General features: G+C 44.2%; 6 protein-coding genes and 1 non-coding gene across 20 annotated transcripts in view; 5 read left to right on the forward strand and 2 right to left on the reverse strand.

The window, feature by feature from the left end:
• Positions 1-24,665: 24,665 nt before the first annotated feature.
• Positions 24,666-26,035, reverse strand: ACTRT3 (actin related protein T3). 4 transcript variants are annotated; one of them, XM_075569428.1, is made up of 2 exons: positions 25,778-26,035; positions 24,666-25,654 (listed from the first exon to the last, which is right to left on the reverse strand). In XM_075569428.1, exons 1-2 carry the CDS (start codon positions 25,901-25,903, stop codon positions 24,782-24,784), a joined length of 999 nt encoding a protein of 332 aa, XP_075425543.1. In that variant the 5' UTR covers positions 25,904-26,035; the 3' UTR covers positions 24,666-24,781. The 4 variants fall into 4 exon arrangements, with proteins under 4 accessions (XP_075425543.1, XP_075425542.1, XP_075425544.1 ...); XM_075569427.1 differs by having other exon boundaries at positions 24,666-25,540; positions 25,640-26,035; XM_075569429.1 differs by having other exon boundaries at positions 24,666-25,134; positions 25,300-26,035.
• Positions 26,036-27,936: 1,901 nt separating this feature from the next.
• TRNAV-AAC (transfer RNA valine (anticodon AAC)) lies at positions 27,937-28,009 on the forward strand. The gene has a single exon. It is a non-coding gene; the product is annotated as a tRNA-Val (tRNA).
• A 223-nt stretch (positions 28,010-28,232) lies between these two features.
• MYNN (myoneurin) lies at positions 28,233-39,315 on the forward strand. 3 transcript variants are annotated; one of them, XM_075570638.1, is made up of 8 exons: positions 28,233-28,347; positions 29,926-30,216; positions 31,310-32,103; positions 33,039-33,198; positions 33,461-33,639; positions 34,653-34,736; positions 35,739-35,825; positions 36,972-39,315. In XM_075570638.1, exons 2-8 carry the CDS (start codon positions 29,951-29,953, stop codon positions 37,232-37,234), a joined length of 1,833 nt encoding a protein of 610 aa, XP_075426753.1. In that variant the 5' UTR covers positions 28,233-28,347; positions 29,926-29,950; the 3' UTR covers positions 37,235-39,315. The 3 variants fall into 3 exon arrangements, with proteins under 3 accessions (XP_075426753.1, XP_075426755.1, XP_075426754.1); XM_075570640.1 differs by lacking the exon at positions 28,233-28,347 and adding an exon at positions 28,359-28,495; XM_075570639.1 differs by lacking the exon at positions 28,233-28,347 and adding an exon at positions 28,366-28,561.
• An 872-nt stretch (positions 39,316-40,187) lies between these two features.
• On the reverse strand, positions 40,188-65,107 carry LRRC34 (leucine rich repeat containing 34). Of its 6 annotated transcripts, none has more exons than XM_075570644.1 (13): positions 65,009-65,107; positions 61,441-61,490; positions 61,013-61,141; positions 54,203-54,305; positions 53,448-53,566; positions 50,716-50,780; positions 50,525-50,608; positions 48,827-48,955; positions 47,624-47,719; positions 44,434-44,588; positions 43,168-43,323; positions 41,643-41,769; positions 40,188-40,932 (listed from the first exon to the last, which is right to left on the reverse strand). In XM_075570644.1, the coding sequence occupies exons 1-13, from the start codon at positions 65,026-65,028 to the stop codon at positions 40,744-40,746; spliced, it is 1,422 nt and encodes a 473-aa protein (XP_075426759.1). In that variant the 5' UTR covers positions 65,029-65,107; the 3' UTR covers positions 40,188-40,743. The 6 variants fall into 6 exon arrangements, with proteins under 6 accessions (XP_075426759.1, XP_075426758.1, XP_075426763.1 ...); XM_075570643.1 differs by having other exon boundaries at positions 64,880-65,086; XM_075570648.1 differs by lacking the exon at positions 61,013-61,141 and having other exon boundaries at positions 65,009-65,105.
• A 7-nt stretch (positions 65,108-65,114) lies between these two features.
• On the forward strand, positions 65,115-76,895 carry LRRIQ4 (leucine rich repeats and IQ motif containing 4). 2 transcript variants are annotated; one of them, XM_075570641.1, is made up of 6 exons: positions 65,115-65,315; positions 67,780-68,920; positions 69,481-69,654; positions 70,519-70,657; positions 71,278-71,474; positions 74,023-76,895. In XM_075570641.1, the coding sequence occupies exons 2-6, from the start codon at positions 67,811-67,813 to the stop codon at positions 74,167-74,169; spliced, it is 1,767 nt and encodes a 588-aa protein (XP_075426756.1). In that variant the 5' UTR covers positions 65,115-65,315; positions 67,780-67,810; the 3' UTR covers positions 74,170-76,895. The 2 variants fall into 2 exon arrangements, with proteins under 2 accessions (XP_075426756.1, XP_075426757.1); XM_075570642.1 differs by lacking the exon at positions 65,115-65,315 and adding an exon at positions 65,361-67,244.
• A 4,178-nt stretch (positions 76,896-81,073) lies between these two features.
• LOC142466035 (T-kininogen 2-like) lies at positions 81,074-97,825 on the forward strand. The gene is made up of 10 exons (XM_075570660.1): positions 81,074-81,397; positions 85,529-85,642; positions 85,927-86,014; positions 86,388-86,560; positions 86,970-87,077; positions 91,273-91,357; positions 92,156-92,301; positions 94,459-94,566; positions 96,086-96,169; positions 96,866-97,825. The coding sequence occupies exons 1-10, from the start codon at positions 81,203-81,205 to the stop codon at positions 97,406-97,408; spliced, it is 1,644 nt and encodes a 547-aa protein (XP_075426775.1). The 5' UTR covers positions 81,074-81,202; the 3' UTR covers positions 97,409-97,825.
• Positions 97,826-134,237: 36,412 nt separating this feature from the next.
• LOC142466036 (kininogen-1-like) overlaps positions 134,238-137,500 on the forward strand; it is an 18,808-nt gene continuing 15,545 nt past the window's right edge. For all 3 annotated transcript variants that reach the window (XM_075570661.1, XM_075570662.1, XM_075570663.1), the window contains exon 1: positions 134,238-134,507. In XM_075570661.1, coding sequence (XP_075426776.1) covers positions 134,313-134,507 — 195 coding nt within the window. In that variant the 5' untranslated portion in view covers positions 134,238-134,312. The remainder of the gene's footprint in view (positions 134,508-137,500) is intronic.

Raw genomic sequence — 137,500 nt, forward strand, 5'->3', positions numbered from 1 at the left:
CATGAGTAACTTAAATCAATCTTCAACGTGTGCCTGGAACTGGAACCAGCTGAAATCAGCTTTATCTCTGAAAATTAGGGCAGCTCTGTAATTGAGCGGTATTATGTGGCATGCATCTGTCCAGTCACATTAACCTCTTACTAGCTGAACAATGTGCAGATCTGAAACAAACCACAAACTGCAGATTCCTGGGGTCAATTGCAGAAGGGTCACTAGTAGCAGAGGTAATGCAGATGCACAGCCCTTGATATTCTGCGTGCTACTTTGACAAATAGTATTTTGAACATGTTTCACTTGCTGCTGCATGGTCTGTGCTGGGTACCTCTTACCTGTGTGTAAGGCAGGGGTGGGCAACTCCAGTCCTCAAAGGCCACCAACAGGTCAGGTTTTCAGGATATCCCTGCTTCTGCACAGGTGGGCTCAGTCTTCAATTGAGCCACTGATTGAGCCCCCTTTGCTGAAGCAGGGATATCCTGAAAACCTGACCTGTTGGTGGCCTTTGAGGACTGGAGTTGCCCACCCCTGGTGTAAGGGATAAGACATATAGGAATGGTGTATGTAGCTCTGGAGACCTCCACCCCGAATCACAGCCTTAGAAAGGAAATCACAGTAAATAAAGAAGATTGTATTAAACATATTTTGATAGCAATCTGCCTGCTAACTATTGTGATGTGGCAGCTGGGAGTAAGTACAGGGTGAACTACTCCTATTCTGAATCAAATTACATAGTTACATAGTAGATGAGGTTAAAAAAAGACATAGGTCCATCAAGTTCAACCTATGCTAAATTTAGACAACTGATACTTTATCCTATATCTATACTTACTTATTGATCCAGAGGAAGGCAAAAAAAAACCCCATTGAGGGGAAAAATTAATTCTTTCCTGACTCCAAGAATTGGCAATCGGATTAATCCCTGGATCAACATCCTTCCCATGTATTACTTAACATGGTTAATAAAAAAAAGTTACCCCATGTGTTCTTGCTAACAATAGTCGGTATTTATTATAATTAGGATTTCCGGTATTTATTTTTTCGAAAAATCTGTGGGGTTTTTTTTGTTTTTTTTAAACCAATTGTTTGTTTGTTTTCATTTTATAAAAAAATTAGAGTTTATCAATGAAAGAAATTGACACACATTTGAATTTTATGTTTACTGGTGCACTTTTGTTTAGTTTCCATACTCCCAAGTGATGCCTTTGTCATTTTTTTCCTCTGCAATATAACAAAGATACGCCCTTTCCTCTGTTGCTCGACTGCTAAAACTCTGACTCCGGCCCTCATTCTCTCCCGTCTCGATTACTGTAACCTCCTGCTGTCCGGCTTTCCTGCCTCTCACCTGTCTCCCCTACAATCTATCCTAAATGCTGCTGCCAGAATCACTCTCTCTTTCTTAAATCTGTCTCAGCATCCGACCGGCTGAAATCCCTCTCCTGGCTTCCTATCAAATCCCACATCTCACACTCAATTCTCCTCCTCACTTTTAAAGCTTTACACTTTTCTGCCCCTCCTTACATCTCAATCCTAATTTCTCATTATGCACCACCCCGACTGTTGTGTTCTGCTCAAGGATGTCTTCTCTCTACCCCATTTGTATCTAAAGCCCTCTCACGCCTTAAACCTTTCTCACTGACTGCCCCCCACCTCTGGAATGCCCTTCCCCTCAATACCAGACTAGCACCCTCTCTATCCACCTTTAAGACCCACCTTAAAACACACTTGCTTAAGGAAGCATATGAGTAGCTCCATGGCTGATAATTTACCCTCATACATAAAGCTTGGCCCCTTGCAGACGCACTTAACAGAACGCCTCCCTACTGTCTCTGTACGTTCTTCCTACAATTCGATTGTAAGCTCTTTGGAGCAGGGACTCCTTTTTCCTAAATGTTACTTTTATGTCTGAAGCACTTCTTCCCTTTCCTTTATTTGTATTATTGGTTATTTATATGATTACCACGTGTATTACTACTGTGAAGCGCTATGTACATTAATGGCGCTATATAAATAAAGACATACAGGCATGCATACATTATCTGTGGATGAGCTGCCACAAGGGGGGAAATTTAATAGGAAAAGATGCTTCATTTCCAGTGCATATCGGTTTTAACCAAAAGTGCCAGATGGTCAGTCAGCGGTGTTTATTTTGGTTAAAACCGTAAACCCTAATTATAATCTTCCTGCAACAAAAATGAGATGAAAAGGTGCCCCAGATAACAATAGGATTCAATTTGTTTGATAAATCCTATGCTGTTTTTGTGCTGCGGTTTTGAAGCTGGGACACTGGGATAATTAGACCCCCATGGTTTTTAGGATATTAGACATACAAGGCCATGTGCAGATGCTGAAAAGTGGCCCAAATGCCCAAACTGCCTGGGATTTTCCCTGCTGTTCATCCCCTCACCCTGTACCAAATGTTCATCCATTATTTTTCCGTCACGTTTTACTTGTTCTGTATCCAACTCAATGTAGCCGAAACTCCTTAATTATATGTGAATGACCATGAGATGGGCCTCACTGCATATTTGGAGATCCATTTAAGAAACAACCATCAAGGGCAATTTATAGTAAAGTGGGGCAGTCTTTATTGTTAAGATAGGTGTTTGGATGTTTTTTTGTTTTTTTTAAATTGCCAACATCTGTTAGCGGCGCTTAAAACCAGTGCAAAGTTCTCAAGTCGATTCATGATAAATCAACATCAGGGCAAACTTGAAAAAATCCCTTTAAAAAATGGCTGTGTGAAAGGCAGGAATGGTCAACTCCAGCCCTCAAGGGGCAGCAACAGGTCAGGTTTTCACAATATCCCTGCTTCAGCACAGGTGGCTCAATCAGTGGCCTCAGTCCCACCTATAATGTTGGAGCGTGACTCCAGTAAAAAGAAAATTTGATGATACTTGCACAACCGCCAAGAAATGTTTTGGGAAAATATACGTGCTTTAACTAATACCTGTATTTTTAAGTACATATTCCATTAGCATTATTTCCCATGACAGACTATATTTACACTTTCAGAATTACAGTGAGCGGTAATGACCCTTCCCCTGCCAGAGGATAATACACGGGGTTAAAATGTTCCATCCATTTTTTTTAGCCCTGATTGTGTATTGGACTATAAGCAAAGGTGCTTCCAATGGGCCGGTATCACACCTACCTAAGACTCTGGGCTGAAATGAATCCCATTTTGGAATATCCTAAATATGTGGATTATCTTATAGGTCTTATTTTGGTTTTACAGATATTTATTGTTTTGGGGATTGGTATGAAGTGCTCAGATCTGCATGGACTCTGTCCTCTTTACTCCTGAGATTTGCATGGACTCTGTCCTCCTTACTCCTGAGATTTGCATCCTCCTGAGATTTGCATGGACTCTGTCCTCTTTACTGTTGAGATTTGCATGGACTCTGTCATCCTTATTCCTGAGATTTGCATGGACTCTGTCATCCTTCTTCCTGAGATTTGCATGGACTTTGTCCTCCTTCCTCCTGAGATTTGCATGGACTATGTCCTCCTTACTGTTGAGATTTGCATGGACTCTGTCCTCCTTACTCCTGAGATTTGCATGGACTCTGTCCTTCTTCCTCCTGAGATTTGCATGGACCCTGTCCTCCTTACTCCTGAGATTTGCATGGACTCTGTCCTACTTCCTCCTGAGATTTGCATGGACCCTGTCCTCCTTACACCTGAGATTTGCATGGACTCTGTCCTCCTTACTCCTCCTGAGGTTTGCATGGACTCTGTCCTCCTTCCTCCTGAGATTTGCATGGACTCTGTCCTCCTTACTGTTGAGATTTGAATGGACTCTGTCCTCCTTACTCCTTAGATTTGCATGGACTCTGTCCTCCTTACTCTTCCTGAGATTTGCATGGACTCTGTCCTCCTTACTCCTGAGACTTGCATGGACTATGTCCTCCTTACTCTTGAGATTTGCATGGAATCTGTCCTCCTTCCTCCTGAGATTTGCATGGACTATGTCCTCCTTACTGTTGAGATTTGCATGGACTCTGTCCTCCTTACTCCTGAGATTTGCATGGACTCTGTCCTTCTTCCTCCTGAGATTTGCATGGACCCTGTCCTCCTTACTCCTTAGATTTGCATGGACTCTGTCCTCCTTACTCTTCCTGAGATTTGCATGGACTCTGTCCTCCTTACTCCTGAGATTTGCATGGACTCTGTCCTTCTTCCTCCTGAGATTTGCATGGACCCTGTCCTCCTTACTCCTTAGATTTGCATGGACTCTGTCCTCCTTACTCTTCCTGAGATTTGCATGGAATCTGTCCTCCTTTCTCCTGACATTTGCATGGACACTGTCCCCCTTACGCCTGAGATTTGCATGGACTCTGTCCTCCTTACTGTTGAGATTTGCATGGACTCTGTCCTCCTTACTCCTTAGATTTGCATGGACTCTGTCCTCCTTACTCTTCCTGAGATTTGCATGGACTCTGTCCTACTTACTCCTGAGACTTGCATGGACTCTGTCATCCTTCTTCCTGAGATTTGCATGGACTTTGTCCTCCTTCCTCCTGAGATTTGCATGGACTATGTCCTCCTTACTGTTGAGATTTGCATGGACTCTGTCCTCCTTACTCCTGAGATTTGCATGGACTCTGTCCTTCTTCCTCCTGAGATTTGCATGGACCCTGTCCTCCTTACTCCTTAGATTTGCATGGACTCTGTCCTCCTTACTCTTCCTGAGATTTGCATGGACTCTGTCCTCCTTACTCTTCCTGAGATTTGCATGGACCCTGTCCTCCTTACTCCTGAGACTTGCATGGACTATGTCCTCCTTACTCTTGAGATTTGCATGGAATCTGTCCTCCTTACTCCTGAGATTTGCATGAACTCTGTCCTCCTTCTTCCTAAGGTTTGCATGGACTCTGTCCCCCTTACGCCTGAGATTTGCATGGACTCTGTCCTCATTACTCCTGAGATTTGCATGAACTCTGTCCTCCTAACGCCTGAGATTTGCATGGACTCTGTCCTCCTTACTCCTGAGATTTGCATGGACTCTGTCCTCCTTACTCCTGACGTTTGCATGGACTCTGTCCTCCTTACTCCTGACGTTTGCATGGACTCTGTCCTCCTTACTCCTGACGTTTGCATGGACACTGTCCTCCTTACTCCTGACGTTTGCATGGACTCTGTCCTCCTTACTCCTGACGTTTGCATGGACTCTGTCCTCCTTACTCCTGACGTTTGCATGGACTCTGTCCTCCTTACTCCTGACGTTTGCATGGACTCTGTCCTCCTTACTCCTGACGTTTGCATGGACTCTGTCCTCCTTACTCCTGACGTTTGCATGGACTCTGTCCTCCTTACTGTTGTGGCTGCCTGACTTTGTACCAATTCCTGCCCAGACTCTCATTCACACAATTTTACAGACTTCAGCGGTCTGCAGCGCTACCTTGTGGACGCTGCTATCACTGCACTAACATAGCTGAATTTCTGCCATGTGGATGAACACATTTCTAGACCATATCATTGAGTCGCATAAAAACTGGAGAAAAAAAAATGACTTTAATAGTTACCAAAACCATGAAATAGCTTTATAGATTCCCATATGACACAGCTAACTCCCAGGAACACTGAAGAAAGCATTGACATTTTTAATATAACCAAGTAGCATTTCAATTAGGATTATTTTATGGAATAGAATTGTTTTCCCCAGCAGAACTGGAGCAGCTGGAGTTGCAAAGCTATTCTTTAGCACCCAACACATTTTTTTTCACACCTAAAATGGTAAAACACATTTTGCCTGAAAACCATGAAATAAAGAAATGTTAACAATGATTTTACATATAGCTGTGAAGGGTCGTGTATTTCCTGAGTGAGGTTTGGGGATTAGGATACAGGAGGACGGGGAGAAATAATAATTTTATTCAGAATATTCTGAAGTGTTCAAGTCAGACTTGAAGTATTTTTGCTGTCATATTGGCCTGAGGAATATGATATAGTATATAACATATTGCTGCCCAATCTGTTGCTGACCACTCTGGCACAAGGTCACGACTGACACCCAGTGGATTCGAGGATACACAATAGCATAGGTTGAACTCGATGGACATATGTCTTTATTCAACCTCATTGTCAAGCGCCAACAGTGTGCGCCGAGCTTTACAACGTTACAATACAAGGTAAATACCTTATTAACATGAGGTAAATGACAATATAAGGCAAAAGGAGACCCTGTCCAAAGAGCTTACAATCTAAGGGCCTCATGCAGAGAGCAGCGAATTTGAGAATTGGAGAGGGGGAAAAATTTTAGCTTTTTTGGAGAGTTTTTTTCTCCATATGCAGAAAGGGCAGAAAACTGCATTTACAAGCCTTTCTGCATATGGAGAGTTTCAACCAGCGCTATTAGCGCTATAAGCGCTGTTGAAACTAGTGGGGGAAAAATCGCGTTTTTTTTTTTTTCCCTCTCCACCGGCCGCGGAGCACCAGCTGCTTGGTGGAGAGGAAAAATGTTGAAAATCGCGCCATTTTTTTGGCGCGAACAGCCACTAGATGGCGATCGCGGCTCTCTGCATACGGCAGAAAAAAAAACTGGAGAGATTAGAAACTCTCCAGCCGCGCGGCAAATTTCAAGGGAAAAAAAAATGGCGCTTTTTTCAAATCTCGCCATTTTCGGCTGTTTTTAGCGCGATTTTCGCCGGAAAATGGCGAGATTGCTATTAGCGCTGTTCTCTGCATGAGGCCCTAAGTGTTATGTTGGGACTCTTACAGACACATTCGGAGTGAAAACTGCATTATTAGAAGTGCAGTCAGGGGAGTGCATCTGGGGTTCGTGGTAGAGGTGTAGAAAGTTTAATGAGACGCTTCTTTAAAGAGATGGGTTTTCATCGGGCTTCAAATGTGGAAAGTGAAGGTGCTTGATAAATAATGAGTGGAAGAGCCTTCCATGGGTAGGGAGAAATTATTGAAAAAGGTTTAAGATGGGAGAGGGCTGCAGACGTCAAAGATGAGACAACCTTGGGTTGAGCGTAAGAGACGACTAGGTGTGTAACGAGAGATTAAAGTTGGGCTATATGGAGGTGTAGAGGAGTGGAGAGCCTTAAAAGTAAGGAGGAGAATTTTGTAGTTTATATGGAAATTATTAGGAATCCAGCAGAGAGTTCAGGAGGTAGGAAGTATATACACGTCTAGAAGATCAAAAGATGGTTCAGGGCAGCAGCATTTTGAATGGTATAAAGAGAGAGATAGGTGAGGCTGGGAGGCCAGATAAAAGAATGACACCGTAATAAATAGGAAGAGGACTAGGGCATGTATTCGTGTTTGACTGGTAGTGGAACATAGGAAGGGATATATCTCATGTAGCCTCCTCTTGGGAGGTGGTTAGGTGGTTAACGGCCTTAATGGGTTAACTGCGTGGGGTCACTCAGGTTACTCCCCTCCCCATCATGGGATGTAGGATGACTTAGCAGAAGGGGTGCCACTCCCTTGTATGTCTTGTGACTCGTGATGTCGCTATAACGAGTATAGAGGGTATATTTAGCTCCACCCAATGTTCTAGAAACAGGTTCTTCAGAGTAAGGGCTGGGGTCCTTACTGTGAGTCCTGTAACTAGGTTTATATGTACAGCTAAGTATATTAAGATGTTCCTGTCACCAGGATTGGTGCCTTCTACTGAAGGCCAACCTGGAGAAAAATGTAAAAAAAAAATATTCTCTTACTTGGTGCGGCGGTGTCGTCATAGCAACGCGATGAGACGTAGCGTCATGACATCACGTAGCATCCCGTTGGCATTGCAATGCGGCGTCATTTGATGCCGCACAACCATGTTCACTGAAGTTGGAGGGGGAGTTGCAGGAGAAGCCCGGAGGTAAGTGCCCAAAACCCGGAGTCTCCAGGTCAAACCCGGAGAGGTGGCAACCCTGCCTGTCACCGTTTTCTGTTTTCAGTTAGAAACGTACCCAGGAAGCGAGCCGGTAATAAGTGTCCAAGGTCGTTCTCACTATAGAGAAGGATGCAGCATGCTCTTGATAGGAATTCTCGGCATAGCAGGTTTGGACCGGCCCAAACGGAAGATTCCTAGTGCAATCCTGATCACATGGGTATAGAAGTATGCAGTACATTGTAGCGTGTTACTGATCCAGGAGCCCGAAGTATATTGTATGTATGTATACAGTAGGGCCCCGCTTTACAGCGCTGCGCTTTACGGCGTTCCGCTCATACAGCGTTTCCCAGTGTATACCCATATTCATTGGGTTCGGCGCTTGTTCAGTTTTTCCGGCGATTTTCAGCATGACGCGCTCAGCAGCTGAGTATCCGGCTGTCACTAAGCAATAGTTATAGCGCGTGCGCAACTCCTTGTCAGATGCCATTTGTCAGGGAAACAGTCAGTTTACAGCCCTGCATCTCTGTTTACAAAGATAAAGCACAGTACAGTAGGACCCCACTTTACGGCGATTTCTGCTTTACTGCGGCGGCCTGGAACGGAACCCACCGTATAAGCGTGGCCCTACTGTATCTTTATTTATATAGCACCAAAAGTGTACTTAGCGCTTCACAAAGAATACAGTACAGGGAATTATAATAATACAATAAGCGCAGCAAAATCAGACAAAAGGAAAGGAAATCCCTGCCCCGAAGAGCTTACAATCTAAGTGGTATGATGGAAAATTTACAGAGACAGCAGGTGAGTGCAGTAGATGGCAGTGCTTGGCCACAATAGGTGGTAGGAGTGACTGGGGGTGTGGGACAGTAGCCATGAGTGCAGGCTATTGGGATGCTTGATTTGTGAGGTGAGTTTTAAAGGTTAGTCAGTATTAGCACAATTAGCAGGGGAAGAGTTGGCAAGGAGGCGTGGATGAGAGCAGGTGTGTATATGGCTGGGTCCAGGATTAGGAGAGATGTCCCCAGCAGCAGGAAGGAGTAGATAGCCAGAGGGTTTGAATAGAGGATTTGAGGGGGTGCTTTTTATTGAGGGGTAAAGAAGTTGTTGGGAGAGAGGTGTATAAATAATGGTGCAGTGTGTGGGCACAGGCATAGGTGGAGGGGAGGAGAGATGAAGAAATGTGGGGAGTGGGGAAGTTGGAGAGAACAGAAACATTTACAAAGGAGTGGGGAAACAGCAAACGGAAAAGGCAATAGGGAGGATATAGTGAGATGCAGGAAGAGAGACTTCCCAGTTATTGGAGGATAGGAAGAGTACAAATTATCAGAGCATTTAGTTCTCATAGTTGCAGAGTTGTTGTAGTTGTTGAAGTGCAGAGTCCAGATCATCCTGTATTGTTCACCTCCAATTCTAACTCCAAAATTAACTCAACAGACACTTTATATGTGACGCTTTGGGTGGGACACAGCCATATTCCATAGTGGCCCATTCGTTATGAGTTATTACTGACTCAAGAGACACTTTATCCCTTACTATGGGTAACAAGTACAAATACCTCCCCAGCTTAGAAGTGGGAGCTACCAGGGCATGAAGTCCAGAATGATATTGTTTGTCACAAATTTCTGTCAAGTAACCAGTATTTCAGTGCCTGTGACGTATTAATGACGCCTGTCCAATAAAGCACCTTCCATCCTTCCTATATTCAAGCACCCACGCCCAGCCTGCACTTACCCAGCACCCTGCAAAGGCCTGAGAGACTGAGCACTGCCAATGTACATACATAGTAATGTATATACATATTTACACCCACGCCCAGGCAGCACCCTGCAAAAGAGACTGAGCAATGTACAGTATGTAACACCCTTTCCCTATCCCTATGTGAAATAGTAGTAATTATGGTCACTGGCAGGGCCGCCAACAGCGGGGGACAAAGGGCATTGGCGTCCCGGGCCCCGTGTGTCAGGGGGGCCCGTCCGCCGGGCGCCAGTTATTTAAATAAATTGAAAAAAAAAAGTAAAAAAAATGGCGGCAATTCTCCCGCGGCCCCGGCGCGCATGCGCAGGGCAAGCAGGGCCCGCTCACACACCCCCCCCCCACTCCCAACGCGCATGCGCAGGGCAAGCAGGGCCTGCTCCCCCCCCCCCGCTCCCAACGCGCATGCGCAGGGCCCGCTCCCCCCCCCCATCCAACGTGGGACGGAGGGGGAAGTACCTGCTTCCCCCCCCCCCCCCGCGGCCAGCTTCCCGCGCGCCCCCCGAGTCCACCTCTCGCGTGCCCTCCGAGTCCACCTCCCACCCACCTCCCGTGCCCGCCCCCCCAAGCCCACCTCCCGTCCCGGGCAGCTGCCACGGGGATATCGGGGGCAGGAGGGGGAAGCGTCCGGCGGCAAGCTGCACCCACCTGGTCAAGGTAAGTCACTGTCACCCACTGTCACTGTCACTGACAGTCACCCACCCAGTCACTGACAGTCACCCACCCAGTCACTGACAGTCACCCACCCAGTCACTGTCACCCACCCAGTCACTGTCTCCCACCTACCCAGTCACTGTTATCCACCCACCGCCATTCACCCACCCACCGCCATTCACCCACCCACCCACTGTCATTCACCCACCCACCTACGGTCATTCATTCACCCACCCACGGTCATTCATTCATTCACCCATCCACCCATTGTCATTCATTCATTCACCCACCGTCATTCATTCATTCAAACACCCACCCACCCACTGTCATTCATTCACCCACCCACTGTCATTCATCCATCCACCCACCCACCCACTGTCATTCATTCACTCACCCACCGTCATTCATCCAACCATTCATCCACCCACTGTCATTCATCCATCCACCCACCGTCATTCATTCACCCACCCATCGTCATTCATCCATCCACCCACCCATTGTCATTCATTCATTCACCCACCCACCCACTGTCATTCATTCACCCACCCACTGTCCTTCACCCAACTGTCATTCTACTGTCATTCATCCACCCAGTCACTGCCATTCACCCACCCAGTCACTGTCATTGACCCACCCAGTCATCCACCCACCCACTCACACACCCAGGCACGCAGTCACATGAATTTTGTTGAAAATATAAAAATAAACAGGTTGCATTGTAATATTTCTTTCTGTATCACAATAAGAAAACAGTTAAGTAAAAGTTGGGCGCTAAAAGATATTTTTTCGTGGTAGTTGCGCTATGGGTTCAGGGGGGGGGTGCGCTATGGTTAAGGGGGGGGCCTGCTCCTTTCATTTGTCCCAGGCCCCATGATTTCTGTTGGCGGCCCTGGTCACTGGTGCTACCTGTTAGACTTAACAGGCCTGAGCCTCCGCTCATGGGGAGCCTGGGGTGACAGTGTGTTCTCTCTCTCTCTGGTGCAGCACCCCCACCTACGAAGATCCTCTTAGGAACTCGTATACCTGTAGGGTATACCCCAATAACACACTCAACACTGGGTAGAAGAAGTGTCAATCAGACACGAAACGCGTAGCAGTGATGTCAACGCAGCGACGCGACATCCGGTAGCTGCAGCCTCAACACATCAAGAGGATATTAACAGGAGAGAGTGTGAGTTTCAACTTTAAGAACTGGTTCTGGACGCCCTCTCTTACAACAACAGGGAACTCTCCTGTCTTTTAGTTTCTGGAAACGGAACTTAAATCCCAGAGTGTGGATCAATTAGATCCAACCTACTCAGTGTTATTTGTTCCCCATTTTTAATATATAAAGTATATTGTGTATAAACCCGGGCTTTTGTTTCTTTCCATGCGCCCCATATTTTTCTGTCTATAGGGCAGCTACCTGGATAAGGTTAAGTGCTCAAGGTTAACTATTATTATGTATGAGGATACTGAATGTACAGGATGTATATAACTAAATGTACTGTATATACTGTACGTGTATTCCAACCCAATTAGATTGTAAGCTCTTCGGAGCAGGGACACCTCTTCCACAATGTTACTTTTATGTCTGAAGCACTTATTCCCATGATTTGTTATTTGTTATTTATATGATTGTCACGTGTATTACCGCTGTGAAGCGCTATGTACATTAATGGCGCTATATAAATAAAGACATACAATACAGACCATGTTAATGAGTACATATGCAATGTTAGGGGGCAACATGGGGTTGAGTTAGGGGAGTGTAACCCCCCTCCTAAAGGGTTCTATCATGACTGTTGTATGTTGAGCCCCCACCGGGTTGCTATGGGGATCCAGATGTCATGCAGGAGTATTTAATGAAGAAATACTTATTCTAGGTTAGGTTCCAGGAGGACATGAGGAGAGGAGCCTCAGGGAGAGTAGATCCGTAATGTTTCTAAAGTACTAGTATAGACCAGGCCCCCTGTTTATTATGTTGTAGATAGGGACAGTATACATCAATTTAGGATCCCTGAAAGAAGGAACCGAGTCCTGAATATGTAATGAAAAGGAATATGGCCATAGAGGGCCGCAAGAAAGAGGGCTACCAGGTACCGGCGGATCAGTTCTAACCGCGGATCGGCGCTAATATTCCTCATCAGTCTGTATGGAAGAGGCAGTTCCCAAACAGGCAAAAGATATTGGTCAAGTAAGAAAAGACCCAGTAGTATTCCCGTAATGGCTTAGAGTAATCGGATTAATAGAAGAAACAAGGGGGGGCCGGGTCCCACACTTACTCAGAGCAACTAAGTAAAATACCTTAATTTCAGTGTTAAGTGGGCACTCATGAAGAACTTTATTCATGCATGTCTATTATAAAACCCAATACAACATTGTTAACATGTGTGAGTGGTCCCTGTCCACAGGGACACGAATAAATGACAGTACTACAAACGTTCCTGGCACCCATTATTCTACAACCTCATTCTGCTACCTCATCGCCCAGCTACCTGAATCCAGCCGGAGTCAGGGTAACCCATGAGGAGTAGCCATATACAACACACCAACCTAATCTCCCAAGAAGCCAGACAGCAAGGGTTACACTAGCATCCCCACCTCTCGGGGTTCCCAGGAGCGTTTGCTTGAGCGTCCCCACCCCTCAGGGTTCCTGTAGCGTTTGGCTGTGCGTCCCCACCCTTTGGGGTTCCTAGTAGCCTTTGGCTGTGCGTCCCCACCTCTCGGGGTTCCCAGTAGCGTTTGGCTGTGCTTCGCCACCTCTCGGGGTTCCCAGTAGCGTTTGGCTGTGCGTCCCCACACCTCAGGTCTTCCCAGTAGCGTTTGGCTGTGCGTATCAACGTGTGCCTCAGTCTACACGTTACACCCAGGTGTGCTTACGTCAATCTACCAGTTGGTCCATACGTCCTGCCATTCTGACCCTACACAAAACAATGATATAATAGAGGACTAGCTGACTACTTGTTTGGTTAATATTTGCCTATATCTAAGTTATGCTTGTTGTGTTTTATTTGAAGGCATTTATTTGCAATGCATTGGTAGCCGCAGGCACCAACGGGGTTAATAATTTTCGTTTGGTAACAGATAGACAGACGGGTAACTCCAGTCCTCAAAGGCTACCAACAGGTCAGATTTCAGGATATCCCTGCTTCAGCACTGATTGAGCCCCCTCTGCTGAAGCTGGGATATCCTTACAACCTGACCTTTTGGTGGCCCTTGGGGACTGAAGTTGTCCGCCCCTGAGACAGAGGACGGTACCGTGTTAACCTCTAGAGTAGACAGAAAAAGATTTTGTGAGAAATATTATTACATTCCACTTGTGAGATCATAACTCAATATTAACTCGTGTTCAATGCCTTATTTGCTGCAATGTGTAACGTCAATTGATATGGAAATTATTATTATTACTGTGCAGACTTTATGAATATATTGTTAGTGAATAAAGTGATATTTGTGGTTGAAAACCTTATTTATTTTTTTTTGACCGGGCAGGATACTAACGAAAGTTGCAGTTTAGTAAATCTAGGCCCAAATACTAAATTGTCACATTTGAGAGAACACCCGCCAGCTGTGCATCATCACTAACATGCTCGGCCTGAATTTGGCCTCAAAGATTCCAAGTGCCATGGATATTTGTATAAAAGCTAAGTGACAACTAATTGGAATACTACAAATAAGTCTTCTCGAGCTTCAATCACGTAAAACGAATCTCCGATTACACTTAACAAGGTTAGTACACAAAAATAAAGAGGAGCTCTGTGAGGCTAAAATAACACTCTGCTGGCCTCCGGAGAGGCTATTAAAATATGTATGTGTTTCAGAACAGCAGAGAAGACCTATGGCGGTAATGCAATAAAAATGTTTTCTATAATCCACTTTCTAATGATCTGCCAGACTCCGGTTCACCTTCTGGGAACAATGTTGTTTTCATTTAAAAGCCTGTGAACATTGCTTGTCAATATTAGTAGATCTCAAAAGAGAGAACGGCCTTTATTTAAGAACTTTTTTTTACATTCCTACCAATACACACACACATTATATGTATGTATCATATGTATATATACTAATTTCCGAAGGATTGTACATAACTGCGCTAATTTAAAGCAGAACTCATGAAATAAACTATTACATGTATTTAAGACTAACAAAGAATGGTTTAACAAATGTTTTAGTTCATTGCTACCAAAAGAGACATGTGGGTTGAAATAGTAGCAATGTTTAATGTCAGATCAAAATACGTAACACAGGAGATCATAAGGATGATTAAAGGGAATTCTTTAACCTTGTGGGCATGGCAGGAAAAACACAGATCCTCCAAGTTTTGGGGAGAGAAACCGGGGCAGTTAATTGTACTTCTCCATTCCAGTCTTTTCAGCATGGAGACTTTAAAATGATGATAGCTTTTCATGCATGTATGATGACATTCAGAAAAATAAATTAAAGCTAACCTGCGGTAGAAAAAAAAGTTTAAAAAAATACAAAAAGTAGTCCCACTATAACAAGGTGGGTAACCAGGAAATTGGGCTGTATAGAGGGGAAGTATTTTCAGCAATAAGCTGCTGATGCCACACTAAGGCCTTGACCCCGCTGCCTACTACAGCGTCCGCTGTGGCGGACGCTGAATGGACGAGAGCCCTCCCCTCAATGGCGCCAGGCCCGCTGTGAGGGGGGGGCGCAGCGCTGGGGCGAGAGCTGCTCCTGCTCTCAATAGAATTGAGAGCAGGACTCGCGTCGAGCGATACGGCACGCCCCCCGGCGGTTCAGCCAATGAGGGCGAACCCTCGGGGTGACATCATGGCCGTGCCCCGTCACTCCCCCGCCACGCCACGCCCCCCCCCCCCCCCCCGGTCTCTCTTCCTGCAGTGAGCTGCAGACCAGGTAATCGGCTGCACGCGCCGCCAATCTCGTGGGCGCACGTTGCAGCGGAGATACCGGGGCCTTAGCCTAACACTTTCGTTGCCAAACTCGCTGAAGGATTCTGGGCTTTTGATTTTGCGTGAAAAATAAAGTTATTTTCTACTGCTAATTAAAGAGTATAATACTCTGCTGCCTACAAAGGCCTATTCTTCCTCAGAGTGGGGCATACGAGTCCTTGTATCTGTACCTCTTCTGAATCAGACTTTCTGTCCTGCTCTGACAGGGACAATACCCATAGGTCAGTCCTGTCATAATACACTCAAGAAAACTTGTTAATATCCAGACAATGAGGACATATAACACACTCTAACGCCCCACTGCAATCTGTAATAATTTCCTGGGGGCGCTTTCTGAGGCTGACAGCGTAAGAAAGAAAGTGCTCGAATAAATAAAAATAAATAAAACTGCTTTTATAGCAGTCTGCAAGGAAGGAAGAGTTGGAATAGCACATACAAAGATTGTATCGGGCAAAATATCTGCATGCTAGTAATTGTAGCAAGCCTTCTTGGAAAGTTGAAGATAATGGTATCTACCCCTGAGAATGTGATAAGAAGGAAAGGTGACAAAAATTAGCACAATCCATCACTACACTCCATTGTTGAACCAGGGTCAGACCCTGGTTATGTTTTTAACATACTTGTCTTCAAGTATGAAAGGGGCAATAAGACTTTCCGGACAGCCAAAAGCTGTTATAAGACAGGAGAATGTACACTGTGTGTGTTACAGAGCAATTCAAGCTGTTTCCTGTGATGAAAAACGTAATGGTTGTAGAGTGGACATAGTGTAGCAGCACTAAGTACATCAGATGCCATGGTGCAGTTGTTTAAAAGAACATTCATGTGATGAAAGAAATGATGGAATTCAGCTCTTGAGAGAGTTCTTAGCCTGGAGGAAACTTTAAGTGGAGATATCAAAGCCTCTCCAATTTCTAGAAAAGTCTTGCGCATGAAACACTATCAACCTTATGCAAACAGGGCTTGCACAAACCACTCTCCTAATATAGTCATGTTAACAAAAGAATACTTTAGAAGTGTGTAAAATTGCTGTTCCCAAGACGTCAATAGCATGGCCGATTCCAAGCATTCCACCCAGCAGAAAACAATGAGGAATTAAGCTGGACTCAACAGCGTGGCAGCATTTAATGATTACTGGGCAATTGACTTTATGAAACAAAAACGTCATACTAAGAAAGTGACAATTACAACCACCGCCCCAATCATTTCTATCTGGTATTTTGTTCTCCAAGATTAAACTTATTCATTGCCAGAGGCCCAGATAATCATTCCAAAGCAATACGTTGGGTGCTTCCATTGGTAAGAACAGCAATTGCTTCCTAAGTGTCAAAACAATGGACGTGTTAGGGACAACATGATACTGTGGTGGCCATGCCAACCATATAGCTATGTACCCCAACAGAAAAACCGCTCTCGATAGGGAACTTTATAGACAATCGATGTGCAGGCGTCACCCACTGTATAATGCACTTGGATGAGCATGGGGTATGTGACAGCTTTGGGCTTTACAGTAAAAACAAAACTCAGCAAGACTACTGAGAAACTTCAATACATTGTACTCTTGATACTTTGAGCGTCAAAAATGTAAAAAAAAAATGTACTACTGTAGCTACTTCTTGGTATATACAGTACAAGGAAATTGCAATTAGATTTTTTTTTTTAGCCCAAGTGTATACAGTATATCAATATAACTTACATGTGAGATCATCTGTACTTTTTGTTCTGGCCATTCTTTTACCATAATAATGAATGTTTAGTCTCATTGATGTCATTCTCTTTGATTAAAAAGGAACAAATTTCCAATTTTTAGAACACCGCTTATTATTTCTGCTACAATTTATATTGCAACCATTGCTTTAAATTGTGTGCAGTCTACAGTATAAGCGACATGCTTTAAAATGAATAAACATTGCCATCTACTGGAAAAAAGGGTTAATAACATATCTATATAAATATATATGGGCCAAACTATATTTTCGTCAGGATCCCAAATTGACGGGTATTTTGTCACTTCTAGTAATACGGTGAGTATTCCAGTTTTGAAATTACATGATGACAAGTTACCACCATTCTTGATTAAAATGCTTCATTGTATTTGTTTGTGCTCATTTGCATGCATTTCCCAGAATCCCTGGCTGCAGTGGAAGCATTGTATGCTTAGAGATAATAGTGAAAAGCAGGGTTGCAGACCTGTCTGAGACATGTGAATGTGCTCACGTGGTATTTTTAGTTGCTGTATTTTAATTAATGTAACAGAGGAGCTAAACTTGCATATATTCACAAATTGAGAACATTGGACATTTGTTGCCTGCAAAAAAATGTGTTGCAATTGCAAATATCTGCCTTGTACTATTAGCTTAAAAATCGACCAAAATGATACCATTCACTCAAAATACTGCATTTTTCAGATGCTATAAAAAAATAAAATTAAAAAAAAAGGTAAAGTTGGCACAAATTTGGAATTTAAGTGATTTTTTCCCCCCACAATGTTTGCGGAATCTGAAGGGGGAAAAACATGTATAAAACCTTGGAATGTGAACAATTGCAAACATTCAATGCGTTAGTGAGAATATAAATGTCACTTCTTGTTCATCTTGAAGTTATTCTAATATATGGCAAATAAAAATAGCACTTGTGAGCACATTCAGGTGTCTCAGACAGGTCTGCAGCCTGCCTTTCCCCATTATCTCTTAGGCCGCGATTATAGTGGCGGCGCGCACAAACTAATGGAGACCAATGAAGGCACACAGTGCGCAGTCACTACGGAGTGACAGATTACAGAGGAGACAACTGAAATTGTTTTTGCAGCGCGATGTTCGTGTTACGTATGCAGTTCAGCCAATGAGGGTGAACCGCTCACGGAACATCGCAGCCACGCCTCTGTCGCCTTCAGCTGTTTATCTTTTGCATGTGCGTCATGCACGGGCACTACAGTTGCAGCCTTAGCATAAAGTGCTTACACTGCAGCCAGGGATTCTGGGAAATTACATGCAAATGTGCAGTCACCTAATATATGTAGTAACACAGGTGGGAGAGGGAGTAGGGGGTATGATACATTTTATTGGACCAACAAGTAGTTGAAATGTTACAAGCTTTCCAACCTCTCTTCATTGTGTACAGCAGGGCCCCGCTTCTCGGCGATCCGCTGACACGGCGGCACCGAGAAGGGGGCCGCCATGTTGAATTTAAAATCACACATGCGCAGAACGGGCGGGTGCGCCCGGCGCGCATGCGCAGACCACAGGTCGCACATGCGGTTTGCGCATGCGCAGCACTGAAAATCTCCGCATTCGCTTTCAGGCGATTTTCACTATACGGCGGACCTCTGGAACGGAACCCGCCGTATACCCGGGGCCCTGCTGTATGTCAGAAATACAGAAACACTATATTATATAGTGTAGGAGATGTTATGGATGTAGACAGGAAGTGTGAAATAAGATAAGGTAGAAACAGGTAGCCTGGTGTGAAAATGAACAGTAGAGACACACTGTCGAAGACAGAATGAATGGTCAAGATATAGTCTTTATTTAATGGTCTGTATAGCACATTGTATTTACACGTTTGGGCCCTCATGTTTCCGTTACGACGCATTTAAATTTAATGAAGAAACTGGAACACCACTGTTGATCTTGGAAGATCCACAAGTTTATTTAAAAAGATATTTGGGCACACTGTATGGCAGCCGTTAGCTCTCCTCTTCTTCCCCCCTCCCCGTTTCACAGGCTGCCCCACCACTGCGGCTCAGTGGGGGGGGCTCCTCCCCCCCAAATCACCACCAGCCGTCCCACCACCTACCCCCCCCGCAAAGTGCCACCAGCCCACACACATCACCGCAGCCCATCTAACCAGCTCCCTCCCCCCGCAATACTGCCGGGTCCCCGCATTGCCACCAAACATCCTTATGCTGGCAATCACAGGTAACCAACCCTTTGAGCCACCAGCACCCCCCCTCAACCACCTGAAACCCCCCCTCCGCTGCCAACCATCCCACACCCTCACCTTGAAAATATAAAAATAAACAGGTTGCATTGTAATGTTTTTTTTCGGTAGGACAATAAGAAAACAGTTACGTTCAAGTTGCGCGCTAAAACATTTTTTCGTGGTAGGTGCGCTATGGGTTGGGGGGGAGCCACCCTACTCTTCATTTGTCCTCGGCCCCATGATTTCTGTTGGCAACCCTGCTCCCGCCCGCCACCGCAGTGGACAAGCCGCCCCACACTATGTCAGCTGTCGCCAACATGAGCTACCGCCACCGAGCTCTGAAGGGAGGTGGGGGGGGGGGGGGGAAGAAGAGAGTCCCTACCCAAAGGTGAGCCACCGCCACCAACCTCTGTAGGAGGGGTGGGGGGCGATTACACCCCCCCAGGGTGCCACCGCCTAGCTGTGAAGGGGGGGTGGGGAGAAATTGGAAATGCGAAGGGGGGGGGGGGGGGGTGGAGCTGTCAAAGGGGGGAGGGAAGCAGAGATAGGGGTTGAGCAGAGAGTGGGAAAATTACATTCCGGGCAACGCCGGGTATATCAGCTAGTAAAAAATAAAATTAAAAAGTGATGTTAACACTTAGTCCTGAACAATATGACCACTGCAGTATATATACCGAGGTTATTTCTTTAACTATTCCAGTGTAATATGTGTCAGCGAGCAGAGAAGAAACAGACCAGATTTATCCAGGGCTGAAACAGAGGGAGAAAGGGGGTTACAGGCCAGATAGGTCTAGAACACATTACAAAGTAAAAACAGCTGCAGGATTTTCTGGCACCAACAGAAAAGAAACAACTAATTTACGGAGCATGCACCACTAACCTCCCCGGCACTGTGCAGGTTAAAGCAACCTCATACATCCCACAATAGCCCAGAAACTGTCATGCATCCTCTTCACATAACCCTCCCCCATCGCTCTGCCCGTCCCCCAGCTAATCACATGGCAGAAGTAGACTTAACCCTTTCACTGTCATTGCCAGGAAAGCATTGATCTGCAATGCATATGCAAAGTTAACCCTTCCGTTGCCATACACAGCCAGCCCCCAGGCACTGCACAGCCCTGCAGGATTCATCCCATTGCTTACAGATGCTCCATGTCACTCCCATTGTACTTAGCTCACAACCATGCGACCCTAGAAAGGGGGGGGTCCCCAAACTCTACAGGAAACACACCCTACCCCGGTACAGGGTGTCGGAGCCCCGCTCCCCTCCTGTATTCCCGGTACAGGGTGTCGGAGCCCCCCTCCCCTCCCGTATTCCCGGTACAGGGTGTCGGAGCCCCCCTCCCCTCCCGTATTCCCGGTACAGGGTGCAGGAGCCCCCCTCCCCTCCTGTATTGCCGGTACCGGGTGTCGGAGCCCCCCTCCCCTCCTGTAAACCCGGTACCGGGTGTCGGAGACCCCCCTCCCCTCCTGTATTCCCGGTACAGGGAGCAGGAGCCCCCCTCCCCTCCTGAATTCCCGGTACAGGGTGTCGGAGCCCCCCTCCACTCCTGAATTCCCGGTACTGGGTGTCGGAGCCCCCCATCCCCTCCAGTATTCCCGGTACAGGTTGCAGGAGCCCCCCTCCCCTCCGGAATTCCCGGTACAGGGTGTCGGAGCCCCCCTCCCCTCCTGTATTCCCGGTACAGGGTGCAGGAGCCCCTCTCCCCTCCTGTATTCCCGGTACAGGGTGCAGGAGCCCCCCTAAACCCGGTACAGGGTGCAGGAGCCCCCCTCCCCTCCTGTAAACCCGGTACAGGGTGCAGGAGCCCCCCTCCCCTCCTGTAAACCCGGTACAGGGTGCAGGAGCCCCCCTCCCCTCCTGTATTCCCGGTACCGGGTGTCGGAGCCCCCCCTCCCCTCCTGTAAACCCGGTACAGGGTGCAGGAGCCCCCCTCCCCTCCTGAATTCCCGGTACAGGGTGTCGGAGCCCCCCCTCCCCTCCTGTAAACCCGGTACAGGGTGCAGGAGCCCCCCTCCCCTCCTGAATTCCCGGTACAGGGTGTCGGAGCTGCGCTGCGCCCGCACATCCCACAGCTCAGGGACAGCAGGCCCGTGCAGCGCACCTCGCGTTAATCTCCCTGCCCGCGGTGTTACTGCCCGGGCTCTCCCTCCTCCGCCCCGCGGGCCCTTCTAGGCTGACAGAGACGAACTCTTCGCGGCAGCACAGGGGGGGAAGCTGACCGCGGCCTCTCATGGGGACAGGGCCGGGACAGGGAGGCCCGGGACTGGAGCAGGGTGAGGGGACACGGAGGGCCCCGGCTGACGTTTTTTGGTTCCCGCCTCTCTCTCTGCTCTCCGTGCTCGCTGAAAGTCAGCCACTAAAACAACGAGCAAACCGTGAAGAGCCGCGCTCCGAGCCCCGCGTATTAGGGTTAGTGTATAACGGGCCCTCCAAGTCCCACTGTGCGCGTCACAAGCGCTGCACCGGTATTTATACTCTTTGTGACGTCACAGCTGCCCCCTCATTTCATTCGCCGGTTGGCATTCCAATGCCCGGCCGGCGGGAACGTTTGAACCAATCAAGTGAATGAGTTTGTGCTTGCTGAGTGTTGCCACAATGTATTTATTTCATGCGATGATTACCAGCTGTAATATATATATATATATATATATATATATATATATATATATATATATATATATATATATATATATATATATATATATATATATATATATATATATATATATATATATATATATATATATATATATATATATATATATATATATATATATATATATATATATATATATATATATATATATATATATATATATATATATTATATTATATAAAGGGGAGGTAGGTGTTACATTTTATATATTTTTTTAATCATTTTTAATAATTACAATAATGTGTATATGTTTATTTAATATATTATAATGTATATATCATAATAATAATAATAATAACTTTATTTATATAGCTTATTTTCCCCCAATGGGACTCAAAGCGCTTCACAGTTACACAAAGGAAAAAAAGAAAAATACATTTCATTGTGGTACATTAATTAAATCCCCGGGTAAACAGGTCTTGAGAGCCTGTTTTTATAGATTGCCAGAGAGGGGCCTCTCGACCTGTACGAGGCAGACTGTTCCAGCGTGTTTTAGCGTGGCTAAAAGCTCGGGCGCCAAAGGAAGTGAAGGAGATTCTGGGAACTGTTGGAGTCCTTCACCTGCAGATGGAAGTGAGCGAATGGGAGATTAAGGAAACTGAAGCTCTCTCAGATAGCTGCGACCCTGGGCATGTAGAGCCTTGATTGTCAACAAGCCAATGTTGAAATAAATTTGCCATTTTACAGGCAGCCAGTGCAGACAACAGAGAACAGGTGTCATATGGTAAGAACTGGTCTGGTTAGCAGGGCCGCTTTAAACATTAGGCCGACTAGGCACAGTGCCTGGGGCCTACGAACCTTTTAGGGCCTACAATGTTTCACTTGAAAAAATACCTAAACAAAAAAAATCACAAAATAAGAGAAAACAGCCAATTTTAATTTAAAATGCATTCGAAGTATCAATACCTTTAAATATCGAAACAAAAGTATCGATGCCAAATATCGCTAGTATCAAAAGAAACAAGCAAACGATGAAATTAGCATAAACATCAGTAAGAATATCGGACACACAGGCCTCTAGAAATAAAAGTGCCTAGGGCCTACAAAGGTCTTAAAACGGCCCTGCTGGTTAGTTAACAACTTGGCCACAGCATTCTGCACTGAAGATAGCACGATGTCAAGCCTGAATAATAAAGATGCTATATTGTCTATATACATATATATTCAGAATATAACTAGTTAATATAGTATTAAGTTAGAAATTATATTGGAAAATGATTAGCTGCTTCTGCAAAGATAAGAAGCCATAAATCAGATTGAAGACAGGCAGGTGTAGAAATGTTTTATGTGACTCAAGAATCCATCTTGTTTTATTAATTTCCATTTTGTATAAAACTTGGTATGTTTAATGTCTGCTGAGTTGAATAGTATAGGATCATGCGTTTGGAATGAAAGGGTAGTTAGAAACAGTTAGGCAAAGGCAACAGTGGGCGTACGCGTGACGGGGTGCATGGCGGCGCGTGTGCCCTTCGCCAGAGCGATCTGTGGACTTCAGATTGCTCGCGACAGGGGGACACGGCCGTGACATAACACAGCTGGTCCTCCCTCATTGGCTGAACTGCCACCGTGACGTGGCCACCGTTCGGCCGCCGTGCGAAAAGACAAATTTCTTGTGCTTTGAAAATGTGGTCGCACCATTGCGCTTGATCATGCAGGCGCACGCGTGGACTATGGCCGGCCCCATAGAAGGCTGTATCTCGCGTGCGTTCACGATCACTGTGGACGAGGCCTAAGGCTAGGTTCCCGCTGCCTGCTGCAGCACCCGCAGGCAACAGAACCGCCCTTCAATGGGGCCGGGCCCACTAACTACCTTGCCCGCCACGTTGTTCAAACAGATTTCCCTGAAGACAGGAAATCTGTGCTTATAACTCGCGACGGAGCGCTGGCCACGCCCCCCCCCCCCCCCCCCAGCGATTCAGCCAATGATGGCGAACCTGTCGGGTGACGTAGTGGCCGTGCCCCCCCCGACACGCTCCCCCTGTCTTTCCTTCTGCAGCTTATCCGCAGAACGGGGATCTCAGCTGCACGCGCTGCCAGCCTGGCAGGCGCCCGTGCAGCGCCGACACCGGGGCCTGCCTTAGTTAGTAAAACAATACAATAGAGATTGGTTTTAAAGATTAGGAATACAGTTAATCCTACAGTTACTTAGTAACAGAACACGGGAGTTTTGTAAATCCAAGTAAATATTGCTTAATGAAGAAACATTGTTCTAACGTTGAAGATTGACTAAGGACATTTGGCTGAGAGCGAGAAAAACAAGTGACTGCTATGTTAAGACTGGTTAAGAAAAGTGTATAAAGATTGTGCCTGCATGTATGGGATTCAGAATCATTAACATCAACCAAGCTGAGGATTCTCCACTCTATAACCGCATTCTATATGTTTGCCTGGAAACCTGACTGAAATGATGCTGTAAAACATATTTGTTTCTGAATAAATTGAGGAAATAACCAGACCGTGGACTATTTGATAGATCACTAAAAGGTGTGACATTTATTTGCACCCATCTAAGAAGTGAATCTTCATGTACCATATTTTATATTTAATATGTATATATAATACATTGTCAATATGCCCTATGAAGATGGGAGTATTGATTTCACAACATTTTTCAATCACTTTTAAGTATGTCCACTACAATATAACATATCACAGCCTGCAAACAAACATATAATAATAATTTATTAAATTATACTTTTTTAGTTTAATACAATGACCATAATGAATCCTTACATGCAAGTTTTGCATGCTATGACTTACTCATGTAAATTGCATATCATTTTAGCAATAGATCTCTGGTAATCGTTTAATTAATTGCTGTGTTTTCCCCTTCCATTGCTTTTTATTTTGGGGGGGAAAGCTCATTCACCAGGTTTTATACATTTATAGAAATATCTAGGCATTCATAAGTAGTTTACTAAAAGCACTATTGTCAAGTCTCAAGAGGTTTCAGCTCAATAAAAATAACATTTGCAGCATAAACAGCACAATGTAGATTTTGGCAGAGCATCGTTTATTTCCACAGGACTCAATAGAGCAGTTCAAAACCATCCTTAGAAACACTTTCTGTGGACAATATTACCTCCTACTTCATTAAACTCTTCTGTTGTGACCCACATTTGCTGAAAGGCAGAAAGAGAAGAAAGTATGGAGCCTCCCATCCATACAGACAACTTCCTCTCAGGTGGAGCATATACTTTCACAGGAGTGTCGGGGGGAACCATTTTGATCATTTCCTTGGTCATACGCTCTTCAATTCCCGCAAACATGCTGGATCCACCTGACATTATCACGTTGGAATAAAAGGAGGTTCTAAGATCAATGTCACACTTCATGATGGTATTGAAGCATAGCTTGTCGATGCCTGGCGCTTCCATGCCAATGTTGGCGGGTGCAAAGAGAGTTTCTGGGCACCTAAACCTCTGGTTATGAACCTTAACAACTCTTCCATCGGGAAGTTTGTACTCTTTCTCCACATCGGCTGGCTTTTTGGCCATCTCTGCTTCTATATCTACCGCCACATAGCAGATTTTCTCTTTAATATCTCTGACAATTTCTCTTTCTGCTGTACTAACCAAAGAAATTCCGCTTTCATTCAAAATCCGCATAAGGTAATCGGTTAAGTCCCTTCCTGCCAGGTCAAGCCTGAGCACAGCATGGGGAAGGCAGTATCCCTCGAAGATGGGGACAGTGTGAGTTACACCATCCCCACTGTCCACCACACAACCTGTTGTTCTACCAGAGGAATATAGAGCCAGCACAGCTTGAATCGCAATATATATCGCGGGAACTTTGAAATTCTCGAAAAGTATCTGTGCCATCTTTTCTCTGTTAGTAAGCGGATTGAGAGGAGCCTCAGTAAGAAGTGCGGGTCTTTCAGATGCCTGCATCTTTAAGTCATTGTCATACACATTCTTCCATATCAGCTCCATGTCATCCCACGATGTGACCACACCATGTTCCACGGGATACTTGATTGAGAGGACACCCCTCTTTGCCTGTGCTTCATCTCCAATATAGAAATCTTTTTGGCCCGCACCAAGCATGACAGACTTGGCTTTCGCTCGACCGATTACGTTGGTGTAGATAAAGCGTGGCTCTTTGTCTCCTGACATTCCTATTTTAATCAGGCCCGAGCCATTGTCTAAAACCACAGCAGGTTGGAGTTCACCCATGTTGGCTGCCGAAAAACTGGTGACTTCTTAAAATTGATGGCAGCCCCTACAGCTGCTCCAATTTATTGAGCCACATCTGAAGCTACTGTAAGTAATGTCTGTGCCTGATGGTTGGCATTACATTGAGCAAACTCTGAGGTAATAATGGCATGTGTCACAAAAAGCTCTCCTGGTATGACCCTTATTTTATTACAGTCATGTTTATATGTCTCCTGTGGGAAATCAGAGACAAGATTGGTTAGTACAAACTGCTTGTAATGTGTTGTGAATTCTTTATTTTCTTCTATTTTACTTACCCCAACAATACTATTTCTTACACTCTAATTATTAAATAAAACCGTTACCGACTGTGAAAAAACACATGAAATGTGTATAGAATTGAAAAAAAATGCAACTTTTACAAAAGGTGGTATTACTGTATTGCTAAAATATGGCTGCCTCTAGAATAACAATTATGGAATCAGAATTGAAAGTAGAGAAAGGAAGACGAGAAAGAGGGAACAACTCACTATTTGTGTGCGTTTTGATGAAAGCCTATGCCACATCTATAAATTAACTGTATACACACAACAGAGCTGCTAATTTATGAGAATTAATTATCCACCATTTCCACTGCATACACGAGGAATATGTAATGTTACATAATGCCATAAACCACTCAACTGGCAACCCACTGGCCTAATGCAACCCGCAAAGGACCCTACTGTGATCCTTGGATTTAATTACTTAAAGGAGCAGTCCAAACGTCTATTTTTTTTATACATTTAATTGTATATTTTTTTTTACACAGGATTGAAGGAGGGGGTCTCTGAAGTTGAACCCCATTAATTTCAGTTCCGAGGACACCCTGCTCCTGAAGATACTCTGTAGTAGGTGCCGGTAGCCGTTCTGGCTGAGCTAGCAAGACTTTAAAGCTCCCGCATCACTTGGACCAATAGGAAGCCGAACCTGATGACATCATGGCTTCCTATTGGCCCGCAGGGCACGGAAGCTTTGAAAAGCGGCCAGTACCTGATCTCTGCTAGCCGAGCAGAGCAGCTACTGGCTGCTACTACAGAGGTAAGTATCACCGGAAGCAGGGGATCCCCCGAGCTGAAATGAATGGGGTTCAGCGACGTAGACCCCCTGCGTCAATCCTATGTAAAAAATGAAAAACAAATTAAAAAAAGCTTGGCTTGGCACTTGGAGCAACTAGTATGACTCAAGTGCAATTTGTCACACTGAAACTCACTTGTAAGTTAAGGTAATGTACATATACAGGCAGTCCTCGTTATCCGACGTTCCGCGTACTGACAAACGCGTTATCCGACGCCGCACAATGTAGTCCCCGGATGCATTGTCCGACACAGAGTTCACGTATCCGACGGTCACCACCGCCGATTAACATTTGACCCACTTTCCGACGGTCCGTTAACCGACGGCGGTTTGCGGGACGCATTCCGTCGGATAACTGAGGACCCACTGTGTAGGGTACACACTTATAAATGCTTGCAACATGTTGAAATATTATCATTTTCAAATCTTTACATGTTTCGTAAATTACTTTGCAATAAGCTTATGGCCCTTCTACGCCTACATCTTTTGGGATCTGGCTGCGTTAGAGAATGGGGTTGAAGAGTGTCTAGCAGCTAAAGTCCTTAATGGGCAGCACACCTGTGAAAACATATTTGACATATAGTAAGTGCACTATGGTTTCTAATTCCTCAGGGCACGTATGAGGAAACTGTTCAATAAGTATGTGGTAAGCAACCAAAGTCTGGCTTGGACATGCACATAATAAATAAGACATATTTACTCGCAGTCACATGTGAGAGCACGGTTTCTATATGAGGTCTATCGTGGTAATCATGGAATCTCTCCTACAATTATCATTTCATCAGTCATCAGGTTTTCAGGTTTAATAAAAAAGGTACAATAAATCCACCCCCCAAGAAATGAATTTTTTTTTTCCAATGAGAAGGTGGATCATAAAAAGCCCTACACCTCATTCATGTATTCCGTATAATAGATAGAGTACTGCGGGCCACATAACAGTTTCCGTAGTGTAGTGGTTATCACGTTCGCCTAACACGCGAAAGGTCCCCGGTTCGAAACCGGGCGGAAACACTTAATTTTATTTCTTTATTTGTGTGTGTGGTGGAGGGGAGGAGGCAGGTTGTTCAAATCTCATGAACATTTTCACTTCAATCGGGTAGGTTTGTAATTTTACAACATGTCCGTGATGATTGAGATGTGCTGTTCGGAAGGTAGGGGGGGGGAGGGGAGTCTGTGCCTTGCACACCTTTGGGAAAGCTCCCGATGCCCTCTCAAAGTCACACACTGCCTCCTCCGCTGCAGGATGTGAAGGGTTAAATCCGTCCAGTGACGTCATCCCCCCCGTAGGAGCGTGCCGTGCGTCTGACGTCACGGATAACATGGCTGGATGAAGCGGTGGGGAGCTGCAGGTCAGTGTGGGGTCTCTGGGCGTGGGGTGTGTGCGCGCGTGCAGCCGCACGGGCCTCCAGCCCCAGTCACCCGCCTTGCTGCCCCAGTCCAGGGGAGGGTCTCTGTCCGCCCAGGTGCTGCTGGGTCAGTCGGATTTTAACCCCCTAGGTACCAGAGAAACATGCTAAGTAAAAACTCACTCTCACTGTGTCTCTCTCAGCATGTGCACTAAAGGTACCTCTATATATAATCCAAACGTGTGCCCTATAGGTACCTCTGTGTATATATAATCTAAGTGTGTGTCATATAGGTACCTCTGTGTATATATAATCCAAGTGTGTATCATATAGGTACCTCTGTGTATATATAATCCAAGTGTGTGCCCTATAGGTACCTCTGTGTATATAATACAAACGTGTGCACTATAGTTTTCTTCATCGCTCCTCTTCTGGGCACTCGGGTGTTAAAATTGCTGCAGAACTGGTCCAGGTGCAGGGCTCTGTAGTTTTAGCTATTCCTTTTTCTGTAAGTATGTTTTGATCTCATGTAATTCGTGTACGAGTTCAGGAGGGACTTCAACTTCTTTTCACTGTGGAGTTTAAATCACTTGTATAAAATGAAGACCCTGATTGAAAGAATTAAAATCCAGCATCTCTATATTAGCCGCTGTATAACAGTAGCTTCTACCAGTGCTTTATGAGTAAAGCTAGACTTGGAGTGGTCATTACCAAATGATTCCTGGATGCTAGAAAAGCTCTTCTTTCATGTGAGACCCTTGTTTCATTGGGTCACATTAATGAGTCATATCTCAAATACAGGCACCGGCAAGAATGACGTTTAACAAAAAAAGTGGCTTTAATAATTCCATAGAACACCAAAGTATCCCTTTTGGAGACTGGACAGGAAAGGACAGGTAACTGTCCAGCTCCCTTGGTGATGTAGATGACTGAATATGGTCATAGAGCCTCCCCCTCATGATGTAGAGACACATCTAAGTCATCCAGGTGCGTAGGAAATACAGCCTTGCATCTCTTACCTTCAGCTAAATATTGGCCATTGTGCCTGGGAACTGCAAGCTGCTGGGCCAGCAATCTGCAGATGGCTCTTCCTCATATTGGTCCTAGTGAAGGACAGGCACAACCTATGAAGCGTGTGCCTCCCATTAGAGTGAAAACATGTTCCCTTATTCCCAGAGCCCTGGTACATGCCCTGCTGAATATTCACAAAGGCAGGACCGCATACCTGACATCATTTATCACACAAGATCAAGGAGGTGGCACACCTACTTTGAGTGAAAAAGATAAGTGGCACTCCAGTTGACTTATGCTAATTAAAGAATATTTAATTAAATAGGATCCACGTTTCGGTCCCAGCATGGGCCTTTCTTAAGTGACTGAAATGTAGATCCTGTTTAAATTATCTTTATTTAGCACAAGTCCACTGTAATGTCACTTATGTGAAAAAGATATTTCTCCAGACAGCTACTTTCAGAACGTTGTTGACATGTCATTATTCTGTATCTTGTTATACATTACATTGTAATTTTCTGTCTTTTTTTTTTAACTAGGCGTGTCTATTTTTTTGTTTTGTTATACTAGGTGTGGGATTACACTTCCTGCCATCATGCCGTATTCAAATCACTGTAAACAGCTCTTAGACAAGCTAAACAAACAGCGAGAGGCTGGCTTCCTGTGCGACTGCACCATTTTTATTGGCGAGTTCCAGTTCAAGGCTCACAGAAATGTGCTGGCTTCCTTCAGTGAATATTTCAGAGCGTTTTTCAAGGACACACTGGATAGCATTGTTCTTCTGGATCAGAATCAAGTGTCGCCCATTGGATGCCAAACACTTCTGGACTTTATTTACAGTGGAGATCTAAATTTTGATAGGTGAAGTACATATTTTGTATCTGTTTTACTGTGGAGTGTAACATTAGAAGAACATTAGGGTATCACTGTGTAGTCAGAGGACTGAAGCTTAGAAAAAGATCAGTTATGAACCAGTGACATTGATGGTTAAAGCAATTACAGAAACGTATCTTTTGATTAAAAAAAGATTTGAATGAAATGTTGGTGAATAGTAGTAAGTTTGGTAGGTTCAGTTATTTCTTCTCTTCCAAATAAATGTAAGTATGTTTTCCATTTCTCTAGATATTTAGTCGCCCTGGCTTTTTTGTCTAATCTTTTTGAATCGTGCGATCAGAGTATGTCAGATGAAATATCTGTTAGTTTAGATCAGGGGTGGCCAGTCCTCAAGGGCCACCAACAGGTCAGGTTTTCAGGCTATCCCATCTTCAGCACAGGTGGCTCAATCAGAGGCTCCGTCTAACTGAGCCTCTGATTGAGCCACCTGTGCTGAAGCAAGGATTGATTGAGCCACCTGTGCTGAAGCAGGGATATCCTGAAAACCTGACCGGTTGGTACTCCTTGAGGACTGGAGTTTGCTACCCCTGGTTTAGATAGTCGGGGGCTAAATTTAATTAGTGGTTGAATGTGAAATAAAATGTTTTAAGACAATTACTCGGTTTATGTCGACATTGTAGAACCTGTTAAGATTTGGATTAGAGGTTTTGTATTTGGCACAATTGTTTAGGAGCTGCTGGGGAAAAAATATATAGCGTATATGGTGTTAAATATTCTTTTTTTAAATAGTGTATATTTTCTTTTTCAAGACTTGTATCAAATGTCTATTTAGACAAGTCTGAGAATAACTAAACGTCTGTCATTTATTTCAAGACATGTTTGATCATACCATAAAAGTATCGATTCTCCTTTGGCTATCAAATGGCTCCATATAAGTTTTACATTTTGGTTGTGACAACGTATATTTGTATATTACAGCATCCCCATGTATTGTATACGTGTTAAAAAAAAAGAAGCCTTAATTAACATCAATCCAATACTAATGTCTTGTGTTGTTTTCTTTTTGTTTGTTTTTTTTTTTTTAATACTATTTTTTTATTTTTGTGTTATTTCCATGCAGTTGCAATATCGAAGAAATCCAGCTGGCTGCAGAGCATCTCAAACTAGAGGAAGTCGTCTCAAAATGCAAAGTAACAATGGAATCCGTTGTGGTCCTGGCCAAACCTTGTGTTACAGAGATGCCTCAGACAGAGACTTCCCTGGACCCACCTGAACCGTATTCTCTCCTCAGTCCAGCAGACGAAAGTAACCTGGAAAAAACAGAAGCTGTGTGCGCACAGGTAGAAGCAAAGAAAAAGATCTCAGTAAAAAAGACCCCTAGAAGCAAAAGATGGAAGAAAGTAATGCGTTCTCATCATAAAGCTCAGAAAAATGCTCTGCCGTATCAGAAATCTGTTCCAATAAACTCATCTGATCTCACCTTGGATGCAAATAAACTGGCGACGTGTTTAACAGAGCAGGCCGCTCTAGATAACGATAGCTGTGTGTTGCAGTTTACATCTGCGCTAGACTGTGAAACGTTCCTAACGGAAGACATTATTGTACAAACTGCAAATGTGAAGCAGAAGCAGGCAAAATCCCAGCAGAACTGTGCTCTGAAAGAACACTGCATGTCTAATATTGTGAGTGTAACTAATATGTGTAAGATGGAGAGCTCCGAGAAAGAACTGGATGATCAAAAATACTCCAAGAATAAGCCCGTGTGCAACACCTGTGGCAAGGTATTCTCAGAAGCCAGCAGTCTCAGGCGGCACATGAGGATCCACAAAGGGGTAAAACCGTATGTGTGTCATCTATGTGGAAAAGCCTTTACTCAGTGTAACCAACTGAAAACACATGTAAGAACCCATACAGGTAAGGGACATTATATATCTATGTCTATTGCAACAGTCTTGGGAATCATGTCTTTATGGCTGTGTGTGGTCTGTTAAATGTGAGCTATAACTTGGTTGATTACACCTTGATTTGGGTCTTTGCCTTCTTTACTGTTTCTAACAGCTCTTTAAGCCCTTATTCAATACGCTATGAAGCGATCTTACCTGTACTGGGTAAGATTGTAGTCCTGTTCATTTGAATGGAGCTGATCTCTTCTCGGTAGCTTCACACCATATTGAATAAGGGCTTTAGAGCAGGGGTGCTCAACTCCAGTCATCAAGCCCCCCCAACAGGTCAGGTTTGCAGGATATCCCAGCTTCAGCACAGGGGACTCAATCAGAGGCTCAGTCAAAGACTGAGCCACTTGGGCTGAAGCAGGGACTGAATGAGCTAATTGGGTTAAAGCAGGGACTGAATGAGCCACCTGGGTTGAAGCAGGGACTGATTGAGCTGCCTGTGCTGAAGCAGAGACTTAGACATCTGTGCTGAAGCTGGGATATCCTTAAAATCTTAACTGTTGGTGGTCTTGAGGACTGGAGTTGAACCCCTGCTTTAGAGATTTATTCTATATCCATCAAAATGGCCGATATATTTTCAGCCACCATTTCCCATTGACTTCAATAGTGAATTTCATCCAAATACGATCCAATCGTTCCCTTAGTGTGTCTGTATTATTATTGTTGTAGATTTGATGCAGGTTGTGATACATTTTAATGGACCAACATCATGCAATGATGGTGTATAAAACGTGTGAAACGCAACCAATTCCGAAACGGTGTATAGTTAAAAATATTCCAGCATATAACCCATGGAAAACGGTGACAAGTATACTCCAGGTATTATATTGTAACACATATTAAATTGTAGGTCCTTCTTTCCTGTCAATTGAAAAGTGCTGTTATTTTACTCCTCAGGTGAGAAGCCATATCAGTGCAAGATGTGTGAAAAAGGCTTTGCCCAGAAATGCCAGTTAGTTTTCCATAGCCGTATGCATCACGGCGAGGAGAAGCCGTATTCATGCGACGTGTGCAATATCAAGTTTGCAACATCCAGCAACCTGAAGATTCATGCAAGGTCAGTAAGGTGTCCCCAAAAGGTTTGCGAAAGTTAGTCACCTTGTGGGTTTCCTTTGTTAATAAATCCACAACCTGTCCCACATTTAATACTTCTCTTTCCTTTCTGTATTGTTTATCGTATATTTTTATCTTGTTTGGTTTCTTTTATAGCTTTATTTTACTGTACTTGTGAAGCGCTAAGAGTCCCTTTGGGAGAAAAGCGCTGTGCGAATGAATTGTATGTGAATGAATATGTTTGGTTTTACTTGCTTTCCTACCAGAAAACACAGCGGAGAAAAGCCATATGTCTGTGATAGGTGTGGGCAACGATTTGCTCAGGCCAGCACGCTGACGTACCATGTCCGTCGGCATACAGGAGAGAAACCCTATGTTTGTGATACCTGTGGGAAGGCATTTGCTGTCTCAAGTTCACTAATAACTCATGCCCGAAAGCATACAGGTAAGGTATAGTACCAGTAAGAGAGACAGCACATACTGGAAAAAAAAAAACAGGTGTGGTAAACGGTAAATAGCTACCTACAGTCTGTGAGGATCCCTAGAGATCCAATATACCGGCACAGCACAAGAGATCATCACAAAAAGTGATTTATTGGGTCAAAAATGCACACATATGCCCGATGTTTCGGTCCCCAGGGGGACTTTCAGGGGAGAGGAAGAAGGTCCCCCTGGGGACCAAAACGTCAGGCATATGTGTGCATTTTGGACCCAATAACCCACTTTTTGTGATTTTCTCTTGTGCTGTGCCGGTATATTAAATTATTAGATCTCTAGGGATCCTTACAGACTATATATAGCACAAAAAAAGAAACCACAAGAAGTCTCACTGATGAGGGGGGGGGGTGTGTGTGTGTATACATATAGAGACAGACAAAACTGTGACACACTGCGAGTGCTCATTTGCATGTCATTACCCAGAATCTCTTGCTGCATTGGAAGCATTGTCAGGGAAGAGATAATGGGGAAGGTTTGCAGACCTGTCTGAGACATGCAAATGTGATCACAAGTGGGGAATTTGCTGTACAAAACAGCGAAAATGTATAATTATAGTTTATTTTAGTTAGTGTTAGTTTAATCAGTAGCAAAGATGTATACATTATATAAAGATGTTTTATTTTAGCTTTTGTCATCATCCCAGGTGTTTTGGGATAATGTGCATATCAGGACATGCTATGTGACATCTGCATAGTATGCTACAGGTCTAGTTTGAGTTAAAACAAATATATATATTGCAGCCGGCATAGAATTCACTTTGAGTAGACCTTATGATATAAAGGTTAATTTAGACCTCTATTTTATTAGTAAATCATGAGTGGTGAACCATTTTTGAGTATTTTGTGCAGCCTTTTGTTTCATAATAAGCCTTACATTAATTCCCAGTGAGATGATTGTGGATAAGGAGATAAGCTTGCACGTGCATTGTATTACAGCTCTAATGTGTTATACTGTATGTAGGCGAGAAACCATACATTTGTGGCGTTTGTGGCAAGAGTTTCATTTCTTCCGGAGAACTTAACAAACACTTCCGGTCTCACACAGGTCAGTGTACAAAAAAGGTCAATTTTTATTCTGAACCTGTTTTTACCCACTTCATTTCAAAACCGTGCTTAGACAAAACTGTGGGACTAAGTGGATTAATAAATGATTACCGTACAATTCTTTCTTTTTTGCTTTTCCAATGAGGTTACTCCTTCACTGCAAGATTGACTTGCAATGCATCGTGTTATTATACGGTGAGGGATTATCTTGATAGAAAGGAATTCATTTATTTAATCTAGTTTTTAGTCCTTAATTAGCATCCCAAAGCAATATTGCAGATTTATGTAAGCAGGCATAACATTCTGTACTTTCTGCAATACATCAAGAATTTGAAGGATTTACATTCCTAATATATTTGAAAAGTTAGAACAGCAAAGAAGCAAGAACCCAACTAAAGCACTCACTACCCTAAATGCTGCTTTGCTGTTCTACCTATTTAACCACCTACAGCACCTCACCCTATCAACATATCCAGATACATTAAGCTGCAGCGGGGTTTCTTCATTATTATTGAACTATATTTGAAAAGTGACAGAATATTTCAGTGGTTTCCAACCTTTTTTTTTGGTTAAGGAACCCTACGTGAAACTTTGAGAAACCCTAGCCCTCTCTAATAACGCATCTCAGATCAGATGTATCGTAAGGAACCCCAGCCCTCTCTAATAGCGCGCCTGAGATCAGATACATTGTAAGGAACCCCAACCCTCTCTAATAGCGTATCTGAGATCAGATGCATTGTAAGGAACCCCAACCCTCTCTAATAGCGTATCTGAGATCAGATGCATTGTAAGGAACCCCAACCCTCTCTAATAGCGTATCTGAGATCAGATGCATTGTAAATTCTTCTGTATTTGGTACAATTTTCTAATTAACTGAAAATTGTAGAGACCCCTTTAGAGATACCCGGGGAACCCAAGGGTTCCTGGGAACTCTGGTTGAAAAACACTAGAATATTTCTAAACTAATATTGACTTCACTCGTTTTGTTTTGTTATGGTTTCAGGAGAAAGGCCATTTGTCTGTGAATTATGTGGAAATTCCTACACAGATGTAAAAAATTTGAAGAAACACAAGTCAAAAGTGCACATTGGTGAGCATACTTAATCTTTCATCTGGTATAAACTGCATGGACTAATTGGTTTAACCTATTATCATGTTATGCAAATAAAAAAAAAACCCCAGATATAATCCACACACACACACACACACACACGTGTATACACACACACACGTGTATACACACACACACGTGTATACACACACACGTATACACACACACACACGTACACATACACAATGTATACAAACAAACATGTATACACACATGTATACACACACGTGTGTATATATACACACACACGTATACACACACATACACTATCCCCAGCACCACCACATCAGCACACCGGTATCCAATGCCCCCCCCCCCCCCCCAGCACACTGGCATTCTCGGCTCCCCACCATTCCCAGCCCCCATCAACACCATCAGCACCCACACATTGGCACCTTCGCACCTCCCCATCCGCACCCCCACATCAGCAACAAACCCTCCCAAATCAGCACACCGATACAATCACCATCAGTACAGCCACAGCAGCAGTACCACCGCACACCGCCATGGGCCGCGTGGACCACTCCCCACCCAAATGCCACCCCCACACCACAAACATCCCGGGCAACGCCGGGGCTCTCAGCTAGTACTTAATAAAATCTTAGTAGCTACATAAATTAATATACCAGACTATATTTTATTGGTTCTGTGACTCTTTCTCTGTTGAACACTGTCTGTATGATGTATGCTCAGGACACAAACCTATTTAGTGTATAGAGAGCAGTGATGTTTTATACCAGGGGTGGCCAACTCCAGTCCTCAGGGGCCACCAGGTCAGGTTTTAAAGATATCCCTGCTTTAGTACTGATTAAGCCACCTGTGCTTAAGCAAGGATATCCTTAACACCTATCCTGTTGATGGCCCTGTTTTATACAATTTTATTTATATATATATATATATATATATACACAACTGTCACTGATTATATCAATTACAAGTGTAGTATCTATCACTCACATTAGTATATTATAATTTTATTTAACACTACTGTATAGTCAGTCTATTCACAATATTTTGCACATTTCACTTATATCACTTACTAGCGCTACTGTTGGTTTCTGTGTGTGTGTGTATATATAGATATAGATATATAGATATCATTTTTTTTTATATTTTTTTTTGTAGGAAGAGAGGGAACCGCAGAAATTGAAGCAATTGATAACCCTTTTAATGGCCAAGAGTCTACACAGAAAAGTCAACTGCAAGACAACCTTGATCTGAAACCATCTGAGTTGTCCTTACCGCTAACTCTTCCTATTGACCCTGAGGACCACCAAATGTTGCTGCCGCTGACCGATAACCAGTGTCTTTCTTCAGAGACTCTGTTGAGGACATCTGTGACCAGCTATTCAGAACCACAATTTATTTTTTTACAGCAGCTGTACTGACTAAGAGCTTTTGATGTGCACATAAGGAAATCCCTTACACAAAGGATGGCCAACTCCAGTCCTCAAGGGCCACCAACAGGTCAGGTTTTCAGGATATCCCTGCTTCAGCACAGGTGGGCTCAATCAGTGGCTCAGTCGTTGACTAATATCCCAAGGGATATCCTGAAAACCTGACCTGGCCCTTGATGACTGGAATTGGCCACCCCTGCCATAAATGATTCGTTCTGTGTTAAAGTGAAAAGAAACGGCGCTAACACTAATAATAATCACTAAAATGTGCAGTGAATAAACTTAATAATCAAATGATTAAAAAACGGTGATATATAAATGTGACAATAATAAAATGAATTGAATTAAGACCCCCTGCTCAAACCCTATGCATAGGAGCCAAGATATATTACAGAGTGAATTCACAATTGCTTTATTGTCTACACTTAGATTGTGTTTTGTTTCCCTTTCATGCTCCTCCTGGATTGCGAACAGAACATACATGATTCGTTGGCATATAGGCCAAACATAATTACAGGTAGTCCTCGCTATCCAATTTTCACTTTACAACGAATGGCATATCCAACGCAACCCTAAGGGCCGTTTTTCGACGCCGGAATACATTATCCAACGCTCACTGCCACTGATAACATGGGACTCACTTTACAGCGGGTTCACTATCCAACGCTACTTCCAGAAAGGGTTCTGTTGGATAACCGAGGACCGCCTGTACATGAAGATATCCCAAATTGAGTTACAATTGTGTTCAATATTGTTCAAGCTTTGTAGCTGCTCCCCCTCACCCATCAAAATAGGATTTTTGTGGGGGGAGGGGGGTGGAGAGCGGGGCAGTTATTTTAGCAAAGCTGGAGCAAAGTATACAATTGACCCAAATGTTTCACTCACGTTTTTACCATTGTATTCGTTGTTTGCCAAGAGTGCTTACATTAGGCCTTGGTGAAAGGTTAATCGGTAGCAGTGATGTGTTAGGATGAACTTGTACCCATATAACCCCTTGAGTGCAATGCTTTTATTTGGAATGTATTCCAGGCTTCACCAAAAGTGAAACGGTTTATTCCTCTGCCAGAAGGAGCCAATGCATAGCACGTCCCTTTGGCAGCCATAGTATCTTATACGCACACAGCCATTTTGCTGCTATTCAATATATACATATGTTCCACAAATAAAAGTTACGTGGTTTTTAGCCATAGGGTTGAAGTGAAGAAACCCTAATGGTTCAGCGTATCACACCAAAGGGCCATTTTTTTTACCATAACTTATTCTTTATATAGGATCTATAACAGTAGACAACGTAAAATATTTAAATGACCATAAGCACAGCCTTCCAATACCTTGATACACTAAACACAAGTCATAAGTTACAATTGAAATAAAAGGGACATAGATCACAGTTGTTATGCAAAACACTAATTTGTTTTATTAGGGCTCCATTTTAAAAGTAATTTGTATAGAGTAATGATCATGTAATTAACAAATGGTTATGTGTACATCTAAGAATTCGCTATGGCTGGGAATTTTTACATGACCTGTGCCATCTATCCAACACCCCCCCCCCCCCCCCCGTCTCATCGGCAACTTTATTTTTCATCCACCCCCATAAGCAAATATGACATGGTTTTACTTCTTTTTCAGAAGTAGCCATGTTCATGGTCACTCATGAGTTGTTGCAGTGGATTATTCTAGGTGCCTTATTGCTTTTAATTCAGGTTTAGAAAGGTTGAGGTGGTTGTTTTCTTGGTCTGGCCTAGCATAGAGACTTGCAAGTGTTACAAGTGCTTCACAGAGCTTAGTTAAATAGAAGTGAACAGTAGCCACACAAAAAAAAAATGTTCATGTTTTACGTTGGATTTTTCACCTTTCAAAAGGTTGTGCAATAAATACATTTCTGTGTTTGTTTTCAGAACACGTGTTTTACAGGTATGAAGAATTAGTTTCTCCCCCCCCCTATGTATCATGAACAAAGTGAGAAACTATAGCAAAATGCAAGTATTGGTTTTTTTTCATGTGTATTCTGTCGCCTTGTAGAATTGTGTGCATTTTTATTGTTTTAAATAAAAGTGCTTTTAATTCTCCGTGTGTGTATCACCTTCGTTTGTTTCCTGTTAATGGAATTCAACAAGCACGGGCTCAGCCCATACGCGCTTTGTGCGCCTGCCCTCCGCAAAATAATGATGGGTTTGACTTTTTTTTAAATTCCTTTTTCCAGGTTCTCTCCTCCCTCCTCTCTCCCGTTTCTCCCGCATCTCTTTAATACCTTATGATCTCATCAATTCTTTCTGCCTCTCCAGCTTTCTTGCTTTCTCCTCAACTGACACTCTCTTTGTCTGCTTGCTGTCTAAACTTTATACTGTATAACTTTATATCTGACGCTCCATATCTGCCACCAGGCTATGTGCATTATGATGTCATTGATCCACTATATCTCACAGGGGGGGGGACGAGGACAAAACTTTTATAATATAGTAAGGCCATATACTAAATATGTCTTTATTGTGGCAGTTGAATAATTGCACTTTTAAAAAGGCAATCCATGCATCTTTAAAAAAATATATATAGATTTTTGTTTTAACATAGGCAGCCTTTATTGAAAACTAATTACCTAAGCAGCCAATCGATTCGTTCTCATGTAATCGATTGGCAAAATCCTGCTTCCCAGGGTTCACTAAATGGCTGCCTGTCGATTTCAAATCAATCCTTCATCAGTCTAACTCAGCAGCTACAATGTATCCTTATATTACCAAGTTAACATCTATTGTTACAGTTTATAGCTCAAACTGCTGGGAATATTGGCCAAATTATCCCAAACAGGAAAGTGTTACAAATATTTTGCACTGCTAGGGAGGTGGGCTAAAACCTGCTATAGACATCAAAAGACGCGCAGTATATTAAAACTCATTAAAAATGGCATTGAGTTGAATTTTAAAAAAAACACGTAGAATATTGCTTGGATTTGTTCCAAATTTGTGTTTATTTGTAGACAAAACAACCTTTCCATCTCAGTACTTATGTCAGAAAATAAATAAAAACAATGCTTAAATACCGAGTAGCATGTTTATTGGTAAGAGTTAAGTAGATAAGTTAAATTAAAAGAAACTTTAGTAGTAAAGATGTTATTTGTAGTTGAAAATGAGATGTTCTAACATGTAAAAATATAATTTTCTTTAGCCTTTAAAAATTATTTCAAGTCAGAGGAGCAAACTGACACGTAAAATGTACTGATGTTCTTAAAACATGAAATATAACGACGGTTCGAGTTTAGTGATACATTTTTCTTTTTACTGTAGATGGCCATAAGCCGTGCACTCCCAGAAATGTGTTTATTTTATAATAACATTTACCATAAGTTCCTATATCCATATAAAATGCAGCATATATTCATTTATGAACACACTTTCTAACGCTTTAAATAAAAGTTATCTTGCAAAATAATGACCCGATCATAATATGTGGAATCCATACCCACCTAAACTAATTGTTGACCTTTTTAGGAACAGTATTTTTTAATTAATTATTGCGAGGGCGGAATTACAGACCGGATCATCAGCCTTTCCGTAGCTTGGAGTCCAGTAATAATGCTTCTGGAGCCCATGAAAGAGCTCTGCAAGATAGATACGCCCATCTACAACATAAGGTCGTACGTCTGTGGAGCTGCAGCTTAGGCGACCAGTCTGAAGCAAATCTGAAAATGCCTATGGTGTAAAACATAGTTAATTAAGCCAAACAAGCACTGTATTTCCCATTGATACAGGTTTAAGAAAAAAAAAAAAAAAAAAAAAAAAGGCTCTAAATGTTAATAAATCCAACACGTTTACATTAGTACGGCACAATTTAACAGGGAACAAATAACCAACCCAGCAATAACACCTTATGCTTAAACATTAAAATAAAAGATTGATAATGCATTGTTTAATCATGGATGCTCTTACACCCCCCCCCCCCCCTCCCAATCCCAATGGGTCAGGTTTTCAAGATATGCCTGCTTCAGCACAGGTGGCTCAATCAGAGGATCAGTCAAAGACAGAGCCTCTGATTGAGCCACCTGGTCTGAAGCAGGGATATCCTGAAAACCTGTTGGTGGGTGCTTGAGGACTGGAGTTGAGCACCCCTGGGCTAATGGGCCAGCAACACATTGACTTTGCATCAGACAAAACTGATTTACAAATGATTTGTGATACCTTAAAAAGACATGACACTATGGGCGCTATAAGTTAAAGTCTTTCGGCGACAAAAGGTGGAGCAAATATAGCATAACATTTATCAATGAAACCCACTGGCAGAGGAATGATATTTCTTTGATAATTCCGTTATTACTAACATGACTTTAGATAATAAAAGGTCCTATTTAGAAAGAACTGATTTTTGTCTAAGTGAAATATGCCAGATGAATACAAGTACATACCTCACAAGCATCTTCATCAAGTGTGTTCCCCCAAATGTAGATGTACGATATACAATGGTTTGCTTTAATTGAAGCTGCCAGAGCCTTGAGTCCTTTTCCAGTGATGTTGTTAGACACAACTGATAATCTAATAAAGATAATAAGGCAGTTAACATGGTAAACACTCTTTACATAGATATCATGTATCAGCACTGTATGATCTGTCAATTCTGTACTTACTGGGTCTTCTACAATTAGACCATAAGAGGCAAAGAAAACAAGGGTCCTGTTTCAAAATCCTATCACTATTTAGACTGCTACCAAGCAGGGATATCCTGAAAACCTGACCTGTTGGTAGCTCTTGAGGACTGGAGTTGACCATCCCTGTTGTAAACCTTTGCTAATGTCCATCAATATTTAGTCAATAACTACCAAAGTGTCTATCTCTGGACAGAAATGCCGGCATGTTTAGTGTGACGTTATCAAATATAAAACATCTAAAGGCTTGAAGGTTTTTTGCACGTCTACTTTTGTGATGCATAGAGAAGTTTTTGTGCTACAGTATAATGCACATTGCTAACCAATCCCTTAAATGCAACCGTGTACATTTTGTACTGCCGAGAGGACTACAAGTGTATTTAGGAACTGTCCAGATAATGTAACAGCACATGTAAGATTCATATGCCCTTATTCTGTACGTTTATTTAAGTTAATGGGGTTTTCCGTGCGATTACTATTGAAATCACTGTGTGGCAGCAGATCAGTTACACAACAGTGCGTCTCAACGCCAGCTCTGAAGCCCACCCCCAACAGGTCAGGTTTTCATAGGTTTGCCACATGTACAATTTTTATAATACAGGACGCTGAAATCCAATATGAAAGTGTGACATTATGAGTGATTAATGGTTTGCAGATGCGTCAAGCTGAAGGGTATCTCCCACTTGACCGCTATATTCTTTGGTTTTATCACCTCTGCTCTTGGCCGGGCGGGGGAAAGAGGCGCGGTGACCTAACACGTGGTGGGAGAAAGAGTAACGCCTATAGGGGTGGGAGTCATGCTATTATGAGATGAAGAGGCAGTGCCCCAACTATTATTTTAATAATTTAGTAAGGCGACATCTATCGGAAAAAGTAATTATTACACTCAAGTAGAAATCTATTACTGATATCAGTACAGTAATTGTAAGGTCAGTCATCTCACGTCAAGGCGATGAAATACCGGATAATTATGTGCCCCAACGGTCCTTTCCGGGGAAAATGGGACAAGTCAATGAAATAAGGGACAATTCCATATATACGGGACGTCTGACGTCAGGTTTTCAGGATATCCCTGCTTCAGTACAGGTGGCTCAATCAGTGGCCTAGTCAAAGACTGAGCCACTGATTGAGCCACCTGTGCTGAAGCTGGGATATCCTGTAAACCTGACTTGTTGGGAGGGGATCTTGTGGACTGGAGTTTGAGCACCACTGAGTTACAGCCTGTCAGTCAGATATGTCACTTGAAACTAAAAACCTGCTGTAAGTTATGATAAATAGGAATACTGACGCTTTCAGGCTGCTGTTATAGAAATCAATGGTTTCACTAAGATAGATTGCTCCATCATCTTCCATCCTGTTTGATGCAAGATCTAAGATTTCCAGGGTTGTGTTTGTTTCCAGCAGTTTTGCCAAACACTTGACACCATCACGAGTTATTTTATTGCTGAAAAAAATACAACATAGACATTTTAGATACAATTGCATTTGTTGGTGTCAAATACATTTTATTGGACTGTATGGTAAACACAAACATATTTCATAACAACTTCATTATGTTATTTTATGGGCCTGCTATGGCTTTTCATACCATTTGCAAATAATGGCAGCGAGAGCCACAGTGAAAGGTAATGACTGTTCTATAAATTGGTTGTATATGCTTAACCTTGGACTCTAACATGTATTTTGTTAAGGTATAGTAGGAAACAACTGAGGACCTTATTCTATAAACCTCAAAGCAGACATTTAGGCCATTTTTGACCTAAAATCCCCATTAAAGTCTGTGGTGATTTTCGCCTAAAAACAGCCCAAACGGCCCGCCTCATTCTATAAAGAATTACCCCCTAAAAGGTGCCATTGTACTGAGCCAAGCGGCTACAGAGGCCACCGCGCTCTTCCCAACAACACTAAAGCTGATTGCTGGGGGAGAGCGCGGGGCATCTGTAACTGTCTCTTATCGATCCGGCGTCCTCCATCAGCATCCCATTATCATGGCGCCGCAATGTCAAATGGCGTTGTGTTACCAAGTTGCATGGCGTCACGTTGCCATGGTGTGATGCTGCATGGCGCTGTGACATCATGACGCCACGTCATCTGAGGAGATGCGATGCCAGACCAGGTGAGAGGCCCAACAAAAGCCACTGCACCAAGCCCCCCAAAAGAACAAGTCGGCCCAGCTAAATAATACATAGTTTGCAAACTCCACATTTGGTTAGCCTTAATATAGCATTGTCCAATGACCACAACACATTGAATCATATAGAGCAGTGGTCTCAAACTCAGTTCTCAACGGCTCAATCAGGAACTACCTCTGCTGAAGCAGGGATATCCATAAAAGCTAGCCTGTTGGTGGCCCTTGAGGACTGAGTTTGAGACCCCTCATATAGAGCTTTGAAAAACCGCATAGCTTTTCTACTTCAAGTACACTGTGACTGTGGTTTTGAAAACTCTGTAAACTATACTTTCTACTATGAAAAAATCCTTATGCTGGGATCACCAACAACAATAAATCTACATTTGCATCTGTAAACTTTCAGTGAGGCAGAAGACATATTACCAGCTGAGGTTGAGATACTTCAGAGTGAAGTTTTCCTGCAAAGCTTTGCACAAATGTTCCACACCAGAATCTGTCATTTGATGTTTAGACAGATGCAGTTCCCGGAGAGAGCGGTTTACTTTCAGCATTTGAGATATATGAATGGTAGTGTCTTCCTTAAATACAAAATATAGATGGTTCTATTAATATTATAATGTGAGTTCTGCTCGGCATCATACTATTTCCCATAATTTATATGCGACAATTGTTATAGAGGCAATCATTTATTGACATAGTTACATAGTAGATGAGGTTGAAAAAAGACATACGTCCATCATGTTCAACCTATGCTAAATTTAGACGTTCAACCTATGCTAAAATTTAGACAACAGACACTTATCCTATATTTGTACTTACAATATTTTGATCCAGAGGAAGGCAAACAAAAACCCCAGTGACACATCATCCAATGCTGTCTTAAAAGGGAAAATGTAATTTCTTCCTGACTTCAAATAATGGCAATCAGATTTCTCCCTGGATCAACATCTTTCCCATGTTTACGTATTTAGAATATCCCTGTATACCTTTTCTTTCTAGTAGATGTCCAACCTTTTTTGAAGATATTTATTGTATCTGCCATCACAGTCTCCATGGGTAAATTATTTTTTTTCAATATAAACAGTGAGCACTGGACTTGGTTTTCAGATCATGTTTTCCGGTACTATACAGATTTTTATTTTTTACAATCACAACTACAGATCGTATTGTAGGCAAATATGTATTTATTACGTGACAATTAATGGTATGGTGAAGAATTACAGCTGTGTGAAATACTTTTGACAATGACGAGTGTTCTATTAATGTATATACAGCATTCAGTTTAATAGGATGTGAGCTCTGGGACAAAAAGATTACTGCTCAGATAGGATCATATTTACAAAAAGGGGGCAAGCCATTATACACCTTACAGCCTGTTCACTTCAATAGTGTCATTCCTCGGCTTTTTCTGTTGCTCACTGAGGTAAAAAAAATCATGTTAGGCAGTGACGTCATAACGTCAAGGGGGCGGGACCAACGCTCGTGATCGGAGCGCGTCCAGTCCCACTAGCTCCTCTACACGGAGCTAGATACAAGCATTAAGCTTATAACGTGTTATTTGAGCAGCAACCGTGGTTATCCTTGACACACCAAGCATTAGAAATTGGGTGTACAGCTACTCAGCACTACTACGGTTCCTGTGATTTTTATGCTACCAGTCTCTCATGCTGTTTTTTATTTTTTCATGTGTAAGTAGACACTACTTGCGTACTACTGTTCTATCTCTATTCACTGTGGCAGCAGTCACCCGTTTTTGTGCTACTAGTAGTTACACCTTTCAAGGATTTCTACTATATATTTATAACATACTAGTGTGTGTAAATAGGTCACTGCCAAGACTATGTCCCTTGATACCAGCATTTATTAGGGACACTAGCAGTGCTCTATCGATCTGGATTGCCTTATTGTTGGCTATATATAGCAGTCACTTGTATTCCGTGACTGTTCACTACTGTGGATACTTACCGGTTCCACCTACCCTATGCTACCACATTAGTAGACAAGTTACACTACTCATACTTATCTGTATGAGAGACACTTTATATTAGCCTAGTGGCTGTACCTGTGTCTCCAATTAGCAGACACAGACCCCAGTGGGTGGAGCACTCATCTAGCTACACCCTGCACATATCATCAAGGGTGTAAGCTCACACTCTACCCATGAGATCTGGTATATTTTAACTTCGCTGCGCTTTTTTGGCTCAAGATTGAGTCCTACCTACTCTGGCAACCTAGCGTTCCATTTATTTTAGTTGAGTTATTACTCTAAATAAAATTTGAAATTTTAACCCATTCACTCCTCACATCACTCTAGTTACTCTCTTTCATATACACTGTGATTTGTGCACCTGTTCGAGTGCTCTCCATTGGGGTTCTCTCTCTCCCAGTACTAGTATGGTGAAGAATTACAGCTGTGTGAAATACTTTTGACAATGACGAGGGTTGTATTAATGTATATACAGCATACAGTTTTACAGTTTAATAGGATGTGAGCTCTGGGACAAAAAGATTACTGCTCAGATAGGATCATATTTACAAAAAGGGGGCAAGCCATTATACACCTTACAGCCTGTTCACTTCAATAGTGTCATTCCTCGGCTTTTTCTGTTGCTCACTGAGGTAAAAAAAATCATGTTTTTTTGTGGTATCTTGCTAAGAATATTACATTTGCACTAGTAACATAACATTTTCTAATAGCTCTCATTTAATTTATTTTAAATTGTGAAAGAAAAAAAATGATGTCTCTTTTCTAGGAGTATGACTTCAACGGTAAGGGTTTGTAGCCTATTAATAATTATCCATCTAATTTATTTTTATTTATAAAAAATGTTTTACCCGGAAGTAATACATTGAGAGTTACCTCTCGTTTTCAAGTATGTCCTGAGTACAGAGTTATAACAATACATGGTTACATTAAAAGAGCAGAGGTTATATAGTCAATTCACAGACATTTCATTGACAGATACAGTTGGAAGATTCTCTCCATTAAACTAGGAGCAGTACACTTTGCACAGCCTTGCAGCCTATCCAGCTTGGTTTTATTATTCATGTTTGATGATAAACAGGTAAGAATGGTATCACCAATGCATGTACATGCCATAGCTGCAAATGCTGGGTGTCATTCTTGGTCTTTGAAGAAAATAATAAGTGCAAATAAGTAAAAATATTGAACGTAGCCATTGCTATGACTGGTAATAAAATGATATGTTCAACACTTGAGTCATGGACAATTTGTGTTTTGCTCTAATCCTAATTAGACTATTTGATACAAGAGGGTAAGAAGCAACATGATATTAATAATAACTTTATTTCATATAGACCTTTTCTCCCAACGGGACTCAAAGTGCTTCACAATTACAGTATAGCGCGCAGTATGCAACACCTAGGATTTTTACAGACACAGTCCCTGCCCAAATTATCTTCCAATCTATGATTTTGGTACCTCATAAAGGGATTTGCCCAACAAGCTGGGAATTGAACCAGGTTCCCCTGCTTCAAAATCAGTGTGATTGTTTACAGAGTCAGTGTCTTTACTCACTGAGCCCTTCTCCCATGGTAATGTACCACGACCTGTCTGCAAGACAAGCTATGGTTTCATTTCACCAGCACATACCTGGAGGACGTAGAATATAGGACGGTTTAGATTGATAGACTTTATTGATGTGTTTTGCAGTAGAACAGTTGCAAATGCTATAAGACTTTGTATACCCTGTAAAAAAAAAAAAGAAGAAAGACATCAAATCCCACAGGAATAACATAGCAAAAAAAGTATAATAAAACAAATAGTAAAGAATAAATATTATTAGAACACAAACCCCACTCTAATGTACTTTTACTTAAACTATTTCCTTCTTTATTTTATTTTAACTGATTCTTATCTTTGCTATGTGCTAAAAAAGACATTGTACATGCCTTTGAGCATTGAAAAAAAAAGGCCAATAACCTTGCATTTAGCTTTACCTATCTGATCCCAAATGAGATAGTAAAAAAATAGTGAACAAGTCCCAAACACCCCAGTTTTGAGCCAAACAGTGCCATTCTCTTCAGAGGAACAAGAGCAGGTGCTTGTCTCTTAAAGTGTGGTCACAATGTATATAATAGACATAAAGAAAAGAGGAGAGATAGCACACTACCCCAAAATAAAGTAACAATCATAATTCGTCGAAGAGTATCCAATTCACTTTAGATGGTACACACGGATGGTGAAAAAACATTGCCTTTATTTGCAAAGGCTGTGCATGGGCCTGAAACGTCAGTTGTAGTGTGAAATATTCCTTTGCAAATAAAGGCAACGGTTTTGTTTTCACCATCCATCTGTACCGTCTAAAGCAGTGGTTCCTAACCTTTTTGAGCCTACTAACCTCTAGATTCTCAAGTATTTACATACGGACCCCATCACTATTAAATAATATATTATCAGAAAAATGCGTTAAACATTAGCGAAAAAAATATGAACTCAGGCTAGAATACAGTGAGTGACAGAAATATGAGGCCTTTGTGGTTGCTAGAAGTGGTTTGCAGACCTTAAATATCGTCTCGGTTTTCGTTTTTTAATTTTTTCAGTTCCGTTTTAGGCAGTTTTAAAAATCTATTGTTGTTTTCTTTTTTCACAGATCCCTCAGACCTTCTCCACGGACCCCCAGGGGGTCCATGGGCCACAGGTTAAGAACACCTGATCTAAAGTGAATTGGATACTCTCTTACGAATTATGAGTGTTACTTTATTTCGAGTAGTGTGTTGTCTCCTCTTTTCCTTATGCCCAAATGAAATAGTAAAATAGAATGACATGATTACCCATTTATGAATTTGTGCTCACCAAATCACAGTCTCCGAGGTCCAGTTCTTCAAGCGTTGAATTAATTTGCAACATAGAAGCAAAGAACATCCCTCCTTTGTTTCCAATTTTATTACCCGTCATGGTTAGACTTCTCAGAGTTTCGTTCCTCTGTGGCAGGAAAATAAAGAGAACTTTTTTTTTACCATAGGATGTCTCGTAAAGTTCAAATCTTGCTCTCACCTACCTACAGCTGGACATGGCCCTAAACAAAGTTAAACTGGGTACTTCTATAGAAAAACCACCCTTGCCGGGTGAAACGCGGCAGAGGTGCAGGGGATTGCTCCCCTCCTCTTGTTTTTTTAATCCATGTTCTAATAAAGTATTTTTAGCCCAGTCCAGCTGTCTGCATCTCTTTCCTGCATGGTGGTGCCTGCTGATCCACCCCCCCCCCCACCCCCCCCTCCGGCAAGGGTGATTTTTCTGTCTGCATCTATCCACAGCAAGGAGCACACTGATCCGGTTGCAGTAATGGACTAATGTGAGTACATCACCTTTATTATTTGTGGGAGCTGCCCCAGGTTCATTTGATCACATAGCTGCTGGAATTATTAAGGGGTCTGGGAGGGTCTTAGGATCTCTCCCTGATATCCCTTATTTCCCTAGCCAGATCGTGTTCCAACTAGGGGTCAATGCATATAGCTCCACACAGTACTTCAATACAATTATATATCCGGATGCAGCATTTATTTCCACAAGTGGTTATATGCTTTGTAGCACTAGTAATTGAGGGTCTACCTCAATATTCCTCTGTTGGGTACTTCTATACGCTACAGGGATTCCGCTTTATATGTTCCACTACAGCGGAGGCTAAAACTATGATAGCCATTATTGATCCTTATCAACTATTGAAAGAAAGGCAGATAATGAATGATAAAGGCTGCCACACTATACCTTTATGAACATAAGCACAGTTAAACTTAAGTATAAGGTGAGACGATGTGTATGTCTTTATGACACCCTCTTTTTTTGCTGTTCTATTAGTAAAAGTTCCATATTTTAGATTAAATCCCTCACTTTTAGGCCATGCTTTCCTTGGATCTGTTCTCACCCTGTACAGCGTCTCCTTTCTGACATGCTATATGAAATCAGTTTCTTTTTATGCCATAGCTTCTACAATTCATTTCCATTTTAAGTGTCTTTAAGTGCCATCTTTAAACTATCATACTTTCTAAGATGTTTCTTTCTACCTGTCCTATACCTCATCCGGTTCTGCTACTCTATTTCCACGGTGCTCCCTATTTTGTCATTTTGCTACAGACATCATCCTATGCTGCTAAATAATCAAAAACTCAGCAGTACCAAGTAAAACAAGGGTGTTCATTGTAGTTAATGTTACAGAGACTGTACACGAAACCAAAGCAGGTACACTTGCAGACAAGGACAAAAGCTGGTCTAACAGAAAAAAGCAGAAGTATAAAATAGGAAATATTTAAAAGAAAGAATTAACCAAGCAATACAAAATAGAAGTGTATATATACATAGAATTGTTTTTTTTAGCAATCAAAATTAATATTACAGCAAATAAGAAAATTGTATTAGGCTCTCAACAGGAGAACATAACGTTTAAATATGGTCAATCAATAAAAGCCTATGATTACAGGATCCTGGTACTACATTTGCTTTTAAGTTAAGTCAAACGACATAACACAGGAATAGCATTCCTATATTTTGACTTACATGCAAGGCTTTAGCAAGGTGCTCTGCACCATCTGTTTTGATGTCATTACCCATGATATTTAGATCAAATAAAGACGATCTTTCCTGCAAAACAGAAAACACGCTGTTCATGCTACAAGGATTATTATAATTCTCTCAGATAACACAGCCGAATTATGTATTTTTCAGTTCAACATGACCAAGAGGAATACCTGCAGACATTTTGCAATGTAGACTGCTCCGTTATCAGTTAAATTGTTATATCTCAGATCAAGATCTGAAAGACAAAACTTTGAATGTTTCCAGTAATTCTCAACCAAATATATTGTATAATATGCTCAAGGTTCTTATCCTTATTTGCTTTCTGTGGTGTGGTTTGAAACTGGACATTGTTTTATATTTTTCAGTAAGTACGTTATACAGCTGAGCTAACTCCCTTAGAAATTCCAATTGATTAAACTTTACTTATTTTAATCATAAGTGCAGACTATTTATGTCAGGTGTATCAGAGAAAGATAAAGGCAAAATCTTGATTGCCATTTGATTGTAGCCATCTAAATTGAAACTAGTTTGATAAATAGGCTTGAAAATAACTTTGTATTATACCCTTTGAGAAAACAGGACATTAAAAAGGTGATAGAAATGAATGCCCTTTGCTGTTACTCATTATACTCTCATCTGTCATTGATTTTATCGCACCTACTAGGGTTGCCACTTTCTACTGAAGGCCAACCCGAAAAAATAAATAAAGAAATCCCTTACTCGGTGTAGCCGTGTCCCCCGGCATCCTACTGCAATTCCCCTTCCAACTGCAGGGAATATGGCTGTGCAGCGTCAAATGACGCGTTTCCATGGCAACGTGACGTCGCGTAGCATCGCCTAGCATCCGGTTGTCATAGCAACGTGGCAGCAGCCATGTTCACTGCAGTTGGAGGGGGAATTGCAGGAAAATAAGGGAGAATGCCGGAGAGGCCGCCGCACCACACCACACCCCGCTGCCACCCGGAGATTGACAACGGCAACCCGTAGCCCGGAGGTAAGTGCCCGAAACCCGGAGTCTCTGGGTCAAACCCAGAGAGATGGCAACCCTGCCTACTACTCCACAAGAGGTCCCGAAATAAATACATGCTTCACACAAATATGCTTGAAACCAGACGAGACAAGATCTGTGGTTTAATTTCTTGTTAAAACACTGCCAGTATTTTAGCTCCAATCATAAAAGTAATTATACATATACAAACAACAGCGCTAACCAGATGTACCCATGTGCATAAAATTAAAAGTGAGAAATAGAACAGTGAACAATACAAATGTATGACATGTGTAAATGATGTCAGCACATGCACATTCTATGGGTGTTTGGAAAACAGTGAAAAATAGAATAACATAAAATCAAAACAATAACATAGGTGTCCTTGTGATAAAAGTGCCGAAGTAAAAAAAAAAAAAAAGTACAATAAAGGATTAATACTATAAGGATCTCCCAACATGGCCGCTGAGGCAGGACGTCAGCCTCATTCTGGATCTATATAGGAGCTGCCAACATAGTTGGGAGGCAGGATGTCTGCCTCTATCAACATGGCCGCCGAGGCAGGAAAACAGCATCATTCTGAATCTATTGCCTACCACCCACCGTCCAATGGTCAGACAGAGAGGACCAATCAAACGTTGGAACAATTCCTCCGGTTCTATGTCAACGAGCAACAGGATAATTGGCTGGATTTGCTGCCTCTGGCAGAATCGCCATGAACACTCTGTCCCAAGAGTCCTTGAAGTGCGCTCCTTTCTTTGTGGCTGTAGGGTATAACCCGAATACCTTTCCCCACGACTCCTCAACAGTAGGGGTTCCTGCAGCGGATACTAGGGCCGATCACCTACAGGATCTCTGGAAAGCATTCAAGCGACTCTTCGCTTGAATGGCAGCAGAGGCACAGAAGAAAAACACGGACAAACATAGGCCGTTACCCGAATAACAAGTCGGTGATGAGGTCTGGATCTCGACGCTGAATTTTCGCTTACGTCAGCCCTCCACGAAATTGGGACCGCGTTTTATCAGTCTTTACAGGATTTCCCGGGGAGTGAACAAAGTGTCCTTCCAGCTGGAGCTTCCTGCATCGATCAAGATCCCCTCCACCTTTCACGTATCCTTACTGAAACCGGCAATCCGGAACCGGTTTTCCAGAACTTTACCCCCTCCCGCTCCTATTTCCGTGGATGGCCAGCCCGAATATGTTGTCCAGAAGATTTTAGACTCCCATGTCTCGAGAGGGTCCCTTCAGTACCTAATCGACTGGAAGGTGTAATTTCCGGAGGAGAGGAGTTGGGTCAGGGCGTCCGACGTCCACTCTGCAGCATTGGTCAAGAGATTCCACAGTGGTTTTCCTACCAAACCCACACCTGGGCATTCGGAGTCTGCCCCTAAAAGGGGGGATTCTATAAGGATCTCCCAACAAGCAGCTCCGGGTGGGCTGTGTAGGACTATCGAAATGGTAGATTTAAAGCTCCCGCATCACGCGGGCCAATAGGAACCTGTGACATCATCCTATGCAGCTTCCTATTGGTCAGGGTGACTGGGTGCTTTAAACATGTGGAGCTGCTACCGGCACCCCCAACGTAAGTATCTTGGGAAGCAGGGGATCCCCAGAGGTGAAATGAATGGAGTTCAGCTCCGGGGGAAACCCCCTGCTTCAAACCTAGGGTGGGGAAAGCATTTTTGGGGGTAGCATATGCTCCTTTAACTCCAAGCAATTTTTAAATAGTATGTTTCTTGTGTACAATCACCTATAACAACAAGCCATCATTGTTTGCTGTTAATCTCTATACTGTCCTTATGTTCATATTCTTTTGATTATGTATTTTATTAAAAAATTATTATAGAAGTGGCTGCTAAGAAATCATTTCCATTCACAAATAATTTCAGGAACAATAATAAAAATAAACCTACTTGTTATGAAAATGTTTCTACTTAAGACATGAGAAAGAACAAGGACATCTTCATCTGTAACTCTTTGCACTGGCACCAGACGATTATTTCCACATATCTTTAAGGTGGAACAAAATTCTCTGTAAAGGAGACACATAGCTTATGACATGTATATCTTAGATTGGAACAAAAATCATAGAACTATCAGTTATAATTCATTAAAAAAAAAGTGGTAAACCAAACTTTAAGCAGAAGAAAAATGGCGCTGAACTGATAGATAACTTTTCCTTCAGTCACTGAACACTCTGTACATGGAAGGGCCACATAAGTAAACAGTGAGGCCTTAGCAGAAATCCTTTGTGAACTTATTTCTGCAATCTTCCTCATGCCTTTTTGTGTGTGTGTTTCATTTTTGTATTCAGTGGACGTTTGTCCTTATATAATCTCTAGGCAACATTTAACTTAACTCATATGAATATATTTTAGATTTAAACCTACATCACATGGGAACATGATTTGGTTGACACGTTTATTTGCAGTTATGAATTAAATAATGCATTTTTGCAACATGTATTCCAATATCATTATCCAGGAGATGTGCACAAAATAGAAAGGGAAAATGTAACGTGTGAACGTCTAAGGACCTTATTCTATATAAGCTACTGAGGCAGTTCAAGCATTTTTTTAGCTGAAAAACCCATATACTTTAATGATGATTTCCCTTCTAACCGTAATTTGACATGTCCCTGTAGTTATGTAATGTAAGTAATACTTACTGTTCTTCTACTTGTAGAAGCATTTCCACAATGAAGACGTTAGCAGGTTGGTTTAGTTCAGTGCATGCTTCTATATAATGCGGCTTCAGGCTGATTGGCATGGCTAAGCAATAGATTATTCATATTATTATTTGTTTTACAGCACAAACTTCCTCCGTATATAATAGACAAACTATACTTATTATAATTTAATATGGAATGCATTCATAAAAAAGTGTGTGCCGAGCACACGCATTTTAAGTGAAATGTCTTTGTCTTTTGTCACTGTTTTGTCACAGAAATTGTATTTGTGATGGTGATATTTTTAATTAAAAATCAAAAGACAATTTCAGTGCTAAAACGCAAAGTAGTTTGACTTATGTGACAGAAACCAGGGGATGGTAATAAATTCCGTATATAGGGCTCCCAGGATACTAGACAGTTTCTATCCTGTTTGGCCTGGGAGTGCAGCCTTATAATACATACACTCCATCCCACAGTTTGGCAAGCGCTGGAACTGAGGGATGAGAGATCCAGACCAGAGTTTGTCTGCTGCCTGATTTCTGTCACCTGTCATGCTAATTAGGAATCAGGTATGAAAGACTGATTTCCTGTTTGCTCTGGTCTCCCCACAAGAGCCAGGAGGCTGGAAGGCTGCTGAACTACAGAGGGGAGAAGCCTCTTCCCCAAACAGGTTCAATCTTTCTGTTCATTTGTGTAAGACTGCAAAAGTACCGTGTTTTGATGTTGGAAGTGGAAAAGCCACTTCCAACCCTGAGTCAGGGATATCTAAGTTAAGTTATCGCTCAGGTGAGCAGCTTTTGTTTTGATCTGTTTTCTGTTGTATGCACTGTGGCAGTCTCAGTGCCTGGGACTGAATAAACCAGGCATAGCCTGTTTAAAGGAACAGTACGTGACGCCTCATCATTTAACCTACCCTAAAAGACCGTGTTCTAAACAGTCCCGGACAAACGACGGAGCCCCGGAGTAAGCCGTTTGTCACATATGGTGGAGAATGCGGGCAGAGCACTAGGGGGTCTGCGGGTTGAAGAACTTTGAAAAAAAAAAAAAAAAAAAGTTTTTTTCATCCTCTGCAAACAAGATGGAAGACGTGGTGGGTGCGCTGGTACGCAATGTCGCTGCCCAGAAAGACGCGAATGAAACCCAGCAACAGCTGTTAATAGCCCAGCAAGAAACTAATGCAAACCAGCAGCAGACGAATGCAGCCCATCAACAGCTGCTAATAGCCCAGCAAGAGATTAATGCCAACCAGCAACAGGCGAATGCAAACCAGCAACAGACGAATGAAGCCCTGCAAAACGCGAATGCAAACCAGCAAGAGACAAACCGCTTGCTGAGAGAGGAGCAACAGCGGTTCGCTCAGGGCTTACAGCAGGAACTCGAGATCCTGAGGGGGACTATCAGTAACCTTCCACTGGCAGCGGCAGCCCCAGTACCGAAAATGACCAGGGCAAGCCACTACCTTCAGAAGATGGGACCCTCGGATGATGTGGAAGCCTATCTTCTCACGTTTGAACGCACGGCACAGAGAGAGGGATGGCCAGAAGCTGAGTGGGCTGGTCTAATCGCACCCTTCCTAAGCGGCGAACCCCAGAAGGCTTACTTTGATCTAGAGCCAGCCGAAGCTAACGTCTATGCAAAATTGAAGTTCGAGATCCTCGCCCGCCTCGGCGTAACCACGGCTGTTCGCGCCCAAAGGTTTCACGCATGGTCCTTCACGATGGATAAAGCCACCCGAAGCCAGATGTATGACCTCATCCACCTCGCCCGGAAGTGGCTACAACCCGAGATCAACTCAGCCAGCCACATCGTGGAACGGTTGGTCATGGACCAGTTCTTGAGGAAACTTCCCTCTGCCTTACGCCGTTGGGTCAGTCGGAGTGACCCCCACAATGCGGATGAGCTTGTGGCCCTCGTAGAAAGGTACAATGCAGCAGAAGAGCACCCGCAACCCACAGTCGTGGAGCAACCCCACTACCCGAGGTTCCAGGACTCTTCCAGAGACGGTAAAAGGGTACCGGGGTTAAGGGGCGCTGAAGAGCGGCGACCACCTTCACGCAGCACCAGCAACAGTGGTTCGCACACTAAGGGCAATAGCCAACATGGGGAGCCGGGAAAAGGCTCTAAGTGGGACACAGACTATGTACCTAAATGTGTAAATTGTCATGAGAGGGGCCACACAGCAAAAATCTGCCCACTAAATGATGAGCCCATGCAATGCAACAGCGTGGAACCTTATTCGCTGTTGTCCCAATGTATGGGCCCTAGCCCAGAGGACCCCTTGAATAACCATCTGTGGGCATTTGTAAAGGTTAATGGTAAGAGGGTTCGGGCACTTCTTGACTCTGGGAGCATGGTCACACTAGTGTCCGAATACCTCTTGCCCATTAAGAAGAAACAGGGAAACAGTTCACAAAGAGTGGCAATTTGTTGCATACATGGGGATAATCATGAATATTCCACTGTTGATGTTTTTTTTGAAACAGAGTTTGGTTCTTTAGATTTCAAGGTGGGTATTGTACCCAAACTGGCACATGATGTGTTAATAGGGACCGACTTTCCCCATTTTCTAAAAATGTGGTCCCCCGCTCAGAATAGCGCCCAGAGTTCAATAGCGGACCATAATGAAGTATTAGAAGAAACAAATCCTTTCCCTTTTTCAGAAATGGAGGTTGACGAGGGCCCAAATAAGAAGGGGGAAAAGGAGGAGTGCTGTAAAATTCCCTTCCCCATCACTACTTTGGTAGGGAATACCCCAAATCAAGATGTTGAGCAGACACTTACCACCCCAGAACCGGATAAGACCCTCGCTGACATAGAGGTCAGTCCTGGGAGTTTTAAGAAGGCCCAGTGGGAGGACCCCACATTAGCGGTAGCAAGGGGAAATATACGGGACCAGAATAGTACTCCTGGCCAACCAGATAGGTCACTTGCTTACCCCTACTTCGAGGTAGAGAACGACCTAGTATATCGGGTTGATAAAAGGAAATCAGTTACAACTAAACAATTGTTGGTACCACGGACATTCCGTAACGTAGTATTACACCTCGCACATAGTCATCCATTGGGGGGACACCTAGGGGTGGAAAAGACAAAAGAAAAGGTTCTTCGAAGCTTCTATTGGCCTGGGGTTCTGGCAGAAATTACGAATTATTGTTCCTCATGCCCAGAATGTCAGATCACCGCCCCGTTCAAGGCGTACCGCAGCCCATTGGTACCCCTTCCCATAATAGAGGTACCATTTGACCGGATTGCTATGGATCTAGTAGGACCCCTAATAAAGTCTGCTAGGGGACATCAGCATATATTGGTAATATTAGATTATGCCACCCGATATCCGGAGGCAGTTCCCCTACGTAGCACCTCAGCTAAAAACATAGCAAAAGAGTTAGTAGTTCTGTTTTCCCGGGTCGGGATTCCTAAAGAGATTCTATCTGACCAGGGAACACCATTTATGTCCCAAGTAACGAAAGAGCTATGTAAACTCCTAAAAATCAAGCATCTCAGAACCTCAGTCTATCATCCACAAACAGATGGTTTAGTGGAAAGGTTCAATAAAACCTTAAAGAGCATGTTACGGCGGGCGGTTGATAAAGATGGGAAAAACTGGGATTGTTTGTTACCGTACCTGTTATTTGCCATTAGGGAAGTTCCCCAATCATCCACTGGCTTCTCCCCGTTTGAACTATTGTATGGCCGACACCCAAGGGGCTTACTGGATATAGCCAAAGAGACTTGGGAACACGAGGTTACCCCTTACAGAAGTGTAATAGAGCATGTTGCCCAGATGCAGGACCGCATTGCTGCAGTCCTACCCATAGTGAGGGAACACATGGAGAAAGCTCAAGAAGCACAGAGGAATACATATAATAAGGGTGCTAGGGTCAGAATTTTTTCTCCAGGTGATAGGGTACTAGTTCTGGTTCCCACCGTGGAGAGTAAATTCCTTGCTAAATGGCATGGGCCATATGAGGTCTTGGAAAGAGTGGGAGAAGTAAATTATAAGGTAAGACAGCCAGGTAGGAGGAAACCTGAGCAAATTTACCATATAAACCTACTCAAGCCCTGGAAAGATAGAGAAGTCTTGTTAACCCTAGTACCCCCAGGTCCGTCAGAGAATCAAGAAACTGACCCAGAGGTTAGCATAGCTGAAACCCTGTCTGTTCATCAGAAACGAGAGGTTCAGAATTTAGTGAAAAGAAACAAAGAAATCTTCTCTATACGGCCAGGTAGAACTAGCGTAATTGAACATGACCTAGTCTCTGAACCGGGGGTCCGAGTTAACCTTAAACCGTACCGAATCCCAGAGGCCAAAAGAAAAGCTATAAGTTTAGAGGTTAAAAAAATGCTAAAACTAGGTGTAATTGAGGAATCCCAAAGTGGGTGGAACAGCCCTATAGTCTTAGTCCCAAAGCCAGATGGTACAACAAGGTTTTGTAATGACTACCGGAAACTAAACGCGGTGTCAAAATTTGATACTTATCCTATGCCCAGGGTAGATGAACTTGTAGAGAGACTGGGCAAAGCCCGATATCTCACAACCCTAGACCTAACAAAAGGGTACTGGCAGGTTCCCCTCACAGAAAGGGCAAAAGAAAAGACAGCCTTCTCAACCCCAGACGGCCTCTTTCAGTATAAGGTGTTGCCTTTTGGCTTACATGGAGCTCCCGCCACATTCCAAAGAATGATGGATAAAATTTTAAAACCACATGCTCGGTATGCTGCCGCCTACCTGGATGATGTGGTAATCCATAGTGAAGATTGGCAATCCCACCTTCCAAAGGTCCAAGCTGTGCTTGACGCAGTCCGGTCTGCTGGACTAACTGCTAACCCCGCTAAATGCACTATTGGTCTGGAGGAGGCCAAGTATCTGGGATATTCTATTGGCAGAGGTTTACTCAAACCCCAAACACTCAAAGTGGAGGCGATACAAAATTGGCCAAGGCCAGTTACAAAAAAACAAGTAAGGACCTTTTTGGGGTTAATTGGGTACTATAGAAGGTTTATTCCCAATTTTGCAACTAAGGCAACCCCACTAACTGACCTCACAAAAGCAAGAGGACCGCTAATGGTAAAGTGGTCCCCCGAAACCGAACAGGCCTTTAGAAGCCTGAAAGAAGCTCTCTGTGCCCAACCAGTGTTGGTCACACCTGACTTCTCCAAAGAGTTCGTAGTCCAAACCGACGCATCTGAGGTAGGGCTGGGGGCGGTACTCTCCCAGGAGTCTCAAGGTGAGGAGCACCCCATCCTTTATTTAAGTAGGAAACTAAATCCCCAGGAGAAAAATTACTCCATAGTAGAGAAAGAGTGTCTCGCAATAAAGTGGGCTGTAGAGACGCTCAAATACTACCTGTTGGGGAGAAAATTCCGGTTGGTCACAGATCATGCACCCCTTACCTGGATGTGTCAAAACAGGGAAAAGAATGCTAGAGTGACCAGGTGGTTCCTAAGCCTACAACCCTTTAAATTTTCTGTGGAACACAGGTCAGGGCACAAACATGGCAATGCTGACGGGTTGTCAAGGATGCACTCCCTAATATCCATGGTCGCTCATCCCTCGAGGTCTGAGCTGGGGGGGAGGATATGTGACAGAAACCAGGGGATGGTAATAAATTCCGTATATAGGGCTCCCAGGATACTAGACAGTTTCTATCCTGTTTGGCCTGGGAGTGCAGCCTTATAATACATACACTCCATCCCACAGTTTGGCAAGCGCTGGAACTGAGGGATGAGAGATCCAGACCAGAGTTTGTCTGCTGCCTGATTTCTGTCACCTGTCATGCTAATTAGGAATCAGGTATGAAAGACTGATTTCCTGTTTGCTCTGGTCTCCCCACAAGAGCCAGGAGGCTGGAAGGCTGCTGAACTACAGAGGGGAGAAGCCTCTTCCCCAAACAGGTTCAATCTTTCTGTTCATTTGTGTAAGACTGCAAAAGTACCGTGTTTTGATGTTGGAAGTGGAAAAGCCACTTCCAACCCTGAGTCAGGGATATCTAAGTTAAGTTATCGCTCAGGTGAGCAGCTTTTGTTTTGATCTGTTTTCTGTTGTATGCACTGTGGCAGTCTCAGTGCCTGGGACTGAATAAACCAGGCATAGCCTGTTTAAAGGAACAGTACGTGACGCCTCATCATTTAACCTACCCTAAAAGACCGTGTTCTAAACAGTCCCGGACAAACGACGGAGCCCCGGAGTAAGCCGTTTGTCACACTTAGAATGCGTGTTTTAGCTATTTGCACTTCTATATTTATAGTAACTGTGAATTCCTTGTGTGTTTGTGTCAGTCAGTGTGTGTGTTAGTCAGTGTGTGTGTGTGTGCATGTGCACTATTGCCTTCTGTGCAGGCGGGCCCAGCAAGAGCCGGCCCCCCCTCTCCCTTCCCCACCGGCGGAGTTACGGGGACACGGGGGGTGATTTGTTCAGCATCCACCAGCCAGACCCGAATTAGCCTTGTGCGCATTCTGCCGGAGCAGCTAAAGACTACTGCGCATGCGCGATAATGGGTGCAGTACCTATTAGGCATGTACGCATGTGTAATGATTCTACTGGAGCAGCCCCCCCATCCCCCCACCCCGGCGGAGGTGCGGGGATACGGCGGACGGATCTCCCAGCCCCGTCTCATCTCTCCCGGGCCGAACAGGAGATTGCGGGGGAGCCGGGGCACAGGTCCGGCGATCATTGGTGTTGGCGGCATACTCATTGTGCGGGGTGTTGGCGGCACACTCGTTGTGGGGGGGGGGGGGGGATTGTTCAGCATCCACTGGATCTCGTTTGTGTGTATGTATGTGTGTCTTCCCTCCCCCATGCGCTACCTTCCTCCTCTCCAGTGACTACTGCTGTTGGAAGCTGGCAACACTGATGGCCTCTTCTGCCAGCAGTGACGTCACTTCCATCACCATGCAGTCCATTTACTTCCAGGGAATTTTTCTCATGTGGTAGGTCTGCGCAAGGAAGTTTCACTTAAAAAATATATATTTCAGCACTTTTCACTGCTTATGAATAAGGACTTGAAATGATTACCTGTCTGGCATTTAATATATAAATGCTACACTTATTGTGGTGTAATAGTTGGTCAATAAATCTGCAATGTATACTGTATACATGAAATAAAAAAATCCTACTGGTTTCAACAGGATATTTCTTTTTCACATACTGCATGGTGCCATTTTTTTGTGCCCCAGAATTACAACTCTTTGCTGTGAAACAGGACCCCCCCCCCCCCCCTCCCATATGTCTCTACCTGAAAGATAACCTGAGACTCCAACACCCAAACTCAGAAGTCTTGAAAGTCTAGGGGGGGGAAAATAGAGAAGTTACCAGTATTTCTATTTGCTGTATCTATTAGGATATGCAAATCAATTCAGAAGTGTTTTATTGATAAAAAGATTATTGCATATAATAAATTGCATTTATTATCCATAACATATATTGTCTTTATAGGACGTGCTCACTTACTTGTAAACTCCTGTATCCCACATTGACAGAAGAGCTAAAGTGTACTTCTTTTCATGTGCCCAGTGTTGGAGTCTATGAGTTTGCTGCCCTTATCTCAGGCTTAGGCCGCGTTCATACTTAGTGCGACGCGCGCGATGTCGAGTGCGCAACCGTGCGTGCGATGGCACGGGCCATTTTTTTGCGCGTCAAAATTATTTCATTTTGACGCGCGACAGCCGGGTCACGTGAGCGGTTCAGCCAATGAGAGCTAACCGCTCACGTGATGTCATGGGAACGCCTCCCCGTCGTGTCTCCTCCTCCAAATCCTGTGGCCTCAGATCGCCTATGCAGCATGCAGCGATGACATGCGTTCTGTCGCTACTATATCCGAGGCCTTATTCTGTGCCTGCAATAGAGCTTTAAGTATACTCTGCTGGTTGCGGGCATCAATCATCTAGTTTTATTCTACTAAGGATTCATCTCAAACTTACCGTGATTGTTGGGGCATTAAGTCCCATTCAATTCAATAGCAGTTAGGACCTGTTTGGGTGCCGTAACCAGTGGCAGACTTACCTTTTTGCCACCTGTAGACTCGGGGGCGGCTCCCCTCCGCAGCGACGTTATGGTGGAATGTGACGCCGCGTTGTTATGACAAATTGTCGCTCCCACAAATTGCCGCTCTAGGCTATAGCCTAGTCAGCCTTATGGAAAATCCTCCCCTGGCATTAACCCGTAACTGAGATTGATGAATCTGGGGGAAAGTATCTATTTAATGATTCCCCCCCCCCCAAATTTTTTTTATCAGGACTCAGAAAGTCCTGGTTAAGGTTGGGGTAAGGGCATAGTAAGGTGAGGGTTAGGCTGCATTATTAGAGTTGGGATAAGTGTTATGCTAGTATACTAAGGTTAGGGTAAGGATTAGACTGGCATATTAGGGTAAGGATTAGACTGGCATATTAGGGTAAGGATTAGACTGGCATATTAGGGTAAGGGTTACACTAGAATATTAAGGGAAGGGTTAGACTGGCATATTAGGGGAAGGATTAGACTGGCATATTAGGGTAAGGATTAGACTGGCATATTAGGGTAAGGGTTACACTAGAATATTAAGGGAAGGGTTAGACTGGCATATTAGGGGAAGGGTTTGACTAGTGTAGGGATGTCTCAGTTTGCCCTCTACCTTCGCTGCAGTGTGTCTCTTGAGGGAGTGTTTCGGAAGGTTCCACAGCGGCTCGGAAGCACAGGGCCATGTTGTTGCGCAATAGTCAGGAGCGACTGTCAGAGCGGAGGGAGTTCGCGCATGCGCAGTGCAAAGCGCGCGAACGGCTGGCCAATCACAAAGAGGCTCAGCATGTAAACTACAACCCCCAGGAGCCTCAGCGAAGTCACCTGACGCCAGGGAGGGAATAGAAGTACAGGGATTGCTGACAGGCAGGAAAGGGAAGCGTGGGGGAGAGACCACGCAAGCCAGAGGGCACCGGAGGAGCAAGGGGAGAGGTAGTGTGTGTGCAGGGGGTCAGTGACCCACCTGCGTAGGCCAGATTCCCCCTCAGGCCCCAGTGTATTCCCTGAGTCACCATCAACTTGTGGTGCTGCAGGGACGCCCTATATTGGTAGCGACACCTAGTCACTTACTGCATAGACAGATAGGGACACAGTGTTGCGGAGCTGCGGTGGTGACAGTCGTTTGGGCCCAGGCTGCTGTACATCATCTACTTGTGAGAGAGTGTGCTGGATCGGCGGATCCTTTTTGAAGTTGTTGCCGGTCACTGCAGTGACCGGAAGGTATTTACTAAGTGCACCAACACCGGTACCAACAGGTGCTGATCCCGCCTTGGGACTCTTTGGGGACACTGGGTTGAGTGGCCAAAGGACTGAGCCTATATATATATATCTACATTTCATATGGACACGGTGTGGGGGCACGCGGTGACGGGACAGTGACATTTCCCTTTAGGAGAGTGGCCGAGCCACTGGTGTTATATTGCATGTCGTTCGGTAAAGGTTATATCCTATGTGTATTATTGCTATAACTATAAGATAAGGTGCAACCAATGCTTATGAGTAGACAGTTACAATCTGATGTGTGTTGCTATTGTTCTTGCCTAGGGGAATCTCACTCATTGGGGATCCTGGGTAAGTGGAGGCGCTGCCAAGACTATTATTATTACCCCAGGCTCCCAGTTAGCGGAGGCCCAGATCTCCCTGAGCCAACAGGTGTGTGCAGTACCCGTAGTCACTCTAGAGCAGTAGGAAAGACGGCTACACTAGTATATTAGGGGAAGGGTTAGACTGGCATATTAGGAGACGGGTTAGACTGGCATATTAGGGGAAGGATCAGACTAGCATATTAGGGGAAGGGTCAAACTGGCATATTAGGGGACGGGTCAAACTGGCATATTAGGGGAAGTGTTAGACTGGCATATTAGGGGACGGGTTAGACTGGCATATTAGGGGAAGTGTTAGACTGGCATATTAGGGGAAGGGTCAGACTTGCATATTAGAGGAAGGGTCAGACTGGCATATTAGGGGAAGTGTTAGACTGGCATATTAGGGGAAGGGTCAGACTGGCATATTAGGGGAAGGGTAAAACTGACATATTAGGGGAAGGGTCAGACTGGCATATTAGGGGAAGGGTCAGACTGGCATATTAGGGGAAGTGTTAGACTGGCATATTAGGGGAAGGGTCAGACTGGCATATTAGGGGAAGGGTTAGACTGGCATATTAGGGGAAGGGTTAGACTGGCATATTAGGGGAAGGGTTAGACTGGCATATTAGGGGAAGGGTCAGACTGGCATATTAGGGGAAGTGTTAGACTGGCATATTAGGGGAAGTGTTAGACTGGCATATTAGGGGAAGGGTTAGACTGGCATATTAGGGGAAGGGTTAGACTGGCATATTAGGGGAAGGGTAAAACTGACATATTAGGGGAAGGGTCAGACTGGCATATTAGGGGAAGGGTTAGACTGGCATATTACGGGAAGGGTTAGACTGGCATATTAGGGGAAGGGTCAGACTGGCATATTGGGGAAAGGTCAGACTGGCATATTAGGGGAAGGGTCAGACTGGCATATTGGGGAAAGGTCAGACTGGCATATTAGGGGAAGGGCTAGACTGGAATATTAGGGGGAAGCATTAGGCTATTAGGGTAAGAATTATGTTTAGCATTGGTCTAAAATAAACCTGATTAGAAATGTTATGTTTTGATCCGACTCTTCTGCTGTTAGACATCCGTGATACTGACCCCAAACTCAGCGAGAGGTCACAGGGTAACGGGCCCCTCATGTATCCTGATGCACGAGCATACACCCCACCCTCCGGTCACACAGAGACCCTCCGGCCGCCGCCGCCACCTCACTCCGCTGTGACTCGCCTTGCCCCGGCCCGCCTCATTGTTCCCGGTCACGCAGGAAGTGGAAAGTCCTCTCTCTGTGTTGTCGCCTCCTGGTTGCCATGGTCACCACGGCACGCGGCTGGCTGCACGCGCCCTCCTCTGGCGGCTCGCGGGGTCTCGCGCCCCCTGTGTCCCCCGCCTCAACCTGCCCCCCCCCCTCCCTCCAGCTCGCGCACCAGAGAAGAAGCGACGAGCAACGCTCCTGGGACCCGGCGGAGGAGCGGGGACCGGGCGGGGGACAGGGAGTGTACATGTCCCCAAACTCACCTGCACAGGTTCCTTTAGAGTGAGTGTCACTCATTGACAAGCGCTTTTAATGTATGAGTGTCACTCATTGACAGGCTAATACTAATGTATGAGTGTCACTCATTGACAGGCTAATACTAATGTATTAGTGAGTGTCACTCATTGACAGGCTGTCTAATGTATTAGTGAGTGTCACTCATTGACAGGCTGTCTAATGTATTAGTGAGTGTCACTCATTGACAGGCTGTCTAATGTATTAGTGAGTGTCACTCATTGACAGGCTGTCTAATGTATTAGTGAGTGTCACTCATTGACAGGCTGTCTAATGTATTAGTTAGTGAGTGTCACTCATTAACAGGCTGTCTAATGTATTAGTGAGTGTCACTCATTGACAGGCTGTCTAATGTAATAGTAGTGAGTGTCACTCATTGAGAGGCTGTCTAATGTATTAGTGAGTGTCACTCATTGAGAGGCTGTCTAATGTATTAGTGAGTGTCACTCTGACAGACTGTCTAATGTATTAGGAGTGAGTCTCATTGACAGACTGTCTTATGTATGAATGTCACTCATTGACAGGCTGTCTAATGTAATAGTAGTGAGTGTCACTCATTGAGAGGCTGTCTCGTTTATTAGGAGCGAGTGTCACTCATTGACAGGCTGTCTAATGTATTAGGCGTGAGTGTCACTCATTGACAGACTGTCTAATGTATTAGAAGTGTGTCACACATTGAGAGGCTGTCTCGTTTATTAGGCGTGAGTGTCACTCATTGACAGACTGTCTAATGTATTAAGAGTGAGTGTCACTCATTGACAGACTGTCTAATGTATTAGGAGTGACTGTGAGTGTCACTCATGGAAAAGTGTGCTTGTGGGAAAGCGGTGTCTTGTGGAGAGAAGGACTCAGTGGTGTTGTATGGTCTCCAGGGTGCAGGGGAATTATCTCCAGGTGTAGTCTCAGTGGGAGGTGGGGGTGAGGGTGCATGGGTCTCTCCCTTCTCCCTACCTTCAGCGCGGGAATTCCCTTTTGGGGGTGCTGTCCATCACAGCAGAGGAGTTTGGTGCCCCTGCATGCACAGCACGACCGCTCTGCAGGTAGGAGGGAGAGACCCTATGCAGGGGTTAGAGTGGTGTGCAACCTTTTTTTGTTTAAGGAAACCTATAATTATGTTGTGAAATTCCGTGGCACCCCAACCCTCTCTAATAGCGGGTCTGAGACCAGATACATTGTAAGGAACCCTAACCCTCTCTAATAGTGTGTCTGTGATCAGATGCATTGTAAGGAACCCCAACCCTCTCTAATAGTGTGTCTGAGATCAGAGGCATTGTATTTATTTATAAAATGTTTTACCAAGAAGTAATACATTGTGCGTTACCTCTCGTTTTCAAGTATGTCCTGAGCACAGAGTTATGATGACATATACATGGTTACAAATACATAGTTACATTAAGTCAAGGATTGTAAAAATATATATATATATTTATTAAACTTTTTTTTTTTTTCTTTAAAAAAATCTATCTAGGACTTACTTTCACTCACACAACCCATGCACACACATACACACACATATACACAAACCTGCAGCTCCCGGCTCTATATACATGAAAAGCATGCGGCACGTGCACGCGCGTTCGCATAGGAACGCACGGCCGCATGCTGTATAGAACAGCCCCTAGACTGGTGGCGGCTGTGAGAGTCTCCGGCAGATTGTCCCAGTTTTGGGGTGCATTGTAAGAGAAGGAGGAACGGCCAGATACTTTGCTGAGCCTTGGGAACATGAACAGTTTTTTGGAGTCACATCTCGGGTGATAAGTGCTGCATGTGGTAGGGGTGAGGAGCTTGTTCAGATAGGCGGGTAGCGTGCCCAGAAAGTATTTGAAGGCAAAACAGGAAAGATGACGCCCATCACCATGACGCTGCGGGGTCACGTGATGTCACATGGCCCCCACGACATTGGAAGCCGGCACAAAGGTATGAGGGGTGGGGGGGCGGTGCACAAGCACTGGGGGAGAGCAGGCAGGGTGCGCAGCACCAAACGTTTGCGCACCCCTGATCTAAAGCTTTGTGAGTAGTCGTAATGCAGATAATTGGATTTTTAAAAAAAATCAAAAGTGTAGCGAGGTAACAAAAGACGTCCTTACACAAGGAAAACTCACATTGGCAAATTCTCATGCAGACTCAGTGAAAAGAAGCATTCATTCATACTGATTTTTTTGAGCACCTGGTAGTCTAGGAAATATAGGATATGTTTAGTCTGATGGATCCAGGTTTACCTTGTTAATTCCTGTTGTAAAATAAAATGAGTGTGCGCACATATTCAAGAGTTCTCATTGGTTCTTAAAATCAGTAGTGCAGAAAAATACTCCTTTTAATCTAAGAAAGGACTATGTTCTTCATATTTGTTTAGTTTAGCTTTTAATATAGATAGGATGTTTTTGATTAGTTGGCTATGTGTTTGCAAGAAAATATATTTCAATATCAATTCTATTTATGTATTTATTTTTAGATCATACATTATTTGACATCTGACAAGAGAAATGCCTGAGCTTAGTCAAACCTCCGGTCGCAAGTTGCTGAGTGTTCACTTTTCAAAAGCTGTCACATCAGTTATTTTGTTAGGTACTAATGAGCAGGTTTTGGAGACAATTCAAGTCAAAGAAGCACCTGAGCCAAATGATTATCTACCAAAGCTGCTGCAACATCGGGTACTTTTCATGGATTCAGCCAAAAAAGAGCATACAGAAATCCCCACTGCAATTCTAGACCTGGAAGATCTTGAGGAGTTGCACTTGGAAAAAAACCAGATTGAAGTTATTCCAAAAGACATACACCGCCTGAGGAACGTTAAAGTTCTTTATCTGAATGATAATAATATCACACATATTTGTGAGGAGCTTGGGGAGCTAAAGAATCTCCAAAGTCTAGATTTGAGCAGCAATCCACTCATAATTAGCTCTTTGAATATCGTAAGCAAGCTGCATCAACTGTGTGAGCTTAGACTTTACAATATAAACTTAGAAGAATTCTCAGTTCAAATATGCAAAACCCTTCATCATCTGCAACTACTTGGCCTTTCTGGCAATCGCTTAAAGTCTCTTCCTTCAGAAATGGTTAACCTAATACAGCTTAAAGAAATTTACTTGCAGCACAATAGATTTGAGAGTTTTCCAATGGAGCTTTGTTCTCTTCTTAATCTAGAAGTTGTTGATTTAGAACAAAATGCACTGAAATCCATACCCAGTGAAATTGGATCTTTACCCAAGCTTATTAAATTGTTTGTAGGTTGTAATAATCTGTCAATAGTTCCAAGATCCCTGTACCACTGCAAAAAGTTGTCTGTCTTGGACACCTCTAGTAATTGCCTGCACAAACTTCCTCATAAACTCAATGAGTTGACAGAACTGAATGAACTGGGATTGTCAGATAATAATTTTAAAGTGTTTCCATCTCCCGTGTGCCAACTGTCTTCCCTGTGTGTTCTCTATTTGAAAAACACCGGACTGAAAATGTTACCTCCTGCCTTTGGCAAATTGACATTTATCAAGATATTAGATCTTAGTCAAAATATGTTACGTGATTTTCCCACTGTGATCTGTGCTATGAAACAGCTGCAAATACTATCGTTGGACGACAATATAATATGTACGGTAAGAGTCACACTTTATATTTGTTTCATTTAACAAGGCAGGGGTCTTTTGGAAATTGTCGTATGATGTACACTATATAAACCAAATTATTAAGATTGTGAAGTGCTTTTGTGTTGTATGTACAAATCAATATTTACTTGGAGATCTTTATATTCCCAGTTAAATAACTGGGAAAATCCCTGCAAAATACTTTGTTAGAAGAACACAAATACTTCTTAAAATAGTTCACATTTTGTTTTCATGTAATTGATTTATTTTTTTTTAAAGTCTTTTATTAATAGAATGTCATGAAATTGGAATGAAAAGCAATTATTTGTTAGGGAGAAATATAACAATTTTAACCATCCCACACAATCTTGTATTTAATAGATAAACATTTAAAAATACAAGCAGGTTTCTTTGGAGGGTTACAGAATAAAACAGGAAAGCAAGGATCACTGTAAACTGAATAAAAGAAAATATGTATGTGAATAGTTGGCATAAACAGTGCGTAATTGTTTTATTTAAATATCTTGGCACACACCTTTTTAAAGTCCACCCCCCCCCTCCTCCCAATCTAGATCACCCCAGATGTGCAGACACTTTCGAAATTAACATACATAGGACTGACTGGAAACAGATTTACCGTTTTTCCAGAAGAAATCTGTCTGTTGGAGTCGTTAGAAAGATTGTATATTGGGCAAGATCAAGGTGTCAGACTTCCAAGTTTACCAGAAAATATCTGTATGCTAAAGGTAAGAAAATATCAAATCTAAGTTTTTCTAAACAAATACACATTTGTCTTCACATACAGTATCCCTTGGATTTATTTTTATATGCCTGGATTGGCTGAGCCCCAGTTCCCCTGTGTATTATGGCTATACCCCAATGAAATGATGGTTTGTGAAAGACTATCACAGGCCAAGTCCCCTCTGCCGCTGAGCGCTCTGACCACGCGGTGCTTGACGAGGTAAATGCTCGCTATTTAAATTTGGATGTCCACGCTAATGCAGAGCACGCGGGGTCGTGCGTGGGCACGGATGCTCACCCACACTTGGCACTTGCGTAAAAAAAAACTGTCTTTGAACCGCGCTCAACTTGCCTGCAACGCCCACCGCGTGCGCTTGCGAAATAGCGCGGACACCCGTCGCTCATGCTTGGAGAGTTGGGGACGTCACTGCTCTCCAAGCATGAGCGCGGTCAGCGGCACAGGTGACTCAGCCTAAGTCCGTGATTATACCTCTGCTGTGAAGGGGCAGCAGCGCGGTTGGGTGACGTCACCGATGCGATCGGGCAAAGCGGCATGTTGAACTGCAGGCAGGAGACAAGAAGAGGAGACAGGGAGGCGTGGCTGTGAGCTGTTCGCCCTCATTAGCTGAACCGCTCACGTGATGCTGCCGTCGCTCCTGGAAAACAAAATCTGTGTGCTCTCTAGTCTGCGCGCGTGTCTCAAGCAGTATGCCCGCTTTCTATGTATTACTGCGCTTTGTTTTTGAGCCATGCGCCTCCGGTCGATTTTGGTATAATGACAGCCTAAAATGTTAATTCAAAAAGTCTGCTGCAAAATAATGATTAATATATGGATATTTACCTTATTATTGCAATTCTGTTTTATCTAGAATCTGAAGGAGCTGTACATTGAAAACAATAATTTGGAGTTTCTTCCATCAACCATCGGTTTACTTCAAAATCTAGTCATCCTGGATTGCCGCAACAACCTTCTCAAGGGACTGCCAAATGCAGTATGCCAACTGCAAGGTAAAATCAATGCCAAGTATTTATTTTGCCAAATTCTCACTTTTTAGAGACCAAACTGTATACCTACACTCGGCATACACTTCAGTGACTGGGATATTATCTGGTTACTCTACCCATATCAACTGGGTTCACACTGTGACCCAGTACCGTATCGAACCTCTATTTTATTTAATGTGAAGTTTACACGTCTTTTGTTTGTCCACCATTATTTTATTATGTAACCGTATTAAAGGTTCAGTTTTATCAATATAAGCTATTCACCCACTATTGGAAGTGAGTGCTTGTCTATAGGGGCTCTTTTCTTGCTTGGGCAAGTACCTGTATACCCGATTTATCTACTGCTCCTAGCACCACTCCATCTATTAGACTAGCAAGAGCTTTCACCCCTCCTCTCTCCCCTTCCCTTGTTATTACTGTTTATGTAATATATATAACTCTGTACTCCCAGTGTACCACACTGCGGAATATATTTTCGCTTTACAAATAAACAATAATAATAATAATTTATATCACCTACATTCTTTACTATTAGTGTTTAAATGCCAGTAATAATAATAATTATATATGTTACCAGTGGTCATAAGAAACCCAGAATTATTTGCTTGCTATTTTGTGTTCAGGTTTGCAGAAGTTGTTTCTTCAGAGCAATCAAATATCTGTTCTCCCAGACAACCTGGACAGGTTACAGAAGCTTGAATTTCTCCTACTAGAAGGAAACCCGATGACAGAGCCACCAATTGAGGCGTGCAGGTTGGGGAAATCTGCTGTCTGGCAATTTCTACAGGAAAAGAGGCGTAGAACTGGATGGGCAACAAAGGTATTTGAACAAACATGTACAATTAGCAACACAGAAGTTCTTAAAATGACTCTGCATAATGCTAAAAGTTACTACACTACATGGTACTAAAAAACATTTAAAGGGGCCCCCCAAGCAAGTGAATTGTTTTGCAAATGTGTTATTTTTTTTAATATAGAATTGAATCAGGGGGTTTCTAGAGCTGAACCCCATTAATTTCAGCTCTGGAGACCCCCCTGCTTCTGGAGATACTTATCTCTGAAGTAGGGGCCGGTAGCCGCTCCGGCTGAGTAAGGCTAAGGCACCGGTATCTCCGCTGCAACGCGCACCCGCGAGATTGGCGGCGCGTGCAGCCGATTACCTGGTCTGCAGCTCACTGCAGGAAGAGAGACAGGGGGGGGGGCGTGGTGGGGGGGTGACGGAGGCACGGCCATGACGTCACCCGGCAGGTTCGCCCTCATTGGCTGAACCGCCGGGGGGCGTGCCGTATCGCTCGACACGAGTCCTGCTCTCAATTCTATTGAGAGCAGGAGCAGCTCTCGCCCCAGCGCTGCGGCCCCCCCTCACAGCGGGCCCGGTGCCATTGAGGGGAGGGCTCTCGTCCGTGCAGCGTCCGCCACAGCGGACGCTGTAGTAGGCAGCGGGGTCAAGGCCTAAGCTGGGCTTTCAAGTTTAAAGCTCCCTTGTTACATGAGCCAATTGGAAGTCGCAGCGATGATGTCACGGCTTCCTATTGGCCATTGAACAGCAGCCATTATGTGATCCCCAGTAGCTGAGGAGAGCGGCTACTGGCACCTACCTCCGGAACCAGGGGGTTCCTGGAGTTGAAATTAACGGGGTTCAGCTCTGGAGACCCCCTGCTTCAATTCTGTATTAAAATTTGCACACACAAAATCGCTGGCTTGGATTGCCGCTTTAAATATCTTCTCTTTTTACTCCCTGCAAAGACAGCATCAAATTTAAAATAGAGAAAAGTAAAAAAAAAATGTTTGTTTACATTTTGTCTCAATGTGGTGCAATCTTACACCATTATTCTTCAGGTCTAGAAGTGGAAAACGTTGATAAATAACCCCCTATATCCATTGCTCTCTGTTATTAATTTACTGTTTTTTCTTTCTTTTCTTTTTTTTTACTTGGCTCTCACTAAAAGTTTTATCTTTCATTATCTAGTTTCTTTTCTTACACCAGAAACTAACTATGGCATCTAGAGATGTGTGAAACATTGGTATTAGGTCGCGGACCATGCAATGGAGTCAGAGATCGCAAGCGATTCATAAATCATTAAGTCAATGTGCATTTAAATTTTGTTTAATATGCAAATTTTCTATATGCTCTAAAATCACAAGATTCTCTTGGGAAATTCACTAAAATCGCTACATTCGCATAATGCTCGGTATATATAAGTAGTACAAACACCATGTTTCACTCGCTGTCTGGCTTATTTAGCTGAAACCATTCACATTTGCTGACATTAATAGTCCTTGGAGGATTAGTGAAACGCTTCGCAGGGAATCGAATTTTGGGTTAAAAAAAAAACACATCAAATTTCACAAATACATTTTTGACAGTTTTGCACATATCTGATACCACTATGCATTTTTAACAGCTGTCTCCAACTACTCCGGTTTGTACTTAAGAGCATTCCCTCTACTAAAGTATTGCATCGTACAAGAGAAAATTGTGCAATATGATTCAACATTAAAAAGTAGCTCGAGCAATCGCCAATACACTCAGAAGTGTAGGTGGTTTCCCAGCTTTTCAAAGGTAAGGATAATCCCTTGTGCTTCTGGTGGATGGACTCCTCCCAGATCACCTCAAATAAGCAAGAGAGAAATACACAAAGTGCAAAACAGCTGTACTCCAAATATGTAATTAAAAAAACTCACGTTAAAAAAACTCACATTGGTGAGTATCAAGCATATAGGACACACACAGTAGGGGTCTATATGCTTGATACTCACATATGTTTGTGATTTTTTTTAACTTGAATTTATATATTATATATTTCTTTGAGTACAGCTGTTTTGCACTATTTGTGTTTCACTCTTGCTTATTTGAGGTGATCTGGGAGGACTCCATCCAGAAACATCTGTTACACACAAGGGATTATCCTTACCCTTTAAAAAGCTTGAAAACCACCTGCATTGGTAAGTGTATTGGCGATTGCTCGAATCACTTTTTAATGTTGAAACATGTTGTACAATTTTCTGTTATTTTTTGTTTCCTTTATCCCCTAAGAGTACTGTATCTGACCTTATTTCATATTGGAATCACTGTTAAAGGCCAACTGGAAAATCTTTTATTCCAAGCTGCATTCTACTCAAGGGTTGTATTTCATCTATTATATTTTAAGAATTCCAGTGGTGGTACCTTAGTTTTTATATTGCTGTGAAGTTTTTTGCACTTAAAATGTCGATATCATTGTACAAGAGAGACAAACAATATAATTTTCTGAACATTCTCTGCTTGAGTTGCCCTTTAAAACACTGTTATACAGTACTGTATGTTAAAGTTACCTGCCGGGAGCAGTAACATAAATTGCCTCACAGGTTCGGAATCTGTATTTCAGATCCAGGCATTGTGGCGTGGACTCATGGTACGAAAAGGCCTTGGGCCTTTTGCTTATCTACTCAAGAATGGGAAAAAAGGGAAGAAATCAAAAAAAGATAAGAAGGGTCAAGGCAAAAAAGGTGAAGCAAAGGGAAAGAAAAAATAAAAACCCTGGATCTGGTAGATTGTCAAATTGATAACTGGGATCTCTGCCAAGACAAGAAAGGGATACAGGGATAGTATCAGATGTTGAAAATATGAATTACCAGCTAACGTATTGTTACTGTTAGAATTGTTTCAGTTTTAGGTGCTTGGAAAAAGGCCTGCGTAAACATCACTAAATATGGTGTAGAAATAAGTACATGTTGTTCCGATGTAGTGCACATAAATAGGTTGACCTCTTTGGAACCAGATTTATTTGTTTGGCTAATAGGCTGTTTAAGCTACAAATAACAAAGCAGTGTCATCAGTTTTTCAACCTTGGTTGCAAAGTTTAAAGTACATCTTATTTTGCATTTTGAAGTTGAGCAATTCGCTCAAAGAAACCAAACATCAAAAGTATAATTTGACTTAATAGTAATAGACTAAATTATATGTTTTTAAAGGTACGTATTATATATACAGGCATACCCCGGTTTAAGGACACTCACTTTAAGTACACTCGCGAGTAAGGACATATCACCAAATATGTAAGCGGCAGCTCGCGCAAGCGCCTGTCAGCACATCCTGAACAATACCATCTCCCTACCTGTACCGAAGCTGTGCGCAGGCGTGAAGACTATAGAGCCTGTTACAATGCGTTATTTACATCAGTTATGCATGTATATGACGATTGCAGTACAGTACATGCATCGATAAGTGGGAAAAGGGTGGTGCTTCACTTTAAGTACATTTTCACTTTACATACATGCTCTGGACCCATTGCGTACGTTAATGTGGGGTATGCCTGTATTAAAGTGTTGCTTTGTATTTAATTATACATAAATATGTGAAGATAAATACAGTATCAGTCAAAATGAATATTAATCGGGCTCTCCTTATTAATACGATCTAGCTGTTGCTGCTCTGGCTTGCCTTCATTCCTAATTCTTTGAATTTAGGTTTATTTTAACATGCTGGATAACAAATGAATAAACCATGCTCCACAGTTACAATTTGAAGAAAGCCTAAGGCTGCGCTTATAGTGCCGGCGACATTGCGTCAAAACAAATGCATTGAATTCGTCGCATGCGCTTATAGTAGGCGCGATGGAACGACCTAAATCTCTGTAGTCAGATGAATTTGATTTTTACAGCGACGGTCTCACCATGTGACAGGATATAAACCAATCAGATAGCTTCTGATGCAGGGAGAAGGGAATGTGTGTGTGTGTGTGTGTGTGTGTGTGTGTGTGTGTGTGTGTGTGTGTGTGTGTGTGTGTGTGTGTGTGTGTGTGTGTGTGTGTGTGTGTGTGTGTGTGTGTGTGTGTGTGTGCAGGGAGAGGGGTGTGTGTGTGTGTGTGTGTGTGTGTGTGTGTGTGTGTGTGTTTGTGTGTCTGTCAAGTGAAACACACTATATTAACAACTTTAAAATAGTACATTCTCCCGTAATTTTATGTAAAAGTATAGTAAATTCAGCATACAAACAGAAATTACAACTCTCTCTCCGTTTCAGCCTTCCCCCTTGCTCTTGTCTCCACCCCTCTGCCTCCCCCTTTCCTGACGTCACTCCCCTTGTAGCAAGAGACGTCTCCAAAACTCTAATTACAACTTTCGCAATGGCTACGGAGACGGGTGACGTCATCCGTAGCCAGCACTATAAGCGCAGTCTTAGTCTAACATCTAGTTCGGATATGTTCTTCAGACCATATAAACTTTCAAAGAAAAGGGTTTAACCTTCATTAGGAATTGTCATTGTAGGCAAGATCCAGCTGCTACAAATTTTCCAAGCAACCACATGTTGATACTAATGTAAGGATGTGTTAACACACCGTATATGTGTGTATATGTACGTCAGGTTCCGAGACGGCAAGCTAATACAGGGCGCCGCCATGGTGTTGTGTAATGTTGCCAAGGTCGCTGGTCCAGAGAAGAGGTTGCGCATGCGCTTTGGGAAGCGCGCGAACAACGAGCCAATGAAGAAAGGGCTCTGTCATGAACTATAACCCCGCGAACCCAGGAGGAGGCAGCTGACGCTAGGAGCCAATGGAAAGGCTGGGTTTGGAGGGGAGGAGAACAGGAAGCGTGGGGGAGATACCACGCTAGGAGATGCGAGCGGGACAGGCGGCAACCGGTAGTGCGAGTGCAGGGGGTCCGTGACCCGCCTGCATAGGCCAGATACTACCCCCAGGCCCATAGGAGTATTCCCCGCGTCACCGTAGGTTGCGGTAATGCAGGGACGCCCATAGTGGACAGATATTGTCACCTTAGATAGAAGTCAAGCACACGGAGTTGTGGACGGATACTGCTGTCTGGGCTCAGGCAGTGGAGCCGCGCGACATCGGAAGGTCAAGGGCCGGATGCGACGGACCCTTTGAGAAGAGGTGCGGTCACCGCCGTGACCGGGAGGTACTTTGTAATCAGCAAGTGCACCGACACCGGTCATCAGGCGCTGATCCCGCCTTAGGACTAACTTTAATAAGACACTAGCAAGTGGCTAGCAGATAGCACCAGTCATACATAAGTTCCCCAAGGACATACTCTTTGAGAGCGTGGCGGAGCCACGGCTGTACAGGACGATATTCCCTGCGGGGTGTGGCCGAGCCACTATAGTATAAGAGCCAGTTATTATTATATGTCATGTGTTATGAGTGATGTCAAGGTTATGATATATGTATATATGTGTGTCTACATGCATGTTATATGAACAGTGAAGTACCACAGATAATCCCAGTAAAGTTGGTTGCATCAGCAATGTATGTTGTGTTCTTGCCCAGGGTAAATCTTTCATAATGGGGATCCTGGGTGAGTGGAGGCGCTGCACTAGGATCATTACCCCAGGCTCCCAGCTAGCGGAGGCTCAGATCTCCTGGAGCCACAGGTGTTAGACAGCAACCAGTAGTCCCTTATGAAAGGTGTCAGAAAAAGGGCTACACTAACAAAAAGTTAAAACACATTCTGTGACAGTTGTTAACAAAGAAATACATTTTCACAGATTTTAAATATCATATTCTTGAAATGTAATATTGTAGGTAATTGAAATGTATATTACCGTCTACGACACTTTGAAAGTATACTTTGATAAGCAGAGTACAGTGCAAGCTTTATATTTCTTGATAGTTATGCTGTGCAATCATTAAGATATGGTTGCCTTGCACTGTTAGTTACAGGACTAAGACCCCTAGATCAGTTGTGCTCAAACTCAATTCCCAAGGGCCACCAACTGGACAGGTTTTAAGGATATCCCTGCTTCAGCACAGGTGGTTCTATCAAAATGACTGAGCCACTGATTGTGCCACCTGTGCTGAAGCAGGGATATCCTTAAAACCTGACCTGTTGGTGGCCCTTGAGGACTGAGTTTTAGCACCACTGACCTAGATTGTTGGGGCAATTAGCCATATTGACTGTTTGTAATGCCCACTCTCCCCTCTTCTATTAATTTAGCACTTCATAAAGGTAAGTCCTTTTTTGTTCTTACCGGTCGGACCACTCAGGCCAAAAATTCCTCAACTAAATTCGTCCAATGAAATCTGTTCAAAACAAATTATTTCCTTGTCCACACACAACCAGCATTTTAACCCTTTAGGTGTGACGAGATTAACATTCAAGGAAAATCCAAGCAGTGCATATCACAGAATGTCACCTCAGTGTTAGAAAACATGCCTGACAAAATGGTAGTTAATATTGAACAGCTACAGAGGCACTCAACACGGAAATAAATGCAAGTGTAATATCACACAACAGTGCTATGTCAGTGGGTTTATTCCTTCATAGACAGGGCTGGAAAAATATCACGAACACTCACCAGTCCCGGTAAAAAGTAACTTGTGGGAACCTCATTCCCACACCGCCCGTTCCCCTCTTTATCCCCACACACCGACCCATCCCCCCTTCATGTAGACCACAGAATCCTCCCACTTCATACAAACCCCTCTTCACATATCCCACACTGACCATTACCTCAATAAAGTAGGAGACTCATCATGACCGCATGCTTGCTTCATGGCGTCAAACTCACCGAGCGGGAGCCGGCAGTGTGCCTGTCACACCGCTGGAGCCTCTTGTGTACCCATTAATTAGAAACCCAAACACATTCAAATGTTATTACACAATTGGATAGATACACAAAGCTCCGTTAAATCTGGACTAGTGACGTGACGTTACCTGAATAAGTAAGGTCCGTTAGTTTTCCTCAGTTTAACGGGTATCCACAAAGCTACTATGCAAAAACAACGGCCGTTTGGCAAACTGGCATTGTTACGTAATCTGTATTAACAGGGATTTCTGTTATGCAGAGACGCGTTAACCAATACACTGCACATGCGGATTGGCAAAATTATAATGTAATAAATGCACATGCGTTACCTAAAGCTAACTCACATGAGCATGTTCAAATTCAAATAAATACACATTAAATACTGAAGTTACTTAGCCATATCAGCTAGATCTTTCCAGTGTCAACATGGCTGAGCAGGCATCTCGTACTGCTACTGCTGCTCCTGCTTCTGATGCTACCAGAATCAGAAGCCTGAAATTTACAGAGGAGAAATTGGACATCCTCATCAATGGAGTCGTGGACAACCACTCCAAATTGCTTGGTGCACTGTGCCGGCACACAAGCACAGCAGAGAAGCAGAGGATTTAGGGTAGGACCCTTACCCGAATAAATGCCACTATCTGCTCAGTGGACGTGCTGAAGAAGTGCTGGGCCAATAGCAAGCTGAAGCGCAAGCTTGCTGACCATGCGGCCCACACCAAGAAGACAGGAAGGGGATCACCTGCTTGGCTTAACCTCATGGCTATTGAGCAGCGCCTGATGGAGGTGATTTCCACTTCCCAGGTAGTGGGACGTCCAGATCTGGTCGAGACAGAGGATCTGGAGAGGGATCGACCTGGTAAGTGAAAAGACAGTACATACAATATATATATATATAGATATATATCAATCTTATGTATGACACGTCACTTTATACACAACCTTGAAGTTTACTTGACAGTTTTAAAGTTTCGGTATCTTAAATTGTTAATGTAAAACCTGATTAATCATCTTATTAAAGGTATCTAAACAGCCATTTTACCCTGCGCTTATCTCCCAAGATCAAAGGAATGGAAGCAGGCACACGGTCTTACTAAAGGTGCAGTTTGTTGTGCCACCAAAGGTCCAACGTTTCGGCAAATAGATTGCCTTTATCAAGGAGAGGGCTGAGGCCCTCTCCTTGATAAAGGCAATCTATTTGCCGAAACGTTGGACCTTTGGTGGCACAATAAACTGCACCTTTAGTAAGACCGTGTGCCTGCTTCCATTCCTTTGCTCAAGTACCTCTGGGATGTCTGGACCTCCCTGGATACAGCGCACCGGCAGATAAGTACCCCCCTCCAGCACCTACCAGCGGTGTGCATGTGCTTCTACATATGACTTATCTCCCAAGATCCAAGGGCCTCATGAGATATATATATATATATATATATATATATATATATATATATATATATAATGCACAGGCAGTAGGGACATTGCAGCCGTGGGTATGAGTTTTTCCCTTTACCCCCCACCCCTCTCTTCAGTGAGCTGCTTAATGCCGGTGCACTAATTATTACTGCCCCATTCCTCTTCTTACACAAAGAACTAGTGATTATCACAGAACAGGAATGGTGCAGTACAGTATTTATCAGCGCTCTGTCAATGACCTACTGAGGGAGCGGGGAGAAGCTACAATCCATACCAGCAGCATCTCCGCTCCCTCTGCATTGGGGAGAGAGGAAGAGTGGGCTGCTGGGTTGGCCAGCAGCTAGAGGCCACAGATAGAGCCCTTTCCTGTTGCCGACCAATGCTGTACACAACTGTATTCCAACACAACCAGGCTCAGCCGGACTCAGGAGGACTGAAATAGCAGTGACATCTTGTGGTCATTGTTAAGAATGCAGAAACAATTTAAGAATGTTTCATGTTTTCAATTATGAATTAGATGCTGGTGACAGTGAGAAAAAACATAGACATATTTATTTAAATATTAAGGTAGTCTCCAATATAAACAGGGCGAGCTGGCCAATATGGGTTTATTGCCTAATTTGAAATGATAGGTTTGATTTATGTTATGTTATAGTTTGACTACTCAGTTGCTCACCTCTATTTAACTAATTATGTATGTATATGTGTATCTTTATTTGTATAGCGCCATCCATGTACATATTGCTTTACCGCAGTAATATATGTCACAAAATAATAAGAGACATAATGGAAATAAGCGCCACAGACATAAAAGTACATATTAGGAAAAGAAGTTCATGCCGCGAAGAGCTTACAATCTAAGTGAATTTACAGAGACATTATGCGCGTTAGGGTAAGTGTGTCTGCAAGGGGTCAGGGTAAGTGCATATGAGATGTACTGTTTAGTAGTAGTCAAAGGATGCCCAAGAGGAAAGAGGTCAGTTTATCAAAGTGCCCCCATGCAAAATTGCGGCAAAATTTTTGTAAAAATAAGGTTAAAACATTTTACCAAAAAAAGTAAATTCCAGTCAAAGTAGTGAAATATTTTCCTTTGCACCAATTGGTTTTCTACCATCAACCTTTTCATTAAAAGCAGTTCTCAGTATTAGCAATAAAATACACAGTACAGACACTACATGCTATTTATTTAGTAATGGACTTGCATGTACAGTATGTATGTGAAAAGAATATCATTTTGCCACATTCACCCTGATAAATGTTCCCTTTAACCTATGCAAGTCAATGGAGATAAATAGATGTTCCTCTTTTCCCTTCCACGTGCCTCTGACAGGAGTTCCTCCATGATTGGTCAGTATGCTCTTAACATTTCAATATTAATTATTTCTTGCCATATGAAGTAACAGGGGACAACATTCATGGAATACACTTTACCTAAAGTCCATTTGGATAAATCTGGTCTGTTTGCTTTGCTGACATTGTGTAACATCTGTCATCAGAGTCTCTCTGCCCAAACAAACATGTTTGCTTTCTAACTCTTCCTTACTGTTGTCTGATATTTGCACATTTACATTCTCCTGAGCAGTCCCCACTATTGCAGGGGATTCTTGGTAGCAATGAGGTTTTCATTCGTCTTGCTGCTTTGCTCCCAATTTATCTTGGGTGCTGCAAACCAAGCTTTAACCTTCAATGCAGACTGCGATGGCCAAGACATTTTTGATGCAGTGGACGTAGCGTTGAGGCATTACAATGATGAAAAACAAGATGGCAACCAGTTTATTCTGCACAGGATCACAGAAGCCAGGACAAAGGTAGGTGAAAATGATGTTTGTGATAATGTTAGTCTATGGCTGAGCTCATTGTCCAACATGTACAAGCAACCATGAGGTCGATGTCTTAATTTCTATTGTTTGTATTGGGGTTAGGGAAATTTATTCTGGTAGAAAGAGGAAAATAGTACATTACCTCAGTAATCAAAGTACCCTAATAATATTTGGGGTTTCTTGTGCCTAAATTGTGGCAAAGATCTGTGAAGTTGATATTAGAAGGTTTTATACTCTAAAGACAGCTCTTTAATATAAATGCTTTATGTTAAAAAGTAGTGGTACTAAATCCCCCTAAATACTGTACCATACATTTACTATTGATTGTCTCTTAGAGTTGGGAAGAGTTGGCACTCAGAGCCACTACTTTTAAAAACCTTTTATTTGCAAATGTTCACTGTTTTCACTCTTCATGGTTTTTTTGTTTTATATACAGAAAAGTTTTATTACTAATAAGATAACTAAAATAGAAACCTTTACATATCTTGTTATAACATTAGCTTTAATTTAGGAATCCAAACACAAGGCATCAATCTGTAACCTACATCTGTCTCACTGGGCTCCTGTCTGTGGATGCAATTTCAATATGTTACACTCTGGTACTTGTAGATATAAAGATACATTCTATATTAAAATACAGCCTCTATGGTCAAAAGAAATACAACATACAGTACGTGGTGACCTCCTTTCATGCGGAGGTCGTATAGCTTCTCATTATTAAACAAAGGTTGTTACTTACATACTGTAGTATTCAGGACTGACGCTTTCTGACATATGCTCATGTTATGTGCCGGGCCAGAGGTCATTATATATATTGCTCTCTTTTCCATTTGAATCTATTCTCTTATTGTTACCGTGTTCACTGCACCTTCCCGATGGATACCTTTTACATGCTTGCTGTTTGAATCCATAAAGATTTCACATGGCTGTCTTCCTGTACCTCTGACTAGAGAGGGGCAAATCCGCCCAAATCCATTTCCCAGATTTTTTTGCCTTTTCAACCCAAAATCCGATTTTGCAGTGTAAAATTTGCAAACGGATTTGGTCGGTTTCAATCCACGGATTCTTCAAAAACCACAAATGGATACAACCGTGGACGGATTGGTAGAATCCAATCTTCAGATTCCGCAATCCGTTGGCGGATTGCCAATGGATTGCTGAACCCATTCTCTTCTGTCTTGATTAATGTAACCTCCTGCTGTCCGGCCTTCCTGCCTCTCACCTGTCTCCTTTACAATCTATCCTAAACACTGCTGCCAGCATCGCTCTGCTCTTTCCTAAACCTGTCTCCGCGTCTCCCCTCCTGAAATCCCTCTCATGGCTTCCGATCAAATCCCGCATCTCACTCAATTCTTCTCCTCACTTTTAAAGCTTTACACTCTTCTGCCCCTCCTTACATCTCAGCCCTAATTTCTCGTTATGCACCATCCCGACTCTTGCGTTCTTCTCAAGGATGTCTTCTTTCTACCCCCTTTGTATCTAAAGCCCTCTCCCGCCTTAAACCTTTTTCACTGACTGCCCCGCACCTCTGGAATGCCCTTCCCCTCAATACCCGACTAGCACCCACTCTATCAACCTTTAAGACCCGGAGAGAACATTGAGGTAAACAGTCCCCTCAATTGACTAGTGCTGCAGGGCATGAAACCACTAAAATGATTGATTGCTGCTTTATCCGGAGACACAGAGAAGTGAGAGAGCTGAACAATAAATCACCCCTAGTTGGAATGCGGTCTGGCGGCGACTGTGAAGGGCTGTCTGGGGGAAGTCCTTAAACCCACCCAGACCCCATACATAAGTCCCGCACTGCATAAACCACAACTCCTGGGAAAGCACCACTTGAAACAAAGTGAAATTACTCACTGGTAACTGTAAAATCCATCCGTTTTTTTTCTCTTTTTCTTCCTCTGTTCTGCGTGCTCCAAGCTGTGTGGGAGTGCAAGCAGAGATATCCTCACCGGGGAGGAAAAACGTCAGCGAGCACACCAGGGCAACAAATTTAAGACCCACCTTAAGACACACTTGCTTAAAGAAGCATATGAATAGCACTGTGGATAATACTGGACACATGATACATAAAGCTTGGCCCCCTGCAGACGCACTTACCAGAACTCCCTCCTACTGTCTCTGTACATTCTACCTACCTAACAATTAGACTGTAAGCTCCTCTGAGCTTAATGTTACTTTTATGTCTAAAGCACTTATTCCCATGATCTGTTATTTATATTATCTGTTATTTAGTTGATTACCACTTGTATTAGTACTACTGTGAAGCGCTATGTACATTAATGGCGCTATATAAATAAAGACATACAATAACCACAGATTGGATTGTTCAAATCCATCCACGGTTGCGGAATTCACGTAGTGTATTGGTAATTAAAATAAAAAATCCACAAAATGCAAATCGCCTTTTTTGAGATTGATCCGCTGAAAACCGCAAAGAAACCGGCCGAAACACTACGGATCCAATTCCACCCCCAAAATTCGCCCATCTCTACCTCTGACATGTCTTGTTGGCACAAATCCATAACTGTATATTCAGCCAAAAAATACAGGAGCTCTTATAGTATGTGATGGCATCCTAGAGGTGTTGTGTACATTTTATGAAAGTTTTTCTGATTTGAATATGTACAGATTCCTTAAACAACTCTTTGGGGATCTAACAGAGACACCCTAAGAAATGCAAATTGTTATTAATAAATGTTTTGAAAGCATCAAAATATTTGTTTGATTCGATTTGCTTGTGCAAGCCAATTGCACTGTTACGTTTTTCACAAGCAGTTGTTTTCTGGTCGACGACTACAGGGGAATGAAACCATTATTTGATTGTTTTAAATCAGAAATACTTTTTTTCATTAATTAAATCTTTTGGACTTTTTTTTACAAGGCGCATCTGACGTAGTATTTTGGTGTATGCCAGTCCTCAAAGCCCCATGTCAATTTTCAGCTCAGCTAAATCTTTTCTTTGCACAGTAATTCTGATGCCATCATTCGTCAGACAGATAAACATAAGAGAAGCTGATCTGCCTGCGCCCCGCATCCCGACAGCAAGCGATACCCACTCATTATTCAGATGTTAGTGATAAGCAGTGTTTTTTTTTAAGATAGATGGTGCCGGTATCCGGCTGCAGGGGAAAGCGCGGGCTTCTTACCTTCTCCTGCTCCTCGTGCGTCGTCGAGTTGTTGTGATGTCATGACGCTGTCACATCATGGCAATGTGGCGCCATGTGATATCACAACATCAGTTGATGCAGCGTAGTTGTATTGTATTGTATGTCTTTATTTATATAGCGCCAAAAGTGTACTCAGCGCTTCACAAAGAATACCGTACAGGAAATTTTAAAAATACAACAAGTGCAGCAAAAATCAGACAATGGGAAAGGAAATTCCTACCCCGAAGAGCTTACAATCTAAGAGGTTTGAGGGGTAAATTTACAGAGACAGCACGTGAGGGAATAAGTGCTGTAGATGGGTGTGCTTGGCCACAATGGGTGGTATAAGTGACTGTGGGACAATAGCCATGAGTGCAGGCTATTGGGATGCTTGATTTGTGGGGCAAGTTTCTAGTTGTGCCGAATCTTCATGAAAACCAGAAGATGCCGGGGATGAGGAGCCATGAGGAGAAGGTAAGAAAGAAGGTGATGGTAGGTACTGTACTATCACAACAAAAGCCCTGGAAATAAGTACAACTGTTATTTTCATGTTTCTAATAACCAATTACAACTAAAAAGTTGTTTAAAAACATTGTTTTTGGAGCCGATATATTGAACATCCCCAGTGAACGGATGTTAGTGACACATTCTTATATTGCTGTCTCTTAGGGGGTTATTCATTTAACTGTGATAGTTACAATCTGGGCATTATTTCCATGGGATCTTCCATGCCCTAGTGCCCCGATCGGCACTATTACAGTTTAATGAATAACCCTTTAGTGTCAGGATAGCGCCTCTTTTACCATAACTGCGCCAGCTTCTGTTGTAGGGAGGAGATACATGACGTGAATATTAGAATTGTGCTAGATCTGCACCTCAAGCTTTAGAAGAAGTAATCCCTTACTGCACATTTACAGCTGCAGAATAACTGAGCTATTGAACAGCAAGATTTTCACTTTCTAACCAGCCTGAAAATGACGGTGGAACGCATAATTTTGTCAAGTATGAGATATACGAGAGTTCCTGTGCAGTGAAAAGTGGCAAAGTGTGGCAAGAATGTGACTACAAGCGATCAGAAGCAGTAAGTCCTGGTTAATTACTTTTTACTAATCACTACTTAATTAATCCTAATTAATTGATTTTATTTTCCAATGACAATCAATTCTTATCATGAGATGTAAATGAGATATGTTTCTGTAGGCATGTTACATTTTTTTAGTGTGCTACAAAGCACTGTTTAGCTGTAGAGAATCGGTTCCAATCTTGTAATAAAAAAAAAGGTAAAGGCGAGGATACTACTTTCAGATATTCAGTATGACCCTTACCCATTTTCAAGTCTGATTTCATCTTTTTCTGTTTGCCCAGGAGACCGGTGCGTGCTCAGCACATGTTCTAATCAATAAACAGCTGAAGATCAATGATGTTATTTTTCAGAACTGTAGCTATATTGCAAGTATGTAAATCAGGATATATAAAGAGTGTTTTTAATGATGCCATAAATCTTTTTTCTGGTTATAGTACAGTACAGTATAGCCAAACCTTAAGATTCATGTATTAAGTTAAAAAAAAAAGTGCTGCAGTTTGACATTTCTCAATGAGAATAGGGTTATTGAACTGTACACAATGTTCGTATCCCAGTAGCTATCTACATTATTTCACTTAGTGTTACACGCGGTATCCATAATCAATAAATTATACATAATTATTCAGGTTTGTTTAAGAGGTGTCAGCTCAAGTTGCACATGCATTTAATCTTTAATGCCCTGAAAAGCTGTAACCCTTGAGTACTGATGATGTGTCCTGCACTATCTTTGCCCTATTTTCAGTATTAGATCCTCTGACTTATAGTTACTATCCGTGTCGTGGATGCTGGAAACCCATAGATTTCAACAATGGGGAGTTGTTGCGCATCATGAAATATGCCATCGAAACCATGAACAGGATAGGTTCTCATCCCTTCCACTTTGACCTTGAGGAGATGAAGGCTGCCTCTAGGCAGGTCTGTACATCTGATAGCAGGGATTTGCTACCATATGCCACAAGTCACAGGGGCATGTACTGTATATCAAGATGGACCAAACATTTTGGTCTACCTCAATTTAATGCAAAAATAAAATAACACTGCATCGGTTATAGGAGCACATTTTAATACATCTCTGTTATGGCACTGACTATATCCCCCTTAACTCCTCCTATGGCCAATTCCCAAAACACTCACTGGCACAAATGGAGCAAAGAAAACTTAATACATTAATGCAAAGTGAAACAATGTCAAAATGATGCAATTTGCACCTGTTTCTGAAGCAATGCTCCATTTGCAACATGTAATGCATACAGTATACTCCACACACAGGACATTTAGTTAAAGGACTATCCCAGCAAAACTCACATTCTTCATTGTGTTCTAGGTGGTGAGTGGATGGAATTATAAAATGGTATATACCATCAGACAAACAAACTGTTCGAAAAGTGAAGTACCTGACCTTACACCACAATGCAAGATTGATACAAATGGGGTAAGTGCTCTCTTTGTTATGTGTTGTGATATTAGGATTCCCTATAGCAGGGGTGCGCAAACTGGGGGACGCGAGATTTTGTTGGGGGGGGCGGCGGTTGCAGAGGCCCCAAGCTCTTCCCTGAGGCATTTAAGCTAAATGTCGGGGGTCTTCACGAGGCCTCTGCAACCTCAACTTACCGGGGTTCTGTAGCCTTCTGGAAGCGTCGCCATGGCAACGCTGCATCAAATGACGCTGTGGGGTCATGGGACGTGCACGTCGCCATGGTAACGCGTTGTCAAATGCCGCTGCAGGGTCACATGATGTGACGTCACATGACCCGCGGTGTCATTTGACGCCAGGTCACAGAAGTGGTGGCGCGAGAGCTGGGGCTGTCGCACAGTGGGGCGGGGGTGCGCAGCTCCAAAACCTTGCGCTCCCCTGCCCTATACCAATGTCTTTAAAAAGCTTTTATGGTTAAAAGCTCCCATCTTGAAAATCCTATAGCTGCGTCCAGGGTGAGGAGACGCACGCATGCGTGCTCACGCTCGGCGCATTCAAATACCTTTTAATTGATGCAAGCTTGGTGCGCGCATGCAGGTGTGCTCAGGCCGGACCGGTGCTCGGAGAGACAGTTATTTGTTTTCCCGGAGCTATGGCGCGTTACATGACCAGGTAAGGGCCAATGAGAGCACAGCAGTCACAACAACCAATCTGATGGAGCTGAGGATGTGACATCACGCTCCCCACTCCAGTCTGACACGCCACCCTCCCGTCTGTGGTACGCCCCCTCCCTCGAGCACGCAGTGAGCAGGACAGCGAATCGCTCCTGCTCGGGCCGACGCTGACATCACGCCTCGTGAGCATGAGCGCTCGTCTCCCCACGCTGGCCGCAGCCTAACATACATATTCCAAACGGTTATCAATGTATGAGCAACATATAAAGTCTGTTTCTCTTGATGTTTTGCTAAAAATGAAAGCTACCCCTCAGCATATTAAAGCTGCAGTTAAAGCAATATCCTACATGTTTTTTGTTTTTTTTTAATAAATCAGTACTGTACTACGAGAAAATCCTTTTTTTTAAACAATTTTTAAAGACATTTTTTATCTATTTAAAACCAGAGACATAACATAAAACACAGACAAAGCTCAGTGCAGATCCTGAAAAACTTATACACGGTACAGTGCCTAAATATACATGTATAAATAACTAATTAATAAAATGGTCTTTTAGTTTAACATTTTGGCCAAATTGTTGTAAGCCCTTGAGCCAACTGCACGGCAGACCACGTTCAAGGGTCCCTAACACTAATATAGATTCTTAATAACCTGTGCATTGCCAGGAAGAATGATTTATAATAAATCTGTCAAAATTAGTTGCAAAAGTTCTAAGTCTGATTGAAGCTTTTATTAACCTGTACATTACCAGGAAAAGCACTCTGTAATAGATTTGTCACAATCACACTGCAAGCAAGTTCCCCTGATAGTGGGAGATGCCATGGAGTGAGCTTTTAACCATTTAAATGTGGGAGGGAGTGAGCTTCAATTAGGTAGGAGGTTGCCACCCTCCAATCAGCTAAGATTAGCTGAACAAGAATTATAAAACATACAGAACACACCTACAAGCTCATATTGTCTTAGCTGATTGGAGGGTGGCAACCTCCTACCTAATTGAAGCTCACTCCCTCCCACATTTAAATGGTTAAAAGCTCACTCCATGGCATCGCCCACTATCAGGGGAACTTGCTTGCTTGCAGTGTGATTGTGACAAATCTATTACAGAGTGCTTTTCCTGGTAATGTACAGGTTAATAAAAGCTTCAATCAGACTTAGAACTTTTGCAACTAATTTTGACAGATTTATTATAAATCATTATTCCTGGCAATGCACAGGTTATTAAGAATCTATATTAGTGTTAGGGACCCTTGAACGTGGTTTGCCGTGCAGTTGGCTCAAGGCCTTACAACAATTTGGTCAAAATGTTAAACTAAAAGACCATTTTATTTATTAGTTATTTATACATGTATATTTAGGCAATGTACCGTGTATAAGTTTTTCAGGATGTGCACTGAGCTTTGTCTGTGTTTTATGTTATGTCTCTGGTTTTAAATATATATATTGCCATGCTCAGTAGCACTCCTCTGTGAAACTTATATGCTTATATATATGTTGTGTACATTTTTTATCTATTCTAATGTAGCAAGCATTTTTGTTTCTATAGAAACCATTTACAAAGTCACACCCCCTTCCCCTTGTGAGACTCTTGAGCCCTGCCCTCTTTCTAGCAGTGCACCAATTGTATCTAGTGACTGCCTGGTCACATGATCTTGCACACAGAATTTTGCATTGTGGCAAAGCTGTTCTGAAGCAATAACTGAATTAAATAACCCAGAGCAAAGCGATCGATTACAAGGAAATGGATCGGTCTGCAACTTAGCTAATCACTTGTCAGTGTGCAGATTGTATTAATACACATATTGAAAGGAAAAAAAATTAAACATTTTAAAAACTGCAGCTTTAATCGGCAGTCAAGATCTTGGGGAGCGCCGATATACATGAAAAAATACAAGAAAAACACACAATAGTGCAATATGTCTCTACCAGTATATAGACTCAGGGGCTTATGCAGAGAGGATCGTGATGTACTGGGAAAACGGCAATAGAATAGCCAAAGAATTGGCATAAATTATGGCCGTATGCTGAAAGCGCCTTTACCTTGTTTTAGCAGATGTTAGTCAAATTTCCAAGTTTTTCTGGCGACCTGGAACACGCTATATTATAGGGCAGAATGGCGCGTTCCAGCGCTTCGGTCCTTATGGAATCGCACGCTATAATAGTATGGCGAGTTCCAGGTTCTCGCCAGTTGTTTGGCGACTTTTACTCTGCTGAAAACTTTTCAGCCGGTTTTTAAAAAACGCGCCATTTTCTCCCGAGTTAAAGGTTTTCTGGCGAGTTTTTTGGCCAGAATATGGCGCAATTCCCTTTTAGATCCTCTCTGCATAAGCCCCTCAGTCTTCAGAATCCAGCAGGGTGTGTACTCACATGTCTCCTGATGAAACCGGTGAGCCGGTGAAATGCCTTGAGTGGAAACCGCCTTCACTGTGTAGGACGCCGCACACAGTGTTACTTGTTCTCCTGTCAATCATCCGGGAATCCAACCCGGAAGTGCGGGAGCCAAGACGAGCTTAGACGAGAGACGAGAGACGCGAGCACAGCTGAGGAGAGGAGTGGTCACCACCCACCAGGACGTATAGGGATACAGCATTTGCCACTGATTTTGGATATGCATAAAAGGAAGGGGAATATGTGAGTACACACCCTGCTGGATTCTGAAGATCGAATCTATACACTGTTAGAGACAATCCACAAAAGGGCTTGAGCTGCAACTATCACTTGAATTTGATTACACATCACAGAACTTTTTGCAAATTGATTGTATTTTTATGATTTATTTGCACTGATTAATCCCTAGTGTCCCTTGGTACTTTTTTTTCCTTATTATACGAATTGCACTTAGTTTGGTTTAAGCGCCTTTTTGATAACACTTCATTTTTTCACCGGCATATTAAACGGCCAATGAAAGTAATTTATCAAAATGGTTTATCAAAAAAATACACCTGGAAGACTGATAAATGACCCACAGTATATGCCCTGAAGACGTTGCAGCGACACATGATGTCGCAACGCCATGCAGGGTCACATTGTCATGGCAACGTGGCACCACGTTACCTTGCTAAGCCATGTGATGTCATGTTGCCATGGTAACGCGGAGCCATTTGACGTCGCGTTGCCATGACCGGACGCTGTAGAAGGGGAGATCCCACCACGGCAGTTGTCCCGTCTCTCGCCTTCTGTTGGCGACCCTGCAAAGCATTAACATGCAGATATTGCTTAGCAGAGCCCAGAATCTTGTGCATCAGTCTAAACTTAATATAGCTAGATATATGTGTATACTAGTGTACGTTTTACACAATTATTTGCTACCTTCATGCACATCCCAATTACCTGAAGATGAAGTCAGTAAAGAATAATGTAAATTTGCTTTTTAAAAAATATATTTTTTTACCTTTTAACAAGTTTGTCCCATTTAGACACAAAACAGCTGAAATAAAAGGTTGTACAATTTAGTTCACTTCAAACATGTACTTTATTTGATAAGATGTGTTTTTGGGAGTTCTGGATGCAGATTACAAATCTATTACATTTATTTATTTAGCTTTCTGGTAACTGTGAAACTACAGCCTACATAGGTCCTGATCATTTCATTCAAGTCATTTCTCAAATCTGCAAAACGGATACAGGTAAGAGACAGTGAGAGTACAGAAAATATAATCTTCTGTCCTCGTCTAAAGAATTTCAGTAAGTGACAAGATCCCACGCAGCCCCCCCCCCCCCCACCCACCCACCTACCTATACATCCCACCATTTAGGGAGATCTGCAGGTGCAGGTAGAGCAGCAGTTCCATGACTGCAACACCTCTTTACAAGACACAAGGGGCAGAGCAAAAGAACAATATTGAGTAGAATGATGTTTTGCCACAAGCTCTCCTAGTCCTGAGCCACTGTTGGTGTTACAGTGAATAGGGCCCATATCCTGCTCTATAGAGAGATTCCCATCACTGGAGAAGAAGGCACATTCTCAATAACACCACAGCTTGGCTCAATGCTGGTATCCTGCCCCACCAGTAACCTAAGTATGGATCCCCTGAGCATTAGACTCCCCATATGTGCATGGGTTTGTTTTTGTATGAGTTGTCAGTGATGGCATAACCGATTTTATATTTGAGTGGGTGCATAAGTCAGTCTTGTTGTTAAACAGTCCTGGTGATAGATTTTAAAACATATAGAAGTCAGTGCTAATCAGCGCTAGAGATGCAATTATGGAGGGGTGGGAGATATTACATGTTTCTTTCAAACCCTATAGCAGAAAATGTCCATTCCAATTTTTATATACATAGCCACGTGCACAAGGCACAGACCTTAGAATACCGGTAATATCTGTACAATGTGAGATAAGAGCATGAAACATAACATTATGCAATGAGAAGGAATCACTGCCCCAAAGAGCTTACAATCCAAACTAACATCTGCTGTTCTAGAATTTTGCCTTATCTGTCGTACTAAAGTGGACCCACATGATCCAGAGCTGCGGGATCTGTTAAGACAAGTTATCGATGGATATAATTCCGACAATAACCACACAAACCTTTATAACATATTTAGCGTTGGAAGCGCCACAAAAGAGGTTGGTATACCACGTGTTCCAGTCTAAGCATATTTAAATAATTTGTATATTTCACTTTGTTTTTAGTTACAGTTAGGACAGAACATGCAGGGGAGGGGGTGCGGGAGGGGGGGAGTTGTGAGTCCTCTTTGCTCTCCTGCTGTGCTAAGTTCAGCATTTTTTTAAATGTGTGCTTGTATGGGGGTAAATTAGGAAAGGGGAGTATGATAAGGAAATATACCTAGAAATAAGATTACAATGTACATTCAAACATTATTTAACATTTCTACTTCTTTGATTAAAACAATCAACCAATCGCCTAATTTTATCTATTAAACATATCACTGACAATTGTTCAATTTGTTTCTATGAGAAACTGCAGCTTTGGATGGAAATGCAGTAGGGATTTACACCCCAAGCGTAGTATTAGAAAACAATATTGCACGGGTTGGGAAAAGCATTAGTGTGAAGAATGGAAACGCTTATCTTTTGATATGTTATGAGAACTGATTGCATTAATAAACTACTGTTCTACATATGCACAATTTGATGGTGGATGTCAAAGAATTGTCTATTTGTGATAAATAAGGCAAAGAAAAAGAAAGGTAGAAGTGATACGTTTAACAGCTAACTCGTGTTTAAAAAGAGTGCAAGCTTCCAGGGCCACTAAGGTCTCTTCTAACCTGAAAGCTTGCACTCGTGTTAACCATGAGTCAGCTGTTAAAGGTATTACATCTATCTTACTTGTGTTTGTCTATTCTACGGGCTAACACAGTACCATCCTCTGTTTGGTAGGTAAGGCAATCTCTGTTTGACCACAGGGTGCAGACACTAAAAGACATTCGCACTTGTTAATACCCATTCATCTAATTGGCCATGAATTAACATTTTCATATAAAGCTGTGTTTTCTCTGTGACCAGAGTTAATTCCATGTCATGTTATTGCATCAGTCACACCCTCCTAGCACCAAAATGTAACAAACACAATGGAATATAATCCACTTACTACTTTTTTTTTATTGGACATACTTGATGATTTGTATTATTTTATAAATTTTTATTCAAGGCAACAAAATATGTAACCAATGCTAACTAACAAAGCATTGCAAAGCTAACTAGCATTTATTTTCACCCTTAAGAGATATCATTGGATGATATTTCACTGGGGTTTTTTGTTTGCCTTCCTCTGTAAGTACGGATATAGGATAAAGTATCTGTCGTCTAAATTTAGCATAGGTTGAACTTTAATGATGGATGTCTTTTTTTCAACCTCATCTACTATGTAACTATGTAAAACATGATAAACATGTATTTGTATTTATTTTACCTCTTTCCTTCTGTGTGGCGTTATTGGGTGAGAAAGGTTTGTACTTTACATCCACGAACAAAGTGTTACATTTAATAAGGCAGAGGGTGAACATAATTAGGATGATACATCATCGTGTTGTGGACAAATGATACCCATGGGAAGGAAACAGCTGATATGCCGTCTACTACTTATATATATCATCGTTGTATAGGTAAAACTCATTAAGTACATTTTGGGCAAAAGCTCAATAAATGCACTTCCTGACTTGGTATCTTGATCTTGATATTTCTATTGAAAAACTCATTAACTGCTTATTTAGTTATAGTTCAGAGTTACTAAAAAAATAAAACTCTAAGTATTCTTTTCCTCAGTGCTCAAACAATGTAGTTAAGGACTTTTACCTCCACGACAATATATTTTCTATTCTCAAAAAATACACATTTTCGCTTTAGTGGCGGCGAATTTTTAGTTTTTTTTTTAAATTAAAACCGATTCCATTTACTGAAATGTTTACAAGTTTTCTGTGCAGAATGCCTTTTCATATGTGAAAATCCAGCACATTTTGTGGCTGCAGCTTTAACACAAACGTGCTCCTGTTGCTCACAATGCATAACTTTATAAATTACCTGCAGATATACATGGCATGCAAGGCCTCCAGTGAGTGAAACGGAGACCTCATTTCATAAAAGTCTACGCAGCCTCAGATGCTAAGAGAGAGATTTCCTTCCCAGAGTAAATGCTGCAAATGAGCGAATTTAACAGAATTTAGGAGACTGTGAAGGAGATTTCATGTTACAAACTCAAGCTTAAAATCAGTCTAATGTGATATTTTTCTCAACATCTTTCTTCTCTCATTCCTTATCTTATAGGGGCTTGGTGGAAAAATGTATGATGTGTCATTTACAATGAAAGAGACCAACTGTACTAAGTCTGTCTACGCCATACTGGAAGATGAGTGTCAGATAAGTGAAAGCAGTGTAAGTACTTGCGACAATGATTATATCTTACTTATTTCAATGGCAGACAACAGCTTTCCTGGGGCTCAGGACTAGAGTTTCAGCTGGGGCCTTCCCCGCTGCTGGTGGCCCCCGTCTTTCTCTTACACCCCCTTCTAACACTCCCCCCATGTATTTCTCCCCCTTCTCTTTCTTACTCCCCCCTTCTTTAGCTCGCACACTCCCTCCCTCAACCCCCTTCCCCCCACACGCATACACACAAATCTACCCCCCCCACACACAATCTCCACAATACCACACACTCCGCCCAGTACAATACCACAATACAACACACTCCCCACAGCACAATACCACAGCACCAAACACTCCCGTCCCAGCACAATACCACTGCCCCAGCACAATACCACACAACCCCCCTGCAGCACAACAGCACTCCCCCCAGCACAACAGCGATTCTTTTCTTATTTTCTCTGCGTGTCTTCTCCCCGTGTATCTGGGTCTCTCCACTGGTCATTGTATAAACCTGTCGTCTAAAAAAGGACCGCCTGATCCTCCTGTCGCGTCACTCATGTCCAGGTCTGATGGGTGAGTGGGTGATGTAAATGAAGGTCTTTCCCATGGGCAATACGTGCATTGCCTTCTCCGGAAGTCCATCCAATAATACATAGAGTTTGACTCGTAGTACTTCTTATCCCGCTTCAATTATTTTATCTTCCGTTGTATGATTTAGTTCTTGTAGTTGTAGAGGTCTCAAAGATTAATTTCTTAAACTTGTCAATTAGCATCTGTGTCTTTAGTGTTGTCTGTGTTTTTACGATCTCTTGCTATACTTCTTTATATGCTGGTGGTAGCGTTTCAATGGTCAGTAACATCGGGTCGATTGGTACTTTTATTAAGTACCTGTTGCTTTTGCTCTTCCTCCCTGATAAAGCGTTTGGTTTGAAGGTGAAACGACTGTCAGATTTTCTACCAGACCCGTAGTCTAACTCAGGGGTGAGCAAACTTTTTAGTCTGTGCCCCTCTGTTTGCTCTCCCCTCTCCCCCATTCCTTTTCTCCGGCATCATTATACTCCGCGTTGCCACAGTGACACGTCACCAGAAGCCGCCAGAGTCAAGGTGTAAGGGATATATAGAGGCCTTGTGCGCTCCTGCGGCATTTAATTTAAATGTTGTGGGGAACAGCGCAAGGCCTTCGTAAGCGCCACGCCCCCGTTTGCACACCTCTGGTGTAGCTTCGCGGGACCTTTAAACAGAAGAGAGATACCGTCAGCAGCTTAGGAAGTCCACTGAGCTGGAAATAATGTGGTTCGGCTCCAGAGAACTCCTGCTTCCCAACTCAAAGAAGAAAACTCCTTTACTATCACAATGTGTGTCTGTCCTGGCAGTGAACTGGTATACAGGTATCACTAGCTGCAATAGTCAATATGGCCACAATAACTCATATGGACAAAGAGTTGGGGATTGCTTGAATGTTGCATGTGGCATAAAATACCATTCATACAGCTAAAACTTGTTATTTTCATTGTTCCCTTTATTTTAGAGTACTTTCAACTGTGATGTCAAATTTAATGTTACAAACAAGGCGATTAAAGTCCACTCAGTTCCCCAATGCTTTCCAGCAATGGTAAATACCTTATTTTCTTACTTTTGTTCCTTCATTTTAGTTCCTTTCAAACGTATGACTAAGCAAAGGAATGAGGATATCAAACTGTAATAAGCCATTTATTGTTTATATTTTGGTAACAATGTTTTCAATCTGCATTCCCAATTTGTAACATGTAGCCCGAGCTGCAGTAAGCTGACAGTATCGCTTTCTACCATTTTATTGGAGATGTGTTAATATTTTTGCAATTTTAGAGAATATAAAAACCACAGTAAGAAATATGTTTTTTCTAGGGGCCGATATAAAAGCTTAGGGAAGAAAGGCCCAACATCCCTAAAGTCACATTGTCAAAAACAGAGACATTTGCAGTTTTTAGAGAAGGAAATAGCAGCGATTTTAAGGGTCTCAGCAAAACAGAAACAGAAAACTACTCAAGGATTTCACAAAGAAGTATGTGATCGGAAAGAAAAAGCAAACAAATGATAATTAAAAAATTAGATTGGCAGGTGGGGACTGCAACTTTTGATGTAAAAACAGTTTTAATTTAATTGTAAAGAGGACGTTACATTTCAGTTAGAACTCATCTTACATTTGTTCCAATGTATACCATGGGCACTACGTGAAATACATTGTTTAAATATTCATATTTGAATCATTATAGTCATAATATACATGTGCAATAAAAAAGTAATTGTGTATTTCATTTTCTTATTCTAGTCCGCTCCATCATTTTACAATAGGGGACTTTCACCTCTCCGCATGGTTTTAGAAAGGCCCATACATCTAGTCATTCCTGGCCGTCCTCAATTGCAATCCAGAGGACCTACTGGTCCTAATCCTAAAGAAGAAGACAAGCATGGAAAAAAGGATAAAAAAGAAAAAAGACACAAAAAACACAAAGGATGCAAAAAACATGATCAGAAAAAATGTGACTCTTCTGAAGAATTTAAAGAAGCCGACAGAAGGAAAACAGAAGTAACAGTCAAACCTATAGTGCATGAAATCCCGCAGGTGTCTAAGACAACTTCACAAACAGCTGAGGTGTTAGTGACACCACAACAGTCACATAATTCCGGTCATGTTCTTGGGGAATCAGCTACTCCATCCATACAGGGGGCCAATGGTCCTCCATTAGTCCCCCATATTCCAAAAGTGGGAGGGGATAATGGTAATGTTCCAAATAGTCATGAGGATGTTTTGTTGGACCTACCAGAGGCACCAAAATGTCCTGGGAAACCCTGGAAAAGAATAGTGTTGTAGCCAACGTTGCCAGCACTTCCAACTCTCCAACCACTTACGTTTGAAGACCGGCAGATTGCTACTGAGATAAGAACTCCAGCAGCTCTAGGAACAGAAAAGAGCAGCTCCGCCACCCCACCCCTATCTCTGCTTTTTAGCGATGAAGACCTACTCTAGATGCCGTGCTGTCCTAATTTTAAAACAATTGTCTGACTAAATGTGGTATGAAATTGTCAGTACATAATTCAAAGGTTTAAGTTGCAAATTTGATATGAAAACAAGGCAATATATTTGCACACTTGTAATTTCTTGCAACATATATATTATGAAACAATTTAAAATGTTAGATAAATATTAATTGAAATATCTACACATTGATGTATCATCTTTGTATCTTACCATAATAAAATCTTCCTAATAGTGGTACATAAAATAAAATGAATGCTTGATTTATTTATTTATTTACACGTACAGAGTTCATTCTACCTATGGCTTTGTCCCTGCTGGCGCTGAGCGCGCTCATGCTTGGAAAGCTCTCCAAGCATGTGCGCCGGGTGTCCTTGAAATTTTCGCAAGCGCTCGCGTTTACCTAAGCGACGAGCGCCGGTGAGCGTGTGTGCTGGGCATATGCGCGAGCGGGGACTTGCCTAAGGCAGCAAAGTAATATTTGAACAAGAGATTGACATTGGCTTCCCTCCTGTGGTCTTTTCCTGTCTTCTCTGTTATAAGTGAAAATTAACTTTGTGATTCACAAAGGTGTCTACCAAGACAGAACACAGGCATAATTCAATGTGTATCCATCTGTGATATACACATATACTGTACGAAGAGCAACAGGGAGTAGGAACACTCCTTTTTAGGTAGAATCCATTAATAGCAATGACGTTTTTTAATTGAAAAAAGTAACTACCTATTTTAATGACTGAAAACATATGTCTTTATTGTTGTATCAATCACAGCCTGCAGCGAATGACACAGAAGACTGTAGTAAAAATAATAGCACATCAGGGCAGAGCAGAACGTGATTTTACAGGAAAGGAACAGAAGAGGAGGACTCCTCTATCATTCTGTCATCAGTGACATCGCGATCACTCTAGTCCTGGGACCCAGGAAATCGGTCTGTGGCCCTCATCACGTGATTGGGACTGTCGAATGGGGCTGGGGTACTCTGGTGTCGTGGCCCCTCCAGCAGTCTAAGGGTTAAACTATGCTGATCAGGGCATTTTTGTACTGATACTCCCACTGACTTCAATGGGAGCTTCCGTGCTTTCGGCCCTATCGAAGTTTCGGGAATAATCTCCTGAGTGTCAGTGTATTTGTGAGTGTGCCTCAATCAGTATCAGTATGCCTATATGTATAGGTTTTAACACATAAATGAATGGCTGACAAAGTCAATATGTCATTCACAGAAAGTACATGAAATTATGTACTTTTTGTGAATGACAGATTGACTTTGTCAGCCTTTCATGTATGTGTTAAAAAAACCTATTAACTTCAGAACATAGGTAGCACCCATTTTTGAAAATAATGATATAATATCAATAATAAATAATTGAGTGAGCGGTGTGCTCTGTTTTGTGTTTATTCCTATATGTATATCAGTGAATGTGCACTGTGGGGTTAAAGGGTTTAGGTGTGTTCTTTAGAGCTCAACAAAATGCTGACATTATAGGAGTTACATTGATATAGACTTATTAGAGATTGCTCCTTTTTTTTATTTTAACTTATCATTTTATTCAGCAGAAATACAGAACAAAAGAAAAGGAGAGGGGAATACATCATAATGTCACGTTGAAGGACATTACTATTGCAGGATACACAGATCCCAAGTTGACTCTATGACAATATAACCTAGACAAATATTTTGATCCTCAGGCCGGTCAGGAAAGGGAAAAGGAGAAAAATAAAACAAATAAGGGTTCTTGGGAAGCCTTTACTATAATAATTATAATAAATAATAGTTTGTTCATGTATAGCGCTGTTAGTTTTACATATCACTTTACAGAGACATTTTGCAGACACAGTCCCCGCAATCTTACAATCTATGTTTTTGGTGCCTGAGGCACAGGGAGATAAAGTGACTTACCCAAGGTCACAATGAGCTGACACCGGAACTGAACCAAGTTCACTTGCTTCAAACTCAGTGCCAATCAATCTTTACACACTGAGCTGCTCCTTCTCCCATACTATCCAAAGAAGAGGTCGATACTCTGGACCAGGATGTAGCTAAGTAACCTTTTTTAGCATTTAATTTATCCAGGGATCCCATTTTTGCTTGGATGAGTTAAAAAAAAAATTTTGAAGTAGGGGGTCTGCGGAGATAAACTGCATTAATTTTAGCTCTTGGGACCCCCAGCTTCTTGGGATATAATAGGAAGCTGCAAAATCACATCAGTACCACAACAAAAGCAGCATACTGCCTCTGCTGCTGCTCCTTGTTGTGCAGGTCTTTCTTTTAGTACTCCCATGCCAGGCAACAGACATAATGGAACAGTAGGTATCTTGTGTTCTCCTAGATGGACATTGTCACAGGAGACCAAGCATTTATGCCTTTTTACTAGGATCATATATTGAGCAAAACAGGTAAATGAAATAAATTTTAAATTTGTAAAATTGTAAATTTATTCACAGGATGTTACACAAACTACATAAAAGACACACTTACTTGGGAACTGGGGTAAAAAAACTAGACTCCTAGGTGCAAGGAATACTACATAAGGATTTGCCCCTGAGACTTAGCCTGCAATGTACAAGAACTGAAATCAGCCTGCAGTTCCAGACGCCACCCCTCCCCTCTCTCCAGAGGTCTGGATTTTAAATCACTGGACTTGGTGCTTAGAATCTGCAAATCTGATTGACTCAGGGGTTTATAATACTTCTGAGTTACAATCACAGAACCCTGCAGCCTATCTGGGCGTGGGAAAATGTCCCACCAGCCAATCAGAGCGGGGCTCATCTGGCTGATGATGTCAGAGGCAGGGGGTGTGTTGAGCCAGCTCAGGATGCCCTCTGGGCAGGACATATTTTCTGGCCAATAGGAAAAGCACCTACGATCGTCATCTTTTTCTTAGCCAGCCCATTGCCTCCCGCCTCCTACAGGGGGTCTCTGTTCTCTGGACCCAGTACTCCGCCCTGCCCCGTCCACTTAGCACTCCGACACCTCTCAACATCCTGTCTCCTCTTTCATCTACGGATTCTTTGCAGACTAGCTGGCACCTTAAACATGTGCCCAGTCTGACTGCATTGAACCTTATAGTAAATGTAAAAACACCATATGTCATATTTTATTACAGCATACATTTTGGGGTACCTTATATTCAGTTGGGGCACACACAAACCCAATACAGGTTCTGGGACACCTTGGCACTAACTGGTGTACACCCCTTAACCTAGGGATTCCCTCAGCTACAGGGATACTTTTCATCCCTGTGCCTCATTTTACTGTGCACAAAGCACATATGTACTTAACACACTTTGTTAATAAAATATATCCCCTGGTATGGGGAATAGAATAAAAATAGAATAGAATAAAAAGCTGCACTTTATTTTTCACGAGCCATATTCCCCACACACTATTGCATAGACAGTATGGATTCTAAGAATCCCCTCACAACCTTATATGTATTGTTGGAACACCTCAGAACACCTATACCGGTTCTGGTTGACCTGGGCATTTACTGGGTATCCCCACTAACCTAAGGACCCCTTGACTTTTTCAGGGACACCTCACATCCCTATGCCCCTTTTACCTTTCTGGTCTGTGCGGAAGCAGGGAACCCCTAGGGTTTGAGTCGCGAAAGCGTTTTCAAGGGGAGGTATTGCCTGTACAATGTGCCTCATGATTCCCAGGTACATTTTTGGGGTATCCAGCAACTCTGCTACTTGGGCACATTCTGACAACACTTTCTCAGCAAATCCCCCCTTGAAACTCATACCGTATGCTTGTGAGCCATATGCTTGCTAGCATTCCTGGAAAGGTAAAAACACATCAAATACTTTATTGTCGCACACTACATTTTATGCATTACACAGTACTGGGCACAAGAACTTCAAAGTTCACTCTGTCTCTTCTCTACTTTCTCTCTCCATGTTGTTAGAATTTATCGCCCAGTTCCTAGATACCTTTGCTGCCTGGCTCACATTTCCCGAAAGGGGAGCAGCGCAGCAGTCCCGACAAGCAATTGTTAACAAAATAACGTGTGATTATGCATACATGAACATCATCATTACTCAAACATCATTTGTATTATTTGGTTAAATATCCATCTGTTTATAAGAGAAAGAAAAGTAGGGAGTGGAGATTGGAAAAGGGAGAGAGCATACTGTTTTGTTTAGACACCTCGAATTAGGTTGTCAATAGCTTATTTTTTGGTATTTTATGGCGGTTATGTCAATTTTGTTACTGTATTGACTTTTCTTGCTATGTAGCATGGGGCAGTTCTTTAATGGAGAATACCTTTTGAAATTTTGTGCAGGAATCCCTTAGGAACGCTGTTAGTCTTTCCATTTTCAGAGAGTACCAAATTCTTGTTTTAATCTGATATAGGACTGGCAGAGCCGGCTCATTAATTTCTCCGCTATGGCACAGCGTGTTGCTGTCATATGAGATATCAATTTATTTTGGTGTCTGTCAATACCGTCCAGGGGTCTGTTTAGAAGACACGACCAAGGATCGAGGGGGAAAGGAAAGCCCAGTACTTTTTCCACCAGTCTGTGCGCCTTTTTCCATACCCCTGCCACCTCAGGGCATAGCCACCACATGTGGATGAACGAGGCTCGTTGGCTGCAAGCCTTAGGATATGGGGGAGGTCCCCGGGAACATTCTTGCCAGGCGCACTTGGGTTAAATGCCACCTGTGTAATACTTTATACACATTCTCTATAATTTGCATGCATATGGAGCTCATGGCCACCGCCGCCCCAAATATCTCTCCCCATATTCCAGGGTCAGATCTTTCTCCCATTGCGATATAAATGGAAATTCACTTTTTGCGGGTGGAAGAAAGATTCAGGTATAGATGGTCGAGATTGTCCTTTTTGAGTTGGGCGACGTTACATAGACTCTCTGATAGAGTTAAGGGTGGTGGTGGTGAGCTCACACGTTGGGCAAAACCTTTTATCTGAAAGTATCCAAATATCTCACCCTTTGGGATTCCACGTAGTTCCATAAGGGAAGCAAAGGAGAGGACCTTGGCTTTGTCCATAACCATAGACATAATTTTTTTTTGTAACAATTTTTTTATTGGTCACAGTCATAGATAATCTAACATACAGTAGTGTTGTGGGCCCACAACATGTCGGCTCATTACTTTCAGGGAAGGACCAATAACAGTTTTCCGTTTTCAATAGGAAAAAGAGTAAGGGGAAGAGGAGGGGGGGGGGGGAGGAGACAAACATGGGAGGGGGAGAGGGAGGTATGTGGGCTTGCCCAGAGGTGTCCCCGTGCAGCTCCCCAATTGTTTGGGGGTGGCTGCTAGACCTAGGTGCTTTGAATTTTTGGGGGCTTATCTCTCGATCCAAGGGTCCCATGTGTTCCAGAACTGGGGCATTTTCTTTTGGAGCATGGCCGTAAGCTTCTCCATAGTCATGACCTCATTAACCCTTCTCACTACTGTGGTTCTCAAGGGGGCCTTAATCTGTTTCCAGGCTGCCGCTATAGAGCATCTGGCCGCTGTCAGCATGTCCCTGATCAGCCGGGATATTGGTGGGGGGTGGTCGTCAATGGGTTTGCTCAGCACCATGGTAAGAGGGTCCAGGGGGAGGGGGATTCCAGTGATCTCATAGATAAGTGTCTGGATCTTGGTCCAGAACTTCTAGATCTCCGGACATGACCACCAAATGTGGGCCATGTCTCCCTTTTGACCACATCCCCTCCAGCACAGGTCCAGTGTGCCGGGGTAGACCTGGCTCAGCCTAGCCGGGGTCAGGTACCACTGGAATATAATTTTATAGATGTTTTCTTTTATTGTCGTACAAATTGAGGTTTTAGGGGCTTGCTCCCAAATATCCTCCCAGTCTTCCAGATCTATTGGGAGACCTAGTTTGTCCGACCATTTTTGCATATAGCGGTGTTTCGGGGGGTCTGATGTCGGTTCCGTGCTTTTGTATATCTGATATCAGGCCTCTCTGGTATATGTCTTTGAGACATAGGGTTTCAAACCGGGTCATTGGGGGGAATTTGGAGGTTGGAGACAGTGAGTGTAGGAAGTGCCTAAGTTGTAGATATTTAAATAGATGAAGGTCTTGGGTCTGGAATTTGTTCTTTAATGCCTGAAAAGTTAGGATCTCTCCCTTCTGCAGTAGATCGGCAACCATCCTAATATTGTGACCCTGGAATTGGTCAAATTGTCTTGTGGAACACCCTGGCGGGAAGTTGGGGTTCCCAAAGAGTGGGGTGAGCTTGGAGGGAGAAGCTAGCAGACCATACTTCCCTTTGCTTTTGAGCCATGCGTCCCACATGCATCTCATTGCTCCGAGACCGAACCTCTGTGGCCCACTCCTTCTCCCTCCTGTGGTCCAGAGTGCCACTTGGATGGAGTGAGGCTGTGCGTAATGTGACTCTATTGCGAGCCAACAGGCCGAGGCTGGGTCGCAATTCAAAACTACAGCCTGCTTCAATTGTGCTGCGAGGTAATATCTGACTAAGTCGGGGACCCCCATGCCTCCTCTTGCTCTTGAGGAGAGCATCACTGACCTTGGGACCCTAGGTCTCTTATCGTTCAAAATGAATTGGAGTATTAGTGACTGGATGTTCTTTAGAGCCGGGCGTGGCACTACGATGGGGAGGGTTTGGAAGTAATATAGTAACCATTGGAGGACGTTCATTTTTACGGACACTTCTTCCGAACCAGGAAATTTGGTGTTTTTTCCACGTTTCCAAGTCTTTTTTAATCTGGTCAAATAGGGGGGTGTTGCAGGGTACATGCAACTACACACGTGGGTTTCTTGACAAGGCTTATTTATTTAGCCTTAAAAGATATACAGCACACAAAACAAAAATAGCTTTTCATCAGCAACAAACAAAAATAGCTTTTCATCAGCAACAAACAAAAATAGCTTTTCATCAGCAACAAACGAAAATGGCTTTTTCTTCCGCAAACCAAACAAAACAGTTTCTCTTTAGCAGACAGTCTATAAATCAGGCAGTTACCCTTTTCCTATGCAGGGAACAGACAGTTCACAATTCAACTACCTTGCTACTCAGACCTTGTTACAGGAATCTCTTTAGCAGCTTACTCCTCTCTCCTCAACAGCCAGGCTCCATGTGTCTACAGCCTGGGTTTTAACACACCTTGATTAGGCAGTTGGGATTCAACTAATTGTCCTGAGGTTCCCAGCTGAAGTTAACCTAATCAGTGCTGCACTGCAGACTAGACATAGGTTTTCCAGGCATATAACTGGTGGCTTTTATTTACCCTGTCACATTCCTCCCCTGTTAGTGTGTGGCTGGGGCTACGCACGGCTGAAGCCCAACCATCCACCCTTTCTCTAGAAAAGAAGTCAGCATTTGCGTTCTCTTTTCCCGGCCTATGCTGAATCTTAAATGAGAAGGGTTGGAGGGCCATATACCACCTAGTCAATCTAGCATTGGAATCCTTCCTATTTAACCACTTCAGTGGAGCATGATCCGTCACCAAAGTAAAATGGACTCCTGCCAGGTAATGCCTCAAAGCCTCGATTGCCCACTTTACTGCGAGGCACTCTTTCTCAATCACTGAGTAGTTTTTTTCCCTTGGGGATAGGATGTTCAACTCCCTCAAACTGTTGTGACAACACTGCCCCTAGCCCTATCTCTGATGCATCTGTTTGCACTATAAAAGGGCTGTTGAAGTCTGGGCTTCTAAGGATGGGACCCTCTGATAGACACCTTTTTATGTCCTCAAAGGCTCTCTGACAATCCCTTGACCACACCACTTGTGTAGGGGCACACGTTTTTGTGAGGTCCGTTAAAGGGGCTGCCACTTCCGAATATTTGGGGATGAACCGCCGGTAGTATCCTGCTAAACCCAGCAGAGAGCGTACCTGCGTTTTTGTTTGGGGGGTCGGAACTTCTTTCAGGGCAGCTACCTTGTCGGCTAGTGGCCTTACTTTTCCACCTCCCACTGCATACCCTAAGTATTTGGTTTCCGCTTAACCAAAGGCACATTTCTTAGGGTTGGCTGTGAGTCCTACCTCTCTTAGAGATTTGAGGACCGCTTTCAGCCTATTTAAATGGGCCCGCCAGTGTTTACTATAAATGACAATGTCATCTAGGTAGGCTGTGGCATAAGTCCTATGGGGCCTCAGTACCTTATCCATAAGTCTCTGAAATGTGGCTGGGGCTCCATGCAGTCCAAATGGCATTGTCACAAACTGGTATAAACCCATGGGAGTGGCAAAGGCTGTTTTGCATTTGGACTTTTCCTCTAAGGGTATTTGCCAGTATCCTTTTGTCAAGTCCAACGTGGATATATATTCCGCGTTACCAAGGGCGTCAATTAATTCGTTCACCCTTGGCATCGGATATGCGTCAAACTTGGATACCGCATTGAACTTTCGGAGGTCCACACAACATCTTACCTTCCCATCGGGTTTAGGGACCATAATTAGTGGACTACACCACTCACTGCATGATTCCTCAATCACTCCTAAGTGTAACATTTCTTGTACCTCCTTCTCTACCAGAGCCCTACGACTTTCAGGCAACCTATAAGGACGGGAACGTACTTTTACCCCAGGTGCTGTCTCGATTGCATGGGAAATTAAGTTAGTTTGTCCTGGTAAGTCAGAAAAAACATCCTGGAATTGTGTAATTATTGCTAACAAGTCCCCTTTTTGTTCAGAGGACAACTGTTTACCCATTGGGATTTTATCGTCACTCACGATGTTCTCCCGTGGAGGCTGAGGACCCAAGTCGGTTTCCTCCTCCACCGGGTGCATGAATAGAGACCGCTGCATCTTCCAGGGTTTCAGCAAGTTCACATGGTAAATTTGTTTACCCTTCCTGGACCCTGGTTGAGCGATCTCGTAATCACCCGTACGGCGGAGTACTTCGAATGGGCCCTGCCATTTGGCCAGGAGTTTACTCTCGCAACTGGGTAACAATAACATCACCTGGTCTCCTGGGTGAAACACTCTCATGCGAGCATTCTGATTGTAATGTCTCTCCTGACTGTCCTGGGCTGATCTAAGATTCTCCCTGGCAAAATGGCTGACCACATCTAGGCGCTTCCTAAGGTCTAGTACATATTGCAGGGTATTCTTAGAAGGGGACTGCTGTTCCTCCCAGGACTCCTTTAGGAGGTCTAGGATACCCCGGGGTTGGCGGCCATAGAGCAATTCAAATGGTGAGAATCCTGTGGAGGCCTGGGGAACTTCCTGCACTGCAAACAGCAGAAAAGGGAGAAGTTCATCCCAGGCTCTCTTCTCTGAATCTACAAATTTCCTCAGCATCCCTTTTAGAGTTCGGTTAAATCTTTCCACCAATCCGTCAGTCTGTGGATGGTAGACCGATGTCCGAACAGACTTGACCTCTAGTAACTTTAAGACATCCTGCATCAGTTTAGCCATGAAATTTGTACCTTGGTCTGTCAACATAACCTGGGGAAGTCCAACCCGTGAGAACAGTTCCAACAACTTGTTGGCTACTTGCTTCGCCGTTGCTGTTCTCAGGGGGAACGCCTCAGGATATCTTGTCGCATAATCAACTATGACAATGATAAACCTGTGTCCTTTTGCAGAAGGTTCTAGAGGTCCTACCAAGTCTACCCCAATCCTCTCAAAGGGAACTGACACCAAGGGTAGAGGAACCAAAGGGGCTGGTTTATGTCCTTTTGGACTAGTTAGCTGGCACTCCGGACATGCTGCACATAGCTTAGCAATATCACTATGCATCCCTGGCCAATAGAATCGGGATGAAATACGGTCCAATGTTTTATCCCTGCCCAGGTGACCACCCCAAGGGACAGTATGGGCTAGAGTGAACACAGATTTAACAAACGCCTTGGGAACCAATATCTGTCTGGTGACCTCCCCTGTTTGTGTCAGCCTATTCACCCTAAATAGGATATCCTTTGATAGCTCAAAATGGGAGAATACTATCACCCCCTGTGCATCTAAAATCTGTTCATCAATTTTCACCACCTTGTCATACTGTCTAGCAAGGACTGGGTCTTCCCTTTGCTTCTGGCGAAAGTCAGGGAGGTACAGGTCTGGTAAATCTCCAGGGCCCATATCCCCCTCCCTTTGGCCATCCCCAGCCATCACTTGTGACCTCTGACTACTAGAATGGTCACCTTGAGACCCAGATTTCTGCAACCAGTCCTGTTTGTCCAAGCGTCTTTGCTTCCGAGTCTTTTGAACCCGGTGTCTACTGGGAAAAAGGTCTGCCGAGAAGGGGAACAGTTTGCCAGGGTTCTCCTGAGCCCTAGAAGGAGGCTCCTCGTGAAAGACTGGGGCCATTAGGTCCGAAAAGAAAGGCCTGTCCCGACCGAGCACAACGGGGGCAGGTAGCCAAGAAGCAACTCCTACTTCGAGGTAAGCCTCCTGACCTTTTACCTGTAGCCGGATTTTTGCCATCGGATAGCGTTTTACATCGCTGTGTATACATTCTATGCTCCATGGGGAGTCAAAAGAACACACGTTGGGCGGTAACAGTTCCTGGAGGACCAGAGTTTTCCCAGAGCCTGAATCTACAAGGGCCTGGACGGTTTTTCCCCCAATCAGGGCTGGAAGTAGCCAGGGCTTGTAATTTTCCCCAGTAAAAGCCGAGGCGACGGTTCTGCTGAATGAACAATCCATCAGTGGACAGTCCACATACCGGTGGCCTTGTTCTCCGCAGGCGGAACATGGAGAGGGTTCCCGCACAGGAGGGGGCTGTGGATAGCGCTCCGCTGGACCGGTTACTGGAGACCAGGCATCTGGTGGGTCCTGTGGGCGACGTCCTTGGAAGTTCCTCTCACTTTGCAACGAGCCGACATCCGGAGGGAGGTGAGGGTCTCTGCGGGGACCAGCATTTGGACTCCGTCCTTGCTGGAACGACTGCTCCTTCCGTTGGACTTGGCGGTACCGTAATGGGCCGTAGGTTCCCCATTGATCCGACCTCCCTCTTTGGGCGTCCGCAAGTGCCGGTGGAGTCGGGTCCAGGACACTCGCCTGCTGCTCAGCCCCAAGGAAGTTCTCCACGAGTCAGACCGCCAAAGCTAGGGTTTCAGCAGCGTGGCGTTTTACCCACGAGCGTGCGGAAGGGGGTATTATTTGTAGAAATTGTTCCAAAACCACCTGCTCCAGAATTGCCTCCTTAGTGCACTCCTCAGGTTGTATCCAGCGTGTACACAAGTCCAATAATTGCTCAGCGATGACCCGGTTTCTCATCTTAGCGGTGTACTTCATGTTCCGGAACTGCTGCCGGTAGGTCTCTGGGGTCAGACCTAAGCGATCCAGTATGGCGGCTTTTACTTGGCGATAGTCCATTGTCTGATCTGCTGGGAGACCCTGATATGAGGCCTGGGCTTCTCCTATGAGGAGCGGGGCCAAAGTAGTTGCCCAGCGATCTGTAGCCCAGCCCTGAGCTTCGGCAACTCTTTCAAAAGTCAGTAAAAAAGCCTCTGGATCCTTGTTCTGAGCCATTTTCCTCAGGAGTATCGGGGGTCTGCTTCCAAGTTCTGGACTGGCAGACCCCTGGAATTGGGTCAGCAGCTTGGCCATTCGCTCCTCCTGTGCTGCCTGCTGCTGGGTTAGGAGCTGGGTTTGCTGCTGCAAAAGTCTTTCATCTCTCTCTGCTTGCAGCCGTGCCTGCTCCTGCATTAACTGTCCCCGCTTTTTGGTCTGCTCGCACAAAAACTCTTAAAAAAATTCTTCCATTTTTTTCATTCTTGTGTGTATGTATGGCCCTTTTATTTCAGGGGCCTTTCAAAATCCCACTTCTGACACCATATGTTGCAGGGTACATGCAACTACACACGTGGGTTTCTTGACAAGGCTTATTTATTTAGCCTTAAAAGATATACAGCACACAAAACAAAAATAGCTTTTCATCAGCAACAAACAAAAATAGCTTTTCATCAGCAACAAACGAAAATGGCTTTTTCTTCCGCAAACCAAACAAAACAGTTTCTCTTTAGCAGACAGTCTATAAATCAGGCAGTTACCCTTTTCCTATGCAGGGGACAGACAGTTCACAATTCAACTACCTTGCTACTCAGACCTTGTTACAGGAATCTCTTTAGCAGCTTACTCCTCTCTCCTCAACAGCCAGGCTCCATGTGTCTACAGCCTGGGTTTTAACACACCTTGATTAGGCAGCTGGGATCCAGCTAATTGTCCTGAGGTTCCCAGCTGAAGTTAACCTAGTCAGTGCTGCACTGCAGACTAGACATAGGTTTTCCAGGCATATAACTGGTGGCTTTTATTTACCCTGTCACAGGGGGTAATTGTGTTGATAAAGGGAGTTATACGAGTTTGAAATTTTGACCCCCAGATATTTTATATAGGTGGAGCTCCACTTGTATTTGTAGTGGGCTTGGATAAGTTTCCACGTCTGGGGTGGGAGGGAGATATTTAGGGCTTCCGATTTGTCTATCTTGACCTTATAGTCAGAGATCTGCCCAAATTGAGTCAGATGCCTTTGAAGGCTAGGGAGGGAGGAAAGGGGGTCATCGAGGGTCAGAATCACATCGTCCACAAATAGGGAAATGTTGTACTCTCGGTCCGCAATTTGGATCTCCTTGATACTTTTTTCGGCTCTAATTTTGGACGCTAAAGGTTCAATGGTTAGGGCAAATAACAAGGGGGAAAGCGGGCAGCCCTGTCTGGTCCCGTTCCTGATTTTTATTGGATCCGAGAAGCCGCCTGATAGTTTGACATACGCTGTTGGGTTTTGATAGAGGGCTCTCACTCCCTCTAGGAAAGGGCCACTGAAGCCGAACCTCAGCATTGTTTGGTCTAAAAAATACCATTTGATTCTGTCGAACGCTTTTTCAGCGTCGAGGCTCAGAATCATTGCTTTGGATCCAGTGAGAGGCACGTGGTCTATTATATCCACAATTTTGCGGGTGTTGTCGGAGGCCTGTCTTCCTGACACAAAACCTACTTGATCTATGTGTATGAGTCTAGGGAGAATTGGATTTAGCCTGTTTGCCAAGATCTTACTGTAGATTTTGAGATCGGTATTTAACAGGGAGATGGCCTATAGTTACCGCAGAGGAGCAGGTCTCTACCCTCCTTGTGGATTATAGCCAGATTTGCCGCTGTAATCGTAGCGGGGATTGGTTCCCCTTGGAGGAAGGAATTGTACATATCTAATAGGTATGGGGAGAGGATTGGCATGAACATTTTATAATAAGAGTTTGAGAAACCATCTGGGCCCGGGGTTTGGGCTAATTTGAGTGATTTAATGGCTCCAGATAGTTCCTCTTGGGAGACATTTTTATTTAACTTCTCTACCTCTTCCTGGGATAGGGTGGGCAGGTTATATTGCTCTAGATATTGTGAGATAGTTTTAAGGCTAACCGGGTCCTGGGTTGGGGGGTGAAGGTTGTAAAGGTCCGAGTAAAAGTCTTCAAATTCCTGTGCTATCTCTTTTTCTATGTATGTGGTCTGTCCGTTTCGTGTCTGTATGCGGGCTATCTGAGATTTGACTCTCGTGCCCCTGAGTTTTGAGGCTAGAAGCCTGTCAGCTTTATTGCCTTTATCGAAGAATTTTTGCTTCGACCACCTTAGTGCCTTCTCTACTTCCTCGAGTTGGGTCTGTTTGAGAGAAGATCTAGCTAGATTTAGTTGTTTAAGCATTTTTTTAGATGCCGTAGTTTTATGCTGCTGTTCTAGCTTGGTGATCTTGTCTAAGATCTCTTTTTGGAGCTTAAGTTTAATTTTCTTTTTGTGTGATGTGATTGAAATCAGGTCTCCTCTGATGGAGGCTTTATGGGCCTCCCAGAGCATGGCTGGGGCTGAGACTGATCCTGCGTTAATTTGAAAGAACATTGATAGCTTTTGGCGGAGTACCATTTCTGTGTCAGGGCAGTTTAACATGGAATCATTTAATTTCCATATGTATTGGGTGTTATTCACAAAGGGTATGGATAGGGTAAGTTCAATTGGTGCATGGTCAGACCAGGTGATTGGGCCTATGTTTGACTGGGAGGACACCTGGAAGATGTTGCTAGTACATAGAAAATAATCGATCCTCGAGTAGGACTGAACAGGGGTGGAGAAGAAGGTATAGTCCCTATGACCCTGGTGCTGAGCCTCCATATATCCACTAGTGAGTATTCCTCAATGATGTCACTAAATTTCTTAGCTTTCTTTTGGGATTGGATGGTATATGGAGTGGGAGAGGATGGGAGGAGGGTGGGGGCGGGGTTCGATTTGTCTAGTGCGTGAGAGGCCACCATGTTAAAGTCACCTCCGATAATCAGAGATGAGAAAGATTGCTGTTCTAGGGATTGGAGGAGGGTTCTTAGGAAAGGGAGTTGGTTGTCATTGGGGGCATAGACGTTTACAAGTGTGATTGGGGTGCCAGACAGGATGCCCTGTAGTATCAGGAACCGACCATCGGGGTCTGGGAGTGACTTGGATAGAACAAAAGGGACGCCATTCCGTATAAGGATGACTACTCCTCTTTTTTTGCTTGGCGAGGATGCAAAATAGGCCTGGGGGAATACATTTTTGAATGTGTTGGGTGGGGTTGGGGAATTGAAGTGAGTCTCTTGGATGAGGACAATGTCTCCCTTTGATTTCTTTAGGTCCTGAAGGACTAGCTTCCTCTTTGTTACTGAATTGAGTCCTTTGACGTTAAGTGAAATTAATTTAATGGAAGACATTGTCCCATGGGGGGTATTCCCAGAGCTCCAGACTCTGATGCTCTTGGATTTCCCATGACAAGAGCTCCTTCTTCAGGCATAGGACGAAGGTTCCTGGTCGGTGTGGATGGGAAGGGATAGGGCATCGGATTGGAGGGGGGGGGGAAGGGTGGACACATAGGGGAAGAAACGAACATACAGGCCTTTGTCAGGCGCAACAAGAGTAACCTTTCTCACGACAGTGAGAAAGGTGGCGGGGTCAAACACCCCTGGAGATCCTTCCAGGACACCAAGCCTGGAATGGGAGAGAGAACCAGGTACATGGTCCGACACCCTCCATGTCTTTGAACATACCGTGTTTAATGGAGACCCAGTAAAATGAGGGGAAAGCTGCCTCCCGTCTAAATTTGTGGCGCAGTGTGGCCTTTGGGTCTTGTAGGCTGAAGGGCATGGGACTAACTGGGGAGGAGAGGGATATAGAGCGGGGGGAGGGGAAAGGGAGAGAAAAAACAAAGAGAAGAAAGAAAAAAAAGGAAAAACCCGTGTGCAAACATATAAAGCATTTCTTTCTACAGTTGTTGTTTTGTAGACATAGCCTAATCAGGTTATTACTCTAAACATTTCAGCGTCTTTCTAGTCCCACAATTGTATTGTATTGTATTGTATTGTATTGTATGTCTTTATTTATATAGCGCCATTAATGTACATAGCGCTTCACAGTAGTAATACATGTGGTAATCGAATAAATAACAGATAATATAAATAACAGATCATGGGAATAAGTGCTTTAGACAAACATAACATTAAGGAAGAGGAGTCCCTGCCCCGAGGAGCTTACAATCTAATTGGTAGGTAGGGAGAAGGTACAGAAACAGTAGGAGGGAGTTCTGGTAAGTGCATCTGCAGGGGGCCAAGCTTTATGTATCATGTGTTCAGAATGTTCACAGTGCTATTCGTATACTTCTTTAAGCAAGTGTGTCTTAAGGTGGGTCTTAAAGGTGGATAGAGAGGGTGCTAGTCGGGTACTGAGGGGAAGGGCATTCCAGAGGTGTGGGGCAGTCAGTGAAAAAGGTTTAAGGCGGGAGAGGGCTTTAGATAAAAAGGGGTAGAAAGAAGACATCCTTGAGCAGAACGCAAGAGTCGGGATGGTGCATAACGAGAAATTAGGGCTGAGATGTAAGGAGGGGCAGAAGAGTGTAAAGCTTTAAAAGTGAGGAGAAGAATGGAGTGTGAGATGCGGGATTTGATTGGAAGCCAGGAGAGGGATTTCAGGAGGGGAGATGCTGAGACAGATCTAGGAAAGAGTAGAGTGATTCTGGCAGCAGCATTTAGGATAGATTGTAGGGGAGACAGGTGAGAGGCAGGAAGGCCGGACAGCAGGAGGTTACAGTAATCAAGACGGGAGAGAATGAGGGCCTGAGTCAGAGTTTTAGCAGTCGAGCAACAGAGGAAAGGGCGTATCTTTGTTATATTGCGGAGGAAAAAGCGACAAGTTTTAGAAATGTTTTGAATGTGAGGGGCGAATGTGAGAGAGGAGTCGAGTGTGACCCCTAGGCAGCTTGCTTGGGTTACTGGGTGGATGATCGTAGTTCCAACAGTAATGTGGAAGGAGGTAGTAGGGCCAGGTTTGGGAGGAAGTATGAGGAGCTCTGTTTTAGCCATGTTGACTTTAAGGCGACGGAGGGCCATCCAGGATGATATAGCAGAGAGACATTCAGAAACTTTGGTCTGTATAGCAGGTGTAAGGTCAGGTGTTGAAAAGTATATTTGTGTGTCGTCAGCATAGAGGTGATATTTAAACTCAAAAGATGTTATTAGGTCACCTAGAGAGAGTGTGTACAGAGAAAAGAGAAGAGGTCCCAGAACAGAGCCCTGGGGTACCCCCACAGAGAGATCAATAGAGGAGGAGGAGGTGTTAGCAGAAGAGACACTGAAAGTACGATGGGAGAGGTAGGATGAGATCCAGGATAGAGCTTTGTTCCGAATACCAAGAGTATGGAGAATGTGAAGGAGAAGAGGGTGGTCCACGGTGTCAAATGCTGCAGAGAGGTCGAGTAATATGAGCAGAGTGTAATGACCTCTGTCTTTGGCAGCATGGAGGTCGTCAGTTATTTTAGTGAGGGCTGTTTCCGTGGAGTGAGCAGTGCGGAAGCCAGATTGTAGAGGGTCTAGGAGAGAATAGGTGTTGAGAAAATGGAGCAAGCGAGAGAATACAAGACGTTCAAGGAGTTTAGAGGCAAAAGGCAGGAAGGAGACAGGTCGATAGTTAGAAAGACAGGTAGGGTCAAGTTTGCTGTTTTTGAGTAATGGTATGACTGTTGCATGTTTGAAGGAGGATGGAAAGGTTCCAGAGCAGAGGGAGGAGTTAAAAATGTGTGTGAGCGTAGGGATTATAGTAGGAGCAAGAGGTTTTAGGAGATGGGAGGGAATGGGGTCAAGAGGGCAAGTGGTAGAGGGAGAAGTGGCGATCAACAGCGACACATCCTCCTCTGAGACAGTGGAAAAAGAGTCAAGGAAGGCAGGAGGAGAGTTAGGAAGAGGTGTAGGATGGGAAGAAGAAACAGAGGGGATGTTCTGACGTATGGATTCCACCTTTTCCTTAAAATAGTCAGCAAAGTCCTGAGCGGAGATGGAGGAAGGAGAGGCAGCTGAGGGTGGTTTTAGTAGAGTATCAAAGACAGAGAACAGTCGGCGTGGGTTAGACTTGTGCATGTTGATTAGTGCAGAAAAGTAGGCTTGTTTAGCTTGCGAGAGGGCAAAGTTGAAACAGGATAGCATAAGGTGGGAGGGGGGGTTGTCTTGCCTTGTGGCTGCGCATTTGTTTTTTTTTGTTGTTTTTTGTATGCCTTCATTACATTTCACTTCGGCTGCCCTGGGGGGGGAGGGAGGGGATGGGGGGAAGGGTTTGAAGGCTGCGTTACCCTTTCTGTTGATTGGGGAAGGGGGGGCGGGAGAGGGGAGAAGGGGGGGGGGGAAAGGAGGGGAAGGGGGGGAAGAGGGGGAAAAAGGGGGGGGAGGAAGGAGGAGGAAGGGGAGTGATCTATACCACAACATTTTAACATAGATGTAAGCATTTTCATACATGACGTTGATAAGTTCTCTGTGCATCCTGTCATGTGATATTTGTCCTGGGCTTTGCCTCCCTTTGGTGGGATTGTAGGTGGGGGGGGGGGCTGGGGGGTGGGGGAGGGGGGGTAGTTTGTGGGGGAGGGGTAGGGGGAGGCTAGTGGTTTGCTCGAAATTTCAGGGGTACATAGTTCTTCTTTTGGATTGTATGGGAGCTGGCGTGGCGATGGGGACCCCGGTCTGGGCCTCTCTGGGAGGGAGGGATGGGGGGGGGCACAGGGGATCGGAGAGGGGGGGAGGGAGCTGGGGGGCAGTGGCGGAGGGGCAGGGGGGGGGGTCGGAGTAGATTGGTGGCATATCGGGGTTAGGGGGAAAAAGATGGATCCAACCTGATTGTTGCTGAACCCCCTTGGGTTAGAGATATAGTCTGCATAGTCCTCTTTAGTAGCCAGGGTTTTCTCTCGGGGCTGTACCATGATCGCCGGGGTCGGAGGCCCCAGGTTGGGGTCGTCACCCTCCGGCTCCGGCTCCCCCGGCTCCGGTAAGTGGTGGGAGGAAAGGGGGGGGTCAGGATGGGCAGGTAGGGGAGGAGGGAGGGGGGGATTCAGGAGGGGGGTGGGTAGAGGGGGGGAGGGGTTGGGGTGGAGGGGGAAAGGGTTGGGGAGGAGGGGGTGTGGGGGAAGGGAGGGGTGTGGGGGAAGGGGCGGGGGGGAAAGGGGAGGAGAGGGCTGTGGTGGGGGGGTGAATGAGGGTTAGTGGAGGGGGGTCTTGGCTGAGTTCTAGACGGCAGTGCGCTGGGGGATCTGTCGCTGATTGTCTCGGCGTTTCTCCGCTGGGGATGCGGTGTTGCGGCGCCAGTTGCCGAGATTGGAGGTAGCAGGTACATCAGGTAGGTGGGTGGACTTGGCCTCTCTTCGGGGGGGTTCCTCTTGCAGCCTTCCTCCCTCAAGTCCTCGGCAGTCCTCGGCGGGTCTGTCGGGACAGTATGGGCTGTAGGCAGTGTGACGGGGAGGAAAGGGTTAATACCTGATTTGCCATGCATTACTGTTGTTGCCCGGTCCCCGCCATTTTTACTCCCCATGTGCAGGCCATTCCCTGTCTGCGAGGGTAAAAGACAAGATGCATTGCTTGCCATACCCTCTAACCCAGCGGTGCGCAAACTGGGGGGCGCGACCCCCAGGGGGGGCGCGAGACTGCCGACGGGGGGCGCGGGGTTTACAGAGGCCCTGCGCGCTTCCCGAAGGCACTTAAATTAAGTGCCGGGGGAGCTGCAGGGCCTCTGTAAACCTAACTTACCGTGGCTCCGGCGGCTTCCACCCTGCGTCGCCATGGCAATGCGGAGTCAAAATGACGCTGCGAGGTCATGTGACGTCACGTTGCTATGGCAACGTGACGTCATTACGCCGGAGCGCGGGTAAGTTGGGGTTGGGGGGGCGTGGGAGTGAGGGGACAGCTGGCAGGGGGGCGCAGGGAAAAAAGTTTGCGCCCCCCTGCTCTAACCAACACATGATAGCAGATCTTAAATGTAAGGCAGGATGCATTTTTTTGTAAGTCCAAGCAGGAATTACTTGGACCTCCAGCTGTGATATGGGGGAATGAGCTTCGGTATTTTTATGACCAAGCCTCAAAGGGCGGTAATTATTTTTATGATGGAGCCTCAAAAGGCTCCCACAGATTTAGAGTCCCCCTGTCTAAAAGAGTGTCAATTATGAAAAGACCCAGAGACCCATAATGTATACAATAATGGCATTCTGATGCACAGCAGATGTCAGGCTAGTGACACCTTTCAGACAGAGACCAGACCCAGTGGCCCCAAGAAATGGGTGTAGCCCAGGTATGCTAAGTGGCATGGGCGTCAACCTGACCCATGCGCCCTGCCCACCGGACAGCCCTTTTGACCGGTCTTATGAACTGTGGGTCACTTGGCTATTCGTGGTTTTTTTTGTTCCCACGAGGGGATTGGATCCACATGTTAAAGATAGCTTTGGGCAGTCTATAAATGTGGCTTCCCAATTATTCCCAGTGTGATTCCTGAATTTTAATCCATGATGTAAAGATGCAAGACTTTGTTCCAGTACAGCAGCAACCAGTCCAGGAGTGAAGGGGTTAACAACCACATAACCACAGGACTTTTAAAACCAAGGCTGCATTTCTTGCACTGGCAAGCAAAGGACAATTTCTTTCGTTCCTAAGAAAAATTATTTCGTTTCCTGATCCCAGTGAGTGTGGTTTTAAGTGTATTCTGCAGATGTCGTGTGTTTGTTTATTAAGGAAATAAATCACAATTTATTTTGCAACTTGTTCTGTTCAATCAAGTACCCAGAAATATAAATGTGTTGATAAAAGTTGATGTCATCGTGACAAGCTTTTAAAAAACTGATGGCAGCTGGTGATATACAGATTGAACCTATATTGCAGTGTCCTGCGGGCTCTGAAATATAGTGAGGACCTTGTAGCTTGCCAGCTCCTCAGACAAGTAGCAACTGACACACACTTCTGAAGAGCACGAGAGACTTCACTGTTCCCTTCACCCATACTCCGAAGGCACCACGAGCAATCGCTCAGGAAGGTTCAGGTCATAGACCAGAGAGAAAGTCGTGGAGAGATGTGCGGGGTATGGCTTACCGACAGATGGGCGGTCGAGGGCACAACTGGAGGAGGATTTGGAGCATCATGAGGACCGCAGGGTCCTACCAGAGGGGCAAGTCCCCGTAGCTGCTGTGTTGGCTGACGCTATTCAGCCCGGAGTGCTGGAGGTCCCTCCAACTCCGGGGCTGCAAGGACATGAGGAGAGTGCTAGTGACCCCCCGGTCATGGGTGGCTTGGCGCCAGGGGTTGTGGTCGAGATAGCAGCTGCAGCTGCCGAGCGTGCCGTCCCTGGGCTCACTGCACTTCTGGCTACATGGGGAACGGGTGTTAGCACTGCAGAGCGGGTACAGCTCCTGACAGCAGTGCTCAGAAGAACCTCCTACCTTGCAAACGGGGAACAAGGTCTTTCCCGGGCGGATCATCACAGCTTCAGCAAGTTCGTGGATGGCACAGATGACCTCGATGCGTTCCTGAATGACTTTGAGATGCAGTGTTCCCGGTTCTGAATTCCAAGAAGGGACTGGGTGGTCAGACTGCGACCACTGTTATCTGGCAAAGCCAAACGGACTGTGATGGGTATTCCACGCGTGGATGCCGATGACTATGGTCATGTGAAAAGCAAGCTGCTAACCCAGTATGCCCTGACTCCAGAATCTTACAGGGGTAAGTTCCGGACGGAGGTAGTACTCCCCGGAGAGTCATACAGCACCTATGCCAGTAGGATGGCTTTGCACGGGAGTCAGTGGGTGGAGGGGAATGGGGTTACAACATTCCATACCCTGCTGGACATATTCTTTCAAGAGCAGCTGCTGCAGCAGCTTCCCACAGATGTGAGGGGATGAGTCTATGACCATAATCCTCAGACCTATGAGGATGCAGCGAGAATGGCGGATGAGTATGTGGCCAGCCGAGTTGCAATGAACGACCCTGTAGCACCCAATGGAGCAGGCCATGCGGCCCAGGGCGCTAAGACTACCCCTCCGTGGACACACCAGCCTGCGGCAGCAAACAGCACACCCTAGGCTGCAGAGTTCAAGCATGAGAGGCGGTGTTACACTTGCAACAAGGTCGGGCATCTCAGGCCAGACAGTCTGGACCGGGACCGGTCCAAGGGACCCCATCAGGGGCAACGCTCACCAGCTGCGAGGCCGGTCGCCAGTGTGTGTGACTGGCACACACAGAGGAGCCAAGTACAGCCGTGGAACCAGCCCACAGAGGGATTCCCAGCGGAGAGACTGCACTTGCCACCTCAGGACCAGCAGCTGAGAGCGGGGGACATCAGGTTGCTTCAGTCGGGATGCAGCCCAACGATGTCCGGCAGAAGCATCTGCGGAAGGTGACCATCGGAGACCGGCAGGTGGACGGCTTGCTAGACTCCAGTGCCACCATGACTCTGGTTCGCCCTGATATGGTGCGGCCAGAGGATTTGCTCCCGGGCACCGGGATGCAAGTGACTATGCCAGACGGAGGACCGCGGTCACTCCATGTTGCCCGGGTCTTTTTGGACTGGGGTGCCGGACGTGGCATGAGGGAGGTGGGGGTTTTGCCTGGGTTAGATGCTGAGGTCTTGCTGGGTAACGACCTAGGACACGTTACCTGTGTTTTTACCACTGAGCTGGCACCTGTTGCAGCGATCACCAGGAGCCAGTCAGCAAGGATCGCAGCAGAACCAGCCCCTGTCCCCCTGCATTTGGGACCTACAGTTCCAGTAGTCTCTGCAGAGACCAGACAGTTAAGCCAGACTCAGTCGCTTTCTGACACTGACTTACTGTTTCCTGTACCTGTTCCCTGTCCCCCTGACTCAGATGTGACCGGGGGGTGGCCAGAGATAGGTGCCCAGTTTAGGGATGCGGTGCGATCTGATCCCAGCTTGGAGGGCATGAGACTGCGGGCGTCGGAGTCTAAGCCAAGCAAGGGGTCTGATTACTTCTTGTGGCACCGCGGGCTCCTATACAGAGAGCAAGGGACCACCGGGTTAGATGAGGTATGGACAGGGAAGAGACAGCTAGTGGTACCCCGTGAATATAGGCAGCAGTTGTTGCGGGTAGCCCACTCCATTCCACTAGCTGGGCATCAGGGGGTCGCTAGGACGTGAGCCTGGCTGTTGCAGCGTTACTAGAGTTCTGCCGATCCTGTTATGCCTGCCAGCGAGTAGGTAAGGCGGGTGACAGTGTGAAGGCACCCCTGAACCCGTTACCGGTAATAGGGGAACCCTTTCAGTGGGTAGCTATGGACCTCGTGGGACCCCTCATGGTTCCCAGCTGGTCAGGAAAGCGCTACATTCTCACGGTGGTGGATTTTGCCAACCGGTACCCTGGGGCGGTAGCGCTTGCCAGTATTTATGCTAGGGCAGTAGCTAAAGCTCTGTTAGCCATTTTTTCTAGGGTAGGTTTCCCTAGTGAGATCCTAACCGATCAGGGGTCGCAGTTCATGAGTGAATTGCTCCAGTGTCTCTGGGAGGCGTGCGGGGTGAAACACCAGCGCACGACCCCTTACCACCCCCAAACCAACGGACTTTGTGAGAGGTTCAATGGTACCCTGAAGCAGATGCTGCGAACATTTATAGAGGCAGAGGGAAAAGACTGGGAGATTCCCCTGCAGCATTTGCTGTTTGCGTACCGAGAGGTGTCGCAAGAATCCATAGGCTTCTCTCCCTTTGAGCTGCTATATAGTCGCGAGGTACGGGGACCTCTGGACCTATTCCGTGAGGGATGGGAAGGGGAGACTACCACTACTGATGCATCTGTGCTTGAGTATGTGATAGATCTCAGAGACCGGTTAGAGATGCTCATGGGGTTGGCACAGGACAACCTTAGGGCTGCTCAGACCAAGCAGAAGACTTGGTATGATCAGAATGCCCGTAGCAGAGAGTTCATCCCAGGACAGCAGGTACTTGTTCTCAAGCCCATTCGGAAGAACCAATTAATGGCTGCCTGGTCGGGACCGTATCCGGTACTGCGAAAGATGAACGAGTGCAACTATGTTGTACAGGTAGGAGAGAGATAGAGGTATATAACCCCCTCAATTAACCAGTGCGCGGGGGAGGGGGGGGCTTTCCCAAACCCCACAGTCAGACCGGAGTCCGGTTAGCTCCACCGCCTCTCCTACCTCCCGCTCCGTTCCTCCAGACGGCTCCTCCGATTTTGTGTGTGATGCAGGGGGAGACTTCCACCGGGGGTCGGGGCTCACAGGAGGCCTCCCAGAGCGCCGGCAACCCCTCTCCAAATCGCTGGAAAAGGTCACGCTTATGCCCAGCTAGTCTTTGGGGTTCAGCGCTGTAAGGTTTGGGGGGGGATTTGTTTATTTAAGTGCTTAATTGTTGGTTATTCGTTGGAGGGGCCCTGGAGCAAGTCTCTCAGGCAGCCATTCCTCTTGACGTCACAGGAAGTCTCATAGACATAATTTTTAATGAAATAGTAAGGTAGTGTCCAATATAAATATAGTTTTATTGCTTGATTTGAAATGATAGATTTGATTTATTGTCGGATGTTATAGTTTGACTGCTCAGTTGCTCACCTCTATTTAACTAATTATGTATGTATATATGAATATCTTTATTTGTATAGCGCCATCCATGTACATAGCGCTTTACAACATTAATACATGTGACATAAAAATAAGAGACATAAAAGTACACATTAGGAAAAGGAGTTCCTGCCGCGAAGAGCTTACAATCTAAGTGGTAAGTAGGGCGAATTTACAGCGACAGTAGAAGCGCGTTATGGTCATTGTGTCTGCAAGGGGTCAGGTTAAGTGCATATGTGTCTCTTCTGCTAACACCTCCTCCTCCTCTATTGATCTCTCTGTGGGGGTACCCCAGGGCTCTGTCCTGGGACCTCTTCTCTTTTCTCTGTACACACTCTCTCTAGGTGACTGTGACAGGGTAAATAAAAGCCACCAGTTATATGCCTGTGTCACGGGAGACTCCTGTGGCAGGTAGGATCTCGGTGGCTGGAACAGCACGAGCGTAGTAGGGGTCACAAGCAGGGGTCCAAGGCAGGCGGCAGACAGCGCAGTCAGGAAACAAGCAGAGGTCCGAGGCAGGCGGCAGGTAGCAACGTCAGGTAACAAGCAGAGGTCCGAGGCAGGCGGCAGGTAACGAAGTCAGGTAACATGCAGAGGTCAGCAACAAGGAGACTGGAACAGGACAGGAGAGCAAGGACAGGTCTGGGGGCAGGGACTGAGAACAGGAACAAACAGGGACAAGCCAGATACCAGCAAGGGTTTTTACTGTGAACAGATTTCTATGGTACAGGTACAGAAAACAGATCAGGATATCAGAAGCATGTGCATCAGGAATCTGACTTCAAGCAAAGGCAAAACCAACAGACAGGAAGCAAGCTATAAGGACAGAGACAGGAGCAACAAGAAGACAGACAGACAGAGGAACCCAGAGCCAACAGAAGGCAGCAGCACACCCAGTGGACAAGGAAGCTATGGCTAGGCAGGAGGTCTAGGCGATCCTGACATTACTCCCCCCTCTCAAGAGCATTCTCCGGACGATCCTCCAGGCTCTTCCTGGAGGCCTTGATGAAAAGTGGACTCAAGGTGACCCACCTCTGGTGGTTTGTCAGCGGGCAGAGAGTACTCCACAGGTACAGACTGAAAAAGTCCATCAGAAAGCCGACAGAGGAATTCAATTATCTCTCGGAACCGTTGAATGTCAGGATGCATCAACCCAAATGCCAGAGAATCTGTGAGCTGTAAGCTTGACTTTGCAGAGTAGGTCACAGGCTCAGCAGAGGACGCATCAGATATTCGTAGATAAACGGAAGAACGTGCGCTTGTCTTCACAGCAGGAGCAGAGGAGCCAGTAGATCCTCCTGACAACCCTCCAGGTTTAGCAAGGTGTCCCTGATGGAAGGCCGACTCACGATGGCCTTCGGACAACGCTCCATGTTTTGCAGGAACATAAGGATCAACAACAACTCCGGACAACCCTCCAGGCTCTTCAGGGAAATCTTGATGGAAGGCCAACTTAATGTGTACGTCAAGTGCTGATGGGAAATCTGTGAGAGGTGCATTTATCCTCATCGCAAGAGCGTTGGCATCAGCATCAAGAATATTAGACATAGCAAGGAACTTCACCAGGGATCCGTCTAACGTCATAGCAGGGGCATCCGGAACAGATACATCAGGCTCTTCACATGCGGCAGAGGGGACATATTCACTTTCCGTGGTCTCTTTTTGTGACCAATATATCTCTTTTAGTTTTGGAATCTGGAACTTCCCAATGGATACGTTCAACTCCATTGCAGAGGCATGGACATCAGGAATGTGGGCATCAATGACGGGTGCAGACTTTTCACATGTGTAAGTGGGAACATAGAATTCACGCTCCATGGTCTCCTTTTGTGATTGCCGTTTCGTGGTATCACCTAAATTCTCATTAAGACCAGCTATTTGATTTTTCAGCTCTTGAAGCTGTCCTTCTGCACTTCTTTTCCCACTCAATGCAGTTGTCAGTTCGGCTTCTTTGGAGTTGAGTCGCGACTCCATATCTCCCAGCTGACTCAGAGTAAAGCTTAAATATGTTTCATCTTCTTCATTTCTGATCTGCAGCTGCCGGTACTCCTCCAGCATTGTCCAGCTCCAGCTGCAGCCGGACCTTATCACGGGCTGTGTGGTCCAATAATTTACAGGCATCGGCCATTTTGACCTCATAGCGCTGTGTCAGGCCAGCCACTTGACAGACGGAAACCTTCTCTCTCTCCTCCTTTTTGGCAAGCTGTGTCTTGAGCTCAGCGATCTGCGCCTGCAGCGCTATGAGCTGCTGAGATGTGTGTTCAGCTGCTAGCTTTAGCTCTTCCTCCAGCGAGGCTCTGGTTATGCTCAGTGTGGCCTTCAGCTCCTCATGCTGTTCTTTGGGGACACACTGGGTACTCAAATAATCTTGCAGCATCCTTATTTTGTAGGCAGTCTGGAAACTTTCTTCCTGCAGAACAGGCTGCTTTTCTTCAGCATTCACCCATTTCTCCTTGGTGTCCTGCAGATGTGTACGCAGTTCTCGCAGCTGACTCTGCAGCATATTTTCTGCTTGTGTGCACCGCTCCAGGGAGACACCTTCTTCTTGCAGCACTCTCTCTGCATTCTGCAGTGCTGTCTGCACGTCTAACTTTTCCTGGGCCAACTGTTTCTTCTCCTCTCCTAATTCATGGAGTTTCTTATCTCCTTCACTGACTTGGACATAGAGATTCTTGCACTCTTGGGTTACAGTTTCAAAACTGATATTTAACCCTTCGAAGATTTCTCTCATAGAACGTATCTCTGTTGTCAAGTAGCATCTCTCCTCCCGATCGACTTCCATCTCTTTTTTGAAGTAGCAAATATCCTCATGGGAGACTTTAAGCTCTGTATTAAGCCTATCAATTTCCTTCATAGAGATTTCCAGGAATTCGTTACTTTTAGAAGCGTGGCGCCGATTCTCAGCAGCATCAGCATATGCCTTCTCCAGCTCACCTGACATGACATCCAGGTCACTTTCCAACTGGTGTTTTTCTTTTTCCTGGAGAACACACTTAGCAATTGCTGAGGATAGACCGCTCTGTAGTGCAGCCTTAGGCTAAGGCCCCGCTCCCAGAGTTAGCGCACCTGCGCTGCTGACAGGCGGTGCGCTGAGATACACAGACCGCGATCTGCGGTCTGTAGGGAGCGGGAGCCGGAGCGGGAGGTGGGCGGGAGGTGGGAGGTTTGATCGGGAGGTGGGCGGGAGGTGGGAGGTTTGATCGGGAGGTGGGCGGTTTGACAGGGAGGGGGGGCGTGGCTTGAGCGGAGGGACCCGCTACTCTCCCCCCCCTCCCTCCACGGACTCGGGCTGGAGCTGGAAAGTAAGTTTAAACACACACACGCAGGCACTCATTCATACACACACACACACGCGCACACACAGGCAGGTACTCACGCACTCATACACACACACGCGCGCACACACAGGCAGGCACTCATACACACACACACAGACAGAGGCAGGCACTCACGCACTCGGGCACACACATACACACACAGATAGGCATGCACGCACTCAGACACACACACAGAGAAAGGCACTCACCTGCTGTCCCTCCACACTCCTCCCCGCTCCCCGAAGCCTCTCCTCCTCCCGAAGCCTCTCCTCCTCCCGAAGCCTCCCCTCCCCATTGGCTCACAGCCACACACGTCACGCGTCAAAGCTAGAAAACACCATTCTCTGGTGTCTCCAGCGGCTGACGCGCTACAGCGTGTAATCAGCTGTGCAGCCAGTGGGGACCGGGACCGGCTCGCGAGGATTCCCCTGCTGGTGGGGAACTCGCGACCCGCCGCCCGCGCCAATGAGCGCAGCGGGACCGAGGCCTTAGCTTCTTGCGCTTTATCTAAACGTCCATGAAGACAATCAATCTCTTTTCGTGCAGCTTGAAGCGTCTGAGTAGGAGCATCTTTCTTCTCTTCCACTATTCTTGGGATACGTCTGTGAGTTGCCTTAAGCTGCAGCATATCTCTTTCATCAAATGCAGACTCTGAGGTTAAATTTTCATTCTTAATTCCTTCTGCAACTTCCACAGTAATGCCTCCCTTCTTTTTCTTCTTCTTCCTTGCTTTGAGAAGTTCTGAAGAATCAGTGGTACTGTGTTCACATTTACTGCTCAAGACTGTTTGAGTGGGAGCCATAATTAAACCACACTTCCCAAGAAACCAGTAAAGAGGAAATGTGTTTTTAAAACAGAAGCATTAGAATGAACAACAGGAATATTAGACACAGAGAGACACAAGATAGGAGAGCTGACCCTTTGAGACTTTAACATCAGTCACAGAGATTATAAATGCAAGGAAAAAACATAGACAGAGAAACCTGCAGTTATATCTGAATCTTTAGGCATCAGGCGTAGGGATATCATATAGACAAAGAAAACCTGCGGTTACATCTAAATCTTTAGGCATCAGGCGTAGGGATATCATACAGACAGAGAAAACCTGCAGTTACATCTAAATCTTTTGGCATCAGGCGTAGGGATATCATATAGACAAAGAAAACCTGCAGTTACATCTAAATCTTTAGGCATCAGGTGTAGGGATATCATACAGACAGAGAAAACCTGCAGTTACATCTAAATCTTTAGGCATCAGGCGTAGGGATATCATACAGACAAAGAAAACCTGCAGTTGAATCTGAAACTTTAGATATCAGGCATAGAAATATCATAGACAGCAGGAAACTAATACAGAGAAAACTTGTAGTTAGATCTGAAACTTTTGACATCGGACATAGGAATATCAGACAGAGAACCCTGCAGTCAAATCTGAAACCTTTGATATCAGGCGTAGGGATATCATATGTTGCAGAGAAACAAACTTTAGGGGAACTTGCAGGTAAACCTGAAACCTTAGAACCAATCATATGAAAAACTACAGATCGCAGGAAAAATCACAGTATGCAGTAACAAAATAATAGAAGCACTCTTGTCTTTTGAAATGAGAACCCTGTGAACAGCAGTGGTCCAACCAGTGATGCAGAGACAAGCCTATTCAGGAAATGAAAAGTCAGAGTCTAAAAAGGTGGCAACAGGTACTGCAAGGGTTAACCCAGGCACTGCACAAAAATAAAAAATCTCAAAGAAAGCTGCAATAGTCTCTGCAGCAACAGTTCTAGTGTCAGAAAAAATGTTTTTTCGTTATGAATGCAATAATTCTTGCAGAACACTTAGCAGCAACAAAAAAAAACCTTTCAAAATCCCAACTTGGATTTCCAAAAAAGAAACTAAAGTACTTATCTTCAACCATGCGGATGTGGTCTGCTGCAGCAGGCAGGAAAGGGTGCAGGCAGAAGAAGAATCTGTTCCAGCGAGATCCAGAAGTGGCCTTTGCTTTCTGTCACGGGAGACTCCTGTGGCGGGTAGGATCTTGGTGGCCAGAACAGCACAAGCGTAGTAGGGGTCACAAGCAGGGGTCCAAGGCAGGCGGCAGACAGCGCAGTCAGGTAACAAGCAGAGGTCAGCAACGAGGAGACTGGAACAGGACAGGGGAGCAAGGAGAGGTCTGGGGGCAGGGACTGAGAACAGGAACAAACAGGGACAAGCCAGATACCAGCAAGGGCTTTTACTGTGAACAGATTTCTATGGTACAGGTACAGAAAACAGATCAGGATATCAGAAGCATGTGCATCAGGAATCTGACTTCAAGCAAAGGCAAAACCAACAGACAGGAAGCAAGCTATAAGGACAGAGACAGGAGCAACAAGAAGACAGACAGACAGAGGAACCCAGAGCCAACAGAAGGCAGCAGCACACCCAGTGGACAAGGAAGCTATGGCTAGGCAGGAGGTCTAGGCGATCCTGACAGCCTGGAAAACCTATGTCTAGTCTGCAGTGCAGCACTGACTAGGTTAAACTTCAGCTGGGAACCTCATTACAATTAGTTGGATCCCAGCTGCCTAATCAAGGTGTGTTAAAACCCAGGTTGTAGACACATGGAGCTTGCTGTTGATGAGAGAGGAGTAAGCTGCTAAAGTGATTCCTGAAAACAAGGTCTGAGTAGCAAAGTAGTGAAACTGTGAACTGTCTGTCCCCTGCATAGAAAAAGGGTAGCTGCATATATATAAACTGTCTGCTAAAGAGATACTGTTTTGTTCGGTTTGCTGAAGGAAAAGCCATTTTCGTTTGTTGCTGAAAAAGAGCTATTTTTGTTTTGTGTGCTGTATATTTTTCAAGGCAAAATAAAACAGCCTTGTCAATAAACCCACGTGTGTAGTTGCATGTACCCTGCAACATATGGTGTCAGAAGTGGGATTTGATTTTTTTCAAAAGGCTCCTGCAGTTAAAGGGCCACACACACACACAAGAATGGAAGAAATGTTGAAAGCGTTTCTGTGCGAGCAGGCCCGGCTGCAAGCGGAGAGAGATGAAAGACTACAGACAGCACAGGATGAGCGGATTGCCAAGCTGCTGACCCAATTCCAAGGGTCTGCTGGTGCAGAACTGGCCAGCAGACCCCCGATGCTCCTGAGGAAAATGGCTCCGAATGAGGATCCAGAGGCTTTTTTACTAACATTTGAAAGAGTCGCCGAAGCTCAGGGCTGGGCTGCAGATCGCTGGGCAACTGCTTTGGCCCCGCTCCTCATAGGTGAAGCCCAGGCCTCATATCAGGGCCTCCCTACAGATCAGGCAATGGACTACCGCCAAGTAAAAGCCGCCATACTGGATCGCTTAGGTCTGACCCCAGAGACCTACCGGCAGCAGTTCCGGAACATGAAGTACACCGCTAAGATGAGACCCCGGGTCCTCGCTCAGCGATTATTGGACTTGTGTATGCACTGGATACAACCCGAGGAGTGCACTAAGGAGGCAATTCTGGAGCAGGTGGTTTTGGAACAATTTCTACAAGTAATACCCCCTCCCGCACGCTCGTGGGTAAAATGCCACGCTGCTGAAACCCTAGCTTTGGCGGTCCGACTCGTGGAGAACTTCCTTGAGGCTGAGCAGCAGGAGAGTGTCCTGGACCCGACTCCACCGGCATTTGCGGATGCCCAAAGAGGGAGGTCAGATCAATGGGGAACCTACGGCCCGTCACGGAACCGCCAAGTCCAAAGGAAGGAGCAGTCGTTCCAGCAAGGACGGAGTCCAAATGCTGGTCCCCGCAGAGACCCTCATCTCCTTCCGGATGTCGGCTCGTCGCAAAGTGAGAGGAACTTCCGAGGACATCGCCCACAGGACCCACCAGATGCCTGGTCTCCAGTAACCGGTCCAGCGGAGCGCTATCCACAGCCCCCTCCTGCGAGGGAACCCTCTCCATGTTCTGCTTGCGGAGAACAAGGCCACTGGTATGTGGACTGTCCACTGATGGATTGTTCATTCAGCAGAACCGTCGCCTCGGCTTTTTCTGGGGAAAATTACAAGCCCTGGCTACTTCCAGCCCTGATTGGGGGAAAAAACGTCAAGGCCCTTGTAGATTCGGGCTCTGGGAAAACTCTGGTCCTCCAGGAACTGTTACCGCCCAACGTGTGTTCTTTTGACTCCCCATGGAGCATAGAATGTATACACTGCGATGTAAAACGTTATCCGATGGCCAAAATCCGGCTACAGGTAAAAGGTCAGGAGGCTTACCTCGAAGTAGGAGTCGCTCCTTGGCTACCTGCCCCCGTTGTGCTCGGTCGGGACTGGCCTTTCTTTGCAGACCTAATGGCCCCAGTCTTTCACGAGGAACCTCCTTCTGGGGCTCAGGAGAACCCTGGCAAACTGTTCCCCTTCTCGGCAGACCTTTTTCCTAGTAGATACCGGGTTCAAAAGACTCGGAAGCAAAGACGCTTGGACAAACAGGACTGGTTGCAGAAATCTGGGTCTCAAGGTGACCATTCTAGTAGTCAGAGGTCACAAGTGATGGCTGGGGATGGCCAAAGGGAGGGGGATATGGGCCCTGGAGATTTACCAGACCTGTACCTGCCTGACTTTCGCCAGAAGCAAAGGGAAGACCCAGTCCTTGCGAGACAGTATGACAAGGTGGTGAAAATTGATGAACAGATTTTAGATGCACAGGGGGTGATAGTATTCCCCCATTTTGAGCTATCAAAGGATATCCTATATAGGGTGAATAGGCAGACACAAATAGGGGAGGTCACCAGACAGATATTGGTTCCCAAGGCGTTTGTTAAATCTGTGTTCACTCTAGCCCATACTGTCCCTTGGGGTGGTCACCTGGGCAGGGATAAAACATTGGACCGTATTTCATCCCGATTCTATTGGCCAGGGATGCATAGTGATATTGCTAAGCTATGTGCAGCATGTCCGGAGTGCCAGCTAACTAGTCCAAAAGGAGATAAACCAGCCCCTTTGGTTCCTCTACCCTTGGTGTCAGTTCCCTTTGAGAGGGTTGGGGTAGACTTGGTAGGACCTCTAGAACCTTCTGCGAAAGGACACAGGTTTATCCTTGTAATAGTGGACTATGCAACAAGGTATCCTGAGGCGTTCCCCCTGAGAACAGCAACGGCGAAGCAAGTAGCCAACAAGTTGTTGGAACTGTTCTCACGGGTTGGACTTCCCCAGGTTATGCTGACAGACCAAGGTACAAATTTCATGGCTAAACTGATGCAGGATGTCTTAAAGTTACTAGAGGTCAAGTCTGTTCGGACATCGGTCTACCATCCACAGACTGACGGATTGGTGGAAAGATTTAACCGAACTCTAAAAGGGATGCTGAGGAAATTTGTAGACTCAGAAAAGAGAGCCTGGGATGAACTTCTCCCTTTTCTGCTGTTTGCAGTGTGGGAAGTTCCCCTGGCTTCCACAGGATTCTCTCCATTTGAATTGCTCTATGGCCGCCAACCGCGGGGTATCCTAGACCTCCTAAAGGAGTCCTGGGAGGAACAGAAGTCCCCTTCTAAAAATACCCTGCAATATGTACTAGACCTTAGGAAGCGCCTAGATATGGTCGGCCATTTTGCCAGGGAGAATCTTAGATCAGCCCAGGACAGTCAGGAGAGACATTACAATCAGAATGCTCGCATGAGAGTGTTTCACCCAGGAGACCAGGTGATGTTATTGTTACCCAGTTGCGAGAGTAAACTCCTGGCCAAATGGCAGGGCCCATTTGAAGTACTCCGCCGTACGGGTGATGTGGATTACGAGATCGCTCAACCAGGGTCCAGGAATGGTAAACAAATTTACCATGTGAACTTGCTGAAACCCTGGAAGATGCAGCGGTCTCTATTCATCCACCCGGTGGAGGAGGAAACGGACTTGGGTCCTCAGCCTCCACGGGAGAACATCGTGAGTGACGATAAAATCCCAATGGGTAAACAGTTGTCCTCTGAACAAAAAGGGGACATGTTAGCAATAATTACACAATTCCAGGATGTTTTTTCTGACTTACCAGGACAAACTAACTTAATTTCCCATGCAATCGAGACAGCACCTGGGCTAAAAGTACATTCCCGTCCTTATAGGTTGCCTGAAAGTCGTAGGGCTCTGGTAGAGAAGTAGGTACAAGAAATGTTACACTTAGGAGTGATTGAGGAATTATGCAGTGAGTGGTGTAGTCCACTAGTTATGGTCCCTAAACCCGATGGGAAGGTAAGATTTTGTATGGACCTCCGAAAGGTCAATGCGGTATCCAAGTTTGACGCATATCCGATGCCAAGGGTGGACGAATTAATTGATGCCCTTGGTAACGCGGAATATATATCCACGTTGGACTTGACAAAAGGATACTGGCAAATACCCTTAGAGGAAAAGTCCAAATGCAAAACAGCCTTTGCCACTCCCATGGGTTTAAACCAGTTTGTGACAATGCCATTTGGACTGCATGGAGCCCCAGCCACATTTCAGAGACTCATGGATAAGGTACTGAGGCCCCATAGGACTTATGCCGCAGCCTACCTAGATGACATTGTCATTTATAGTAAACATTGGCGGGCTCATTTAAATAGGCTGAAAGCGGTCCTCAAATCTCTAAGAGAGGCAGGGCTCACAGCCAACCCTAAGAAATGTGCCTTGGGTAAAGCAGAAACCAAATATTTAGGGTATGCAGTGGGAGGTGGAAAAGTAAGGCCACTAGCCGACAAGGTAGCAGCCCTGAAAGAAGTTCCGACCCCCCAAACAAAAACGCAGGTACGCTCTCTGCTGGGTTTAGCAGGGTACTACCGGCGGTTCATCCCCAACTATTCAGAAGTGGCAGCCCCTTTAACGGACCTCACAAAAAAGTGTGCCCCTACACAAGTGGTGTGGTCAAGGGATTGTCAGAGAGCCTTTGAGGACATAAAAAGGTGTCTATCAGAGGGTCCCATCCTTAGAAGCCCAGACGTCAACAGCCCTTTTATAGTGCAAACACATGCATCAGAGATAGGGCTAGGGGCAGTGTTGTCACAACAGTTTGAGGGAGTTGAACATCCTATCCTTTTCCTGAGTAGGAAATTGTTCCCAAGGGAAAAAAATTACTCAGTGATTGAGAAAGAGTGCTTCGCAGTTAAGTGGGCAAGCGAGGCTTTGAGGCATTACCTGGCAGGAGTCCATTTTACTTTGGTGACGGATCATGCTCCACTGAAATGGTTAAATAGCATGAAGGATTCCAATGCTAGATTGACTAGGTGGTATATGGCCCTCCAACCCTTCTCATTTGAGATTCAGCATAGGCCGGGAAAAGAGAACGCAAATGCTGACTTCTTTTCTAGAGAAGGGGTGGATGGTCGGGCTTCAGCCGTGTGTAGCCCCAGCCACACACTAACAGGGGAGGAATGTGACAGGGTAAATAAAAGCCAAAAGTTATATGCCTGGAAACCCTATGTCTAGTCTGCAGTGCAGCACTGACTAGGTTAAACTTCAGCTGGGAACCTCAGGACAATTAGTTGGATCCCAGCTGCCTAATCAAGGTGTGTTAAAACCCAGGTTGTAGACACATGGAGCTTGCTGTTGATGAGAGAGGAGTAAGCTGCTAAAGTGATTCCTGAAAACAAGGTCTGAGTAGCAAAGTAGTGAAACTGTGAACTGTCTGTCCCCTGCATAGAAAAAGGGTAGCTGCATATATATAAACTGTCTGCTAAAGAGATACTGTTTTGTTCGGTTTGCTGAAGGAAAAGCCCTTTTCGTTTGTTGCTGGAAAAGAGCTATTTTTGTTTTGTGTGCTGTATATTTTTCAAGGCAAAATAAAACAGCCTTGTCAAGAAACCCACGTGTGTAGTTGCATGTACCCTTCAACAGTGACCTAAAAACATCTTTTGGGTTTAAATATCACCTCTAGGCTGACGACACACAAATGTACTTTTCAACACCCGACCTTACACCTGCTGTACAAATCAAAGTTTCTGAATGTCTCTCTGCTATATCATCCTGGATGGCCCTCCGTCGCCTTAAACTCAACATGGCTAAAACAGAGCTCCTCATACTTCCTCCCAAACCTGGCCCTACTACCTCCTTCCACATTACTATTGGAACTACGATCATTCACCCAGTGGCCCAAGCACGCTGCCTAGGGGTCACACTCGACTACTCTCTCACATTCGCCCTTCACATTCAAAACATATCTAAAACCTGTCGCTTTTCCCTCCGCAATATAACAAAGATGCGCCCTTTCCTCTGTTGCTCGACTGCTAAAACGCTGACTCAGGCCCTCATTCTCTCCCGTCTTGATTACTGTAACCTCCTGCTGTCCGGCCTTCCTGCCTCTCACCTGTCTCCGCTACAATCTATCCTAAACGCTGCTGCCAGAATCACTCTACTCTTTCCTAGATCTGTCTCAGCATCTCCCCTCATGAAATCCCTCTCCTGGCTTCCGATCAAATCCCGCATCTCACACTCCATTCTTCTCCTCACTTTTAAAGCTTTACACTCTTCTGCCCCTCCCTACATCTCAGCCCTAATTTCTCGTTATGCACCATCCAGACTCTTGCGTTCTTCTCAAGGAAGTCTTCTTTCTACCCCCTTTGTATCTAAAGCCCTCTCCCGCCTTAAACCTTTTTCACTGACTGCCCCACACCTCTGGAATGCCCTTTCCCTCAGTACCCGACTATCCACCTTTAAGACCCACCTTAAGACACACTTGCTTAAAGAAGCATATGAATAGCACTGTGGATATTCTGAACACATGATACATAAAGCTTGGCCCTGTGCAGACGCACTTACCAGAACTCCCTCCTACTGTACGTTCTCCCTATCTACCAATTAGACTGTAAGCTCCTCGGGGCAGGGACTCCTCTTCCTTAATGTTACTTTTATGTCTAAAGCAATTATTCCCATGATCTGTTAGTTATTTTATCTGTTATTTATTTGATTACCACATGTATTACTACTGTGAAGCGCTATGTACATTAATGGCGCTATATAAATAAAGACATACAATACAATACTATACGAGATGTACTGTGTAGTACTAGTCAAAGGATGCCCAAGAGACAAGAGGTCAGTTTATCAAAGTGCCCCCATGCAAAATGGCAGCAACATTTTTATAAAAAATAAGATTAAAACATTTTACCAAAAAAAGTTTCCAGTGAAAGTAGTGAAATACTTTCCTTTGCACCAATTGGTTTTCTACCATCAACCTTTTCATTAAAAGCAGTTCTCACTATTAGCAATAAAATACACAGTACAGACACTACATGCTATTTATTTAGTAATGGACTTGCGTGTATGTACGGGAAAAGTATATAATTTTGCCACATTCACCCTGATAAATGTTCCCTTTAGCCAATGCAAGTCAATGGAGATAAATAGATCTTCCTCTTTTCTCTTCCACGTGCCTCTGACAGGAGTTCCTCCATTATTAGTCAGTATGCTCTTAACATTTCAATATTTATTCTTTCTTGCCATATGAAGTAACGGGGGACAACATTCAAGGATTACACTTTACCTAAAGTCCATTTGGATAAACCTGGTCTGTTTGCTTTGCTGACATTGTGTAACATCTGTCATCAGAGTCTCTTGACCTTTCTCTGCCCAAACAAACATGTTTGCTTTCTAACTCATCCTTACTGTTGTCTGATATTTGCACATTCACATTCTCCTGAGCAGTCCCCACTATTCCAGGGGATTCTTGGTTGCAATGTGGCTTACGGTCGTCTTGCTGCTTTGCTCCCAATTTATCTTGGGTGCTGCAAACCAAGCTTTAACCTTCGATGCAGACTGCGATGGCCAAGACATTTTTGACGCAGTGGACGTTGCGTTGAGGCATTACAATGATGAAAAACAAGATGACAACCAGTTTATTCTGCACAGGATCACAGAAGCCAGGACAAGGGTAGGTGAAAATGATGTTTGTGATAATGTTAGTCTATGGCTGAGCTCATTGTCCAACATGTACAAGCAAACATGAGGGAGATGTCTTAATTCCTATTGTTTGTATTGGGGTTAGGGAAATTATTCTGGTAGAAAGGGGAAAATAGTACATAACCTCAGTGGTCAAAAATCTCATAAGTGTTATAGAAAGCAAAGTAAGGGGTATACAGAAAGTTTTTATTACTAAGATAACTAAAATAGAAACCTTTCCATATCTTGTAATAACATTAGCTTTAATTTAGGAATCCAAACAAAAGGCATCAATCTGTAACCTACATCTGTCTCACTGGGCTCCTGTCTGTGGATGCAATTTCAATATGTTACACTCTGGTACTTGTAGATATAAAGATACATTCTATATTAAAATACAGCTTCTGTGGTCAAAAGAAATACAACATACAGTACGTGGTGACCTCTTTTCATGTGGAGGTCGTACAGCTTCTCATTATTAAACAAAGGTTGTTACTTACATACTGTAGTATTCAGGACTGACACTTTCTGACATATGCTCATGTTATGTGCCGGGCCAGAGGTCATTATATATATTGCTCTCTTTTCCATTTGAATCTATTCTCTTATTGTTACCGTGTTCACTGCATCTTCCCGATGGATACCTTTTACATGCTTGCTGTTTGAATCCATAAAGATTTCACATGGCTGTCTTCCTGTACCTCTGACTAGAGATGGGCGAATCCGCCCAAATCCATTTCCCAGATTTTTTTGCCTTTTCAACCCAAAATCCATTTTCACGGTGTAAAATCTGAAACGGATTTGGTCGGTTTCAATCCACGGTGTAGACGGACGTTCACAGAGGTACACAATTGGAGGCTTTTACTGCACCGACACACTTTATTCGAGCAAATACCCGGTATGTACCTGGCAGATACCTGGAATGCGCCACTCCTCACCTCTGACAAGCCCCGTTGCATTTGCCTTCCCAGCCTGGGTTCATGCCTGGCTGATGGGCGGCTGATCTGTTAAATGATAATGATTAGGATTTAATAGGCTGCAATGCTTCGCGTGTCTACCAGATGGCATAAATTCATGAATTGTAATGCAGTATATATATATATACTGTGCAGTATTGCAGCCAGCGGGAATAAAATGCTTCAATCCCTGCTTGGAAAATAACTCAATGCACTCGGGCAGAAAACAGTCACAAACCTCAATACACCCGGGTATACCCGAATTCGTGGGACTAGCCAAGCTCGAATAAAGTGTGTCGCCAGTGTATAAGGTGAAATTATAATAAGGCTTTATTGTGCCTTTTCCTTTTCATCAGGAAATCATCCAAACACAGGGGCGGGGGGGAACAAAGCTTCTATTCACTTGGGAGTATTTCTAGTGAAATCCTATGCAATTAATTCACATCTCCATTAGTTAAGCCTTTCTCCCAGCCCCAAACATATAGCATGAAATAAGCAGGTATAAGCAGTCTCTTAATTATGAAAGTCGTATCTGTTTCTTGGAGGGAAAATCTTCTCAGTTCCTGGTTCAGCTCCCTTCACTCAGGGTGTGTCAGCTTCAGGTTTTGTAGTTTTCCCTGTGTCTTGACATCAGCTCTGCTGTGTCTTCTGGCAGAGCTCAAGGCATGTTGTGTCTCCAAAGGTCAGCTCACAAGTGAGCTAAGGAGTCACTTCCTGTCTCAACAGGCTTTTGTAAGCAATCTAAATCAGGCAGGTGGTGTTTATTAATTGACTACCAGCAGTTAACCCCCACACTGCTAGATTAAAGGCACATTACTTGAACAGGGATTACTCCCCTGTTACACACGGATTCCTCAAAAAAACCCATAGGATACAATCGTGGACAAATTGGTAGAATCCAATCCTCAGATTCCGCAATCCGTTGGCGGATTGCCGAACCCACAGATTGGATTGTTCAAATCCATCCACGGTTGCAGAATTCACATAGTGTATTGGGAATTATAATAAAAAATCCACAAAATGCGAATCGCCTTTTTTGATATTGATCTGCTGAAAACCGCAGACCAAAGGAACCGTCCGATCCACTGCAGATCCAAATCCGCCCCCAAAATTTGTCCATCTCTACCTCTGACATGTCTTGTAGGCAGAAATCCATAACAGTTATATTCAGCCACGAAATGCAGGAGCACTTATAGTATGTGATGGCGTCCTAGAGGTGTTGTGTACATTTTATGAAAGTTCTTCTGTTTTGAATATATACAGATTCCTTAAACAACTCTTTGGGGATCTAACAGAGGCACCTAAGAAATGCAAATTGTAATGAATACATTATTTTTGAAAGCATCAAAATATTAGTTAGTTTCGATTTGCTTGTGGAAGCCAATTGCACTGTTACATTTTTCACAAGCAGTTTTCTGGTCGGCGACTACAGGGGAATGACACCATTATTTAATTTTTTTAAATCAGAAATACTTTTTTTCATTAATTAAATAATTTGGACGTTTTTTTACAAGGCATATCTGATGTATTTTGGTGATAAGAGTGTATGCCAGTCCTCAAAGCCCCAGGTAAATTATCAGCTCAGCTAAATCTTTTCTTTGCACAGTAATTCTGATGCCATCATTCGTCAGACAGATAAACATAAGAGAAGCTGATCTGCCTGCGCCCCGCATCCCGACAGCAAGTGATACCCACTCATTAATCAGAAGATAGAAATAAGCAGTGGGTTTTTTTTTAAGAAAGCTAGGTGCCAGTGTCCGGCTGCAGGGGAAAGCGCGGGCCTCTTACCTTCTCCTGCTCCTCGCGCGTCGTCGAGTTGTCGTGATGTCATGACGCTGTCACGTCATGGCAATGCGGCGCTATGTGATATCACAACATCAGTTGATACTGCGTAGTTGTGGCGAATCTTCGTCAAAACCAGAAGATGCCGGAGATGAGGAGCAGGTAAGAAAAAAAGGTGATGGTAGGTACTGTACTATCGCAAAAAAGCCCTGGAAATAAGTGCAACTGTTATTTTCATGTTTCTAAT

The sequence above is a fragment of the Ascaphus truei genome, chromosome 14 (assembly GCF_040206685.1).
Source record: "Ascaphus truei isolate aAscTru1 chromosome 14, aAscTru1.hap1, whole genome shotgun sequence".
Classification (NCBI taxonomy): domain Eukaryota; kingdom Metazoa; phylum Chordata; class Amphibia; order Anura; family Ascaphidae; genus Ascaphus; species Ascaphus truei.

Excerpts from the sequence above, each read along its gene's own strand:
- ACTRT3 (XM_075569426.1), bottom strand. The coding sequence starts at position 25,903 with ATGGGTGAACTCCAACCTGCTGTGGTTTTAGACAATGGCTCGGGCCTG.
- MYNN (XM_075570638.1), top strand. The coding sequence starts at position 29,951 with ATGCCGTATTCAAATCACTGTAAACAGCTCTTAGACAAGCTAAACAAA. Across the intron at positions 33,640-34,652 it reads TCATGCCCGAAAGCATACAG|GCGAGAAACCATACATTTGT; the intron begins GTAAGGTATAGT and ends TACTGTATGTAG. Across the intron at positions 35,826-36,971 it reads CAAGTCAAAAGTGCACATTG|GAAGAGAGGGAACCGCAGAA; the intron begins GTGAGCATACTT and ends TTTTTTTTGTAG.
- LRRC34 (XM_075570643.1), bottom strand. The coding sequence starts at position 64,920 with ATGAGGGGCCCGTTACCCTGTGACCTCTCGCTGAGTTTGGG. Across the intron at positions 54,306-61,012 it reads AGTCACTGGAGAGGAGGAAG|CCATGCCAATCAGCCTGAAG; the intron begins GTAGCGCATGGG and ends TCTATTGCTTAG. Across the intron at positions 41,770-43,167 it reads TATAACAGCAGCCTGAAAGC|ATTATCAGTTGTGTCTAACA; the intron begins GTCAGTATTCCT and ends TATCTTTATTAG.
- LRRIQ4 (XM_075570641.1), top strand. The coding sequence starts at position 67,811 with ATGCCTGAGCTTAGTCAAACCTCCGGTCGCAAGTTGCTGAGTGTTCAC. Across the intron at positions 69,655-70,518 it reads AAAATATCTGTATGCTAAAG|AATCTGAAGGAGCTGTACAT; the intron begins GTAAGAAAATAT and ends TGTTTTATCTAG. Across the intron at positions 70,658-71,277 it reads TGCAGTATGCCAACTGCAAG|GTTTGCAGAAGTTGTTTCTT; the intron begins GTAAAATCAATG and ends TTTTGTGTTCAG.
- LOC142466035 (XM_075570660.1), top strand. The coding sequence starts at position 81,203 with ATGAGGTTTTCATTCGTCTTGCTGCTTTGCTCCCAATTTATCTTGGGT. Across the intron at positions 86,561-86,969 it reads TGAAGGCTGCCTCTAGGCAG|GTGGTGAGTGGATGGAATTA; the intron begins GTCTGTACATCT and ends ATTGTGTTCTAG. Across the intron at positions 91,358-92,155 it reads AATCTGCAAAACGGATACAG|AATTTTGCCTTATCTGTCGT; the intron begins GTAAGAGACAGT and ends CTGCTGTTCTAG.